The sequence below is a fragment of the Astatotilapia calliptera genome, chromosome 19 (assembly GCF_900246225.1).
Source record: "Astatotilapia calliptera chromosome 19, fAstCal1.2, whole genome shotgun sequence".
Classification (NCBI taxonomy): Eukaryota; Metazoa; Chordata; class Actinopteri; order Cichliformes; family Cichlidae; genus Astatotilapia; species Astatotilapia calliptera.
In genome coordinates, this window is record NC_039320.1 from 5,793,982 (window position 1) to 5,896,025 (window position 102,044).

General features: G+C 45.1%; 4 protein-coding genes across 12 annotated transcripts in view; 3 read left to right on the forward strand and 1 right to left on the reverse strand.

Moving 5' to 3' along the window:
• Positions 1-6,060, forward strand: part of rcor1 (REST corepressor 1) — a 7,793-nt gene extending 1,733 nt beyond the window's left edge. Inside the window, exons 1-14 of one of the 3 annotated variants that reach the window (XM_026152371.1) lie at positions 715-1,458; positions 1,540-1,599; positions 1,952-2,002; positions 2,208-2,288; positions 2,392-2,444; positions 3,060-3,221; positions 3,464-3,582; positions 3,656-3,734; positions 3,822-3,872; positions 3,969-4,115; positions 4,372-4,449; positions 4,800-4,857; positions 5,073-5,320; positions 5,574-6,060. In XM_026152371.1, coding sequence (XP_026008156.1) covers positions 1,296-1,458; positions 1,540-1,599; positions 1,952-2,002; positions 2,208-2,288; positions 2,392-2,444; positions 3,060-3,221; positions 3,464-3,582; positions 3,656-3,734; positions 3,822-3,872; positions 3,969-4,115; positions 4,372-4,449; positions 4,800-4,857; positions 5,073-5,320; positions 5,574-5,618 — 1,395 coding nt within the window. In that variant the 5' untranslated portion in view covers positions 715-1,295 and the 3' untranslated portion in view covers positions 5,619-6,060. Of the gene's footprint in view, positions 1-714; positions 1,459-1,539; positions 1,600-1,951; positions 2,003-2,207; positions 2,289-2,391; positions 2,445-3,059; positions 3,222-3,463; positions 3,583-3,655; positions 3,735-3,821; positions 3,873-3,968; positions 4,116-4,371; positions 4,450-4,799; positions 4,858-5,072; positions 5,321-5,573 lie in introns of those variants that run through there. The other 2 variants (XM_026152372.1, XM_026152373.1) reach the window with 2 other exon arrangements.
• A 13,206-nt stretch (positions 6,061-19,266) lies between these two features.
• Positions 19,267-27,212, forward strand: traf3 (TNF receptor-associated factor 3). The gene is made up of 14 exons (XM_026151303.1): positions 19,267-19,558; positions 23,373-23,523; positions 23,694-23,859; positions 23,963-24,014; positions 24,361-24,465; positions 24,557-24,721; positions 24,806-24,886; positions 24,992-25,066; positions 25,196-25,288; positions 25,371-25,511; positions 25,608-25,785; positions 25,922-26,265; positions 26,339-26,530; positions 26,626-27,212. The coding sequence occupies exons 2-14, from the start codon at positions 23,376-23,378 to the stop codon at positions 26,659-26,661; spliced, it is 1,776 nt and encodes a 591-aa protein (XP_026007088.1). The 5' UTR covers positions 19,267-19,558; positions 23,373-23,375; the 3' UTR covers positions 26,662-27,212.
• Positions 27,213-28,593: 1,381 nt separating this feature from the next.
• mipol1 (mirror-image polydactyly 1) lies at positions 28,594-74,839 on the forward strand. Of its 7 annotated transcripts, none has more exons than XM_026151309.1 (15): positions 28,676-28,732; positions 35,665-35,756; positions 41,611-41,648; positions 43,119-43,194; positions 43,566-43,621; positions 43,934-44,213; positions 45,979-46,072; positions 46,236-46,341; positions 47,215-47,341; positions 49,977-50,010; positions 50,094-50,264; positions 60,828-60,869; positions 64,044-64,135; positions 72,228-72,401; positions 74,556-74,839. In XM_026151309.1, the coding sequence occupies exons 6-15, from the start codon at positions 44,077-44,079 to the stop codon at positions 74,620-74,622; spliced, it is 1,044 nt and encodes a 347-aa protein (XP_026007094.1). In that variant the 5' UTR covers positions 28,676-28,732; positions 35,665-35,756; positions 41,611-41,648; positions 43,119-43,194; positions 43,566-43,621; positions 43,934-44,076; the 3' UTR covers positions 74,623-74,839. The 7 variants fall into 7 exon arrangements, with proteins under 7 accessions (XP_026007096.1, XP_026007094.1, XP_026007090.1 ...); XM_026151304.1 differs by lacking the exon at positions 28,676-28,732 and adding an exon at positions 35,161-35,186; XM_026151305.1 differs by lacking the exons at positions 28,676-28,732; positions 41,611-41,648 and adding an exon at positions 33,461-33,576.
• A 20,360-nt stretch (positions 74,840-95,199) lies between these two features.
• foxa1 (forkhead box A1) lies at positions 95,200-100,226 on the reverse strand. Its single transcript, XM_026152946.1, has 2 exons — positions 99,954-100,226; positions 95,200-98,161 (listed from the first exon to the last, which is right to left on the reverse strand). The coding sequence occupies exons 1-2, from the start codon at positions 100,017-100,019 to the stop codon at positions 96,995-96,997; spliced, it is 1,233 nt and encodes a 410-aa protein (XP_026008731.1). The 5' UTR covers positions 100,020-100,226; the 3' UTR covers positions 95,200-96,994.
• Between the last annotated feature and the right edge of the window lie 1,818 nt (positions 100,227-102,044).

Sequence of the window (102,044 nt, forward strand, 5' to 3'; positions counted from 1 at the left end):
ATATATATATATATATATATATATATATATATATATATATATATATAAACTCAATAGGAAACCCATCAGGGCCTGGAGCCTCATGACTTTGCATGGATTTAATTCAAAGGAAAATGTGCTCTAGACTGAGAGGTGCATCAAGCCTATGAAGGAATATGAAGATTTTGAAGGAAAGTCATTCTGACAATGATTTAGACTGATAAAGAGAAGAGTAAACATTTCTACAAATATTTTAATAGCTACTGGTTTAAAAACGAGATTGCCAGAGGAATCAATACTTTGAAGGTTTCAGTTGGTGTGCTAAAAGCCTGCTTGGTTTCTCACCATAATCACAATAATAAACAGCACAGGAAGGCAATATCAGACCATCGAGCAGCTCTGACTGAAGATTTTATCGTTGTTTCATTGACCTCTCTGATGGCTTTTTGACATTTCTTGAATCAACATCGTGAATTTGAGTTTAAAATTAACTGAGTTTGTTTTTGTGTCACGATGAACCGAGAAAGAAAGGATTCCCACCTAGATAAACTTTGACAGATTCCCGTGATACTGAATAAGATACTGAACTGTTACGGATTAAAAAAAGTCAATTGGATTAAAGCAGTGAAGGGATTAAATTGACGATCCGAAAGATCAAGTGGATTGAATCTCCGTGGTAACGAGTTTAATTATCCCACGGGATATTATTGATCAATCTGTGATTTGCTGTGAATGTTTAATTTAAACATCTGACTGATTGCAGGGTGCTTGCGGAAATCGACCGCGATCATTAAAAACTGATCAATACTGCCCAGAGTACTGCTCGGTGATCTTTCGGTTATGGGTCAGCTGTGCAGAATATTGATCAGTGATCAGGGCTGTTCCGGATGTCCTGTGATGGCAGCTCTCTCTCTCTCTCTTTCTCTCTCACACACACACACACACACCGAGCCGCCTGCACGCGCCTCTCTGATCGCTCTCGTTGGTTTGTATCAGCTGATCGGAGCGGGTTCGGCTCTGGGTCCGGCTCGGGATCCCTGTACGGTTCCGATCTAATCCGGCTTCGTCTGGTTTGGGCTCTTTGTTCCGGAACTTTTCGGACTCTTCGGTGAGCTGTTAGCCGTTAGCCTTTCCTAGCTGCAGCGGATCGATTCTTTCCTCGGAACCTTCCACAGCACAGTTCCTGTTTCAACCCGAACCGTTCCCCGGCTGCCCGGCCCGGACTCTCGCTCTGCTCCGGGCCGACAGGCGGCTCGGTTCGGTTAGTGGAGCGGCTGAGCTAACAAGCTAACAGTTAGCCTGAGCTAGCTGCTAGTATGCCCGCGATGCTGGAGAGGAACCCAGAGGCTTCGGGCAAGAGGAGAGGCCGAGCCCCGGGAGGAGGGCCCGTCGGCGGAAAGAGTCTGTCCGGTAATGGACCCAGTACCAACAGCTGCTGGGAAGAAGGAAGTTCAGGCTCGAGCAGCGACGACGAGCATGGTGGGTAGCCTCGATCATCGCCGCCGCTGCTGAGACTAATCTGAGTACTGTACTGAGTACTGTGTGTGTGTGTGCGCGCAGGTGGAGGAGGGATGCGGGTCGGACCGCAGTACCAGGCCGTGGTTCCCGACTTTGACCCGGGTAAGATTGCGGCTGGCTCGGGAGCCTCGCAGCGGAGTAGTAGCCTCGAACAATACCAGCTGTAAAGTTCGCGGCGCTGGTTCCGGTCCCCGCGTGCCGGTTCCACCTCCACATGTGTGTCCGGCTCTGGTTCTGGGTTCGTTTGTGTTTCAGGAGCTTTTGTTTCCTTAGCAGAAGCAGCTCGATGCTCCTCCTCACAGTCAGAACATTCAACTTTAGTCACAAACTTCACACACCGACAATATTCAATAATCAGATAACAGTCATCAATAATCGCTGCAGAATCTGACCAGATTCCTGAAAACTGGTCACAGCAACAGCTCTGAGTTAAACTTCATGTTGATCCTCACAGTGATGCTGAGTCTGAACCCTTCTTCACACAACCACCTGAAAAGTCGTACAGGTGAGCAGCTCTGCCTGCACAGGTGTGGCTGGTGGCTCTGAAGGAGCTGCTCCATTTTCAAAGTTAGTTTATTGATAAACTTCTGATCAGCTCCAGCGTTCTACCAGCACCGTTACAGCATGAATCCCTCATCGAGTTATTGAATGTGATGTGAGAACCATTCTAATTAATTAATAATCTCATTAACGTGTGTGTGTGATTCCAGATGTAGCCCGGGCGGCTCATCTCCGGGAGAACCTGGGGATGTTGGTTTGGATCCCCAACAGCTGCCTGAATCAAACACAGTGTAAGAAATGGCTCATTGACCTGAGAACATGGTGCACTGATGAGAGTCTGATGGCGTTTTGTGGGTGTTTTTTTTTTTGTTTGTTTTTTTTTCTCTGTTGCAGTGGACGAGTACATCGCCATCGCCAAAGAGAAGCATGGCTACAACATGGAGCAGGTAATTGTTCACAACTTGGTCACTTTTTTTATTTTAATTCCTCTTGTGCCGCCATATTTAGACATTGGTTCACGCTGCCATCCTCAGTCAGTAACAGGTGTACTTATGAACACAGTGTTATTTTGGAGGTTCAGTCGCTGCTAATCATGTGGTGCTGCCCCTTTCTCTCTCCTCTTTGGCTTCCTGCTCCTTCTCCACGTTGGACTGCAGTTGGTGAGGGGCTTGGAGAAAAAAACGTATAAATTACATCTTTAACAGGGCCTGCTTTAGCAGCGAACATGTGACTATCTGAGCATGTGCACAAACCGATGTCACACTCAGTGACCCGAGTGTCGGATCTGCTTTTCTTTGTTAATTCAAAGTGCTCTGCAGAACTTTGCTTCACTTTCAGGATGGTAAAATAAAGTTCAAGTTCTCTCAGGAATATCAGACAGGTGGACCTGAAGTTCCTGTGTTTTTAAACTCACTGCCTTCACGCCACTATCACATGTTCAGCTGTTAGAGGGCCTGAACACACAGGAAGTGCTCAGCGTTTGCAGGGACCGTATAGATCATCACACCAAATGTCCTTCAGTATTTACAATGTCCACATTTTACCTGTCTCACCTGTCACAGGCGCTGGGCATGCTCTTCTGGCACAAACACAACATCGAGAAGTCTCTAGCCGACCTGCCAAACTTCACTCCGTTCCCCGATGAGTGGACGGTGGAGGACCGCGTGTTGTTCGAGCAGGCCTTCAGCTTCCACGGGAAGAGCTTCCACCGCATTCAGCAGATGGTACCAGTGCTCCCAGTCCTAGTCTCTCTCTGCTCCCACTGCTCCCAGTCATTTTCCCCCCTTTGACCAGTGCTCCCAGTCCTAGTCTCTCTCTGTGACCAGTGCTCGCAGTCGTAGTCTCCCTCTGTGACCAGTGCTCGCAGTCGTAGTCTCCCTCTGTGACCAGTGCTCGCAGTCGTAGTCTCCCTCTGTGACCAGTGCTCGCAGTTTGACCAGTAGCTCCTTGTTGTGTCTGTCTGTAGTTACCTGATAAGTCGATGCCCAGCCTGGTTCGGTTTTATTACTCTTGGAAGAAGAGTCGCAGTAAAACCAGCCTGATGGACCGCCAGACTCGGAAACACAAACGAGAGCGAGACGACAGGTGAGCAGATACCTGCGCAGGTGTGGGTGCTACCCGATTGGCCGATGAGTGTAAATATAAATGTCTGTTTCAGTGACGATGAAGTCGAGGACGGTAATGGAAATCCTCCGAGTGACTCTGAGTTGGACGTAAATAAAGAAGACAAGAAGGAGGTACAAAGTTCAGTGTTTACTTGTTTGTTTGTTTGCTTGTTTGTTTACCTGTTTGTTGCTGTTGTTTACCCGTGTGACTCTTTTCAGGTGAGCTCAGGTTCAGAGAGGTCAGAGGTGAAACCAGTTTCTGGTCTGAAGGTAAGAACACCTTAGCAACCCTCAGACCGTAGCCTGTATGTTCGTACCTGTCTGTTAGATGGGTGACGGCGGCTGCCTCTCTCTGTTCACCTGCAGACAGGTGGGAAGGCGTCCCAGCGGATGAAGAAGCGCCCCCCCAGAGGGATGTTTCTGAACCATCAGGACGTTGTTTCTCTGTCGTCCTCAACGCCTCAGGGACTCATCAGACAGCTCGACTCGCAGCTCGTCTCCATCAAGAGACAGGTGAGTCCATGGTCACAGAAACGCTAGAACGGGGAGGTGCAACCATCGCCAGAAATCTACAGAGGGACTGAAAATAGTCAGAGGGCTGGTCAGGTAATGGCGTTTATCGCCAATACAAACAAACCTAACCTAAACAAAAGGTCACCTGTACGAGCTGCAACAGGTAAACGGCTTCACGCCTGATCATCTGCACAGCGTGGATACCTGCACTCACCTTGATCACATTCCTGTTTCTGAGCCTCAGTCTCTGTTTCAGATTCAGACCATCAAACAGACCAACAGCGTGCTGAAGGAGAAACTCAGCTCGGGGCTGGACGAGTTCAGGCTGCCCGAGGTAACCGCGGCAACGCGATAACACAGCAACATGCCAGCGCAATACAGCAACATGGCAGCGCAATACAGCAACGCAGTACAGTAACACATAACCGCAATATAGAAATACACAAATGCAGTTCAAAAACACACAAATGCAGTACAGCACAGTGAGTGTATCCTCACTGATTTTTCTCTGTGATTTCGACGATCGATTCAGATCACTTTATTCAAACTAATAAAGTCACTGAGCGCGCTCACTGAGCATCGAAATCACAGAGAAAATCAGTGAGGATACACTCACAGCAACTGAAAGAGCGCGCTCTTTCAGTTGCTGGTGTTCCTGGATGCTAATGTTTCTTTATGTTTCAGGTGAACCAGAAGCTCAATAACCGTTGGACCACAGAGGAGCAGCTGCTCGCCGTCCAAGGTAACACCTGAAACAAATCACCTGACAGATGTTCTCATCTTTTTAAAGCATCTGTTTATCAGTGTCAGGGTTGATTGATCAGACATGTAAAATCATAACTGGATAACCTATCAAGGTGCGGACATGTGAACTCGAGCCTTCTATGAAGGCTGCTGTCAGACTTCTCAGTCAGTGATTGGTCGATGACTGTCTCCCTCCCGTCCAATCCTACACAGCCATCAGGAAGTATGGGCGGGACTTCCAAGCCATCTCAGATGTGATTGGTAACAAGTCGGTGGTGCAGGTGAAGAACTTCCTAGTAAACTACAGACGCAGGTTTAACCTGGACGAGGTGCTGCAGGAGTGGGAGGCGGAGCACGGCATGGAGGTGGGGGCAGGAGCGAGCGAGGACGACAGGATGGAGGAGAAGATGGAGGTGTGTCCCACTGAGGAGGATGAGGTCACCGCCAAGCAGACCAAGGAGGTGAGGACACAAATCCCAGCATGCTTGGCAGCACACATACCTGTCTGGGTCATGTGACCTCCGTTTTTTACGGTTCCCGTGTCAGCTCATGCTACTCATGTGACTGATTTTGGTCTCAGTGGATGTGATGATTTTAGAGGCATTAAGGAAGTTGTACTAATGACACTGCATGACTCAAATTACATACACCTGGCCACATCTGCACTCACCTGCTCAGGTGGGACAGTCTCACTGTGTTTTTCTTCTCCTACAGGATTCGTCCTCTCCACTGAATGCCAACAAGCCTTTGGCCTCCTGAGACCTTCTGGCCCTTCCTCTTTAGATTCAGGGCTCTGCCCCTCCAGTTTCAGGCCCCGCCCCACAGGCTTTATAATGTAATTTTTTTTATTGTATAATGTGTTTCTCTTTAATTTTCTCCGTTTTTAGATCAGGTGTGGGGTTTGTTTTATTAACCTGTCATTTACTGCTCGCTCTGGACCAATCAGACCCGTCAGTCCAAATGGGCGGAGCTTTTGTTCCTTATTTTCTGCTTTTCATGCTTTTTTTGGGTTGTTTTTTGTTTTTATTACTTCCTGTTTGGTGTGTTGGGGATAGGGTGTCAGACTGAAGCAGCCATGTTGGATGACCTTGTTCAGGAAGGAGGTGTGTCCTAACCTGATGGCATCTTTTTTGGGGGTTTTTTTTTTTCTATTATTTTAGGACTTTTTAGAAAGACAATAAAACCAAAGTTGATCAGTAAAGTAAATTGTATGTTTTCTTCTTTGAGACCAAACTGAGTCCTCAGGTGATTTAAGAGAAGTGGCGCCCCCTGCTGTCTGTGTTTGTGTGCTACAGAGACAGACTGACCAGCTGTGTCTACTGATGGAAAATGAGCCAAATAGAAACGAGTCACCATAATAAGTCACAGCAGTCTCCTCAGACAGTGGAAACACTGAGGTTTCTTTTCATTATTATTGTAACAGCAGATCATAAAACATCTCAGGACGCAGAGTTAATTTTCATTAATCTGCAGCATCATAAATGAGTTTTCTAAAATAATCTCAGGATTTAAATCGGCGCGTGTGCCTGAGCCAGTCTGCTCTGCAGCTCAGTGGGGCAGACACAAACTCTATTTATCTGTAAATTAAATCAGAAACTACACTTTAATCATTTTCCTTTTCTTGGTTCAGGCTGCTGCTCTTAAAGCTCACATGGAAATTAAAATAAACACTGCAGCTTTTGTACTGCGTTGCTGTATTGCGGTTATGTGTTACTGTACTCACACTTTGCAAAACTCTGTGATGGGCCAGTTCTGGTCCCCGGGCCTTGTGTTCAATGTTCCCTCTAAGTGGCGCGTGTGCGCAATTGCGCACTGCTGGCACAGTCTCTGCACACAGAAAATCTGTGTTGCGCACAAAAAAATAAATCTAACCTGAATTGAAATTAAAATTAATACGTTCACAATTCTGTTCTTCAGTGTGAGTCAGTGAGTGACTGGCTGCTCCCGTATGGGATCAGAACGATGCCACCTTATTCCATAGTCCAGCCAATGATGCGATTCACATTCGTATATATGCAGTTAATCAACGTGGTTGTCAGGCTATGACAGCGTCCTTATGTGCCGACACCGGTGTTTTAGCGAGCAAAGCGGCTGATGTGGAGTGAAGCCACGTTAATGACAACGTGTACAACCATTGGAGATGTGAGCAGGACAGACGGAACAATTGACAGAAAAGTGTGGACTTTATACCAGTTTTTAAATTGTGTTGATCGGCCACGTAAAACCAGAGTTATGATAAAAATATCTGCAATGTTTGGTTTTCTTCCTGAATACTGTCGTTGTTTATATTTACTGCGGGAGGAAACGGTAAAAATGGCGTTTTTATAAAAATTGCGACGTTTAGCACAAATCTTGTGTAGTTAGTGTGTAGTGTAGTCAGAACAATGAGGCGACTGCTGAATGTTACAGGTGTTACAGCAGTGATACATCTGCTGTTGTCAGGCCTGCAGGTATCAGGCTGTTGTTCTCCTTCATCCCATAGTGGACAGAAATTATTTTTTGGAGTGGCACAAATAATTTGTGTGGCATCAGATCAGATGCAGAACAGCTGATTGTTCTGTAAATAGTTTGAAATGTTTATTTAAAAAGCGCCTTGGCTGCATTTTTAGGTAAACAGCTGCAAAAAACTTTGTTTGCATAACTCAGTTACTTTTTTGAAGAAGTAACTACAGTGGCTTGCAAAAGTATTCGGCCCCCTTGAACTTTCCCACATTTTGTCACATTACAGCCAAAATCAATGTTATTGGAATTCCACGTGAAAGACCAACACAAAGTGGTGCACACGTGAGAAGTGGAACAAAAATCATACATGATTCCAAACATTTTTTACAAATAAATAACTGCAAAGTGGAGTGTGCGTAATTATTCAGCCCCCTGAGTCAATACTTTGTAGAACCACCTTTTGCTGCAGTTACAGCTGCCAGTCTTTTAGTGTATGTCTCTACCAGCTTTGCACATCTACAGACTGAAATCTTTGTTCATTCTTCTTTGCAAAAAAACTCCAGCTCAGTCAGATTAGATGGACAGCATTAATGAACAGCAGTTTTCAGATCTTGCCACAGATTTTCGATTGGATTTAGATCTGGACTTTGACTGGGCCAGTCTAACACATGGATATGTTTTGTTTTAAACCATTCCATTGTTGCCCTGGCTTTATGTTTAGGGTCGTTGTCCTGCTGGAAGGTGAGCTCTGTCCCAGTCTCAAGTCTTTTGCAGACTCCAAGAGGTTTTCTTCCAAGACTGCTCTGTATTTGGCTCCATCCATCTTCCCATCAACTCTGACCAACTTCCCTGTCCCTGCTGAAGAGAAGCACCCCCAGAGCATGATGCTGCCACCACCATATCTGACAGTGGGGATGGTGTGTTCAGAGTCATGTGCAGTGTTAGTTTTCTGCCACACATAGCGTTTTGCATTATGGCCAAAAAGTTCCATTTTGGTCTCATCTGACCAGAGCACCTTCTTCCACATGTTTGCTGTGTCCCCCACATGGCTTGTGGCAAACTGCAAATGGGACTTCTTATGGTTTGCTGTTAACAGTAGGGCTGCCACGATTCGTCGACTAGTCATGATTACGTCGACTATCAAAATCGTCGACGACTGATTTAACAGTCGACGTGTCGTTTGAAGCTTTGTAAGATCCCAAAAGACGCAGGAATAAGCAGTAGGTTTTAAGAGTGTAATAACGGACTGAAACAGAAGATGGTAGCACTGCATGTACAAGGATGCCAGCTGCCATTAAACCCCGAAGAAGAAGAAGAAGAAGAAGCAGCTGTGTCCCAGAATTCATAGCGCGGCCCTGCTCAGTTTCCAACAATGGCGGCAGCTAGTTAGTTTTAATGTTACTCTTATTATTCTTTCTGGGTCACAAAATAAACGTTTAACATATGTTCAGGCGAGAATGTAGCTGTGTAAACCTCAAATACCTGCTCAGTTTATCAAGACACCACATATTTTCAAAAGCGCTCCGACCTTTTCAGAGACGTCTGTTACCCACTAGCTTGATAGCGAGCCGGGGCAAGGCTCACTAGAGCCGTGAGAACACCGGACTCCCGGCTAATCATTTTCAAACCCACCGCAGTCTTTCACTACTCAGGTTAAACATGATATATAAGATAAGATAAGATAAAACTTTATTAATCCCTCGGGTGGGTTCCTCTGGGAAATTCGGTTTCCAAAAGCACAGCACCGACAGACGTTACAGAGTTACGGAATATTATATATATATATACACACACATATATAAATACAGAGACAAATATAAATAAAATATATGAAGGGGATAAATAGAATAAATAGGAATAAAAATAAAAATACAAGTGAATTGCACATTTCAAGTATTGAGGTCTATTGCACCATTGACTATTAACAAAAGTATTGCACTAAAGGTATTGCACAGTGAGGTGAAGAGGCACTACAGCTTAGTTGTTCCCCCCTCCTTTGTCCTCCTTTGTCCTCCTGTTTCCCCTCCCTCTCCCCTCCAGAGAGGAGTTAAACAGTTTGATGGCGTGTGGGACAAAGGAGTTTTTAAGTCTGTTAGTTCTTGTCTTGGGGAGAAGCAACCTGTCACTGAACAGACTCTTCTGGTTGTTAATGGCCGTGTGCAGAGGATGTCTGGCATTGTTCATAATGTCCAGCAGTTTTTTTAGTGTCCTTTTCTCTGCCACTGTCACCAGAGTGTCCAGGTTCATGCCGACCACAGAGCTAGCCTTCCTGATCAGTTTCTCCAGCCTGGATGAGTCCCTCTTTGCTGTGCTGCTCCCCCAGCACACCACAGCATAGAAAAGTACTCCAGCAACCACTGACTGGTAAAACATCCTCAGGAGCTTCCTGCAGATGTTAAAAGACCTCAGCCTCCTGAGAAAGTACAGTCGGCTTTGGGATTTTTTATACAGGTGCTCTGTGTTGCATGACCAGTCCAGTTTATTGTCCACCCACAGCCCGAGGTACTTGTACTTGTTGACCACCTCCACCTCCTCCCCCTCTATCTGAACCGGCAGTGGACCTTCTCTGGACCTCCCGAAGTCCACAAACCGTTCCTTAGTCTTTGAGGTGTTGAGTTGCAGGTGGTTTGTGTGACTCCATGCGACAAAGTCCCTCACCAGACTTCTGTACTCGTCTTCCTGATCATCCCAGATACACCCCATGATGGCTGTGTCATGTGCAAACTTCTGAATATGGCATAATTCAGAGTTGTAGCAGAAGTCAGAGGTGTACAGGGTGAAGAGAAGAGGGGACAGCACAGTTCCCTGTGGTGCTCCTGTGCTGCTGACCACAGTGTCCGACGTGATGTCCTTCAGCCTGACGTACTGTGGCCTGTCGGTGAGGTAGTCGGCGATCCAAGCCACCAGGCAGGGGTCCACCTCCATCCTGTTCAGTTTTTCCTGAAGCATACAGGGCCGGATGGTATTAAAGGCACTGGAAAAGTCAAGAAACAGGATCCTGACCGTGCCTTTTCCCCCATCCAGGTGTGAGTGGGCTCTGTGTAGGAGGTACAGGATGGCATCCTCCACTCCGACACCCGCCTTGTATGCAAACTGTAGTGGGTCCTGGGCATGTTGTACCTGTGGTCGGAGGAGGTTGAGGAAGAGCCGCTCTAGAGTCTTCATAAGATGTGACGTCAGTGCCACCGGTCGGAAGTCATTCAGCTCATTGGGCCGGTTCCTTTTGGGGACCGGGACGATGCAGGATGTCTTCCATAGGGCGGGCACTCTCCCCAGTCGCAGACTGAGGTTGAAGACTCGTTGTAGCGGCTCCCCAAGTTCAGCAGCACATGCCTTTAGCATCCTAGGACACACCTTGTCTGGGCCTGCTGCCTTTCTGGGGCGAAGCTTCCTCAGTTGTCTCCTGACCTGATCCACTGTGACACGGGGAGATGTTTGGGAGGAGGGGGGGGGAGAAGATGTCTTGCTGCTGAGAGAGGGATTGGAGGAGGGGGGTGTCTTAGTGTCAGGAAGGGGGGGAAGCGAGGGAGGTAGGAGAGTGGGCAGAGGACTCTGTAGTAAAGGTGAGGGTGGGGGGGTTGTGGGCTGGTCAAACCTGTTGAAGAAGTTGTTGAGTTCGTTTGCCTTCTCCACAGTCCCCCCCACTGTGCTTTTCTTGGTGTTGTGGCCTGTGATGGTTTTCACACCATTCCAGACCTCCCTCATATTGTTCCTCTCCAACTTCTGCTCCACCTTCCTCCTGTAGGTGTCCTTTGCTTCCCTCAGGCAGCGTTTCACCTCCTGCTGTGCTGCTTTCATCTCCTCCTTCACTTTGCTCCTGAAAGCCTTCTTCTTCATGTTGAGGACAGCTTTGACTTCCTGTGTTACCCACGGTTTGTTATTAGGATAACACCGTACCGTCTTAGCAGGGGCGACCGTGTCCACACAAAAGTTGAGGTAGTCTGTAAGACTATGTCTTCACCATGTGGGCTCAGAAGCACATCCCAGTCTGTGGTGTCATAGCAGTCTCTGAGAGCATCCTCCTTTTCTGGGGTCCATCTCCGGATGGAGCGCGTTGTGACAGGCTGCCTTTGGACGAGGGGTGTGTATTGTGGCTGTAGGTAAACCAGGTTGTGGTCTGACTTCCCTAGTGGGGGGTGGCTCTGTATGCATCTCTCACATTGGCATACAGTAGGTCAATTGTCCTGTTGCTCCTTGTGGGACAATTCACAAACTGGTGAAAAGCAGCCAGAGTAGAATCCAGTGTGGCATGATTAAAGTCTCCAGATATAATAATGAAAGCCTCGGGGTTTAAGTCACTTAGATAACTTAAAATGTTATTGTTTGTCTTTTTTCAGTGTTTTATTTGTTCCTGAGTAAATCGGTTTGGCTGAGGTTAAAGTTATAGCTTTTACACAGCTGAATAAATGTCAAGCAGACAGCTGATTATCAGAAGTGTGAGATGCTCCAGAATTTACTCCGGTGTCCTGTTATATTTTAGATAGCAAGGAGTTTATTAAACTTCACCAAAACAATCTGAATTTCATTAAAATTTAATAAACTATCATCTTGTCTTTATTTTTAGTTAGCACATACCTTAAACACTTAAAGCTGTAAGCTAATGATAGCTATATAAGAGCAGATGCTGCTGGTGCAATAAGCTGTAGTTTTACGTCCAATGGATGATGATCTGATTAGTCGACTAATCCCAAAAATAATCGGTGACTAGTCGACTATCAAAATAATCGTTTGTGGCAGCCCTAGTTAACAATGGCTTTCTTCTTGCCACTCTTCCATAAAGGCCAAATTTGTGCAGTGCACGACTAATAGTTGTCCTATGGACAGATTCCCCCACCTGAGCTGTAGATCTCTACAGCTCGTCCAGAGTCACCATGGGCCTCTTGGCTGCATTTCTGATCAGCGTTCTCCTTGTTCGGCCTGTGAGTTTAGGTGGACGGCCTTGTCTTGGTAGGTTTACAGTTGTGCCATACTCCTTCCATTTCTGAATGATGGCTTGAACAGTGCTCCGTGGGATGTTCAAGGCTTGGGAAATCTTATTGTAGCCTAAGCATGCTTTAAATTTTTCAATAACTTTATCCCTGACCTGTCTGGTGTGTTCTTTGGACTTCATGGTGTTGTTCCTCCTAGAGCAGGGTGATATGACCAAAAATATTTATCACGATATATATTTGAAAATTTGCGATAACGATATAATTGACACTAGACAAAATACTTTACAACTCCACAACTTTATTAGTGCAAAAAACCCCATCAATGTATTTTCACTTAAACAAGCAGCTGTTTTTTATGTGCATTAAAGTTATATAAAAATGTAACAGTGCAAATTCCTTGCTGACAGTTTAACCAAAAGGCATTTCCAGTGGAAACTGGCCGACATATCCTCAGCATAACCATGTATACTGTGTGAATTTTCTGAAGAAACTGCAGTGTAAATTCTTGAATCTGAATGTATGCACTGAAATGAATTAATGACTGAATATTAAGCTAAAAATGTTGAATGAGCTGGAAAATACAGAGTACCTGGAAACAAAAGTGCAGAACTTTTGAAAGTTGATGTTCACAAAGAAGAAGTTGGAAAATAGCTGAAAATGTTTAAAATGTAAATTAGAAAAACCTAAGAAATGAGAAAAGGAAATTTATCTGAATGAATATTAAAATGTCATATTCTTTGAATCACTGAATGACTAAAATGTGGTCCCTCCACTTGGATCCACACAGTTTTATAGGTTTACATCTCTGAGCTTTGAAAGACACGGTGTTGGAAAGAGAACAACGATGGCAACGTTTTGAGGGTAAAATGATGGCTGTAGAGCAAACTCTGTGGACACAGCAGCAGTTGAAAGAGAAGTGTTTAAGATGAATCTTGGCAGAGTGAGAGAGAGCTCGTTAAGCAGGCAGGTGTGAGCCTAGTTGCTATAGTGACTGCACCCAATGGCTCCATACACACGCACACAGACATGCACCTCACTCTGCTGCTTAAAATGAACAGAAAACTCTGCCCAAAACAAATCGTTCCCAAATGAAAAGTACAAGTCGTATTGACAAAATTATTTCACGGTGTGCACCAGCAATGTCCAGTCTACCAAATTCTCAGTTTTCATGCTTGTGGAGTTCGGGGCGATCGTGGCTCAAGAGTTGGGAGTTTGCCTGGTAATCGGAAGGTTGCCGGTTCGAGCCCCAGCTCGGACAGTCTCGGTCGTTGTGTGACACTTCAAGACACTTCACCTACCACCTACTGGTGTGGGCCAGAAGGGCCGAAGGCGCGATATGGCAGCCTCGCTTCTGTCAGTCTGCCCCAGGGCGGCTGTGGCTACAACTGTAGCTGCCTCCACCAGTGTGTGAATGGGTGGATGACTGGGTGTGTAAAGCGCCTTGGGGTCCCTAGGGGGGAAGAGTAAAAGCGCTATACAAATACAGGCCATTTACCATTTATTATATGGACGTGGTGACAGTGTAAAGACAGCCTGTGCTTCTGATTTTCAGACAAAGTTTCTGAGCCCTTTTAACATTAGAGTCTATGGAAGAGTTGGAGGGAGAAGGCTGTGCATTGGTGACATTTATGAAAGAACCATAACACCTATTACAATAATAAACACATTGGATGAAAGAAGACAGCGATGGCTACGTTTTGAGGGTAAAATCATACCTGTAGAGCAAACGCTGCGGACACAGCAGCAGTTTTAAGAAAAGATTTTACGATTAATTTCCCCCTCCTCTCACTCTAGCAGTTGAGCTGTCTCACTCTAGCCCCAACATTCCGTCCCATACACACCCATTATAAACTCTGAAACGGCTGAAAAAAAGCATGAAACTTAAACTGGAACTGAAGAAAAAGTATAATAGATATTGAAAAGATAAATACAAGTTGAATAGTCTTGGCTTCGTTTTAAAGTTTGAATGGAGGCCCTACGTCAATGTATGTGGAAGTAGATACAGTTTAAAGAGGAGTAAGTTGAATGAAAATTTAAAGGGTCTCTCCATTGAAATACATGGGAAATTTTTGTTGAAAAAAGTTGAATAACTTTAAAAATATAAATGAGAAAAATACAAGCACACATGTCCAAAAGAAGAGGAATCTAACGGTGTTTGAATGGTTTTTCTAAGTTGAACGGTTTTGAAGGAGATAGTCCAAAAAATGTACGGAATGTGAAAAAATAATAATAAAGAATAGAAGAACAATACTGTGAATGCTTTTCAAGCATTCACACTAAATATCCACAAAACTTAAAGAGGTTACACACACACAATACGGTAATATTATGTTGAAGCACAGTACGTATCACTCCGCGAGGCTCCTGCCTATGATAGCCGTAATGCTCCGACAATCCATCAAGTGGTGCGGCTTCGTAGCTTAGCAAAGTCGTACTAAAGCATTTGACAGATTTTCGAGCGCCGTGTACATAAAATCGTTTCGAGGTCAGTAAACACAACCAGAGTTCATACATAAGGCACACGGGATTATAAGGGGCACTGTCGACTTTCAGAAAAATCAAAGGATTGATTTTAAGTGTGCCGTATTTTCCAAACAACACGGTAATAACAACGGCCCGCTAGCATGCTCTACCAAAAATAGTGCTTTGTTGTGTATCTGACGGACGAAAGCTAAACCAGTTCCACACCACTGAAGTTGCAGCACTTTTACAAACCAGGTGCACTCTATTTAGTCATTAGCACTCATCAGGCAATGTCTATGGGCAACTGACTGCACTCAGACCAAAGGGGGCTGAATAATTACGCACACCCCACTTTGCAGTTATTTATTAGTAAAAAATGTTTGGAATCATGTATGATTTTCATTCCACTTCTCACGTGTACACCACGTTGTGTTGGTCGTTCACGTGGAATTCCAATGAAATTGATTCATGTTTGTGGCTGTAATGTGACAAAATGTGGGAAAGTTCAAGGGGGCCGAATACTTTTGCAAGCCACTGTATGTAATTAATTGCTGTCCTACCATGGAAGCACAGCATGAGTAGAGGTCTCTTTTTTTCCTCTTGTACTTTCCCATTGTAGTGTACATTTCGGTAACGCTACCGCTCTCCGACTTGTATTCCCATGTAATGTCTGTGTTGTGTGTGTAAGGTCGGGGGGGGTGTCACTGCAGGGCAACCTGCATGTGACGAATAAAGCTTTGATTGATTGATTGAATTGCCAGCAGTATTGGTCATTATTTACTGTATTTGGCAGACAGAGAGTTACAGACTCTCTCCCAGACCTCAGACTCATAATACAAGTCAGAGCTTTATAGAAGAAGAAAAAAGAAGAAAAAATAAAGTTGTGTTTTTAAAATTAGAGTTCAAGTTATTTTTACTTCCAATAGTGTTAACATGCTACAGGTCATGAACAAGATTTTTTTATTTTATTTTCATTGTAAGTGGGCTAAAGCAGTTAATTAAAAGTAGTGTAACATAAATATAAATGCTGTATTTTGATTATTTTTAAACCATGTAACTTGGATGGATTTGATGCTGGCGTGACCACAGTGCACATGTCTGCTGTTGCTCACAGTGGTCCAAGGGACGCTCAGGGAGTTTGTGTGCTCGCTCAGACACGTGAAACATTAGAGGAAACATTGCTTGTGTTTGACACCAAACCTCAGTTAATTATTTCACCATTGTTGAAGAAAACTGTCTGAGGCGGGATGGATCCATGCTTTCAAACTCTGACCTTACCATCTGAATGTCGCAGCAGAAATTGAGACTTGGGCATCTTTCTTTGCCTTTAGACAACAATTCTGATGGCAAAAGAGCCAAACGGGACAGGCCAAAAAAAAAAAAAAAGAAAAAAAAAGAAAAGAAATTGAGACTCATCAGACCAGAAAAGGTTTTTCCATCTTCTGAGCCAGCGTTGTAGTTTCTGTCAAACTGCAGAAGGACCAAAGAGCTTCAACACCAAAGCAGAAGAACTGATTTATGACAACCAACCAGATGAGGAAAATGACCATCAGACAGCAGGACAAGGCTCATCTTAGATATCCTTTAAAGACACCTTATAATAAAGATATATGGTATATGGTAAATGGTAAATGGCCAGAACTAAATCATCCATACGTTTGGAAACATGTTATTTTGGACTGGAAAATAAAAGCTTCTTGATTTAATTTGAAGCTTTATTTGAAATTTTACTTTTCTATTCGCACATTACTTTTGGTCTAAATACTATCACTTTAATTTATATCACCCGATATTTTATTTCATTTTATTCTGACAGTCCAAGTGAGTAATGTTAAAAATACATGAGAGTCTTTTCAAATTCATATGTCTCCTGGGTCATTATTTTAATTTGCTGTGGGGCGATATTCACAGGTGGGCAGACCTGAGCAGGAGAGGTCCTGGAGCCTAGAATAGGAGCTATGTCCACAGGAAGGACAGATGAGAGTTACTGACAGAATCGCTGAATAATCAACTAATCAAAGAAGGATTGGCAGATCAGTCGACCACCAAAATAATCTTTAGTTGCAGTCTCACTATAATTAGAATTAGTAGATGCAATCAATAAGTAGAATTCATAAAACAGAATCTGTAAATATAGCATGTAAAATACAAAATGTGAAATAGAATCGGTAAAATCAGTAAGACGTTTTGACTCTAATATTTTCCAGCACTGACTGCTGACAGTTCAACAGCTTAATAAGAGATCTTTTTTAAGCCATACAGCAGGAGCTGTGAAGAACAGACAAACTGTGGAGACGATTTTCTTTCAGTGGAAACAGTTTGAATGATTTTCCAAAACTGGCTTTACTCTAAAAACACACATTTGTACGCGTGTGTACAAATATGAACAGTATTAACAGAAAAACATATAAATGAAATGAAATGGGGGGTGGGGCTGTGTTATCGGTGCATGTGTGAGTTCAGGGTGGTTGTGGCCTTTGTGAAGAAAATGTTCTTGAGTCTGTGGGTCTTTGTGCTGATGCACCTGCAGCGCTTCCCTGAGGGAAGCAGGCTGAACAGGTTAAAACCAGGGTGGGAGCTGTCCTTGATGATGTTTGTTGCTCTGCTGAGGCAGCGGGAGGAATAAATGTCCATCAGGGAGGGGAGAGGGCAGCCGATGATGTTCTGTGCTGACTTGACTACACTCTGAAGCCTCACTCTGTCTGCCTTAGTGCAGCTGCTGTCATACAGTATGTTAGCAGGCTCTCAATGGACGAGTGGTAGAAGGTCAGCAGCAGGTTGGAGTTCAGCTTGTACCTCCTGAGGACCCTCAGGAATCGTCTGACATTGTGCTCCATTACAGTGAGTTGAGTGGTGCAGGAACCAGGTGAGGATGAGGATGGGAGCAGGGCTGAAGCAGATGAGTGCTGCTGTTTTGGTGTTTCAAAGCAGGTGAAGAAGCCGTTTATTTCCTCTGCCAGCTGCACACTCAGGTTTTCTGCTTTCACAGTGTAGCCGCTGTGGTGTATTGTCTTGTATGCCCTGCCACACCTCCCGTGTGTTGTTGCTGGACAGCTGGGACTCGATGTTTATTTTGTGGTCTGTCTCGGCTTTTTAAATTCCCCTTTTCAGGTCAGCTCGAGCAGCCCTGTACAGAGCTCTGTCGCCTGACCTGAAGGTGGCGTCATGGACTTTGAGGAGTGATTGGACCTCGCTGGTCATCCAGGGTTTTGGGTTTGTGATATATATGTATTAATGTAATAATAAATAATGTTACCAAATGATAATACAAACTTTACTTCAGTTTCTATTTCTACTCTAATAAATGTACTCAACTTGAATCAGTCTTTGAACATGAGCAGAGAAAAAGAAGGAAAATAAAAATATGTTTCTATTTCCTGTTGCCTCCATTGTGGAGGGAGACTTTGCCTCTAAACAGCAAATGTGTACAGTCAGGGGTTAAAGTGGATTCAGCAGGTGGGGAACTTAAAATCAGCTGTTTTGTCTCAGTGTGGGGAAAATAATCAAACTCACAATCATTTCTATTCCAGCAGATTGTCTTAGTGTATGGGCTGTGATCAGCTGACCTGCTGCTCTTTCTGGATGTACATACCTGGATTTAGCCAGATGTGAGCAGATGTTTCGTGAGTTGTCCATCCTCTACACTGACAGTCTGCTGTTCATGCTGTCTTTGTATTAGACAGCCACTGTGCACCAGTCACACACTGTTCTTTGCTTTAAACCATCGCAGTACAAACTAACCTGTTTATCCTGCAGAGGATTTTCATGCAGCCTTTAAATAACTGTCTGCCTCAGTTTGATTAGCAGCAGGTTTCACAATGTGAAAAACATAATGTCACATGTATGGATTTAAAAACACGATGATTTACATGTCAGCTGGACCTTTAGCTGCAACACACTGCGAGACAAACTGCACACAAACAGTTTGTGTGTTTGCTGATGTTTATTGAGCTCATAGAAACACTGCATTTCAAATTACCTGACACTTAAAAACGTTACTCCCTTTATGCTCGCTCCTCTTCTGTAGAGCTAGCGAGATGCTGAAGTACCGGCACCTGCACTCACCTGCCCAGGTTATCTCTGAGTATAAACTATAGATGAACCTAAAATAATGAGTCTCTTTTCTGAAAATGTAAGAAGAACAAAGTACAAATATTTGTTTAAAAATGTAGGGAGTTAAAGTAAAAAGGGTTAGAAAAATAAATAGGCTGCTCAAGTAAAGTACAGATGCCTGAAAATTTTACAGGCATCTGTAATCAGAGCATCAGTAATGAGTGCTTACAGAGGAAACAAGTTTGGACTTTCTGGTAAATTAAATGATTATGTTGTTCATAATCGTAAAAATGCAAAGGTCAAAGCCCACATCAGTGGAAGCAAGAATGAGCTGAAAACACTAAACTGAAATTATTTGACTTAATGAACTAAAACATGCTCCTGCCCTGCCCTTTCGTACCTGTTAACATCTCAGCGCCACTGTGAGCTTCTCGTTCACCCCGACAGGCCTGATAAACAAATAAAGAAAACTGTACGTGGCGGAAGCAGCGCCCCCTGCGGCCCGCCGCCGCCCTGCAGGCTCCGGGCAGCTGGGGGATTTCCTGGGCGGAAGCAGCGGAGGGGGTTTCCAGCGTTCAGCCCGTCCTGCTGCTGGATCTCTGAACTGATCCCAGCATCGTCTGCTCACACAAACCACTCAGCCGGAGAACCTGAACCCGAAACCGGACCATGAGGAGTCCGTCCCAGGCCCGGAGGCTCCGACACAGCGGCAGGTTGACGGTTTGAATCCCGCAGAGAGTCCGCGGAGGAACCGCCGAGAAGGAGGTCCCGGGGAGTCCTGAGGAGCTGTGGCCTGCGGAGGAGATTCATGTGAGTCCGAGAGAGCAGAAACAGAATAAAGACACACAGTAGAGACATACCAGAGATGCGGTATTGACAGGAGACTCGGTGTGAGCAGCGGGAACATGTTAGCTGTGTTAGCGGGCTGGAGGAGATGCTACAGCTAGCTGTGTTTACATTAAAATCCCCGTTACCGATCACACCGAGCTAACAGGCTAACGTCGGCTAGCGTCGGCTTTCCGTCTGTTTACACCCGCGCCCACCGGATCAGTAACAAAATCAATAATTCGATCGGTAACTTGATTGATGCCCTGATCAGAGCAGCAGAGCTAAAAACAGTCAGACCTGAAGAATCGAGCACAGACAGGACGAGCCCAGTCTGTTGCTTCTATTGTTCTTATTGATCCGCGGATCAGTTCCTGGTATCGATTATGGCTTGTGTGTCGATAACATGTGATGGGAAGGTTAACAGGACAGGTGTGTGTGAGGTCACGTGAACTTGGAGTTACTGTTTACTATTTGTAAACACCAAAGTACTGTCAGAGTAAGCAGGATAGTAAGGCAGTAAAAGTACTAAGAGTACTCCTCAGACCACCTCCGATGTGGAGTTTCCAGGTGGTTTCTCATTTGAGGACAGGCAGGTTATCAGGTTAGTTTCACCTTTAGCTCACCTGTGAGAGAGCAGCTGATCGTCAGCTGACAGAACAAACCATTATTCAGATGAAAACACCTGGACATGCAGGTGACGCTGATGGTCTGAGAAGATTGGGACACTGAGAGAATAAAACCCTGTGATGTTTAACATCTGAATCAAAGGTCTCACCTGTAACCTGACACTGAGCATACCCCGGGGCGGAGCGTGTTTTGTTAGGTGACCCAGGGTGAGCCTGCAGGAGCTCTCAGGTTGACCTCTGATCGTCACCCATAAGTGTCTTAACGGCGGCCTGACGGGATCCCGCTGAGGAAACACCTGGACGAGACAGATGTTAACACCATGTCATCATCATTATTTGGGCATCAGAAAAATCCAGAAAACACCCAGAGGGTCTGACTACATTACCCAGAACGCTCCAGTACAGGTCAGACAGACATGAGAAAAAGCTGCTCAGCAGGGCAGGTGCTGTGCAGCACTATACGTGTCAAAATTTAAGATCATGGGTGTTAGTGATGGTGTGTTTAGCTGAGCAGACGATGATAAGAATCCTCCCTTCACCCCAAGATGGCCGCCCCTCCCTGAGCCGCTTTCCGCTGAAAGTTTCGTCCTGTTAAAAGCTCGTTTTTCTTTCCCTCTGTCGCTAAGTGCTTGCTCACAAAGGGCCATTAAAGCACCTGACATGGCTGCTGTTGTGTTTTTGCTGCTATCTAAATAAATGGTACTGATAGTGGCGATGATGATGATGCTGGTTGTGGTGATAATGATGATGGTGGTGAGCACTGGGTAACTGGGACATGTGTGAAGGTCCTGTTAATGCTGAAGCACATCTGCAGGTTCAGAAACATCTGCTGTCATCCAGATGTTTCTGTTTCAGGGATGATGAATAAACCCAAGTGAGTCCACACCTGCCCCTCCACAGGCACCCCCTGCTGGGCGCAGACTGCTATCATCAGGTTACTGATCCTCCATCAGCTGCTCTGAGGAAAACCCCTGTGATGAAGTGAATTCTTCCAGTTTCTCTTTCTGAGAAGTGCTCAGTCACGACTGCAGTCACCTGCTTCATGTCGCAGCACCCGTTAACCACAGGCATGACATCACACACGTAGGTGTGATGTCACACATCTGGCAGATCCAGATTGCACATCAGTGACGAGCTTTCACTCTAACTCAAGCCTTAGAATGCCACTGACTCATTTGGGGCTTTTATTTTGAAAGGGATGAGTTTGTGTCTGTGTGTGTGTGTGTGTGTGTTGACGATGCAGTGAATGGAAAAGTCCCCAGCATCCCTGACAGGAAGTGTGTGTTTCTGTTTCTGTGTGTGTGTGTGTGTGTGTGTGTGTGTGTGTGTGTGTGTGTGTGTGTGTGTGTGTGTGTGTGTGTGTGTGTGTGTGTGTGTGTGTGTGTGTGTGTGTGTGTGTGTGTGGAGGTTAAAGGTCACAGCTGTGTGTGAGGTCATGAAAGCTCTCACTTCAGGTTTTCATGTGTCAGCTGACCCGATGCTTCTGATATTACCCAGAATTCCTGTGTGAAGTGTGTGGATCCTCTTTCTGGATTTATTCAAATGTTCAAATCTTTCATTTTTTACCAGATTTCACTGTTTGTGTTTTGAAAATGCGTCGGCTCTTTGAATGTTCGTGAGTTGATAACATAACATAAGCTAGGTAAATAAACCCCGCCAGCGCCACCGCCTCACTGAGGAGGCACATCTCATGTCACCTGACGAACTACCGTCTAGGTAGCTCGTCAGGTGTGTGAGGCTGCAGTGGGCGGGTTTCCCGTCAGAGCCGAACAGCAGGAAATGATGGTAAACCACGCGTGCACACCGAGGTTACTGTAACAAATGTCGGAAAGTCTGGTTGTTCCTCATCGTGCGTCCGATCCGTGACCGGGATTCTCGGTCTGCGTGTTTGGCCGTCTGTGCTGTCGGGGCAGCGGTCAAACGTCCAGATGAACAGAGGTGACTGTTGTTGTGATTTGGCACTGTATAAATAAAATAGAATAGAATACTGCAGTACTGTGATACAGCAATAGTGTAATACTGTGGTACTGAAGTACTTTTTTGCAGTGAGTATCAGAACACTGAGGTCATTTCCATTGTGGCTGTTTTTGAAACATCACATGTTTAAGGAAAAACCCCAAACTGCACGTCAGTCAGCTCAGAGCAGCTGACTGGAGTTAAAGCCGGTTATCCAACCGTCAACTTCATGAACTTAGAAAACAGAGTAACAGGTTCATTTTCTGAAATCCTCTTTATGTTTTTAACTGAGAGAGAAATGCATTCATTCCTCAGTTTAATGGTTCAGTATCTGAACCTTTTTCCTTTATTTAACATTTGGACTCACGTCCAGGGCTGCTCAAACATCATGGCGGACGTCTGCTGTGAGGGTTAAAGGTCAGTGTAATATTTAAATGTCTGATCACACTGTACACGAGGAGTTCCAACATGACCAAAATGTAATTCTTCAATCGCAAACGTCCACCTGGTCATCAGGTGACCCATCGAGGGTTCAGGTAGCATCGGCCCTTTTAAAGGATCCACGAAAACACGAAAGGAAAAACTGTGAATGCCGACCGGTCGGAGACGGGGTTCCCGTGACATTCAGCCAGAAGCTACAGGATTCACCCGAGGGTCCACCTGAAGGACCTACCTAAGTCTGAGATGTTCGGAGGAAGACCAACTGATCTTTGGACACTCACTCTGACATATCTGTGAAGGTTCTCAGGTACCAGGTCATGCTAATCTGAGGAGCTTGGAAAGAAAAGCGACTGGGCTTCATGACATCACGAGTGTCCGAGCTGAGGTCGCCGTTTCTCTCGTCATCAATGACCTGCCGCACCGCACCGCAGTACATGGTTAAACCTGACCTGTGACATCACAAAGACTGATGTGGAAGTTCTGAGACCTTCTGGAAAGATCTCAGGCTGGATCATGAAATCATGTATGAAGGTTTTCAGATTGTTTACTGGTTTTACTGGTCTGAACCAGTGGAGCTGAAACTCCCATGTTTGAGCTCACTGCCTGTTCTCCTTCACCTGTTCTCACCTGTTTTCGCTGCACTTTCTAATTAAATTAACATGTGACCTGTCAACTTTCCTATTTATAGGCTTCGCCCCTTGCTGGACTCCACTGAGCACGTGCAGACTGGACTCAGTTGTTGGGTTCTAATGTTTCTTTTAATGTTTCCTCAGGTCATGTCCGCGGGGAGGAGTGCTGACGGCAGGGAGGTGCAGATTCCCCTCCAGCAGGTGGCACCCTCCCTTATTTCGCCCCTCTCGGCAGCCCCGCCCTCTCACCGCCCAGCCAATCTGTGGCCTTCCAGTGAGCCCACCGCTCAGCAAGGTAACGAGTTTCAAAAAAAAATCTTTGTTAGGTAGGATTCACACACGGTGGCTGATCTGATTGGCTAAGGTTATTTAAGACCCAGTCAGGCCTTTGAAGCCAGGAGGGTGTGAATCCTCTTTGAGGACAGGTTCGGTAAGGTGTGTCTCTGACCTCAGGTGTGTGTTCAGGTGTGCCCGCAGGCTTCCTGCCTCTTCATGGCGGCTTCAGAGATCACTTTGTAGAAACTCCAGAAGCTAAATACTGCTGCGAGGCGTGCAGGCTGGTCCTGTGTCAGCCCCGCCAGACCGAGTGTGGACACCGTTTCTGTAACAGCTGCATCTGCGACATCCTCAGGTGAGACAGGCCACTCCCACTCAGGGGAAACACTGCGTCGATTTGAGTTCCTGCTCGACCCTGCAGGTGTCAGCGTTTAACTTTTGTGTCCTCTCTCCTGCAGTCGTCCAAACCCGGTGTGTCCGGCTGACATGGAGCCACTGTTCAGAGACAAGGTGGGCAGGAAGTGACATCACAGCAGAGATCACGTTGTTGACTGATCAGTAGGACTGTCAACGTTAACATTTGTTAATCTGTGTTTATGAATAAAGTTTTAACATGATGAAGCCATCTGGAGCGCAGAATGGACCAACTTTGTACAAACTGCCCCAAATACGCTGAGAGAGGCATTTCCGATGGGTTCATTTGGTTAAAATTTTAATCGCGTTAATCCTGGCGACGGATAACGCATGTTAATGTTGACAGCCCCACTGGTCTGTGATTGATTCCCGATCAGTTACTGAGCAATCTGTGATCACTCGTCGGGCTGTGTGATTGATCAGGCTGTGCTTTGTGTTTCAGATCTTCAAAGACGTTTGCTGCCACCGGGAGATCATGTCGCTAAAGGTTTACTGCCGCAGCGAGGCGAACGGCTGTCAGGAGCAGATGAGTCTGCAGCAGATACCTGTGAGCACACGTACCTGAAAATCCCGCTTTCTGATTGGCTGCTCTGCATACAGCAGAAATTCACTTACCTGCCTCACCTGTGTGTCTGCAGGACCACCTGAACGTGTGTCCGTTCTTCGAGGTTCCCTGCCCGCTGGGAAAGTGTAAGGAGAGGATGATGAGGAAGGAGATTCCCGACCACCTGAGCTGGAAATGCAAACACAGAGAAACCACCTGCGAGTTCTGCAGCACGAAGATGCCCCTGACAGACCTGCAGGTGAGCCGCGGGCAGCGTTTGGCTTCTTTTTCTTGCTTTTTGGTGATTTTTGTGAAAAATTAAGTTTTTAAAAACGTTTTTCAGAAACACAAAGATACGGTTTGTCCGGCGTTCCCCGTGATGTGTCCAAACCACTGCTCTTTCGCCTCCCTGCCCCGGAGCGAGGTGCTGACCCAGTTTTTCCCGGATCACTCGCACCCTTCAGCTTTCAGCTTTTCCGATCGCAGTGATCGATCGATCTATTGATTTATTGATGTTGTGCTGTTTCAGCTCTCGGGTCACCAGCATGACTGTCCCAAAGCTCAGGTCAGCTGTCAGTTCCACCGCTACGGCTGCACGTTCAAGGTAGTTTCATCATCATTCTCACTAAACATGTGGCAGACCTGTGGCTCATGTACCACAGTACTGCAGTTATACACCTGTATTAATACTTCATAATGCATGTACTGCAATATTGCGTGTGCTGTGTTTCAGGGTTTGAACCAGGACATGAGGCAGCACGAGTCCACCTTCGCAGCCGAACACCTGAAGATGATGGCAAACAGGAACCTGTCGTTAGAGAACAAGGTAACCACGGTGGCACGTAAAACACTTCACATCTTCCTCAGAAAGTGCGGCGCGCGCTCACCTGAGCGCTCTCTGCTTCCAGGTGGAAGATGTGAAAGGTGAGCTGATGGAGCGGTACAAGGTGCTTCCTGCGCTCAGCAGCCGACTGTCGGAGCTGGAGAACCAGAACGAGGAGCTGAGGGAGAAGAACCGGCAGATGGAGCAGAAACTCGCCACCATGCAGGTACCGCCATTTCGCTGGTGGTTTTTTCTTGACAGCGTGGGCTCCTCCCACCGTCCACAGACACGCTCATCACGTTAATCTGTGCTCTCTCCACAGAAACTAATGAGCTCTCACTCAGAGAAGTTGCTGGAGGTGGAACTGGAGCTGCATTCTCTCCGTCTGCTCAGAGATGAGGTGGAGAGCCTGCGAGGAACGCTGGAGAGCGTACGGACGAGGCTCGCCGCTCTGGAGCAAGGTGGACGCGGCGGATCCGGATCCACGACACACACACTGGGTTAGAACGGCCTCTCTGTACCGCCGTTGGGGTCTGGGGACGGGCTGTAGTCTCAGACACCAGAGGTTTAGGGCACGCTACGGCTGTTTGTCGATTGATAATCAATAACTCCCGGTGCACGTCTTCTTCTCTGCAGCATCCCTGGAGACTCAGCTGAATCGCCATGACGACATGCTGAGCGTCCACGAGATCCGATTGGCTGACATGGACCTGCGTTTCCAGGTGCTGGAGACGGCGAGCTACAACGGGACTCTAATCTGGAAGATCCGCGACTACAAAAGGCGGAAACAGGACGCGGTGGCAGCGAAGACGCTGTCGCTGTACTCGCAGCCGTTTTACACCGGATACTTCGGTTACAAGATGTGTGCTCGAGTTTACCTGAACGGAGACGGCATGGGCAAGGGGACGCACCTGTCGCTGTTCTTTGTGGTGATGAGGGGCGAGTACGATGCCCTGCTGCCCTGGCCCTTCAAACAAAAGGTACACCTCACTTCCTGTGTGATTAACCGCAGAAGCGTGAACAGCGTGTTCTGATGCGGTCTGTGTCTGTCAGGTGACCCTGATGTTGATGGACCAGGGTCCCTCCAGGAAGCACCTGGGCGACGCCTTCAAACCGGACCCGAACAGCAGCAGTTTCCGCCGTCCGGTGGCCGAGATGAACATCGCGTCCGGCTGCCCGCTGTTCGTGTCGCAGACTGTCCTGGAGACGGGGACCTACATTAAAGATGACACCATCTTCATCAAGGTGAGGGGCGTGTCCTGCGGGTTACAGACCCCACCTATGTATTGATAAATTCAGCGATGAGTGAATTAACCTGTGGTGATTGGTTTGACCGGCAGGTTACCGTGGATACCTCTGACCTTCCTGACCTGTGACCGTGTGACCGGTGCGCACCTGGCAGAGCAAAGGATTATGGGAAGGATCAGAGATGGGAAGATGGAGAAGAAGAGACAGGAAGCAGCCAGTCAAAGTGAACTTTATTGACTGGTGGACTACAAAACTGTGTGTGTGTGTGTGTGTGTGTGTGTGTGTGTGTGTGTGTGTGTGTGTGTGCGCGCGGGGGGGGGGGGGTGAATGACTCAGTGTCACCGTGGTGACAGAACTCAGAGCCAACATGGCCGCCACTATGAGGACGTTGTTGCTGCTCGTTACTGATGCTGTGCATCGAGCTTTACTTCCTTTTATTACCCGTTTACAGAGGCATGCTAGGAAATCCACTACAGCCACAGAGGAGTCCGAAAACCTGATCAGACCGGATGAAACTACATAAAGAGCAGACTCCTGTAGAGCCCGGCGGTGCGGACTGGCTGCTCTGTGGCCTTGGTGGGTTTCCGAGCGTCGACAGAATTCGTGCGAGTCGTTCGGTTCATTTGCACACTTTAAAGTTTTGAATGTTTGTGTGAAAATAAAACTGACAGAAAACAAACTTGTTTTATTGTGAAGTTTTTCTGCGGAGACTTCCTGTTTTATCGTCACTGATGAGGTCATCAATAAAGGAACTCTCTGCCTGTGAAATAATAGCGTAGCCACATGATGTCACTTGGCGGTTTTGCTGCGTGTTGCTGCTGTCACTGATGTCTCGGGGTCCACAGTGGCGACTCGATCTTCGACACAGGTGTGGGTCACCAATGTGTGTGAAGACAAACCGAGGCAAAAAGAGGCTCCAGCATCTGTTTCAAGAAACTTTAATATCCTGAGGTAGAAGAAACTTGGTGTGAACAGTCTGTGTGCAAGTGACCTGAGTGATGAGGGTCACTCACACCATGGCTCAGATTGGTTGGTGGGCAGGGTGCAATGTGTGTCGGGGGGGATAACCGTCTGATAACAGTCTTCCCCCAGGGGAAGAAGCTGTTTGTCTGGAGGTGTGCGACCTGACTGAATTGAATTCAGAGGGTCCAACGGGCGGTGGGCAGTTCACTGGTTTACCTGAGACAGGAGGATCTGGCGATGCCATCCAGGGGTGTCAGATGGCAGTCAGTGCTTTTTTGGGTGGTGTTAATGACCCTCTCTGCTGCCTTCCTGTTCTTAGTCGTGGCCCCTGAGCACCAAACACCAGGCAGGAGAGCACGCTCTCCACTGAGGAGCAGCAGCAGGTCCTGGTCCAGGTCTTCATCTGGCTCTTGATGAAGGCGTTCCCACTTTCTCCCTCTTGCATGTGACAAATGAAGGCTTTCTTGAGGTTCTTCTTCCTCAGGACACCGAGGACGTGCTTGCCACTGCTGGGCCTCCTTTACCACGGCGATGGTGTTGTAGGTTGGAGGTGAGATCAGGGGAGATGTGGGTGTCCAGAAACCTGAAGGTGGAAACAGATTCTACCCGTCCTCCGTTTATAATGAGGGCGGAAGTGGACCTGTCTGTGCCTCCTGAGGTCCATTATAAGTTCTTTGGTTTTAAGGATGTTCAGCTTCAGGTTATTCTCTGGATCCCAGGATCAGGGAATCTGAAGGTGGTCCAGTTTGGTGTTGAGCATCTTCCTCTTCTCCAGATAGCTCAGCGCTGTGTGAAGGGTGATGGCATCCTCCGTGGGGTCGAGGGAGGGGGTGGACAGTCTGTGATGTGTGAGACACTACCCACTCGAAGCACAAGATGAGTACTACAACTCCAACACACGGATAAATACAGATTGTAGGAGGATGACGAGATTATCCATTTAAATGTCTTCACTGGAAGTGATGCACAAAAACATTAAAAGGCCAGATAAACTGATTTTTTTAGAGGAGGAAAGGAGGACGGCAGGTGGCGCTGCTCACAGGAAACGGCGACGGCTCGTTGATTTTTTTTTTTTTTTTTTGAACCATAGAAGAAGAAGAGAGCGTTATCCGCAGAAAAAGAAGCGGCTAAGAGTTTGTGCTTCAGCTCCAGACTTCAGGCTCAAACCGAACCTGAAAGACTCGAAGGACCCCAGAACACCGGCCCGGACCCAGCGGGGCTGCGAGGCCCGACCCGGTAAGTGAAGCTCGGTTCTAGCTGTAGAACCGTAGAGCCCCGGGGAGCCAACAGGCTAACAGATAGCATTAAGGTTACCAGAAAACAGGCTCTTATTTTGAAAGGGCGACAAGCGATTGAGTTACTTTAGAAATGATTTCACGAAAAAAATAAAATAAAAATAAACACAAAAAGCGGCACGGTGTGTGATCTGTGTGTAAAAAAAACCAAAAAAAAAAAACCCGTGTGTGTGTGTTTAAATATATAAGTAAAACAACAAAGTAAAAACAAAATACGAATAAATATGTTTAAAAGCTGACAGGAAGGAACAGGCTCTACCTGTCAGACAGGTGTAACTGTCAGTGAGGCGTTTGTGTGACGCGCTGGCAGCTGATTGGTCTGTAATGCTGTGTGTGTGTGTGTGTGTGTGTGTGTGTGTGTGTGTGTGTGTGTGTGTGCGCGCGCGCGCGCAAACTAAAATAATGTGGAAAAACTTTATCATGAGCTGAGATGATGAAGCTGACGACTGCTGAGATTCTCAGGAAAGTGTTCTCATGCGGAGTTTCCATCTGAGTATCCTTTGTAATATTACTATTCAGAGTAATCTGAATATCCTGAGTATGCTGAGCAGTGCGAGTCAATTTACTTGAAAAAAAGTAACTAAATACTAGTTGCTGATTAATTCACCAGAAATAATCCAGTTAATTTACTGATTACTTATTTTCAAAAGTAATTAGTTACTTCATTACTTAGTTACTTTTTAAAACTTGATACACAACCTGAATACGTAATAACGTCATAGATCTTTCAGCCCAGTTCTATTTTTTCTGTATAATCCATCATATAAAATGTAATCAAATGAAAAAGTGTCTTTTTAAAATTGTTTTAATCGATTTAAACTTTTAACTTTATGCTTCAAGCACAAATTAAATTATTTCAACTGTCTTTGACGGGAAGAAATGTTTAACATTTAAAGCTATGTTCTGCATATTCCAGCGTATAAAATAAAATCACGTTTTGTGTTTGCACTCTTTCAAATAGATGCAAGTAAAACACAGCAGAAAATGAATAAAATCAAAGACTCAGCAGTTCTTAAATCTACTGTCAGCTGTTGAGCAGGAGTGGGGCGGGTGGAGGTTTGCCCACAGCGGTCATGTCAGTGGGAGGATCCAGGGGTTTCTCTGCGAATGTCACATTCCCGTGGCAGCGTGCTCGCTGCTCGCTCAGATTTGAAGTTTCATTTGTCGCTGTAGTTTTCTTCCCACGCAGAGTGAACAGCAGACGCTCATAGGGCTGCTCGATTATGGTAAAAATGATAATCAAGATTATTTTCACTGAAATTGAGATCACGATTATATGACGATATTTATTTAACCCTTTAAGACCTACCATAGAACCAAGTGCGCCAGAGCTTATATTATTGTTTTACATGTTGTAGTGCCATTTGTGGGAGCATTTCAAGTTGCTATACATCAATACAACTGTTATAACCCATATTTTAATAATATGTATGTATTAAGTCCATAGTAACTACATTAATTGCAAACAAGTGCAATAAACTACAAAAAAATTGAAAATCGTTTTTGTTTTGTTTTTTACATATATTTCTTCTTGGAGAAATTTAAGAGGTTTATCCCTCAAAACTTTAAATACTTTTTAAAAAGTTGCAAAAAATAGTTTACAACAACAGGAAATTTATTTTGAGTGTCTTCATAGTTTTATTTTGGAGATACACCAATTTTTATATACTGCAGGAAAAACAAAAAAACAATCTTATGATGCAAATTTGCAAAGAAAACAGCAGGTGCATCAAAATAAACTATTTCCAGCAGTGCAATTTGAGTTCTAAGCATCCCAGAAACTATTCAGAAAAGTCAAACATGGCTTATAAAAACACAAGTATAGGCTTTTGAAGCCTACAAGTAAAAAACTACATTTTCCGCGAAAATGACGTCACTTCCGGTTTTGGGCAGGAAACGCGATAGTTCGCGCTGACGTCTTTTTCACTGTGGGAAGTGTCACGAACAGCTGATCAGATCGGCAAAACGTGTGTCTGGAATATTGTTTTTGTTCCCGCAAGTGCTTTTTATGCAATTTTTGCAAAGCTATATGTGGAAGCAAACCGTGACCGAGGGCAAGCTGATGGCATAAGATGTAAGTACAACTCCTCTGGTTTCATATGCAAAAAAAATTATTGCGCTAGCTTACAGGTTCAGGTTCTACAGGGATTTAAAAATAGTTACACAAAACGGAGTGTGCTGCTCTGACCGGCTTTAAAGGGTTAACAATAACAATGTATTGAATAATGACTTTAAAAAATAATATAAAACAGTGTGCAAATACTGATAACAGTGCAAATGTTTGCAATATAAGAAATAAATGAAAAATGTAAACATCTATGTTTAGTGAACTTTGCAGTGTTGCTCTGTGGTGCAGCTACTACACCATAGCAAAGTTTATAAACGCGAACCCATAATGTTTCCACACCACTGAAGTTTTTTTCTTTTTACCTCGCTTTTCAACCAACGGCAGTCACTCTCCTCTGCAAATAACTTCTGCTTAGCTTTCCAAGCTTCCCTCGGGTCCTCTTAATTGTTGTGATGCGTGTTCGAAATGCAGAGAGGTGCGCTCGATTTACCACACGGAGCAGCGCGAGAGTAAAGCACGAGGCAGGGAGGGGCTAATAATCGGCTCAGTCATTTTTAATGAACGTTGAAAGCCCAGATCGTAATCGTGATTAAAATTCGATTAATTGAGCAGCCCTAGACGCTCGTCTTTCTGTCACTTTTTACAGAATCCAACTCAAAGTAATGTGATTACTTCCACGCTTTAAACGCTGCATGGTTGTACTCTCTCCATCACGACATGTGATCCATTGTTGATCTGCACACGTCTGTTACCACGGACGCCGCACGCTCATACGTCACTCATGAGACACTCACAAACAAAATCACGGTTTAGTAACGCAGTAACACTGCGTGCTTATGGGAAAGTAACAGTAATCTAATTACTTTTTTGCAATAGCAATCCTTTAGTTTACTGGTTACGTTCATGAAAATTGAGATGCAGCACGATTGGCTGAAATGATACCAAAGCGTGGAGGACAGTGGCGTGCACAAACGCGCTGCCTGCTGAACCTGTGATTGGTTTCTGTGAGGACGTGTTTGCTCTCTGAAGGCCCAGCTGCATGCAGGTCAGTAACTGTGTCTCTCTTGGTGTTCTCAGATGAAATGTTTGTGATGAAGAGTTTCTGTGGACCTGCAACCCTGCAGCTCCGACTGTTTTCCACTAGAACTTTACCCACTCTCACACTTTTCACCAAGGTAACACCCACACCTGTTCGATACATTAACATCATAGTCTCAGGAGCTTGGAAAGAAAAGCGTCTGGACTTCTGGGTTTGTTCAAAATCACGACCCTTTCAGCTTGTTCGTGGCCAAAAGTGGCCACCAACAGATTAAGTCTGTAATTTTTATTATTTTTATGGGGTTTTTTTTCCAATTTTTTTCTGCATAAAGCTTTTAACTAACTTCAGTTCTTTTCATAAATATAAAATAATTATTACTTTTTAACCCTTTAAACACCAGTTTATTTGCCCACTGCACTAGCTGGAAGACAACCTCAAATCTCACAATTTTATATAATTGCATTGCTACTGAAATTTCTTGTATTATTAATAGTAGAGTCTGGGGCATGTAATTGATTCACATCAACACTGATTATAATGCATTGTTATTTTTGTGCAGGGAGAGCAAAAACATAAAAACTCCCTCTCAAACTGTTCGTGGCCAAAAATGGCCACGCCTTGTTTACATTTACAAAATGCTACAAAATTCATATATATTAAGAAAAAATTCCACTTTTTTGACTTGAATTTTTTAGATTAGCATCAGTGCTGTTCATGATAATCTAAATTTTATTCAAATTCAGAATTTTAACCCTTTAAATACCAGTTAAATCACATAATTGTAATGAATTAAATAGGAATAAAATCCCCATTTTTTTCTAAATAATACATGCAAACTGATTTATTTTCTAACCATGGTGGAGGTTAGATGCGTAGCAATAATTAAACGTATCAATGAGTTTTATGCATCTTTGTTTTTTTTGTGCAGTGACAGAAAAACAACAAAACTCCCTCTCAGCTTGTTCGTGGCCAAAAATGTCCACCCCCTGTTTATGTTTACAAAATGCTATAAAATTCATATATATTAAAACATTTTTCTACTTTCATTGACTTGATTTTTTTAAAACCAAAATATAATTCAAATTCAGATATTATACCCTTTAAATACCAGTCAGATTATGTATTATTACTACTCTTTGGGGGAAAATAGCAATAAAGTTCACATTTTTCTGCAGGATCCGTGTCCTCTGTGTGATGAAGCCAAAGAGCAGCTGCAGCCGTTCAGACACCGGGTGAGAAGCTTGTTATAAAACTGTTGTTAATAAAGTTTAAAGTTAATTGAACTGACGTTACTGATTGATCAGTGATGACTGAGAGGCTGATATATGATGTGTTATTGATAGACTGGGATGTGATTGATTGCCATGTTCACAATAGTATTGATAAGAAAGTCTGTATGTTTTCCACGTATTTTACCTGTGTGTGCGTGTGTGTGTGTGTGTGTGTGCGCGTGCGTGGGTGCGTGTGTGTGTGTGTGTGTGTGTGTCAGCTGGTCCTGCAGCAGGTGGACATCAGCCTCCCAGAGAACCGGCTGTGGTGGGACAGGTACAGGTGGGACATACCTGTGTTCCACCTGAATGGTCAGTTTGTGATGAAGCACCGTGTGGACACTGCCCTGCTGGACAAACTGCTGCAAGATGCCGAAGGCCAATAACTCACAAATAAGCAATAAACACAAGTGATTAAGAAATATGTGGCTTCACTGTGTCATCTTTACACAGCCAATCAGAGCAGGCCTCACTGTGACATCACTGTGAAACAGATCCTGTTTTTCTCGAGTCACCCGATCCCGTGACCTTATCAATATTTAACCTTCACATAACTGTCAGCCAATCACAGCTCAGCTCCTCCTCGATGTGTTACCTGGTTACAACGGAGACCTCAGGCATGCTCTCAGGCAGGTGAAGTTGTGGCGATGGCGTCGCATAGAGCGGCAGATGTTCAGTTTGCTCTGCAGAGGGCAAAGAGGAAGATCAATGAGCTGCAGCTCCAACTCAAGTAAGAACTGTCTGATCGGTGATCAATAATCTGTCAGACAGGCTGAACTGATCGATCAGTAATTGATAAGTGATAATCTAGTGATTAGGTCCAGAGTTGAACGCCTAACTGTAAAAGTTGAATTCAAGTTAAACCTGTATTGGATCAATAATTCCAGGGACTGGCGGTGCCGCCTTGAGGTTTGGATCATGAAGGAGCCATCTGATTGGCTGTTGGAGCTGCTGACAGGGAGAGAGGGGCTAGCTGTGCTCTGTGTATTGATAAGGGAAACGATTCACGTGGAGAGAATATTGATTACCACGGGAATCCACCGCAGGAATGACCAGTCAGGTTCTTTTACCTGATGGAGGTCACCTCGTTACCTCTGACATTGTTACCGTTAATCAGACTTTACTTCCTGTTTAAAGGTCAGAAAGCACGAGTCACTCTGAGCTGCTCTAAGAAATGAACCAATAACCAGTGTTGGGAAGGTTACTTTTTAAAATGTATTCCATTACAGAATACAGAATACATGCCTCAAAATGTATTCAATAACGTATTCCGTTACGTTACTCAATGACAGTAACGTATTCTGAATACTTTGGATTACTTAATATATTATCATGCTTTTTACAACAACGTGAATGTACTATTGCTGTGTGATTTATTACTATTACTGAAGGTCCGCGACTCCGAACTGTAGTAAAGGGACCTCTGACTAATACGGCGGGGTCCCTGTCGGCTTGTAGGCGAAAAATAGCTTTACTTTGTTGTGTGGGTCAACTTTTCTTGCGAGAGACAGAGAGAGGCGTTGAAAGACTGCTCCAACGGAACTTATTGTTTTCGGAGGAAAACACGAACACGGTGTACAGTCGAGTCTTAATAGCTTACTTACAACTGGGCTCGTCAGGCACTCTTCTTGGCTGAAGTGGTTATTATTATATTTACATGCTTCCAGCTCCCGTTTTTCCTCGATGACAACTCGTACCTTTCCACTCCCGTTTTTCTCCCTCCTCGCACTCACAGACCCATAACGTGTATGGTAGTCCATTCTCCCTGCAGCACGGACTATACTGCCCATGATGCTACATTCTTTAGAGCTATGCTTGTAGCATTCTGCCTGTTAGCTTAGCACAACAACAAGGACAACAACAACGAAAAGGCGCTCTCTCACCCAGGAAACACACAGTCGCAGAGAGAGAGAGAGCGTCGCCCTGTAACCATGGCAACCGTAACGCTGCCGCCTGGAACAACAGCACGTAGCTGTCAAACAAAACCCAAACAGTCCTGACCCGCGACAAAATGAAACAGGAAAGTACCGCAGTGTAATCCATTTATTTCAACAAAGTAACTGTATTCTGAATACCACCTTTTAAAACGGTAACTGTAACGGAATACAGTTACTCATATTTTGTATTTTAAATACGTAACGGCGGTACATGTATTCCGTTACTCCCCAACACTGCCAATAACATCAATAAATCAGTAGAAAATCCATCAAACCTGTAAATCAGTTTTTATTGCTGCTGCAGGTCACAATATAAATGTTTGAGTTGGTGGACAGTCACCTGGCTTCAGGTGTGGTGGGCAGGTTTTTTTCTCCAGTGCTGAGGTGTGCTGTTCAAATGTGTCTCTATTGAAACAAAAACTAAAGGAAAAAGGGTTCCCTGTCACTCTGGTTCCCTGAGTGATGCTCCCTGTGGCTCTCTGTTTGGCTGCATTTAGCTCCATCCCCCAACCTCAGGCAACTATGACAGCGGTGATTGATAGTGTGTATTTGTGTTTCCAGGGAAACCAGATCACAAAGTCCAGAAGAGACCAGTCAGCCCACAACGACACCCAGCAAAGAGCTCCAGGACTCTCTGGTGGACATGTACACAGGTAATACTACTGTACATACTACAGATACTACACAGGTAATATCACCTATAATAAAAGATGAGTACTAACGTAATTCAATTACTTTACTCGTTACCTGAAAAAACTAAGGGATTACTATTGCAAAAAAGTAATTAGATTACTGTTACTTTCCCATGAGCACGCAGTGTTACTGCGTTACTAAACCGTGATTTTGTTTGTCAGTGTCTCGTGAGTGACGTACGAGCGTGCGGCGTCCGTGGTAACAGACGTGTGCAGATCAACAATGGATAACATGGAGTGATGGAGAAAGTACGACCATGCAGCGTTTAAAGCGTGGAAGTAATCACATTACTTTGAGTTGGATTCTGTAAAAAGTGACAGAAACATGAGCGTCCGCTGTTCACTCTGTGTGGGAAGAAAACTTCTACAGCGACAAATGAAACTTCAAATCTGAGCGAGCAGCGAGCACGCTGCCACGGGAACGTGACATTCACAGAGAAACCCCTGGATCGTCCATAATACTACTGATACTATATATGTACACAGGTAATGCTACTGTAAATACTAGAGATACTACACAGGTCATACTACTTGTAATACCACAGATACTATATGTGAACACAGGTAATATTACTGTAAATCCTACTACTAAGCAGGGTAACCAGTGGTTCAGAGTGTGGCTGGCGGGTCATTGGCGGCCCTCTGCTGCGTGCTGTGTGGTCCCTATACCTACCTCTGTGATCAGTTCAGTGAGGCGTGCTCGTTGATCAGACCCCGCCCCATCGCTTAGACAGGAAGTTGACGTCCTGTCTGCAACATCTCCTGAGCTTCGTGTTTCACATGCTGATGATTTTGAGTTTTGAATCAATGAGTTTGATGCAAATTTGCTGGTCCCATAAAATAAATCGGCCGAATTCTAGTGACGCTCAACCCGTCTGAAACACCCGTCTGTCTTTTTAAAAGTGAAATAAAACCAGAAAATGTGCCGAAAAATGACACAAAGATCAATAAATCTGATGATCAATAAGCCTGATGGAAGCAGCCCAAGGTCCCGAGGTGATGTCAGCAAATGTCCACCAGGGGGAGCTGTTCTCCTTCACATCAGAGCCCTGCTGCCGCTCACAGGGACAGAGTCCTGTTCAAAATCAGCTGTCCTCCGAGCTCTGAGAGCGTCCTCCTCGTGGTTGCTGAGCACGCTCAGTAATCTGCTGTGTAAATGTGTCTCGAGGACATGTTATATTTGGACTTTGTGTTTGCGGTGAGACATCGGCTGAGAGGCTCGTGTTAACACAGAGGATGAAACCTGCTGGAGATCAGTGACAGCTGTGATCGCTGGTTACCATGGCAACACTCATTTCATCTCCATGACTGACAGGAAGTGTTTGACGTGATCGTTTCTCACGTTTCAGCGGGCAGGTCGCTTCAGCAAAAAGAGGCATGTTTAGAGCGAGCGAGTGGGTGACATCACCATGGCAAAATCCAGACTTTCTTTACAGTCTGTGAGCGGCACACCGGGGTCGCTGGCCCTCCATCGGTTATTGATTTATTTATTTATTTATTTAAACCCAAATCGTCTTTGGGATTATCCTCATGCTTTAAAGCGCTGAGAGAGTGTGCTTGAATTATTGAAGGAGAAGAAAAAGAAAAGCTGCAGTTAGTTTTGTTTTTTTTACATCAACACCCCCACCCCCCGCCACCCCCACCCGTGGTGATAATCCGTCGTCTGTCGGCGTCCTCGCTCAGATCAAACTCTGCGTGTGAAACAGTTGTGCAGGAAACAAACACAGTATTCAGTCGCCCGGTGCCTCCATATGCGTCTCTGTTTACTTCTTCTTCTGTGGTGCCAGGAGCCTCACTCACACAGTGACGATGATGATGATGAACAGTCGGCGCTGCTGATTAATGAAAATGAGAAAAGATGTTGCTGAATCTTAGTGTTACTGTCGATCCCCGGACTCTCTGTCCTGGTCGTTGTGTCCTTGGGCAAGACACTTCACCTGCCGCCTACTGGTGTTGGCCAGAGGGGCCGATGGCGCGATATGGCAGCCTCGCTTCTGCCCCAGGGCAGCTGTGGCTACAACCGCAGCTGCCTCCACCTGTGTGTGAATGTGAGAGTGAATGAATAGTGGAACTGTAAAGCGCTTTGGGTACCTTGAAAAGCGGTATTAAATGCAATCCATTATTATTATTATTATTATTATTATTATTATTATTAATGTTATTGGTGTAACGATTGATGGTGAGGATGATGATGAAGCTGTATCATCAGGCAGGTTTTCTGCTTCTGAACGCGGTTCAGAAGCAGATGGGTTGAAGTCGAAATGTGGACTACATGTATGAATTTCTTTAATAGAGAATAAAAATGCTGTGATGATAAAGTCTGCGGCCGGTGCCTGTCGAGGCCAATAATGGATTTGGGAGCTGCGGGCAGATTTTAGGTTTTCACCAGTAACGTGAAGTTTGGTTGGTTTTTGTATTTTTCAGTCTTCTGATTGGGCAGATTTTAGAGGTATTGTGAAAACAAAGGGTCAGATTAACTTAAACCTTAGAGGTTTGGATTAAAATGAAGGAAGACTTCATTACCCAAGTGGGATTGTACTTTCTGTGATTTAGTAGAGAAAAGTGATGAAGGTCAGCTGCAGAAGAGGAGGAGGAGGCAGCCAGTAGGGAGCGGCAGTGAGCTGAACACAAGGGCGTGAGGGCAGCTTCTTCTTTTCCTTTTATTAAAACAGAGTCCAAACTGCTTCTTCATCCTCTCATCTGAACTTGCACACTCATGGACACCTCCTCTTCACCTCTAATCTTCATCACATTAGATTTCAGCTCCTTCAGCCTCTCACTGATCAATAATCTGACGCAAGCTGCTCACAGAGTTCTCTCGTGTTTAAGAGCTCCAGATGTTTAAAACAGCTGTGGAGGTGAAGCAGAAGCACAGAGGGAGCATCTGGTTCAAGTCAGGACATGTTTGAGTTCAAAGGTTACTGAGGACGTATGAAGGAGGCAGTGAAGGTGTTACTACTGTGAACCACACGTAGAGGTCACCTGGATCCTGCAGCTCAGGTCGCGTGAAGAACCTGAAGTTTAACAAGTGATGACTTACCTGCACATGGTCAAAACGCTACGAATCCTGTAAATGTGAAAGGATGTCCAAACAAAGCTCTGAAAGTTCAAAACGTTTAAACATACCACCAAATTTAGACATTAAACAGGAAGTAGAGGTGTTACTTTATTCTGCTGGGAGACGCACCTTCCTCCATAAGACTAGAAAGTTGGAAATCTTTTGTGAAACACCCCCTCAACTCGGGTTTCCCGCTTGGGAAGTTGGAGCAGCCCCACAGGAAGTAGAGGTTAGAACTGGGAACCTGTACTTCCGCTGGTGTTTGAGACTCATTAAATAAGCCACAAGCGACTTCTTCAGTTCCTTTGATGAGGGATGCGACTGTTTTCCCCCTGAAAACACGACGTCCAGATGAGCAGAATCTCTTTTCTAGGATTGAATCCTTGAGTGTGCATCAAGCAAAAAAATGTAATTGTTTTTCTGGAACACGCTAACTCCTGAGTGATGTCACTTCGACATCCAAGTTCTGGAATGCGGGAAAGGGCGAAAGCAGATGACAACCGTCTGGTTGTTCAGAGGTTTCAGAAGATGAAGATGATTTTGAGGCCCGTTTCTTTTCCTGTGTGTGTGGTAGGAAGCCCTCCATCACATCATCAGCCTGGGGCTTCACACTGCGCTGGTGGCGTCTTACTTCCTGTGTCTTTGGCGTGTCAGGATGCGGCGATATCCTCTGTTTTGCGTTTGTTGCTTTACAAGCTCTTTGGTCTTTAGTTGGTCCCCTGAGCTGTATCAGTAACAGTAGTTTTCCATAAATCATTTGTCGATTAATTCAGCAGCTTGTAATGTGGAGCGCCACCTGCAGGTAGGAAGTGTTTTTACAGGTAAAGCTGCAACACACTGTCAAAATAAAAGCTCTGCTCAAAGTAGGAATCACAATTTAGATCTAAACAAGGCAAATGTTATAAAATGCCAGCGTGAGCACACACACACAGACACACAGATGCACGCACACACACAGAAACACACAAGCGCTCGTACACACACACACACACACACACACACACACACACACACACACACACACACACACACACACACACACACACACACACACAGACACTCCTGCACAGAGAGCAGCAGCTACTTCAGCCTGTTCAAACAAACCAGAGTCTGCAGCCCACCCATCTAACAACAATAAAACTGAGTGTGTGTGTGTGTGTGTGCGTGTGTGTGTCCGTGGACCACCCACTCTGCAGATTAAACACTGTTCACACGACTGTCTCCTCCCTCTTGCTCTTCATTCCCTCTCAGCCACACTCAGCCTTTGTCTTCCTCTTCTCTCAATAAATTAAATCTACTGACCATAGTGTGTGTGTCTGCGTGTGTGTGTCTGTCTGTGTGTGTCTGCGTGTGTGTCTGCGTGTGTCTGCGTGTGTGTATGTGTGTGTAAGCGTGTCTCTCTGTGTGCGTGTGTGTGTGTGTGTGTGTGTGTGTGTGTGTGTGTGTGTGTGTGTGCCGGGGTCAGCAGATCGTACAGCTGCACCTGGAGTCATCTTCAGGTGATGATAAATGTGTGTGAAGATAATTTCAGTTTGAGTCACATAAAAGTGGTTCATCGCTGTCAACTTAAATATGAAAACATTAAATATATTTAAATGACATCACTTCTTGAGTAGAAGTGGCCTTTTCAACCCTGTGTGCTATAATCAATAATCAATTACCAGCTTCTTGCTGCACTCGTAGTGTTGCAGCTTCCAAGATGAAGGACAGGAAACAGCCAATTGTGACGGAGCTGCAGGATGATTTAGATGACGTCCAGGATTTAATGCAAATAATGAGCATTTACTGATCAGCGCTTAGAGGCCGGAGACTAAAAATCAAAGACAAGAAAACCGGAAGTAAACGGGGGCTATGTAGCTCAAGCAAGAAATTGCTTGAATTAAAAGTGCAGAATAATTAAAATAGTGCGACTGGAGTGAAACATGGATTCTGTTTGTAGGAGAAGCAGATGTTACGCCTGCTGCGGTCAGAGGAAACGGACGCCTGGACCAGATTAACCAAATAAATCTGAGACATTTGCTCCGTTTCTTCCTGAACTGAGAACGAGTGACTGCTATCAGCTGTCCTGTAACAGGAAACAGATCAGGGCGCAGGTGTGCTACCTGCATGGTGTGGACTGTGATTTTACTCAGAACAAAAAGACCTTCAGTTTACTGTGAAAGGCAGTACCTGTTTTAAGAATAATTTTCATGAAAAACATGATCAGGTCACATGACCATGAGGTATTTTCTCTGGTTATTGATCAGTCGATTTCCTCTCTGATCGACAGGAGCGATTTTGTCTCACTTTTATTGATCGCTCGTTTGTTGAAGAGCAGCAGGTTTCCTGCTGATCGATTGATCTCGGAGTGTGTTTGGCTTCATGTTTACTCTGCACGCGTGTGCGTGAGCGTTCCCAGCTCGCCGTGTGTCTCCTCGGCTTAATGTCCGTATCTAAATTCATGTGCGGTGTGGCGGCGGTGTGGTGTCGGCGGGCCGGATCACAAGCGGATTGTGTTGGATTTGAGCTGAAGCCTCTTTAATCATCGTAACACCGTCATTAATATTCATGCAGTCAGCTGGAGCAGCCGACACTCAGCGCTCCAAACTTTCTGCACAAAATGTATTAAAAACAGCTTAAAAAATTAATGGACTTGAGTTTATATTACATGAAGAAAAAGGGGGGGAGGCGGGAGGAGGCGTGTCCCCCCTCTTCGCCTCATTGGTTAATGTAGATTGGCGCTCTGATTGGCTTTTGCTTTTTCCCTTTTTTCTGCAGATTTTCCATCTTTGACGAGACTTCAAAGCGAGCGCGAGGCATGAACGGTCATTTAGAAGGATTTAAGCACATTATCACATCTGTAATTGTACATGAATAATAAGGAGAGCCGGCGGCTCAATTAGCTCTGAGTCCACAAGGAGATCAGAGAGGGGGAGGATGGGGGAGGACGGCAGGAAATGAGAAAAGTTTCAAAGTGAACAAATTATTCAGAAATAACTGAAATTTAGCTGCTTCACACTCAGGAGCAGATAATCGTCCTCCTTACTGATCGGGCCACTCACAGATCTGCAGGAGCAAACACACAAAAGAAAAAAGTGTCAGAAAAATGTTTAAAAGGCAACTAAAAGCAGGCAAAACCAAGAAACTCTCCGGGAAAAGTTTCAGGCTCAAAGGAAGTAACCTGATGTCCTCGACCCCTGGAGAAGATTACAGTCCTCCACCCGAGAAGCTCACAGTGAGAGCTGTGCAGACAGTAGTGGTGTTGGTCAGAGGTCACGAAGGGCCTGATCAGCACCCATCAGAGGGGAAAGCTTCAGTCCTTTCTTGGTTCTGCTGTAAGTCTGATCAGTCTGCAGAGGCTCACAGAAAGAACATCCTGCCACCATCCTCCCGCACTGCTTCTTGCTTCTCCTTGTTCCCAGTACGGGGTCGTGGATGGGTCAGGTGGTCCGTGAGAGGTCTGTGGGCGAGAAAGAGAGGGCAAGGGACATGACAGAGAGAGAGGGTGAGGGACATGACAGACGGGGAGAGAGAGAAAGGGTGAGGGACATGACAGACGGAGAGAGAGGGTGAGGGACATGACAGGCGGGGAGAGAGAGAGGGTGAGGGACATGACAGGCGGGGAGAGTCGGTTGTTTGCACAGTCGGTTGTTCGCACAGGTGGGTGTTCGCACAGGCGGTTGTTCGCACAGTCGGTTGTTCGCACAGGTGGGTGTTCGCACAGGCGGTTGTTCGCACAGTCGGTTGTTCGCACAGGTGGGTGTTCGCACAGTCGGTTGTTCGCACAGTCGGTTGTTCGCACAGGTGGGTGTTCGCACAGGCGGTTGTTCGCACAGTCGGTTGTTCGCACAGTCGGTTGTTCGCACAGGTGGGTGTTCGCACAGTCGGTTGTTCGCACAGTCGGTTGTTCGCACAGTCGGTTGTTCGCACAGGCGGTTGTTCGCACAGTCGGTTGTTCGCACAGGTGGGTGTTCGCACAGTCGGTTGTTCGCACAGGCGGGTGTTCGCACAGGCGGTTGTTCGCACAGTCGGTTGTTCGCACAGTCGGTTGTTCGCACAGGTGGGTGTTCGCACAGTCGGTTGTTCGCACAGGTGGGTGTTCGCACAGTCGGTTGTTCGCACAGTCGGTTGTTCGCACAGGTGGGTGTTCGCACAGTCGGTTGTTCGCACAGTCGGTTGTTCGCACAGTCGGTTGTTCGCACAGTCGGTTGTTCGCACAGGCGGGTGTTCGCACAGGCGGGTCTTTGGTGTCTGTCTGCTTTAGCTGTCGCTTCCTTTTTGTCCAGCTAATCCCAGAGTGAACGTGGAGCTGCGACAGCGTCTTCCTGCACTTATCAGAACCCAGCTCATCAGCTCCAACGGGTGAGTGCAGTACCTGTCAGGCTATGGTTGAGGGTGGAGGTGATGTTGGAGGTTAGTTGCAGCTGAATGTTTAGTTTCACCAACAGCCGATTATCTACCTCCATCTCCTCCAATCCCAGCATCCTCCTCTGTCACTCCAGCCCTCTGGATGTCCTCCTCCAACATCCACGTTCCTCGTGAACCTCTGAGCTCTTCCTCTGCTTCTCCTGTCTGCAGCTCCACCTTCATCCTCCACATTAATCCTCCACCATCTCGGTCTCTCTGTCTTTGAGCTGTCCCTGTGATGACTCATTGATCATGTCCGTATCGCGCACGCTGCTGCTGTTTAGAGGTCAGCGAAAGTCACCTCATGTTGTTTCTGATGTTCACAGATCAGAGATCAGCCTGAGCCCCAACCTGAACTACGACCACCACACCTGGCCTCGAGGTAACATCCACCCCCATCATAGGTACAGTTTTACCTCAGATACGTTGTTTAGTGTTTGTTTTACACTTTTCATGCATTTTGAACTGGAGTGTGATGAATGTGGGCTTCACAGTGTGTTATTGATGGGAGAGTTAGAGTCAACATGAAGTCCCGTCATGCTCTGGGTTAATTCGTATTTGAAGATGTGAGGCAGACGCTGCTGAATGTCGGACCAACAAACTGATCATGATCACTGGGCTCTTTGATTCCTGAACTCTTTGATCAGGAAATGTAAAATATTCACCTGCAAGTGACCTCTTACCTGTCTGTCAGTTCCACAGCACCTGCAGGAGCCGTCGACCTCCTGCTCCCCTCCACCTCCATCCTACAGAAGGTCCGCCTCTCCTTTGTCACCTCCGCCCTGCAGGAAGTCTGTGTCCCCGCTATCCTCCAGTCGCCTGGGAGGTGCAGAAGAGATGGAAGTGGACCTTTCGACCAGCAGAGGTCTTTCTCCTTGGGCAAAGAGCTGTGGAGATACTGCAGATGAAGGTGGCGCACCCGGAGATCCTGCTAGCCCCTCCCTCAGCAGACACCTGGTGACCGCTGTGGACAGGTGAGTGGGAGCAGTGCCGACGATGAGATGTTAGAGCGGGCCCTGCTCTGAAGAGAGTCTGGTGGAAAAGTTTCAGGTTTTTAGCGCTGGAGTTGTGAGAAGTTGTTCAGATGTATCCGAGCTATAGATTATTACACGTGTCAGTAATAACGTGGCCGATATTGGAGCCTCCATGCTGCCGTATTCTCGGTGCTTTTTGAACGGATTAATGTGATATGTTTAGAGCCCCCACACAGTGAGCTTTATTAAAAAGTTTATTGCTTTTCATTAAACTTCCTCTGCTTTCTTTAGATTCTGTCATTTTTCCTGCTTCTTTTGTCTTTTGATGCATTTTGAAATAAATTTGTGGAGCACTTTGAGTTGCATCACTGTTTGAAATGTGAGCTATTAAATTTAGATTTGATTTGATTAGTGGGAGCGAGACCAAAATAGAAAGATAGTAAAAGCAGCGGCTTGATTAGAAGCAGCTGATGTTATAAAGTCAGAAACAGTCAATTACAGAAGACACAGTGAGCCACACTCAGCGTCTTATTTACCCGCTTTATTACGAAGCCACGACGCAGCCTGACCTTTAAGGTAATATGAGAGAATTAGAGGCGAACATCAGCCGCTGCTTATTAAACCTGCTGCTGCTGCAGCGTGCAGCCTCACATCTGATAAAGTGAGGCCGCGACCTCCCGTTAAAACACCTGACCTCACTACACACAGGTGAAACACTAATGAAACGCTGAGCCCTGACCAATGAGAGCCTCGCAGAGTGGCGAGCAGCTGCTGAGGAACTTCCGACCATGAGATCGGTAAAAAACAGCCGCTCGGTTTAACGCGCTCCTCGGTGTCGGACAACCAAAAGTTTTGAGATAAACCAAAAGATCTCCAGGTGATGAGCCGATGGTGGACAGATGTACCTGCTCACATGCAGCCCACCAATCCATCGAGAGCAACGTCGAGTCAGCACTAAGCGCGCTTAAAGTGAGATGGCCTTCTAGACTGTGTGGTCTCTGTGGATGAATGTGACGGCTCAGGTGGAGCTCAGCATCCATCCGCAGGAGATCTGCTTTATTACAAACCTGAAGGAGGAGGACAGACGCATTATTTACCCGCCCGCTGTTACTGCACTCACCGTCACTGCGATGGACGTCCAGAGGAAGTGGGAACAGGAAACGAAGCAGATGTCTCCGCAGAGCGTCTCATCTTCTCTCTAATCGACACAGAGACGACCTGCTCATACGCTCCTGCCGCTGGCCTGGCCGCAGTGACGAAATCCACTCAATCTCACTGAACCAAAACTGCAGCGAGGTGCCGCCGCCGTCAGTTTTGGATGTACACCGCTGCGGGCGCAGCGAGGACATGCTGCCAATAAATGTGTAACACTTCTCTGTTTTTAGTTAATGTTCTCACAGTGTGGAAAATACTAGCTTACCTTCAGTGCAGCACATTTAAAACATGTTAACGAGTGCCGTTACAGATATTTTAATATGGTGTGAAACAGCAGGTACCTGAGAGTGATGTCTCAGAGCGCTGTGTGCGCCGCTGAGGCTTTCAGTCGTCCAACGCCACACGCTGAAGGGGACACCGTTAACACACAGTCAGGCACACAGAAACGTACGCTGAGATTAACAGCAGTACAGGAAGCTAAACTGTGTGTGTTTTGTGTGTAGATGAGTTTGGTAAACTCGTGTCTTTAAAGAGAAACAAACATCTCCGGGACCTACAGCTCTTTAATCTGTGATTGGTTGTCATTGATGACATCATCTCTGTGCTGCAGCTCTGCATCAGCCCGGCCTCCGAGCACCGACCGAGACAAAAACATCTCGCTGTTACTGAAGGAGCTCGACGCCCTGAGACAGGTCAACAACAAGGTACATACACACACAGGTGTTCCCAACCCCTTACATTATTACTGACTGGGTCTAAACCTCACTCACTGGAGGTTTTTTGCTAAAGTGCATGATGGGAGTTGTAGTCACCTCATATGTTTGGTATCCAGCAGCAGCAGAAGGTGTTTGTGTGTTTGTGTTTCAGCTGCAGCAGCAGCTGGTTCAGAAGGAGAAGGAGCTGCATAGGAGGGAGGTGGAGGAGGAGCTTAGGGAGAAACGGAGGGAGGCCCGAGACTGGGAGAGACCTGCAGGTGAGGAGGGAGAGTGTCACAGTTTACTCTCCTCTTAATCAGATCGGATCCAAACTCGACTTCTTAAATATTTGAATATTTTCCATGCACACTCTCTCACACACACGACTGCATGCGCTAATTAAAACAACAGCAGTGGTAATGAGATGTCAGTTAACGTGGCAGCTGTTAGTTTAACAGAACAGTGTGTGTTTGTGTGTGTTTAACCAGCAATCACACTCACGTGTGATGTTGATTTAACTGAGCTGAGTGTGTCATCTGGTAGGATCATCACAGTAACACAGTGCTCCCTCCACCAGATCACAATAGAAACTTTTTGTTTGGTCATTTTTTCATCTGACCGTTAAGTGAAATCGTCACACACAGTCCGGCCGCCGGTCTGTTGTATGTTCTGTATGTCATGTATATTTTCAGCAGCTGAAAGACCTGCGTGTGTGCTTCACACCTGAGTAACAGCTAACAGAGCAAAGCTCACCTGGAGGTTATGAAGCTCCCAGGGTCAGGCGCATGCAGTGTGGCAGATCTACAGCCGCTCTGGTGATGGTGTAGTCCCATCATTCCCAGTAAAGAGATGGAGTATAAAAATACAGAGAGAGAAGGATCAGGTGGGACCTGACCTGTCCAGAGTAAAAAGTTTCCCACCCAGAGACCTGGTGCACTTTAATAACCAGCAGAGTCTCCACTTTAATTTTCTGTGCACCGAGTCTCAGAAGTACTGTGGTCATCTCTGTGTTATTACCCCTGAACACACACATGGCGTGGTAATCATGAGCTCTGCTCTCATTGGTCCATCAATCTGGAGAGACACTGAAAAAAGATTCTGCTTTTACTGAAATTTATCCTCAAACTATCCTCCTCCTCCTGTCTCCTCAGCGGTGTTGGAGGAGGTGCTGGCAGCTCAGAAGGACAGAGATCAGGCTGTGATGTCACGACTCCTGCTGGCCAATGAGGAGAGAGACGAGGCTTTGCTTCGTTTGCATCGACTACAGCAGGCGGCTGAGTAAGTTTCATCATTTCCTGTCAGTTGATTGAAGTTCGTTATCACCTGAGAAGAATTTAAAGCAGCTTTAAAGTTAAAGGGACAACAGTAGAACCCCGTGGACTAACAGTAGAACTCTAACTCTAATCTAATTCTGAGGTTCAACAGTTGAACACTGAGGCCCGACAATAAAACCTTAAAGGACTGACAGTAGAACTCTTAGGGCCAACAGTAGACCAATAGTAGAACCCTGTAGAACTACAGTACAACTCTTGAGAACTAAGAGCAGAACCCTGTTGACGGCCTGACACCCTGGCTGAAGCCACATGTGTGGATAAGAGGCCTCCACCTCGGGTGGTGCTGAAGCGGATATGTCGGGATGTTTGGGGCGCTGGAGGCAGACAGAGTCCTGGCTGTTCCGATCACAGCGATCAATAACGCGGGGGTTCTGTAATGATTAATAAGAGGAACCGTGGATGTTGCGAGGTTTGTGTCGGCTCTGTTTGTTGCATAAACAGAGCGGCTGTCGTCTCCTCTGAGGAGAATCTGTTTGTTCTTTTATTTACATGTGAAACATGTTTGCTGTGCTGACGGAGGAGCAACCTGCTGCTCCTCCTCCTCATTATGCACCTCCTCAGTCCTGTTAAGGGCTGTGAAATGAGCTCTCGTCGTCTTGGAGGAGCAGCCAAATAGAGCAGAAAATCTAATTAGAGATAATATCCCCCCTCATCCTGCTCCCCCGTCCTCCCTCGCCCCCCACCTCCTCCCCCCCAGGATGAGAGGGTAATTGATATTGGAGGCCACAATCCTTTTTATGAGGGACAGAATATGGAGGAGCATGTTCCATCTGTCAGGACTCAGTGTGTGTGTGTGTGTGTGTGTGTGTGTGTGTGTGTGTGTGTGTGTGTGTGTGTGTGTGTGTGTGTGTGTGTGTGTGTGTGTGTGCATGAATAATGTGATTATGGTGCAGTCAAACAGAAATGGGCTTCGGCTGAGGCCTCGGACGGCGCTCAGCGACCTGACCGCCGCCTGATCAATTTGACGTGAAACAGGCACGGTCCCTGAACCTGTGGATGAAGATGGACGCCGGGTCCTGACCCTCAGGTCCGAAGCAGGCCTCTCTCAGACGTCTGGGACGTTTCTCAGAAATATTCTGTGAAGTGATAAATTCTCTTTCTCATCTGATCCTACTAATGGCGGCGGCGGCGGGGTGTTTCTGTCGAGGCGAGCTGTGTGGGAGTGTTAATGACGGGGAGCGAGCCGAGCCGGGCTGAGCCGGGCTCGATGGGCTGTAAGCAGGGTGTTAGAGGAGCTTTATTGGAGGCGGCCGGTCTTTCATTACCTGCTGCTCCCCGCGGAACGAGCGGCTCGGCCACCTTATTACAGTTTATTACAGAAAACAGCAGCCGGCTAAATGAAAGAGCTTCCCAGGAGGAGAGCGCGGATCAGCTAGTTACCAGCTGCACGTCCACCGTCAGGCTGAGAGCGAGCACGAAGCTCCGCCCAACCCACGCCCTCGCAGCCTCACAACGAAGACAGCAGATTTCAGGTGGGCTTTGGGGAGCGAGGACCAAATTACTGCCCAGCTGCAGGAGCTCGGGTCATCTCACAGGCTGCGGCGGCTTTAATTTGGTCAGCGGCGGGAAAACACGGGGGCCGCCAGCCTTACAGGGCCCGATTACAGGCCGCTTCAGCCCCCTCAGCTGCTCCTCGCACGCTGTTTTATTTAAGACTCACTGCACAGAAATGAACTCGGGACTACCTGAACACCGAAATCACATTTCATAAAGAGAGGCAGAGAAAAGGAAATATTGTGTTTCAGAGATGGAGGCAGAGCGCCCTGAAACCTTTCCGTGTTCAGAGAGCCAGAAACATCCAGCTTCAGGAGGCTTACATCCAGGGTCCGCTGAACTCTGACCCCGAGAACCCTGCAGGAGCATTGAGCTCTGCCGGTTCTCACCAGTCCGGCTGTCACAATAAGACTTTGGATCTTGTGGCTTCTCCACCAACGCTGCCCTGTCCTGCAGGGTCAGATTTCCAGTTTAGAGACCAAAAGCTAAAAACTAAACAGATGTAGAAGGCGATCATTAACTCATTAACCAAATAAGTAACCACGTGTTACATTAAAACTACTCGTTAAGGTTTAGGGTGGTGGCTTGGATGAACACACGCCCTCGAACCCTGATGAAGTTAGTCAGCTGAGCGACTCAGGTGGTCTTCTGAGGATGAACAAGTGTGTTCAGGATCATCTGCAGCTGTTTCCACATGTTCCGTGTTCTGGGACAGCGTTGTTGTCCTGCCGTCTCCTCCACTTTAGTCCAACCAGCCTTCCTGTGGTTCTGTCTCTCCACCCGTTACCTGAGAGGATGGGCACTCTTTGCTCCTCCTGCTCCACCCGTTAGTTTCACGGTTGCTGTATGACGGCGAGTTTAGAGACATATGAACTTTTCTCATCATGATAGAAATCAGCGAGCTCTGACTCGACTCTAATGGCAGCCAGAGAGACCAAAACACTGATGCTCAGTTTTTTTCTCTCAAACTAAAATTAAATCTGCTAAAAATGTTGGGCTGACCTGTTCATAGGAGCTCAGGGCTTCACCTGCCGCTGAGACTTAGCACCGCTTAGTCTAACATGTGTCCATCTGTGTGTTGTCAGGTCAGAGTGCTTCCACCTGGACGATGGCGATCAGGTAAACGCTGGCGGCGTGTTGATGACCGCAGGTTCTCGTGGTTGTCTGAGGTTCTGATCGGTTTCCTTCCGTGTGCGTTTTAGGATGTGGATGAGCTCCTGCGGCACATCTGTGACGCCGACTCCGTCCAGGAAATCGAGCAGTTCGGCTCAGTTCTGGTCCAGCGTCTTTGGTTGGCACGGCAACGGCGAAGTGACATCACAGCTCAGGAGATGAAGGCCGTGATGGAGGAGAGGGACAGCTCTACCGCCAAGGTGAGTCTGTTTACCTGTGTGCTCCGAGAGAGTGGGCGAACACCTGTGTTTGTCATCCGTTCACAAAAGAGGCGCACCGATCAGACTTATTGATCAGAGGTGAAGGTCTGGCAGCTCGCAGACGATTTCTCAGCATCGACTCCTCCGCTGTGAGTGGACACAAGCAGACGTAAAGTAAGACTCTGTTAGCGCAGGTGTGTTCTTACAGGTGTGTCACAGACCAGAGTGGAGTTACTTCCCTCTGCTCAATCCGAGCTGAATGTTTTATACGATTCGAGCTGCTGAAATAAACCACGTGACCACAACAGAGTCAGCCAACGCAGGATTTTAATGACTCGGGCCAGACTGGACCCAGTTCTGGTTTGGCAGGTCATCCAGACTGACGTGATGATCCTGAGTGCACCGTGAGGGTCTTCACGAGAAATTCCCGCTTATTAATAAGAACAGACTCTTAAGAGCAGTCATGTGACCCTGCAGGGTCTCCTCCCTGTGCCATAAATCTGGGTGGTCATGTGACAAACGCGAGCTGCAGGTTTCTCTACGTCATCGTGTTCTGACAGCAGCGTTGCTAAGCGGCGTGTTTAACCCGGTTGCCCGGGTTACGGTGCTCAGACCTCAAATATTTGAGTTTGAATGTGAACGAGAATATTTATAATGCGGTGAAAACAGAGACACAAATATTGACAGCAGACTGAGACGAGCCGACACGCTGTTTGCTGAACACCTGCTGTTTACTCACCTGTGTGTGTGTTAGGGCTGCCACAAACGATTATTTTGATAGTCGACTAGTCACCGATTATTTTTGCGATTAGTCGACTAATCAGATCATCATCCATTGGACGTAAAATGTACAGCTTATTGCACCAGCAGCATCTGCTCTCATATAACTATCATTAGCTTACAGCTTTAAGTGTTTAAGGTCTGTGCTAACTAAAAATAAAGACAAGATGATAGTTTATTAAATTTTAATGAAATTTGCAGATTGTTTCGGTGAAGTTTAATAAACTCCTTGCTATCTAAAATATAACAGGACACTGGAGTATATTCTGGAGCATCTCACACTTCTGATAATCAGCTGTCTGCTTGACGTTTATTCAGCTGTGTAAAAACTATAACTTTAATCTCAGACAAACTGATTTACTCAGGAACAAATAAAATACAAAAAAAAAAAGCCAAACAATAACATTTTAAGTTATCTAAGTGACTCATATATATTTAACCTGAGTAGCGAAAGACGGCGGTGGGTTTGAAAACGATTTGCGGGGAGTCCGGTGTTCTCACGGCGCTAGTGAGCCTAGCCCCCGGCTCGCTAACGAGCTAGTGGGTAACAGATGTCTCCGAAAACGTCGGAGCGCTTTTGAAAATATGTGGTGTCCTGATAAACTGAGCAGATATTTGAGGTTTACACAGCTACATTCTCGCCTGAAAATATGTTAAACGTTTATTTTGTGACCCAGAAAGAATAATAAGAGTAACATTAAATTCTGGGACACAGCTGCTCCTCCTTCTTCTTCTTCGGGGTTTAGCGGTAGCTGACATCCTTGTACATGCAATGCTGCCATCTTCTGTTTCAGTCCGTTATTACACTCTTAAATCCTGCCACTTATTCCTGCGTCTTTTGTGATCGTACAAAGTTTCAAACGACGTGTCGACTATTAAATCAGTCGTCGACGATTTTGATAGTGTGTGTGTGTGTGTGTGTGTGTGTGTGTGTGTGTGTGTGTGTGTGTGTGTGTGTGTGTGTGTGTGTGTGGCTTACAGACCACCTCTGATGGACACACTGATATTAAAATGAGCCACACAGGTAGACTGCAGGTGTGTTCCCTCCCCACACTACACACTCCTGCTCACACCTGGGTGACATCTCCTCTTCTCCTGGTGTGGAGGTTAACATCAGGCAACAGCTGGACAGAGTCATACTCCCTGTCCCTTTGTGTATTTATATCCTTGTGGTCCCCTAAGGCAGCGGTCCCTAACCCCCGGGCCTCGGACCAGTACCGGTCCGTCAGTCGTTTGGTACCGGGCCGCGAGAGTTGAGGCTCAGGTGTGAAATGTATAGTTTTCAGGGTTTTTATCGGTTTTCAGCGTTATTTTGTTATCGTTTTTATCGTTAACTCTGTTTTCCTGGGTCTTTTCACGTGTGTTATGAATAAATCTTCTTTTTTTCGGTACCGGTACTAGTTTTATTTTGTTGTATTTATCCGCGACACCTTAAAGGCCGGTCCGTGAAAATATTGTCGGGCATAAACCGGTCCGTGACGCAAAAAAGGTTGGAGACTGCTGCCCCCAAGGTATGGTAATCTTCCCGTTTTTGGTCCCCACAAAGATGTTAATACCCGTACACACACACACACACTGCCTTACACACACATTCATCAACTAGTGATCATTTCTTGTCACGTTTCCTGATTGGCTGCTTCAGCCATCATTGTGTACAGTCTTCTGAAGTCATGGTGGCCAAATGGCGGGAACATTGTTTTACAGGCCATCTCTGCTGTTATTGACATTGACCAAGCAGTCCCAATGGGGGCGGGGTCTTTAAACGATCGTTCTCGTGATGTCAGAGCAAGCACAGAAACTCAGAGCATCTCTGTAAATGTTTGTATTTTCTCACTGTGACCTTTGAACCTGGCTTTGACGGTGAGCCGCCTGTGCGTAGATGATGTTGTATCACATTCAGAGGCTTCCCTTCAGATTTGCCAGTTTGAGTCAGACTTGGTAAATAATCAATCAGAACAACTGATTGGGGGCTGATTACGGGCATCAGAGTTTGGACTTTTACTTTGAAAAGGTGTTCCTGCGGTCTCTGGCTGTGATTATTATCGGCGCTCAGTTCACAGAGTTTATTACAGGACCCACAGAGAATTATTACCCACAATGCACCCAGACTCATAAACCGGTCTCTGTGGGGGGGGAGAGAACGGGGCAATCCAAGGGGGGCTCGGAAAGCAGGATCGGCGCTGCCAGCATGCCGCGTGCGGGTGGCGGGCTCAGAAGCTCCACCCCCTCCTGATTTGCTCGCAGATCTGAAAAACCTTTATCTGTTCATCTGACAGACTGTGGTCACCATGGGAACAGGCCTGCAGCAGCACAGCTGAGCTCTAGTAACCATGGCAACTGCCGTCAGGAAAGCAGAGGAGTGATGAGACCTGATGAAGATGGAAGGAAGTGGCAAATTTTGGAGTAGAAGAAGGAAAGTGTCCGTACTAACAGGATCCAGAACTCTGCACCTGTTCAGGTGTGCAGCACTCAGCAACAATAGGAGCACAGCTTCACCTGACGGGGCAGTAACTTTTACAGTCTCCAGGTGTCACTTGTGTCACTGGCTCTGCTCATACTTGCTGTCAACACGACGGCATACTGAGTCACCTGACGTCTGATTGCTGATGTCAGCGCGGTGATGACACGTTAAATGCTCTTCTTTGAATCTTTTACACATGTGAACAGGCTGGGTCAGAGCACCTAGTGGACATTAGTGGAACTGCAGGTCCTGACGTCTCCCTGCACATCTCCATGTTTTCCTCTCCTGGCTGCTCTGCGCTCACAGTGTTTATGATCTCCTTCAAACCTTCACCTCTGCTGGCTCCGCCCCATGCGGCCTCGCATCTTAAGCCTCTTACACCTCCACTCTGCCTCCATTAACCCCCCCCCCCCCCCCCAAACTTGCCACCGTATCAGCATCACTTCAGCATCACCTGGGCTACTGCCGCTAACCCCCAACAATATCAGTGCTCCGCCATCTTTTAACACCCCGCCCCTCTGCGTTAACACCACCCCTCCACAGTAACACCATAATCCCGCCCTCATTCTGCTGCTGCGTCGCGGTGAAATATGTTTCAAATGCCGCTGTAATCCTTGCAGGAGAAGAAGAAGAGAGTGCACTCCACGCTGGAGGATCACCCCAACCCCCCCCCCCTTCCCGCCACCGCTCCCTCTACTCATCTCTCAGGGATTATCTCCCCCTGCAGCCAAGGCTTCTGGGAAATATTAGAAAAGAGGGAGGGGAAGAGAGGAGAGAGTTGTCCCTGAGCGCGCTCAGTCAGTGTGTGCTCCTCTCCCTCTCAGAGGGAAGCTGCAGCTTCTTATTGAGCTAATATCAGGTAATTACAACATTATTAGAACATTATTACAGCATTATTAAAGCTCAGCCGGCGCTGCCATACACTGAGGCGGTGTGATTTCCACAGGCAGACCTTCGTTCCTCACTTACTGACAGAAACAGCTGGAGACAGCTGTGCCCGACGGATTACACCCAAACGCAACAAATCTGAGTTTAACTGGCTGATTTTACTTCAATGTAATAGAAACAATGATGATGGTCATCCTGATGGTCATTGTGATGGTGATGTGATTGTGATGATAATGATGGTGATGATGATGTTGATGATGGTGATGTGATGGTAGAGCTAGGCGATATGAGATTTTTTCATATCACGATATGTTTTTTTCATTTCAGGCGATAACGATATCTATCACGATATAAGCCAAATAACTATATTTGTAAGATTTAAATGTGCCGTTGCTCACAAGTAAAATGTGAAATAATCAGCAGCTTGTTTTTATTTAAATATTTATTTCCCATAATAAATTCAACAGGGTAGATGTACTTAAGGAACATGAGACTTTTTCAGATAAATAAAGGCAAATATTACAAACTACACAAAAGGCAGCCGCTAAAGCGTTTAAGTTTCAAAATAGAACAAACGAAACAGACTAAATTGTCAATTCCACTTAGAAACAAAATATTAATTCTAAAAATAAATCTTAGTTTGTTTTACAGAAGAACAGACAAAACTGACTAACTTTTGTCAATATCAAATAAACTGAGAACTAAAAGGAAATTCTCAATCTCTCCTTGTTGTATAGCTTAGCTTTTCAAACAGTTTTAACAGTTAGTTTAGTCTGACAAAAGCCGAATGACGAATTAGCGCTTCCAGTCAGAGACTGAGGCTACGTCCACACGTACACGGGTATTTTTGAAAACGGAGATTTTCCGTTTTCGTTTTAAAAAATAATCCCGTCCACACATAAAGGCAGAAATGAAGGAAAACGCTGCTATGAACATGCCAAAGCAGCAGGTGGCGCTAGATTCCTAACCGTGCAGAAATACTGGCTAATCAGAAGTCTAGAAGCCTCGGTGGGAAAAAGTAAACAAAGCTGGGGCATAGAAGCAGAACTGAGTCGTATGTGTGGAGGGACAGTAACTGTGTGTATATGTAAGCATTTAAACACTGCAGAGAGTAGAATTAACAGTAACAGTATTGTAGAAATTCATTTCACCGAAACAATAACGTGGCGCACAGTGTGACGCATGCACCAGTTTATTGTATTTCCAGACTTGCTTTCGGCACAATTTGCAGTGCACGCTACTCTGTTTTTTGTCAGACTTGAAATAGCCGAAATACCTTCACACTACGGAACTTCTATGGCTCTTCCGTTCGACAATCTCTCCGGCGTTGGAACCATCATCTGTTTTCTCTTCGGTCACGCTCGGTTGATTTTTCTAGTCGGCACACTCATTTCCTCCATTATGCGCTGGCTCCATTACCCGCTGGCTGCTTCCCAAACAAACACACGTGCAGCTTGGCACTTGTGCTGTACGTAACAAGTCACGCGACGTGACGCTGCGGCTGTGATTGGTTCGGCTCTGCGCTACTTAATTTGGATTGGCTGACCTTTTTTTTTTTTTTTTTTTTTAAGAGGACAAGAGCGGCGAAGTCTATCGCGATAGCTTAATTTCTCTATCGAGTAAAAGTTATATCGCGATACATATCGTTATCGTTCTATCGCCCAGCTCTATGTGATGGTGGTGATGAAGATGGTGGTTGAGATGGTTGTTACGCCTTTAGTCTAGGCGTGTAGAGAAGCACATAAGGTTGAGAGAAGGAGGAGAGAGAAGCAAGCACCCGCCCTGGTTCCCAAACCAAACAGCCGAAACCAGCTATGGGTGAAAAAGGTGATTTTATTCAATGTCAGGAAGCGTAGCTCCAGGGTGAACCCAGGCCAAAATAATAAACAAAACCAACTAAGTCCCGCCAGAGAAGATAAGATAAGATAGAACTTTATTTTTATTTTTATTTTATTTTTTTTAAGAGAAAACTAACTAAACCCTAAGAAAGAAACAAAACAAACAAATGACAATACTATCTAGGGCTGCACGATTTTGCATAAAATGAGAATCACGATTTTTTGGCTTAGAATTGAGATCACGATTCTCTCACGATTTTCTTTTCCAGTATAAATATTTATTGCACTTATTAACTGCACATCAACTTCGTAACAGTTGAGACCGAACATAAAAACAATAAATAAACATTAAAAACAACAAATGTCTCACGTTTTGTTGTCGCCGCTAAATGTTGTACTGCTTGAAATTCTGTCTCCACCGTTGCTCGACACTGCGTGTATAGAGCAGGTAGTGCAACAATAGAAAAATAGGACAGCACTGTGTAGCGTTTGTCTAGGGTGTTGATCATTTTCCTAAATCCCTCGTTTTGCACAGTGTTGATGGGAGCCATATCTTTGGTCAGGTGATAAGTGATAGCCTCCGTAATTTCTTTGAGTTCGACGGGTATAGGGAAGCGCTGTATAAGGTTCCCATTATTGATGTTTGGGTGGTTGACCGGGACGGATTTTCTCCTGTCACTCTCTCGTCATCCCTGACGTGCTCTCCGTTGTTTTTTCCCTGCTAATTTTAGCATCACGCGGCACAGCTTCTGTATCACGTGGTATAAGGCTCTGCCCTTGTCATTTGTTGAGCAGGAAGAGTGAGCGCTTGTTTTCATGCAGAGTACGTCCCGGATCAAAATGCGGTACAGTCGTCGTCGTTTTTTTTTTTTTTGTTTGTTTTTTTGTTTGTTTTTTAAATCGTTGTCATTTGGAAATGAGATCGCACATAAGTATGAATCGAGATCGCGATTTTCTAACGATTAATCGTGTAGCCCTAATACTATCCCTCGCTTCCTAGCCCAGAAATAGGAGAAAACATGTTAACTTGTTATTTTCTGTTATATCGCGAGAGTGCTGTTGCCCGTGAAGTGTTGTTGTTGTTTGTATGTAAAATGGCGGAACGAATAAAGCGCTGGGAATCGGAGTACGACGTTGTGTCTTTTGAGTTAACATTGGTAGCAGAGGATGGTTTCAAATTACAAAGTACCACCAAAGCTTGATGAAGCCAGGCCATACGAGTGCTGGAAGAATGAAGTTAATATCTGGAGACAAGTTACGGAGCTGGATAAAAAGAAACAGGCACTCGCGGTGGCGCTGGGGCTCGAGGGAAGAGCCAGAGATACGGCCATGGAGATACACGCGGAAGATTTGGACAAAGATGACTTGCAAAACTTGACGCGGTGTTTCAGAGAGAAGAGAAAGATCGCGCTTATGAAGCCTACTCGTGTTTTGACTGCATTGCAAAGAACCACAGCGTGTCCATGGCAGACTACATTATAGACTTTGAACAGCGTTATAACCGGATGAAAAAGTACAACATGACGCTGCCTGATGCTGTGCTAGCATTTAAGCTTCTAGATACAGCTTGTCTTGATGAGGAAAGTCGACAGTGTGCACGGACTTAACGTTTGCGTCTATGAAGTCTGCACTGAAACGGATTTTCGGAGGGAAAGTAACCGGAGTTTTCAGCGGAATTCAACTGAACCAAGATGCAGTTTTCCTTACGGAACAAAGAGGTCCCAAATACAAACGAAACAACGGTACTTCGTCGCGGAGTGGACAGCGACAACCACTACAAGGTACCAACCCACTTGACAAGTTTGGCAAGCGAACAAGATGTGCTATTTGTCAGAGCACTTACCACTGGGCGAAAGACTGTCCTCATCATAATGGTGACCAAGTAAAGCTAACTGAAGATGGGAAAGTGGAGGAGTGTAACATTACTTTGTACTAGAGATGGCACGATACCACTTTTTTATGTCCGATACCGATACCGATATCATAAATTTGGATATCTGCCGATACCGATATGAATCCGATATAGTGTGTTTTAATCAACAAAACTGTTTTTTTTTAAATATCTTGCTGCATTTTGTATAAGTTCATACTCAAGTTTAAAACAACAACTACACTAAAGCTATTCTGTTATACCTGTATGCAAAAAAAAATATTTCATAGTTCAGCAATACTGATCAATCTAATAAACTTAAACCTACACCATCCTCCCTATTCTGGTATTTTAAAGAGTACTTAGCGTAAATATTAAGCAACCTAACTAATAGGGTTCCAACTCCCAGCAACAACAAAAATAAATAAATAAAAAATAGGGAACCACCCCTCACGCTCCACCTCATGATGCTTAATCGACGTAATCAACCTTAATTTGATGCAGTGTGAAAAAAAAATGCACAGAAATCAATTATTTTTCAAGAAATATTAAATAGATTCAACATCTTTCTTCAACAAAATTGCAGACTGCACAGATGGTACCTTCCCAAAGTAAAAAGTACTATAGCTTACTAGGGTATATATATTAGACTTAATAGTTACTATATACAGTAATTGACTTCTATTCATTTTACATCAAATTAAAACTTTGGGTGTCAGATAATTATTTATTAAAAGCTAGACATTTTAAATGAGAATAAGAAAGAAAAGTATGTCTTTGTGCCCCCTTTTCCCTGTTCATGCCCTATCGGCCCCCCTGGCTAAACTTTGCTAGATCCGCCCCTGCACAGTTACCAGCATCAGCTACGTAGAAAAAGATCCTCGAGTAGAAAGTAATATTAAATAAATTCTTACAACAGCTTATCAAGCTTAAACGTGCTGCTGTTGTTCAGCCGCTGGTTTCCTCTTTCTGGTGCAAAGTGGGCCAAAAACAAACAAGAGAGACGGACTCGCGACAGAAAAGCCGATCAGCTGATCATTAAACAGTTTCATGATTGAAGTAGCAGCAAGAAGAGGCAGTCGCTCCATATATCGTTTGTTAAGCTTAACGCAGGAATGCTTTACAAACATTCAGAGATGGACTTACACACTTGCTTTACTTCTCTCGGGATAACTTTGTCGGAGATGAAATGCCGGGTTGCTAGCGAAGCTCCAAATGCTATCCAGACCACCGACAGGTCCCGCATGCCACAGCCGCTCTATCACGTGATGCATACTGCTCCGACGTGCTAACGTTCTGAGGTGAGTTACGGCGTGTTGCAAGTTTTGTGAGGTGCTTTCGTGATATTTAATGGATCGGATTACATTTTTTATTTTTCTCCGATATCCGATCCAGTAATTTAGGTCGATACCGATACGTAATATCGGATCGGTCCATCTCTACTTTGTACACTAAAGCCAGACTCTGAAATCTTGCTGACTGAGGCACTGGGGTCAGCCATTATTGATACTGCATGTACACGTACAGTTTGTGGTCAGAAGTGGCTAGATAGTTACATGCGTGACCTGCCCGCGAAGTGTTGTTGTTGTTTGTATGTAAAATGGCGGAACGAATAAAGCGCTGGGAATGAGAGTACGACGTCGTGTCTTTTGAGTTAACAAAACAGTTCAAAAGAAAAGGCAGCTCACCCCTTCAGCAGCTCACCCCTTCAGCCTATGCATAAGTATAAACTCAGTGCTTATGCATAAGCACTGAGTTTATACCCGCAGGTGGCGGCTCTCACAGAGCACGCTTACACAGATACAAAGTAACCCAAAAAGTTGGAGTCCAGGTCCGCGTCTGCTGTCAAAGCTGCTCGCTTGCTTCTCTCTCCCTCCTGGCAGCTGTCAGAGCGGGTTTTTGAACGCAGTCACCACGGTCCAATCAGCAGCTCTCTGCTCTTCATTAGGGGAAGGACCTGCAGAGAGACACAGTAAAGAGAAACACAGCAGCTCACACAGACTTTTTATGGCCACAGGTCGTAACAATGATGATGATTGTGATGGTCATGGTGGTTGTGATGGTGATGTGATTGTAACCGTGGTGATATCCTGTGGCTGTGACATCAGCGTGCAATGCATTTGAATGTTGTTGCAGTCCTGAGGGAATTTAAACACTTTGGTAAAGGCCTTATTTTCTCTCCATGAGCTCCACGCTCATTGAGTGGTAAAAGTCAAAGGTGAAACCCGTCTGTGATTCTGTTTAATGCCTGCAACTGGAGGCGGAGTTTCAGGCGTCTGTCTCGCCTGCTTCCTCTCACCTGTTTCCTGATTTTCTGACACCAGAATCTTACATAACCGTGACGACCAATCAGAGCTGCTCTGACAGCTGCGGCCTAAGGTTGGCCTAAGTGCTGACCTCTGACCTCTGTGACCCCTAAGGCTTCTGTCCTAAAACGTCTGCAGGCAGCATTCAGGGCTGAAAAACTCCACCATCAGTCAGACAGAAGCTGAGGTGTTCAGCTTGAATGATCACGTGTTTTCAGCGTGTCAGTGGATCAATATATGAGGAAACTGTAAAAACATGATTCTACACTTCGGACTGCTGAAAGAGCCGAGTGCCCACAGCTCAGCTCATTGATTAGGATCAATTGCTGAATGACTGATTATAGATATGAGTTAAAATGTGCGTTTGCAGATTGGTCCGATCAGTAACTGCAGATTAACTCTGTCCCTGTCTGCGTGCAGTGGAAACGCCTGGAACAAGAGAGAGAGCAGCAGGCAAGCGAGGTAAACACACACACACACACACACACACACACACACACACACACACACACACACACACACACACACACACACACACACACACACCCCTGGTCAATATTTGGATGTTTGCCTACAATAACACTATTTTTAACACTTCAGTACCATTACCTCTTAAAGTATTCTTTCTTCTAGCTCCTTTCACACTAAAAGTGACAAAGTGTGAAGCAAGGAAAGACACATCATCAAAGTTTATCAGTCAGAATAAACTAGATCATTGATTTTTTTAAATTTAATCAAAGAAATTACATTTTTAAGTTGAGCAGTTATTGATTTTTTAGGAGGTCCTTTACAAACATGGAAACGTTGGGTTTTAGTTTCATTGATTAAAGTTTGTTGTTTGTTGATGCGAGGTTTCTGTTTCAGTCGAGTCTCGGTAGAAGACTCGGTAGAAGAGCTGCTGCTCTGCCTGCGTCTGTTTTGTTCTTCTGATTAAATTTTGTTATTAATGTAGCGCCATCGTTTTTCCTGCTGAAGCCTGTTAATTAGGCTGAGGGCTCTGTGGGGATTAGAGCCTGGAGAGCTTTTTAATTTCACACACAAACTCAGCAGCTGCCGGCAAATTAACGCCAGGCGGCCAGAGAGCCGCCGCAGCCGACACCAGAAACCAGACGTTACAACGCACGCAAAACGTTTCCACGCAGACGTACACGTTAACACAGCATTCACAGCCGTCCTCTGCACACTTGACCTCTGGGCTTCCATTCGTGAACCTGGATCGACTCAGCGGAGACCTTCGATAAATCCAGGCCGCTTTCCATCTCTCTGATTGATTATCGATTACTGATCTTTGACGGCTCCGTCTGTCAGGTCTGTGCAGTCAAAAAAGTAAAACCAATATCAGTGATCCTGAAGTACTTGAGTAAAGTACTCAGTTACTCCCACAGTCAGTACAGTTACAGTGTGGATGTTGAAGGTCAATGGAAGAGGAGGAGCGTTTCATTTACTCCTCGCCGCGCTCCTCCTTCTGATAATTAAAGTTTCCTCTCGTCCTCACCTCCACATCCTGAGCCCCCCCCCCCCTCCACACACACACACACACACACACACACACACACACACACACACACACACACACACACACACACTCCTCATGTTAAAGGTCAAAGTAGTTCCTTTCATATACCCCCCTCCCTCCCTCCTCCTCCTCACCCCGTGCCTCTGTCACCTCCACCTCCACCTCCTGTCCTGTTGCTCCTCCATGCTAATTAAAGACAGCTCCCCTCTTTGGTGGTAAAGGTTCGGGCGGGCTCCTTTTATTACCTCCTCCCCCGTCCTCCCTCTTCGGTTGACCTTAACTCGTCGTGTTAAAGGTCAGCGCGGCGTCGTTCCCGCCTGCTCCTCACATCATTTGGAAATTATTCTGATTAATAAGTCGGGCAGCTCTTTTGAAGCGTCTCCTCCGGCCCGGCTGGAGAAGACACATATTGACTCTCCGGGTTTGGTTCCTCTTTTGATGTCTCGCTTTAAACTCCCAGACCTCGAGGGCTTCGATTAGCATAGGGGAGTAGGTCGGGATCAGGCTGCGGCTGACTTCCACACAGTCTGACCAAAGACACAGCCCGACGCAAAAGCGCGATGCAGCGGCCCGCCGCCGGTGGCCCGCCGCGGTTGTCCACAAATTCAGTTCCCTGTGCAGAGTCGCAGAGGAGGAGGACAAGAGGGGAGGAAGATACAGGAGGAGTGGTCAGCTGTTTGAAAGGAATAAAATAACAAAAAGTAATAAACTTTATTTAAAACATGTTTGTAAAACAAAACGCTTCACACGGTCTTTATAGGGATTAAAATCAGAGTGCGAGCTCCGCCCCCTCCGAACTCCCATAAAGGAAATTCATTAATCATGATGTCGGCTCCTCTAAAGAAATACAACATTCACTCGTAAAATACAGAACAAGTACAACGAATAATAAATAAAAAGTACATCTCTCCATCCATTCTCTTCTCCTTATCCTTCTCACAGTGACGGGGGTGGAGCCTATCGCGGCTACCATAGGGCGCGGGGCAGGGCACACCTGGATTGGTCTCCAGTCTGTCACAGGGCCAGCACAGGGACAGAGACAACCATTCACTAACTGCACGTGTGTGGATTGTGGGAGGAAGCTGGCGAGAACATGCAGCATAAAAGGCCCCGCCCACACGGTGGATTCGGACCCAGGGCCTTCTGTGCCACCGTGCTGCCTTTTATATTCATTCATGCCCATTAAAAATGGCTCCACTCAGTCCAGCACATCCTTGCATCCTCTCAGCAGACTTGCTGACTTCACCACGATGGCATCACCCATGTCCTTCTGGCAGCTGCAGCGCTCCGGCGGCGTCTGCGTTCTGCTCACTGATGACTCGTCAGAAACTTCAACCTCGGTGGAAACCATGGTGACGTTAAGTACAGTTCACAAGGACTCTGGACTCTGTGACGGTGACATGTATAAACTACAACACCCAGAATATGGACTACAAAACACTGCTGCTGCTTTACTGCCGCCTGGCCTCACTGTGGGCTCAGCAGGTCATAAAAACAGGAAGTATGACATCATTACAAAGACAGGCAGAGCTTTTAAAATGAAAACAGCCTTTTCTTCTTCTGTGGTCCTGCTGCAGCGCAGCCCAGAGGAACTCCCCCCTCCTCGTTTAAGGTTTAATCCACGACCGTAACCTAAACTGGACGATACAGACTCTGAAACACGCTGTGATTGGTCATGATGTCACTTCCTGTGTTGTTGCCTTTGCCATGCAGATTAAAACGCGTCCTCTCTCTCTCTCGTTGCCTCGCCGGCGCCTTACTAACGCATCTAATCCTCATCATTACCGTTAATTTACGGTGCTCGACAAACGCAGAAATCCCCTCTGATTCCCACAATGCACCTGTAAACCCCTCCTCATTACGCGCAGTGTTGACACGCGTTAGAGTTAATTAGTCCATTAGTTAATTAATCCTTTATTTGAACAGGAAGTAGCGCTGAGAGCCATGGCTTGATCTCTTCGTGAGCACGAGCAGTTAAAACACAAACACATGGTTAGGTCGGCCAATCAGAGCGCGGCTCCCAGAAGCCTCGGGTGGATTGATGTAACGTGCCTCTCTGCTGCTGGTGTTGACTGAAATCAGCTGATTACCTGTAACTGACGCGTGTTTCATCCAATCAGGAGCTGCAGAAGGTGCAGATGGAGAGGGACGGTGCTCTGGAGGACCGGCGGCGGCTGGGAGCGGAGGTTCGGGCCCTACGAGCCAATCACAGGTCAGCACACACGAGTCTGAACTTAAAGATGTTCATCCACAGGAATGTGGAGAAATCTGTGGTTTCGGTCCAAACAAGGACCCAGATCTCAGAGACACCAAATAGCTGATTTAAGGTGTCAGTTAAAATATGTCAGAGCTTTGATTTAAATCTGTGGTTTTATTGTGAAAGTCCCTTATCACTTCCTGCTGTGGATTTATCAGTGAGTAATATTAGGAGCGGCTGATTTCAGCTGGGTTATGTCCTTTCAGTTAGTGAAATCATAAAAAATAATAATATTTTCCATGATTTCATCATCTCTAATTAGTGGCAGGACTTCTGTGAGCAGTTTTGTAGGAATGGGATCTAAAAGACACGTTGATGGTTTGGAGGAAGTAATTATTGAAGTTAACTCAGAAAGATCGATTGGAGAAAAAGAGTCTAACTTAATAACATCAATGGTACTGAAAGTAGCTGTAGATAATATTACATCTGTGGGATGATTTTGAGTCATTTTTTCTCTAATTGTTAACATTTTACTTGTGAAGAAGTTCATGAAGTCATTACTAGTTTTCACCTGCAGCCCATCTCATCCCAAACCATCTCACCATCAATCACCATTGAGTTTAGGTAAGGTGACTGTGGAGCCCAGGCCACCTGGCACAGCACTCCATCATTCGGTCAAGCAGCCCTTACACAAGGTGTGTTTGGGGTCATTGTCCTGTTGGAAAATAAATGATGGGATGTAAGGTTGGGCGATTGGGCGAATATATCCACTGAGGCTGAGCCTTTCACCAATCAGTTTTACTAGAGAGATTTATTTATTTATTTATTTGTCCATGAGTACGTTTGCTGATAATGTTGGTTGAGGCTAAGAGAAGCAGTCAACGGAAAAATAATAGCACTGTTTTAATGGCACCCTCTTCCAGCGGCAAGCAAATGCACCCTCCTCAAAGTGCGCCCAAATGCAGCGATTCATTTACTCAAACTCATAACAGAAAGAAAGAAAGGCAGTAGCCTATGTTCAGAAAAATCCAAAAACCTTATTTAAAAAACCTACAATGGCGGGAGGAAAACAAAGAGAAACTGGCTTCTTTTTTCCACTATAACCGTGTTTATCTGTCTTACACAGTTGACCCAACAACAAATGCAAAATTAAACCAAAAGTAAGCTGAAAATCAAAGTCTCTTCCAGTGAGCATTAAAAAAGTTAAGTGTTTTGTGCAATTTGGCGCATCTCAAATAAATTAACAGATAAATAAATAATCCAAAAAGTAGCTATGTTATGAAACAAACAAGAAAAGTAGGTAAAATATTCCCTCCAAACAAAACTTATAAATTCTAAACGCACAAATCAGTCCATGCATGATTACATTGCTCCGCCCATCAAAAAGTCTGCTCCTGTGCGAATATATCACCTGTTGTTGGCGACTGGACTGATGGTTGTTGGTTGGAAAATTTCTACATATCACCCAACCTTAATGGGATGGCATGTCGCTGCAGGATGCTGTGGTAGCCATGCTGGTTCCGTGTGCCTTCAATTTTGAATGAATCCCCACCAGTGTCACCAGTAAAAGACCCCCACACCATCACACCTCCTCCTCCATGCTTCACAGTGGGAACCATGTAGAGACCGTCCATTCACCTTTTCTGTGTCGCACAAAGACATGGCAGGTGGAATCAAAGATCTCAAATTTGGACTGATCAGACCAAAGCACAGATGGTCTAACGTCCATTTCTTGTGTTTCTTGGCCCAAACAAATCTCTTCTTGTTGCTTTTCCTTAGTCGTGGTTTCTCAGCAGCTATTTGACCATAAAGGCCTGATTCACACAGTCTGCTCTGAACAGTTGATGTAGAGATGTGTCTGCTACTGGAGCTCTGTGTGGCATTTATCTGGACTCTGCTCCGAGGTGCTGTCAACTTGGGATTTCTGAGGTTGGTGACTCGGATGAATGTATCCTCAGCAGCAGAGGGGTCTCTTGGTCTTCCTTTCCTGGGGCATCCTCAGGTGAGCCAGTGTCATCGTAGCACCTGGTTTTGAGACTGCACTTGGGGACACATTCAAAGTTTTAGCATTTCCACGGACTGACTGACCTTCAGTTCTTAAAGTAATGATGGAGTGTCGTTTCTCTTTACTTAGGGGGAAATCCAGGTGAACACTCTTGTCTCTCTCCAAACAATCCAAACACGAATCCACTCGAACACTCGTCACTTAGGGAACACCGGGGAAAACAGTCCAGAGGGTCTGCACACAAAGAAACGCTCGTTAGATTCCAAACACACAACTACATGGAAAAACACTTGCTAGACGCTCAACTTTCACTGATGTGATTCTCACAACGATCCAGCGAAGAACAGCCGTTGCTTCCTGGCTTGAATGCCATCCACACTGATGAGGCACAGGTGTTTCCTCCTTCGAGGGCGTGAACCTATAATGAGAGAGAGAAACACCGGCTACATAGGACCCTACACCGCCGGGCAGAACATGTTCCCTCTAAGCCTGAAGGGAAAAAGAAGGAACACACATGTAAAGGAAGCACTCAAAATGTGTGGTTATCCTAATTGGGCTTTCATCAAATCAGCAAAGAGGCACAGAAAAGAAGATCAGACACCAGCGAGGGAGGATAAAAAGGACAGACGCGACAACATTGTCAGCCCCTATGTAGCCGGTGCACAACATGAACGAAACCCAACAGAAAGCATCAGAGAGGTCAGAGGGCGCGGTTTCAGGACCGGCCCTGAGGAAGAACACTCGGGCTGAGGCCCCACTCGGCAGTCACAGCGAAGCGCCGCAGTAGCCTGAGTCAGAATAAAGATGAGCAGCGAGGCGTCCACGCTGGCCAAACTGTGAGTCTCCATAAATCATCAGGATTGATGCTGGACGCCTGCTGAGATGTCGGGGGGGGGGGAATCAGGATTTTTGTTTGATTTCAGTTTTCTTGGTGGAAATAAAAACTAATTTCCTGTGATTTTACTTCATTAAACCCTGTGTGTGTGTGTGTGTGTGTGTGTGTGTGTGTGTGTGTGTGTGTGTGTGTGTGTGTGTGTGTGTGTGTGTGTGTGTGTGTGTGGGGTCTCAGGTATTACAGCCTCAAAGTGGGGACGTTTTGTTCCTCTCACGGGCTCGGAGCTGGTCTCAGTACTGGTCCTGAGCAGTCTGAAGGCTCACAGCTGGATTTCTGAGCCCGGCAGGCTGACAGATGTGTGTCAGATGGTTTTTCATCAGTGTGTTGGTCCACGGGATTAGCAGGACGTCAGAAGAAGATTGACCTTTGACGTGTTGGTCACATTCTGTGTTTGCTGTGTTACAGTTTCTGTTTATTCTCTATTATTGGTGGTTTTTCTCAGGGTCTCTGTGCTGATTTGATGCCCTCACAGGAGAGATATTTGGTTATTGTTCAGTTTGCAGCCAATCAAAAAGCTGCACTTCAACCTCTGAACCAGGCATGTTCAGTCTGACGTATTAGTACCTCTGAGGAGGTGCTATAGTGTAGAAGTAAAAAAAAAGCAGCTGGATTTCTTTCATGTTGTGTTGCCTGTTGTTAGCGATCCTGTCAGATCACAGGAAATGCGTCCCAGCGTGAAGACTGATTTAAAATATCCAGACAGTGATTCCTTCTGATTTCCTCAGACTGAAACATAGTTATTTATGCTTAAAGTCTCTTAGTCCTGATCAGACGCCGCTAACCTCAGCAGTGCAGACCGGGTTAGATAAAACAGATCTCAGCAGGTCAAAGGTCAGGCCTGTGTTTGTGTACTTGGTTTCTTCGCTGATGGCCCAAACTGGAGGTGGGTTTAAAAACTCCTGAACCAATTTTAAATATAAATGCATTTTATCAGAAACGGCAGAGTGTCAGCTTAGAGCTCAAAAAACTATTTCTATTAACAAACAGCTGAAACAGTAAATGAGAGCAGGTAAACAGATTCTGCACAAAGATGTAAACGCCGAGCGGGGATTGTCACCTGACGGCACAGACGCGCTGTCCGGCTGGAAGCCGACAGCTCAGATTCAGAAGCTGCAGGTTTCATCTCTCTGACTGAACCAGCAGCAAAAGAAGATCAAACTGCGCTTCACGTTTGAGAAACATCGTCATGAATTCTTTGGCTGTTACTTCCTGCACAGCTCTCGGTCTCTGTGTCCTCAGAGACCAGTTTACCATCAGATCTGTTTTTCTTACCACACACCAGTCTGCTGTTGTGTTCAGTGCTGTCGGCCTCTGACATCTAAACTTTTACAAATGACTGCTCAGCTGTAATCACACCTCTGTAACTCTGCTTCACTTCAGCAGCATCAGGTTCACATGTTGATTCATGGTTTTATTTTAAGGTGCTATAAAAAGCCAGGCCAGGAAAATCTGCTTCATGTTTTTATCCTCAGTTACTTGGACACAAAGGCCTCTGCTGCGATGCTCACACCTCTGATCAAGTCTCACGGTGTCAGTACTGATAGATGATCAGAAGCTGAATCCAGGCGTTATAGGAATCAGCGAGGATACCCAGTAATGGTAAATGGTAAATGGACTAGTTCTTATATAGCGCTTTTCCACTCTTCTGAGCACTCAAAGCGCTTTACACAACTTGTGCATTCACCCATTCGCACAAGCACAACTGACATTCACACACATTCATACTCCGATGAGAGCAATTTCGGGTTAGTATCTTGCCCAAGGATATTTGGCATGCAGACTAGGGGAAGCCGGGAATCGAACCACCAACCTTCCGATCAGTAGATGACCTGCTCTACCACCTGAGCTACAGCCACCCAGTAATAAGTGATATGTTGCTTGTGTGAGGTTGTACAGACGTATTTTTAAAACCTGCTGAGAGTCTAATTATTTTTTTATGTGTATAACAAAGTGAGACAGGGTGCGCTTTCTTCTGTTCCCGTCGGACGTGTTTTTGTGTTTGTGCCTTCGATGTAATATTGTGTGACGTCGGGTGTCTGCTTTGTCACCATGAAGTTGGAGAGATGTCTCTCGCTGATGTCGACGTCTGAGATTCAGGAATGGTTTCTGCAGACTCTTGGACAGGTGCAGCGGCGTCTGTGACCGCTCATCAGTGGTTGTCTTTGTGTGTTTACTCTTTAAATGTTTCAAACGGTGCTTATCACTAAGATATTCTCAGATATTAACACTGTGTGTATGCATTAGGGCTGGGCGATATGACCCAAAATTCATATCTCGATATTTTTTAGCTGGATGGCGATATAAGATATATATCTCGATTTTTTTTTTTTAAAGCCATAAGTTAAGAACAAAAAGAGAGTTCTAGTCACACTGTGTCCCAGATGTCACACGGGCACTTTTATTTACATACAGCGTAGATGTACATGAAGAAATTACTCAAAAATAAATTATCAGCATTTATTAAATAATCATGGTCCATAAATAAAAGAAAACAATGTTGTTTTTGTGCATAACAAAAAGCTCATAATTGTGCAGTCAAAATGTAAACTAATAGACGCTGAGCGTAATAACAAAGAGACAGATTTCACAGCTGCACCACGTCTCTGAACAGGTGCCGTTTGTGGTCCTTATACACACACAGTACGTATCACTCCGCGAGGCTCCTCCTCGGTAGCCGTAATCCTCCGACAATCCATCAAGCGGTGCAGCTCCGTAGCAAAGTCATAATAAAACATTTTTGACAGATTGCTGAGCGCTGTGTACCACATAAAATCGGTTCGCGGTCAGTAAGCACAACCAGAATTCATACATAAGGCGCACTGTCGAGTTTTGAGAAAATGAAAGGACTTTAGGCCGTGCAGCCCCTCCGGGCTGCATGTCGTTAGCGCGGTTAGCTCGCTAACACGTTGACGCCGTCCAGCCCCACGCACGGGGCGATCCGCGGTAACTCGCTAACGGAGATTTTCCGCTTTCATCTTGTCATTGCCTGCAGGTGAAGCTATGGGGGAGGCGGAGTTGTGTTCAGTGAAGGAGAGGCGAGGCCGAGTAACGTTGCGTAGAGACAAAAGTGGACGAAAGAGAGGCAAACCTGCGGCTCCACAAGTATAATTATAACGTAACATAGACTATATCGATATAAACGATATTGTCACATCTTATATCTCGTATGAAAATATATCGATATTTTTTAAAAAACTCGATATATCGCCCAGCCCTAGTATGCATTGTATTCCTGTTTTCCTTTCATTCAGTTTTATGGATTTATATGAGCTGTGCTGAACCACAAATTGAAGTTTTAGGACGTCCTGCTCCAACATGGAAAACGTTTCAGCAGAATTGAAGCGGTCGAGTGTGATGAAGTGAGAAAATATCAGATGCAGCACGAGGATCAGAAAACTGCTGAAGGTCCTGACGACGATGCTGTTGGTTCCTCTCTTCTGTTTTTAAAGTGTTCTGTTTCTAATTTGGTCTGAACTTTGACCTCTGACCAGTGATGGGGATAACAGCGTTACTTTTTTCAGTAACGAGTAATCTAATTACCATTCCTATCGTTACAACGCCGTTACCGTTACTAACAACAAAATGCGGTCGCGTTACTATTTTTCACCAAACAGACGGTTGAAGCTGTGTTCAGTTTATTGCAGCTTATATCAGCTGCAGGAAGTAGCTGTAAGTAATCTGGACGCTGCAGCTTTAAGCAGCTGCGCACTCCCACGGACCGCGATCACGATCACTGTCTAGCACAACACCTGGAGCTCAGGAGGCAAAACAATCGTATGAGTGCTGCTGTTTGACTGAGGAAGAATAAAGTAGTTGTGGTAAACAATCACATGACCAAGATGACAAAGCAACAAGGTGACGTATACCAGTTTATAAACGGTGTTGATGGGCCAGTAAAACCAGAGTCGTGATAAACAATTTATACGCCTGTTTTTCCTGAATAGCTTCACGTTTACTGTCTAAGGACAGCAGCGAGACCTCTCTGCTCAAACAAAACAAAAAACAGCCCGTTCATGTTGGTGGAACAATGCACCATGTCAACCAATCAAAAAATGATATGGCAACATGACGTTTGTTGTTTAGGAACAGGAGGAAGATTTAGGAGTGACGGAGAGAGAGAGAGAGAGAGTGGAAAAAGAGAGAGCGAGATGTGAGAGATTTGTGACGTTTAGCGTGTTTGGAGTGGCACAAATAATTTGTCTTATTAAATGCAGAACAGCTGATTGTTCTGTAAACAGTTTAAGTGGTTTAAAAAAAAAGGGTAAAAGGTAAATGGCTGCAAATAACTTTGTTTGCAAAACTTGTGCATAGATTTTAAAACTGACAAATATTTGCATTTAAAGTTATGAAATATGATTCAATAAACATGTTTGTGGTTGTTACAGTAAAAAATAACTTTTTCTACTCAGATTTTATGTTTTTTGTCTGATTGTAGATCAATGTTGTTAATACAGTAGTCAGAATGAAAACATGACTGTAAATTCAGACACGTGAGGTTGTGCTGAAAAGGATGAGACCAAACACGGCAAATAAACAGTTTTTAAAGGTGAAATGTGGAGGAAACATCAAAGTGGTTAAAATGGCCAATTATACCCTGGACCTCAGAGGGTTAAACGTTTATTTTAAGTAACACAATAGTTACTTTTCAAGTAATTAAATACCTTTAGAATCTTGTAACTCAGTTACTTTTTTGAAGAAGAACCTAGTAACTATAATTAATTACTTTTTCAAAGTAACTTGGCCAACAGTGCCTCTGACCTGTCTGTTTACTTTTAAGTAACCTAGCACCTATCGATATCCCACCGATCGATTATTTATCAGCTGCTTCGCGCTGACGATCACAGCAGCTTTAAAGCCGTCTGAAGCTCAATAATCAATAATAATCAATAATACCTGTTGATGTGCTGCAGCTCACGTCACACTGCCGCCTCTGAATCATTTTTATTTAAGTGCTTTTTAAATAAACTGCTGGTCGACGTCTGTTTCCCTCAGTGTTTACAGTTGGATGTGTGAACGTGTGGAAGCTCACTGGTTCTTCATCACTTTTTTACCTGTTAGCCAGTTTGTTTTATTTATTTATTATAAAGAATCGTTTTCATATTTTTAAGTTTCTGAAAATATAAAATAAATATATAATAAACCCATTTTTTCCCAGCATGCACTCTGACTGTCAGTTTAACAGGAACGTCCTCCTCTTCCCCTCTCAGATCTCAGGACTTAGCCCCGCCCTCCCAGCCCTTGTTGCGAGCTGATAGCGTTTCTCCTGAGGCCCCACCCCTGATGGATAAGCTGCAGCAGCTGATGAAGGAGAAGCAGAGCGTGGAGGCGGAGCTTCAGCGCTGCCAGGAGGCAGAGCGAGAGGCCACTGAGCAAGTGCGCAGGTCAGAGCCTTCACTTCCTGTTTGTTGCGTTCTCTGTTCTGATTGGCTGCTGCTGCTGAAGCCATGTATAATATTTTTGTATGTTCTGCTGCAATCGCCATGACAACAGAAACACTCTGTTACATTAGGTACGTGGTCCTAATGTTGTGGCGACTGGTGTTTCGGTTCTGCTCATGAAGCTGCCGCCGTGCCGCAGACGCAGCGCTTCGTTGTGTCTGTATCAGAGTGAATCTAACAGTTCTTCAAATTAATCGAATCTGATTTTTTAAGGTTTGGGAGACGTGAACATCAGTTTTACCCATTTGGTGCATAACAGTAGCTTAATGTTAGAGCACTCCTCCTCTTCATCGCACAGTAATCACACGCTGCTGCTCAGAAGAAGAACAAAAACAGAGGAATGAAACTCGAGAGAATCTGCAGCGTAGCTTCAGCCCAGTTTCAGGTCCAGAGGGCCGATTTTACTGCAGACTGAACCGAGCTTTAAAGACCTGCAACGGCTGAGAGTCTCTGCAGACTGTGGGAGAGGATTTTTATGATGACAGGAACCAAACTCGGACCTCTGCGGTTCGGCCCGGCAAGCCTGAAGAAGTTTTTCTGCATGAAGATGTCCCTCAGCTCTGACGATGGCGAGGTCTTCTCCTCGAGCGTTCAGAGCCGTGCCCGGCTTATTTCTCATGATTTTAGAAACCGTGTCTCTAAAATCATTCGAAATGACGGGTGGAGACTCCAGTGGTGGCGTTTCATGGTGAGCTGACGGTGTCAATCACGTTTGACGCAGAGGAAAGGTTTACCTAAAGAATGTCCATCAAACAAAATAAACTTTCTTTTGTTTGATGTCGTCACAGAGAACTGTGCGGACAGCCTGCCAGTGGTGAGCTCTGAAACATGGCTTTATGTATTATTAATAATGATTACTGAACTGCCTCGCAGCTGTCAGGAAACATCAGGTGAGCTGCTGTTTGTGGCCCACAGGTGTGACGGGCAGGTACTGAACCCTCAGAGCTTGCTGGGACAGGTCGGCAAGAATGATGACGCTTTCAGGCTCCCGGCGAGTCTCCTTGTTCACATCACAAATAAAAGTTCGTAGGACCCTGAAATCCGCTGCGGTTTAAATTAGCAGCAACATCTGAGTAGCTGTTCTTCAGCCTGAGGAGATTTTATCTCTGCGCTGCTCTTCATCAACGGCAGGAGCACGTGACTCTGAGCCGAGAGCCTGAAACAGGCTGACGATCCGAGCTGATCGATCGGGAAATAACTGTGCCTGAGGGTCAGAGGTCAGACGAGGTCCTAACTCAGCCGTGAGACTGCTAGAGAGAGCCAGATGTTTGATTTCTCCTGACAGATGTTATCCAGGTGCAAACCTTGTCACCTGTTCATTGGCTCACTGATCTCTTGTGCAGGTGATCAATAAGCTGGTTCTCTGGACAGTCCGGCGAGAGCACAGTGACCGATCGGTGAAGTTGCCTCGGAAAGTCTCACAGACTCCGGGAGGCGTTCAAAGACCGGTTAAGCATGTGGGACTAAGGAGATTTGGTGTGATGATTCATATTCAGCAGACGAGGGTGTGCGAGTGTCTGCGGCGAGCCGATGAGGAGAATTAATCCGTCAGATTCCTGCTCCTGCAGGATGGCGCTCCGACGCCGGATAACGTGACTTCTTCTTCTGCTGCGGCGCGGCGGCTCATCAGTTGAAGATGAAGGGATGAGATTCATGATGAAAACAGCTTAAGTCGTCCGTCTGCGTCCCGCACTGTCCTCCTGGGCTCAAACCCGTGGCTTTCCGCTCTAATTTGGCTGCCAGCGGGGGGGCGCATGGCGCTGAAGAGCCTCCCAAGTTTCTGAACAGCGGAGAGGAATATTTGCTCTGGGTGGGGGGGGGGGGTATTACAGAGGGAAGTTTAATTTGATTTAGAGAGAGTGAGAGTGAGCGAGCATCGCCGACTGCTGGAAAGTCATTCAGGTCGCTCCCCCCCCACACACACATTTCATCTTCCTCTCACTTTCCTCATCATTTCCTCCCGTTAGTCAGAGAACTGAGGTCACAGCATCAGAGCAGTGGCCACAGAGGATCACCGCCATCATCATCACCGAGCTCTTACAAACCTCGTCAGAACATCAGAGTTCAGCGTCACTAACGGGAAATCTTTCTCCTCAGGTTGGAGCGTCTGGTCGAGGTGCTGAGGAAGAAAGTTGGAACAGGAAGTGTCCGCGCTGTCATCTGAGCGGCCGGATGTCCTGATCAGTGAAGACAGCAGCAGCTCAGTGACGATGATGATGTTTCCTTCTCGTCGTCTTAGCTTCGGCTCTAAAACCCAAAAAAGCTTCAAACTTTCCGGAATCATGAATGAAATTTTTCTCTCAATCAAACGTTTTTGTTGTTCTGACATTTTAAAATCAATCAAATGTTTTTTGTTGTTTAATAAAACAGTGATGCCGTGACTTCTGTTTCCTGATGGTTTATTGGTCGATTGGTTGATTGTGGAGTTTCAGAGAGCCCCGCCCCTCCCCTAGGGTCTTTAATTGGAGATCAGTGTCTTTTAGTTCTTGTGTTGATTTAAGGTTCTTCTTAAATTCGCCTGTTTTAAACTGAATCTCTGCTCGGTTTCATTTCTGAGGATCACCGTGACAACCGCGATGAAGCCGCTCTGACTTCGTGTTCCCAAAACTTCTAATTAAAATTTAACTTTGACAAGTTTCCTGGCTCGGTCACATGGCGCCCTGAGCACGCTCTTCTTCTTCTGTCACGCCATCAAGGTTCAAGGTTCTTTTTTGCCCTTTGTGCATAAACCAGCAGTCAAGGGTGAGTGCAGAGAGCTCGGCCACAGTAAGCATGTCGACACCCGCTTTACAAGAGGGGCGGCGGTTTATACACAGGAGTAATTATATCACACTACTTCAGTATTCTGAGCTCTCCTGGCCGAGGAGGCGTCCTGCTCCGCCCCGCACCATCACCCCGCCTCCACCAAACCTGGCACAGTGCAGTCAGACCAGTACCGTTCCTGGCAACCACCAAACCCAGAGTTTGATCGGTCGTCCCAGAGAGCACTGCTCTAGAGTACAGTGGCGCCGTGCTTTGCTCCGCTGTGTGCCTTGTAGGGATGGGTATCGTTTAGGTTTTATCCGATACCGGTGCCAAATCGGTACTTTTGAAACGGTGCCGGTGCTTAAATGGTGCTCAAACCGGTGCTTAAAGAATGGAGAACACAAACTTTGTCCAAAAACCTCTCATGTTCAGCTGTTTATTTGTAAAAAGATAACAATGTTAGCCTTTTCTGCAGCTATAGGGGATTTATGGTATCACTCTTGGCTGGAAGCAGTGCTTAATCAATGGAAAAAACACAAACTTTGTCCTAAACCTCTCATGTTTAACTGTTTTCCACTTTTTCTTTGGTCATTTTAGCCTTTTGGGCCAGGGTGAAGGGAGCATCTGCCATCAAACAAGAAGACAGCCGCATGTAGCTATGATGATGTTTGCTAGTTCACCTTACATGCATTAATGTAATAACGTGGTTAGCCTACTCAATGTAAATTACACATGAACAACATTAAGCTACTCACGCAGAGAAGAACGGCTGCTGCTGCCATCATCATCCGTCATCATTTCTGCTACACTGGCAGGGCTAGGGGCCAGGACTCTCTTCGTGTTTTTGGGGGATGTTGCATAACAGGCAACCCACCCGCGGTAGATGCGCTCGGTGTGAGGTCTCGCAGCAAGCTATCAAATACGGCGCATTTCTGGGCTTTTAAAAAAACCGCTATGCGTCGCCAGGTGTTTCATCGGATTCAAGGTGTTACCTCCTTTGACAGTATCAGCTTAAAGCACTTGCTGCAGGCTGCTGAGTTTGCATATTTTGCTGTGAAGTACAGCCAGACTTTTGACCGCTTCGCCTTGGGCATTTTTAATCTGTAGCTCTGCTCTAAAAGAAAGTACATACCTGGGCCCGCCTACTATCCTCGGAAACGTAAAATGATTGGCTAGAAGTGTATCACAGCTCAGGAAAAAAAAGCACCGAAATAAAGCACCGAAATGTGCGCTGCTTTTCGGTCTGGTTACTACCGTTTATGTCAGAACCGGTGCCATCATGGCACCGGACACCGGTACCCATCCCTAGTGCCTTGCGTTGATGTGAGGCTTGGCTGCAGCTGGTCGCCGTGGAAACCCATTCCGTGAAACTCTGCACGCTGTTTTTGAGCTAATCTGAAGGCCACGTGAAGTTTGGAGGACTGTAGCGATTAACTCTCCAGAAAGTCAAGACCTCTGAGCACCGTGATCCTCAGCCTCTGCTGACCTGCTGATTTCACGTGGCCGAGCTCGTCGTGCCTGAGCTGCTGTCGTTCCCAGTCACTTTCACTAACTGTGGAATATTTAGCAGTGAGGAGATTTCACGACGGGACTCGCTGCACAGGAGCTAGTGTTCCGATACGATCCACCAGTGTAAACTCTGATTGACAGACGTGTGCAGGGATTTGTGTGCACGTGTGCGTGCTCCGATCCACACACAAACACGTGAGCAGTCTGAGCTCATGTCAAACGATTTTACAAACGTGTACGTGCAAACATGAACAAATACTGAGTTCAGGTTCATGCGTTGGATCGTTTTCACGTTCAAACACTTTCTTGTACGCACCTCACCCGGGAGGCCCTCAGGAGGCATCCTTGTCAGATGCCCGAACCACCTCAGCTGGCTCTTTTGTATGTGGAGGAGCAGCGGCTCTACTCTGAGCCCCTCCTGGGTGGATGAACTCCTCACCCCATCTCTAAGGCTACGTTCACTCTGCAGGTCTTAATGCTCAATTCCGATTTTTTGATCAAATCCGATTTTTTTTGTCTGCTCGTTCACACTACAAATAAAATGCGACAGCAAACGCACTCTAGTTCAATTCAATTCAATTCAATTTTATTTATATAGCGCCAAATCACAACATAAGTCGCCTCAAGGCGCTTCATAGATATAAAGAAAAACCCAAGAATCATATGACCCCCTATGAGCAAGCACTTTGGCGACAGTGGGAAGGAAAAACTCCCTTTTAACAGGAAGAAACCTCCGGCAGAACCAGGCTCAGGGAGGGGCGGCCATCTGCTACGACCGGTTGGGGTGAGAGAAGGAAGACAGGATAAAAGACATGCTGTGGAAGAGAGACAGAGGTTAATAACAGATATGATTCAATGCAGAGAGGTCTGTTAATACATAGTGAGTGAGAAAGGTGACTGGAAATAACTAAGGGAGGATTCAGGGTCACCTGGTCCAGCCCTAACTATATGCTTTAGCAAAAAGGAAAGTTTGAAGCCTAATCTTAAAAGTAGAGATAGTGTCTGTCTCCTGAATCCAAACTGGAAGCTGGTTCCACAGAAGAGGGGCCTGAAAACTGAAGGCTCTGCCTCCCATTCTACTTTTAAATACTCTAGGAACAACAAGTAGGCCTGCAGAGCAAGAGCAAAGTGCTCTAATAGGGTGATATGGTACTACAAGGTCATTAAGCTAAGATGGGCCCTGATTATTTAAGACCTTGTATGTGAGGAGCAGGATTTTGAATTCAATTCTGGATTTAACAGGAAGCCAATGAAGGGAAGCCAAAACAGGAGAAATCTGCTCTCTCTTTCTAGTCCCTGTCAGGACTCTTGCTGCAGCATTTTGGATTAGCTGAAGGCTTTTCAGGGAGTTTTTTGGACATCCTGATAATAATGAATTACAGTAGTCCAGCCTGGAAGTAATAAATGCATGAACTAGTTTTTCAGCGTCACTCTGAGACAGGATATTTCTAATTTTAGAGATGTTGCGCAAATGGAAGAACGCAGTCTTACATATTTGTTTAATATGTGCGTTGAAGGACATGTCCTGGTCAAAAATGACTCCAAGGTTCCTCACAGCGTTACTGGAGGCCAAGGTAATGCCATCCAGAGTAAGAATCTGGTTAGATACCATATTTCTAAGATTTTCAGGGCCGAGTACAATAACCTCAGTTTTATCTGAATTAAGAAGCAGAAAGTTAGCGGCCATCCAGGTCTTTATGTCTTTAAGACATTCCTGCAGTTTAACTAATTGGTGTGTGTTATCTGGCTTCATGGACAGATAGAGCTGGGTGTCATCTGCATAGCAGTGAAAATGTATGCTATGTCTTCTAATGATGCTGCCTAAGGGAAGCACGTATAATGTAAACAGAATTGGTCCTAGCACTGAACCCTGTGGAACTCCATAATTAACCTCAGTGTGTGAAGAGGACTCTCCATTTACATGCACAAATTGGAGTCTATTAGATAGATATGATACAAACCACTGCAGTGCAGTACCTGTAATACCTACAGCATGTTCTAATCGCTCTAATAGGATATTATGGTCAACAGTATCGAACGCTGCACTAAGGTCTAGCAGGACAAGCACAGAGATGAGTCCACTGTCAGAGGCCATAAGAAGATCATTTGTAACCTTCACTAAAGCTGTTTCTGTGCTCTAGTGTGAACGCTCAAAGCGGCCGCATGCGCAAAAGAAGACATCTGTTTAGACCCAGAACAAACAATATTGTTTGACTGATGGCCCTTAATATAAAGACTTCGGACTTTACGTTTCCCAATTTTTGCTTTAAGTTATTTTGTTATTTACATAATAATGTAAATAACCTAATAATGATCCTTAATTCTGTTTTAGAGCAACGGTGCTTCAAAGGATAGTTGCAGATTTCTGTCAGAATCTGCAGATTATGCAGTACAAATAAAATGTTCACGTTTCTCCAACATTGTCTTCCCAACAGTTGTACTGGACGGACAGGAAGCGTTCGTGATGTCTTCTTCGGCGCTGATAATTGGCGTCTGTCATGTGTCAGTGACGTAAAAGACAGATTTAATGCGACATGACCATCAAACAGCAGTCACTTTCTAAAACATCGGATATGTATCGGATTCAGTAACACACACGAAAGTGACCCAGATCGGATTTGTGCCATTCACACTGTCACACCATGATCGGATATGGGTCGCAGAGGGTCACAAAAGTCGGATTGGATGCGCTTTTGCCTGCAGTGTGAACGTAGCCTAAGGGAGAGGCCAGCCACCCTTCGGAGAAAGGCCCCATTGTACCTTGTAGTACCATGTCACCCTATTAGAGCACTTCACTCTCACACTGCAGGCCTACTTGTTGTTCCTAGAGTATTTAAATGTAGAATGGGAGGGAGAGCCTTCAGTTTTCAGGCCCCTCTTCTGTGGAACCAGCTTCCAGTTTGGATTCAGGAGACAGACACTATCTCTACTTTTAAGATTAGGCTTAAAACTTTCCTTTTTGCTAAAGCATATAGTTAGGGCTGGACCAGGTGACCCTGAATCCTCCCTTAGTTATGCTGCAATAGACGTAGGCTGCTGGGGATTCCCATGATGCACTGGGTGTTTCTGCTTCACTCACTATGTGTTAATAGACCTCTCTGCTGAATCATATCTGTTATTAGCCTCTGTCTCTCTTCCACAGCATGTCTTTTATCCTGTCTTCCTTCTCTCACCCCAACCGGTCGCAGCATATGGCCCCGCCCCTCCCTGAGCCTGGTTCTGCCGGAGGTTTCTTCCTGTTAAAAGGGAGTTTTTCCTTCCCACTGTCGCCAAAGTGCTTGCTCATAGGGGGTCATATGATTCTTGGGTTTTTCTCTGTATGTATTATTATACGATCTACTGTACAATATAAAGCGCCTTGAGGCGACTGCTGTTGTGATTTGGCGCCATATAAATAACATTGAACTGAGTGCAGTTTTTCTCTTACTGTGCTCATGTTTTCTTTTATTGAGCTACGGTGCATGAAGCTGTTTGTCAGTCAGACTGGTTCTGTAACTGCAGAGTCGAGCTGACGACCAATCATACATGTGGGAGCATTTAATAAAAAAGGAGGTTCTGATTTGGACTCAGGACTGAACAGCTGTGGGAGACGAGGCTCTTAGGTGGTCTGCAGACCTGCAGATGAAATCTGACAGCAGGCAATGAAGAACGAGGTAATGAAAAGCTGCTTCCATCAGACCCGCGGCGCTCATCTTCTGATTGTGATCTTCTGTGTCCGAAGACTTAGAATAGAATAGAATAGAATAGAATAGAATAGAATAATCCTTTAATTGTCCCACAAGGGGAAATTTGGTTGTAACAGCAGCAAGAAAAACACATACAAACAAACAGGACACAGAACAGAAACATACACAATTTTTTTAACATATTTACATCAAGGACAATAGTTACCAAAAACAGAGTACTGTACAGTTATTAAATTAATAAGCCGCCCGACCGGAGATATCGCTAGCCCTGGGACGTCAGGCTAGCGATTTTGCGAGCCCTGCTGTGTGTTTGTTCCAGATTCTGCTATAATAACAGTAACAATAATAATAATCATCATTTACCTTATTTTACATTTACACTCATGAGTTAATACTTAGTTAACCAAACACACCAAATTTAAACTCATGGTTTAGTTACAGGGGAATGTGCCTGACTCACATGGAGTCCATGCAACTTTGGCTGAGAAGCCCCACACATGCAACATTGTCACTAGTGGTGTCCCATTGATTAATGCCCCACAACAACAGTGACATGTGGAACCTTGCTGTTAAAAAAAAAATCAGTTTAAATAATAAATAAATTCATTGTTCACTGCAACTCACTCAATACAGTAAACTTCAGCTCCAATAAGAGTGGGTTATCCCACAGCGCTCATCAGAGAGTTGGGGGACAAACTGGTTTCAGTAAACATTGCTCTGTAGCGCCTCCTGAAGGCAGCAGTGAGAGCAGCAGTGTGCCTGGGGCTAATCCACCCCGGGCCGGTTTCCTGCAGGAAAACTTTCTGCAGAACTCATCAAAACTTTAGGGTTAGGGTAAGAAGGGGGGGGGCTCCTGTAAACGGTGGAAACAGAAAAAGTGAACGTACAGCAACCCCCCCCCCCCCCCCACACTGAAAAAAATGCAATAGGGTGGTTGTTGAATTTGCATAGAATTACTTCATATATCCAGCATGACTAATTTAAATTTCACATCTAAACATATTTTTGTCTTTTAATTTTCACATATTCTTTAAGAATATTGATTCTTTTAGAACTAATCATGTTGAAAAGAAACAAGTTAGTCGTGTTTTATCCTCAAGCTCCGCCCCCTGGAAAGGAAAAATCGGCTGCGCTGTCCGCCATTTTTGTCTCTCGCTTTGGAAAATCTACTACCATCTGGAGTTTTACACTTGAAGGTAAATAAGATTTTAAAGCTAACACACCAGTGAGAACGAGTGTAGACCCTTTATATATGTGGACTTTTACTGGGTGTTGTTATTTTACAGGTATGTGGGCTGTTTATCGAAAACCATGAAAGGCCAATGTTAGCTAGCTCCAGTTAGCTAATGGTAACCGAAATTATGCGATAAGCAAATTAGTAATTAACATATATAATGTGAGTTAATATTGTTTCTATATTCTTTCAGTCTAAATTAACAGACTATTACAAACTTGCATCGGTGTCTGTAGTAAGTGGTGGTACCTGCAGTGTCTTAACCATTAAACAAGCTAATGTAGGGCTGGGATATGACTAGTTTGTTTGAAACATGTCTGCTGCCAATGTGACTGCTCACACATGGTAACATTACCAGCACATAGCCACAGCCGCTATAAACATGCTGAAAGGTCAATCTAGCTTCTGTAGTCAGCAGCTGGAAGACTCAACACAGACCCAAGATTCAGTGTAACGGTTATCTAAATGTTGTGTGTCCTGTTTGTAAGCCCAGAAAAAGAAATTAAATAAAATGACGACCTAGAGCTTCAAGCTAATGTAAGCGTAATGCTATAGCATAAAGCAACTAATGTAATGATGAGGTTGTTAAGTTAGTAAAAATACAGTAAATATATCCAACATGAATCATTTATATTTTTGGTCTAAACATAATTAAGTCTCACGCCTTTCACTTGTTTTAGAAGGATGTTCAGTCTTTTAAAACCAGTCATATCAAAATAACAGAAAATAGTTATGTTTTCTGTTGAAACTCCACCTCCCAGGGTGTGTTCTACGAGGGAAAATTCACTGTGGCGGTCCGCCATTTTTTGTCTTCGCTTCGTTTACGTTTGGTGCTGAGCTTTACTTTGTCGAGGTAAACTGAAAACTACATGTTTGAGAGGAAACGAAGAGAGCATCCATTAGATGGGGAAGTTTTTCTCATGAATTGCTGTTGAGCAACATAATGTAAAAAACAAGTCATTCCTTAAGTTAACTAACGATAATGCTAGCTTAAGCTGCGGGACAATATTATGTGCATTAGCTTTTTTTCAGTGTGTGCCCAGTCACATCCGCTTGTTTTTTCTCAGTGAATACAGACTAACAAACTTGTGTCCATTTAGTTAACTGGTTGTACCTAAAATGTTTTAGTTATACAGTTAAATAAGCTAGTTTGCCATGGGGTGGGCTCTGTGTGTGTTGGGGGGGGGGGGGGGGTGTCTTCACTAAAGTCGGTTTATATAGGGCATGACACCTATGCAGTACTCATTAGGAGAGGAAGTGCATGACGTGGGGCTTTATTTCATGTTCTGGGGCAGTGAATGTAATCTACTGATAACATGTTAAAGACACACAAAAACCCAACAAATTATTTTAACTGATTTATAGAGAGACTGAGAGGAGGGCTTAAAGAGATAAAAATAATGACAATATAAATATGTTAAATTTATTTTTTCTGTATCGATATATGGTGCTTATCGCTGCTGAAGGGCAGATTGGTGTTGCTTCAGAACAATTCTCTAGCGCTGTTATGTAGAGGTGTTACAGTTAATGTTTTAATAACATTGTTTTATTTACTAGTGAAGATTTGCATATGTTATCTCACATTCTGTAAGGTAAATTTTCTGGAAAGGTCAAATTAACTAATTTAACTAAGTATTAATGAAAGACCTTGATGTGTATATGACAATAATAGATGTCGTTTCTGGGTCATTTGGCAGAACTGCAAAATGGCCAGAAGGAGGCAACTGCTGTGGTTGCAAACAGGCTTTGGGTGGTTTGGAAGTAAGGGCAACTATGGAACTGCTCAGCAACATGGGACCCATAGCTAATAAATAGTAATATAACTTTGTGTGGATGTAACCTTGTGAGATTTGAGATTTTGACAGCATTTTTATGTGACAACTTCTCTTTTTAGATAAATGCAGAGTTTAAGCGCATTACCACCATGCCACTGCAGTCCATATTACTCTCGCAGATAGATGTGCTATCTGACAAACTAATAAAGGTCTTCAAAAGGCGAGGAGGACAAATAGGAAGAAGACTGCAGAACATTCTGGAGCCCACGGCCCAGGTAAGAAAAAAATTCATTTGTGTATACACTTTAGGGAAAATAATAATTTTAACAAAATGCTGCTTGTCACTCTATGCCAGGAGTATGTTGAAAATCACCTGGGATTTTCACAATTTACCATGGGTGCGTTTTTGTTTTTGTTTTGTTTTTTCTTTTACCTGCATTAGAACGATGTGTGGAGTTCATAGTTGAACACCTCTCTATGCTCTGACAGTATTCTGCTTCTTTGCATGGAGATTTCACTTCAGAAATGCATTACCTTTTTAAGCATTCTGAGGACTCAAATCACATGCTGTAATGAATCCATTTTTGTTCACCTAATGTGTTAATGTTAACATTTTTTGGAATAGTGACACAGATTAAAATAAGATTTGGTATAATGTTCTTTGACCAGTGTTCTGTTTAATTAAATTTTGGAATTCTGCATTTTCTAGGCCACAGATGAAGCCATTATCCAACGATCTAATAAGGAAACAACCATGGGAATTTACATCATAAAGTCAAGAGATGCCAATGGCAGCCCTGAGGACATTGGGATAGTCCTTGAAGGCCAGAGAGTCTGGCAGGATTTGGATAACTATACCCTAGCAGCTGCAATGCTGTTTGGACTAATGTACACTTTGAACCTCACCTACCCACTGGAAAAGTATACCTTCGAGGTATAGAAACTGGTTATGGAGCTCAAAAGGAACAGCCTTTCAAAGAAGGCCCAGGTTTTCAGGACCAGACTGTACGATTGAACAGTTTTCCAGTTATGATGTGGGAACAACATGTTTACCTCTTCGAATATGTACCATCCTTTCTTTTAAGCCAGCACTGGTAAAGTTGCAGTACATAGTGAAACTTATTTTTCTGGCACTTTTCAACTTGGGGCCTTTATTACTGCAGTTTTCACTTTTCAAGCCATGGCTCTTTTAAAAAAATTCAAACTTTGAATGTCCATTTTTCTCAATGGAAATGGTGCCTTGCACCAATTTCACCAGTTTGCAATTTTTTTCCCAAGGTGCACCACTACAAACAGATTGCATCGTCTAGTATTAGTGATTATGATGTTTAGTGATAGAAGCAAGCCAATACTAATCAGTTTAGGTCTCTTGGTTGTGTGCCTGTGGGTTATAATGTTATTTTAAGTCTCTTCTTTGTGTCATTTTAATAATTACACCCCTGTTGCCATATTACCTTATGGCTCTTACATTTAAAAAAACTATTTTTTACATAAGCGCGATGTCATAGGGCCCCACAATGTTGAATTCAGGTTCCAGCAGATAACTTTGAGGAATGTTGTGGAATGTTTTTCAAGAGATGCATTGTACAAATATGACTCATGTATATTTTGGAAGCCTGAATTGAAAGTCCATTGTTACAACTGTGTAGTATTTTCAAAAATACAGGTCATTGTTCAAAAATGTTTTGCTTATTTCTTTGATTGAAGAGAAAGTGTACAGTACATACAATAGGATCAGCCTTAATTTAGTTTTATTTATTGAACACTCAATTATATATTAGATTATATATTATATATTAGAAATTTGTTATAAAATAAAATAAGCTTACCATAAAATAATCTTGTCAATATAACACATAGTAGTCCAATACAATTAACACAAAAAGTTCATGTCTGATAAACAAGTGGTTTCTATAAATATTTGACCGGAATGAAAAACATAACAACAACATAAAAAAGTCATGTTTGTGTTACCAGAAAAATGTGTGCAGGTATAACATAAAAAACTAAGGTTAACCAAACATAACTTAATTTCGTGCAACCGATTACAATAATTTTTTTACGTTTATACCACTGATTATTTTTTTCAGTGCACACACACACACACACACAGTTGTTTTCATATCTTAGTGAGGACATCGAATGGACATACCCTAACCATCAAAAACAAATTCATAACCATAACCTAACCCAGTGGTTCCCAACTTTTTTCGCTGGGCCCCCCTTTGTTTTACAGAAAAATGTTCGCGCCCCCCCCCCCCCCGCGCGCGCGCCCGCACGCACGCACGCACGCACTAACACATCCTCCAACCACATACACCCATATTTATTTTATTTATTTCACACCTCAAACATTTAGTAAACAATTAAGCAAATACAAGTAATCTGCAGGTAGTAAGAAAATAAACTACTAACTCGCTGCATCCACACCTACACGGGTAGTTTTGAACACGCAGCTGTGTCGTCCACACGTAAACGGCGTTTCGAATCACCGAAAACGGAGATTTTTTTAAACTCATTTTTTGCGTTTCCGTGTGGACCAGGAATACAGAGTTCATTACCCAATGTCAAGTGCCTTTTTTCACGTCAGCTGTGCACCACGTTATTGCTTACATGAGAGGAATTGCAGAATAGCAGATAAACAGTATTTTGTCTCTGTCTGCAGGTTTTACAAATGTATTAAGGTTTTACATGTATTAAATGTATTAAGCCATTTACAAAGGCAGAGGCGTCACGCTGTGATTATTTTACTGTAGTTGTTTTTTTTATGTGTAATAATATTCAACATTGCATCAATACATTTTTCAAAAAATGCCCCTCTGTGCAAAATGGGTTTAAAAACATAAACAGCTGTGGGATCCTGTTTGTCTGTGATTTAGACAGAGGGAACAAATCGTGGCAGGATCAGCCTGATGTTATTTGTAACCTGCTGTAACTTTACTGTATAAAGAGCTAAATGTCAGGAGTAGTTAGTCATTACAACAAGTGTTTGTGAACTAAAAATCAAGAATGTGGGATCCTGTTTGTCCGTGATTTGAACAGCCCAGCGCTGCTCCTGACCAATGTTGGTCAAGTTACTTGAAAAAAGTAATCAGTAACTAATTACTGATTACTTCCCCAAAAATGTAATCCCGTTACTTTACTGATGACTTATTTTTAAAAGTAATTAATTACTTAGTTACTTAGTTACTTTTTAAAAACACGATTTACAACCTGAATAGGTGATAAAGCGATAGATCTTTCAGCCCAATTCTACTTTTTCTGCATAATCCATCATACACAATGTAATCAAATGGAAAAGTCTCTTTTTAAAACTTGTTTTATTAGTTTTAATCTTTTAACTTTATGCATCAAGCAAAAATTAAATTATATGCAACATTCTCTGACTGGAAGAAATTTGTTTAACATTTAAACCTAATTTCTGCACATTCCAGCACATAATTTTGTGTGTGTGTGTGTTTACACTCAGTCTTTCAAATAAATGCAAGTAAAACACAGCAGAAAATAAATAAAATCAAAGACTAGCGGTCCTGTTGCTCTATTTTCACCTGTAAAGCAGGAGTTGGGTAGGCGGAGGTTTACCCTGGTGCAGGTGTGCCGCGGCGGTCAGTGGAAGAATCCGCGAGTTTCTCTGTGAGTTTCCCATTACGTCGTTGCGCACTTGGCGCTTGCTTGGAAGTTTAGGGGTTTTTTTCGCTGTAAAAAGAAGTTTTCTTCCCACGCACGATGGACGCTAATGTTTTTGTCACTTTTTATGGAATCAAACTCAAAGTAAGGTCAGTACTTCCACGCTTTAAACGCTGCACGCTCATACTCTCTCCCGCACTCGATATGTGATCCACTGTTGATCTGCACACAGCTGTTGTCACGCACTCGCTTACGTCACTGTCATGAGACATTCTCGCAAAAAATCACGGTTTTAGTAACGCAGTAACGCAGCGTTCCTACGGGAAAGTAACGGTAATCTAATTACCGTTTTTGCAATAGTAATCCCTTACTTTACTCGTTACTTGAAAAAAGTAATCAGATTACTGGAACGCGTTACTGCCCATCTCTGCTCCTGACGCAGGGAAAACCAATCATGCAGGGAGACCTACCTCAGCACTTGTGCAGGTGAAGCCAAAGGGAAGATTTGCTTCACCATATTTTCTAGTCTTTGTCTTAGAATGAAGTTGGTTTGGAAACATATTCAACGATGCTTCATCTCCTGCTTTGCGTTTGTGTGGGCGTCCCGTGCTAGCAGTGTCCAAGCGTTGTTTTTTTTTCCCTTTTCATGCCGTGCCCCCCCCCCCCCCCCCCCTACAATGGCTCTGCGCCCCCCTACGGGGCGGGCCCCACACTTTGGGAAGGTCTGACCTAACTGACTGTAACCCTGACACTGAACCTACATTTTGAGCTTCAAACTCGTGGGGACGAGCATTTTGTCCCCATAGGTGCTGATGGTCCCCACAAGTATAGTATAATTTTAAGTTTTGGTCCTCACAAAGATATGTAAACGTGGTACACACAAAGGTGAGTCTGTAAGTCTTACAGACCGACATTACTCTGCCTGTGTCAGGGCACCTGATCCTTAGGGTGGACAACTGTTTAGGGTTTAAAAGCCACAGAGACGCGGTGTTTAGAGGAAAAAGTGTTTCAGCTGGCACGTACGGGATCACTGAGGGTTTTCACTCAGGCAGCACTTGTCCTTCTCTCCTGGATAAACACATTTACTCAGGGCCTTCTGGATGTGATGTTCTCCTGCTTCCCTGGCCGCTGTCTCTGTGGGGGCTGTGATCTGCTGGATGTTTAGTGTATGAGGTGTCAGACAAACCTGCCGTCTGAGGGACCCGTGAAGGACCAGTCTGTAATTTTATTCACACAAATCCAACTGATCCTTTTGTAAATAAAGTTTAAAGAGACAAATGTTCTTTTCTGTAAACGAGGAAACTACTTTGATGCAGCGGTTTCCAGTCAGTGGGTCATGACCCTCAGAGGGTTGCTGGATGAATCCAAGGGGCCAGGGAAGAAGAGAGGATCATTCATGATATTTACCTTAACGTGTGTGATTAAAATCAAGTTTCATGGAAGAAAAGTGGAAATAATTTGGGACAAATTTAAAAAAGGAGCTTTAAACTTTGGCAAAAAGATCCATGACCCCAATCTGACCTCGGAGATGATGACAAAATAGAAATAACAGAAATAATTGTTGATTTTAAATCGTAAGACATGTTCAGACTGAAGTGAGTCAGACAAACTTTAATACAGACATGGAGATACGGGGTTCCCACCTGACAGCAGTGTGTGGGGTGGAGGCCCCCCTCCCACCACTGCCTGGTTACCACAGTGACAGGAGACCACTCGTGGTCGTCTTGGGTGGTTTTAATCCGTCGGCCGTTAATCTGCTTGTTCTGAAGAAAGACTCAGTTTGTTGGAGCTCCAACTTCTGACGCCACCCGGGAGAGAGAGAGAGAGGGTGTGGGTGTGCATGTGTGTGAAAAAATTTAATTTTACTACTTGTGGGGAACAACAGTCCCATCCCCACAAGTTTGAAGGGATTATTAAAATGTAGTTTTAGTGTCAGGTTTACAGTTAGGTTAAGGTTGGGTTATGGTTATGTTTAGGCAGGGTTAGGCATTCAGTTTTGATGGTTAGGGGAAGCAGCTCGGGAAAGGGTTATGTCAATTTCCTATGTCCTCACTAAGACATGAAACGTGTGTGTGTGGTCTCGATCTCTCTCATCTCGTGTTAACTCAGTTCTCTGAGGTCCACCTCCCACAGAGAATCCTGCTCTCTGATTGGCTGTTGGCTCTCTAAACTCCCTTCCTGTTTGTGCGGCAAGTAGAAGTTGGGCGTGTGCTGCAGTTGAACTCGTCAGTAAAGTTTTGATTAGAAGCCTAGTCATCTCTGTGCTGATGCAGAGACTCTGGGTGGATGTGACTGATCAAAGTGTTTGTAGGTGAGGGTGTGGTTACAGCAGGGTGGAAGCACTCCACAGCGCTCTAGCTCAAGGACTGCAGTTCACATACCGTTAGCCAAACGCCACACAGAGACCCTCTCACTCGGAGAAACCAATCGCAGAGCTCCAGGTGAAGCCATCACAGGTGTGCAGCAGAGAAGCACCAAATCTGCAGTTCCTCCTCCGTCCAGCAGAGGCTTCACTACTGAGTCGGTCTAGAGCAGGGGTGTCCAACTTCAGGCCTCAAGGGCCGGTGTCCTGCAGGTTTTAGATGTGTCCTTGATCCAACACAGCTGATTTAAATGGCTAAATGACCTCCTCAACATCTCTTGCAGTTCTCCAGAGGCCTGGCAATGAACGAATCATGTGATTCAGGTGTGTTGACCCTGGGTGATATCTAAAACCTGCAGGACACCGGCCCTCGAGGCCTGAAGTTGCCCACCCCTGGTCTAGAGGGTGAAGCGCAGACATTGTGACGTTATGTCTGCATCGCACACACACCTGCTGATCTGGAGGATCCAATCAAAATCCTTGATTTCAGCCCCTAAACCTGGAGCAGAGACTGGTTGGATGTTTGGGAACGGTAACCTCAGAGCAGCCATGCTATTGGTCAAATAAATGAAAACGCTCCAGCAGCACAAAGCCACAGCCACCTGGAAGTCTAAAAAGCCACGCCCCAACTGCAGATTTAAGGTTCGACTTTCCACCCTGCAGTTTTCTGATTGGTGGGTACTGTTTTAGGAAGATTTCTGTCAGCCAGTCAGGAACAAGCACAAAATGTCTGTGACTTCCTGCATCAACATGCGCCTCTGAAGCGGCCTGCAGCTCTGCTGCAGCAACATGGTGATGCAACGATGAGCTGATGCACCTCTTCTTTCAGAATAAAAGCAGACGAGCCCGTTGCCACAGGTGCTTCTGTCTGTGATTGGCTCTGAGCTGGACCCCCACCGCACACCTCTGCAACCGCCTTACATCCAACTGTGCTGGTTGCAGCAACTTGTGATCAGCCAGTTTCCGTGTGGTGAGACTGTGGACGCCGTCTCTGCATCAGTCGTGTCACTGATCAAATTTATTGATCTAATATAACTGTCCAATCACTGAAATCATCAGTTCACCACTGATCGATCAACAACCAATCAATAGTTGGTTGCTGCTGGCCTGATGATCCACAACCATGTTCATGTTGTTATGTTTAGTTTATGGCGGTTGGGCCTCGGCCCCCTCTCACTGACTCGCGAGCAGTTTGAAGTTTTTACACGATCAATAACAGCTCGATCAGCTGAGTGTTTGAATATTCCAATCAGTGATAGAGATTACTGTTGATTGATCAGAGGAAGCTGATCTCATGTTTCAGCAGCTGAAACTTTGCTGCTCAGTGATCCGGTTTTGAGCTGAACGACCATGAAATCTCTGCCAATTACCCCGTGCCTCCTCCCCCTCCCTCCATCATCTGTAACCCCCCCGCAGGACCACCAACCTCCCGGCTGATCCATATTAGGCCCTCAAAGCTCTAATAAACTTCCTCCGTATCGTTTTAATGGAGAGGCAGCTGCTCTCTCTCTCCCCGCTTTGATCGCCCTCGCCTCCTTTCTTCTTCTATGGTTTTGGAGGGGATTTCTTTGCTCTTTTCGTGGCCCGGCACAATTGTGTTATTGGAGATAATTAATTCTAATCCCCATCAAAAGGCATTAGTGGCCCCGGGGCCCCTGTTCGCGCTTTTCTAGCGGGCGAATGAAAGGCAAGGGGAAGAAAAGGGCCGAAGGCCGCCGCATTGTGGCCGCCATCTCCCTCCATAAGGCGTGAGTGGAGAGAAAAGGAGCGAGAGCTTTAGAGAAATGAGGCCGGGGGCCTCAGGGCCGGGCCCGCCGCCGCCGCCGGAGGGCCCCCCTCCACCCTGCCGAGAACATATGGCCCGTATTACAGCGAGGATTCCGCTCCATCAGGAGACGCGACGGCCTCAGTCTTCACCTCCATCATCACCTCCTCCCACAGTCCTCAGCCAGAGTCGCATCAGCGGACAGTCCGAGGATCAGCCCGAGAAAATAAAAGCCCCGACATCTGACCTCTGAAAAATAAACTTTTACTGTGAAATACCTGCAGAAGACCCACTAGTATTTCATTTCATTTCATTTAATGTAATTTTACTGCTTATTTTGCATCATCATGATTATTATTATAAATCTTTGTTTAGTGTTTTTATTGTGTTTGATTCTCGGGGATGAATACCGATGTTCAGTCTGAATGTTTGCTGTGTCGCCTCAGAGACGACACTCGCCGTTTTCATGTTTGAAATCAAGAGTTTTCAACGTGTTGTTTAAACTCACACATGCTTGGAACATGTTTAAAATCATTAATATTCACGTCACAGTCAGAGGACAGCTGCTCGCGTTTGTTTAAAGATTTATTGCCGATAATCGTTCAGTTTGAAACGATCAGCAGGACGACTTTTGCTCATAATTTTTGATTTATGCCACAAACACGGAAAAAACAAAAAACAAACAAACGTTCACACGACGTTTACACATCATCCTGCTGAGGATGTTCAACACGATCGATAATCAATAATCACGTGTTATAAACTGATGGTGCACGTTTGATTGATCAAATTAATTTTATTAAGTCCAGAAAAAAGGATTCAAGATAATTGTTATTGATTATTTTGGCCTAAAGAATTCATGATCAATGATTTTTGAATCAAAGGTCTTTGATTTATTTATTTCTGAATAAATCAGATTCTGAGCTCATCCATCAGGTAACTGATCAATAATTAATATTTGATGTGTGACCGCCAGCTTTTAATCTTAAAAAGGTTTCACTTTTAATGTTTCATCACATAAAAATGAACTCGTTTTTAATTTATCTTTTCAAACTCTTATGTTTGATCCCCACGCAGCATGCGTGTTTTATTCCAGGTAACACACGTTAATTTAAACGGTTTGTGTTTCTGTCTCATCTCTCTTCATTCTCTCACCGCCTTTGTTTCCTTTCTTGTTTCTGTAAATCACTGTGTTAACACAACAGCTCCTGTCCACTGCACAACAGGGACCTGACACAAGGACCGGTCCTTGTTTTAGGTCAGGTCTCTGCATGCAGGTGTGTGTGTGTGTGTGTTAACGAACATGTAAACTGGTCTACAGTCAGCTCTGATCCTCCACAATAAAAGTCTCTGTGTTAAATCATGACACATGAAGGTCAGTGTTTGAAAAACGGCAGCAAATGAAATGCCCCCCCCCCCCCCCCACACACACACACACACACACACAGAGCGCTGTTCTTCATATCAGAAGTCAGACTTTTCTGATGCTCAAAAACAAAGAAACAATCAAAGAGCTCCTCTGTAAACAAGCTCAAATCATTTAATTGCTTTGATTTGTTTGTGGATTAAAAATAAAAACTGAATAAAAATAAGATAAATTCTCTGTCACCATTTTGAATTTTGATTTACCTTCAACATAAATGTTTTTCATTATTTTTAGAAGTTCTATTTTGAAAGACGTGCGTCCTCCTCTCTGTGTTTTTATTTCTTGTTTTTATTTATTCCTACTTTTCATTTCTAATTTCTTACGTTTATTGTTTCGTCGTTTGTTTGTTTGTGCCTTCCGAAGCGGCCTTCGGCTCCTCTCGGCCCAGCTCGACTGTCCGGGCTCTGTGCGCGTCTCCGCTGCGGGTTCATGTCTGCGGATAATTGGCGGGTAATTCCGGGATCACTGGAGACATTTTGCGGCAAAAAGGGGAAAAAGCTTGAGATCAAAGTGAAATCTGTCGGCTCGTGTTCAGGTTCACGGCCCGCAAACAGCCGCGAAATCCGCACCGCGAGACCGCGGGAGGCGGACCGAGGCCGGCCTGAGCCCCGAGACACGAGACGAGCGGAGCCGAAACACCGGGGGCACAACAATAATAACACATGAAGAAACTAAAACAAAGCGGTGAAAATAAACCGGGAATAAAACCAAAATTAAAAAATAAATAAAGGAGAATTAAATAAAAATAATTAAAGAAACACAAACACGGCGACAGAAAGACGTGAAGATAAAATCAACAATAAACAAATAAACAATAAAAAACATTAAAACTGTAAATGAAACAAAAACAGGACAAAATAAAAGAGACGAAATATAAAAACGGAAAAAATAATAAATCAGCTGTTTCCGGTGTTTACACTAAAAACAAACAAACAAACAAACAAACAAAAACGCGGTCACAGAGAAGCCTGGAGATACGAGCTTTCTGTCCACCAGAACTAACAAAAAAATAAAATAAAACAAATACACATTTTATTTTAATCGTTTATTTTATGTATCTATTTATTTGATTGTACTTTTTCAGTGAGTCTTGAAGGATCACAGCGAGTGACGGACGAGTTTTCGAGTCACTCGTGCTCTTTGTTTTTGCTGAAATTGACGATTATTGGAAACAATTTTCTCGATTAAATGAAATCAAAGAGACAAAATTAAAACCAGTAAAAATCAGATCGTTCTTCTCAATGTTTTTATTGAAAATGTTCTTTTGTCCTCAGCTTATCGAAGATAAATGAATTTACTGATACTTGATCGATCAGTTCTGATTATTCTGCTGTTATCAGCTGACTGCTGCATGTGATTGATTAGTCATAAGTGATCAGTAATTTTGTTCTCCTGATAAATAAATTAGTTCTCTGAGCGAGATACGTGGTTTTCACAGGGCAGCAGAGACATTTATTGATCGGTTATCAGCTGATTCCAACATCGGTCTGTTTGTTTTGTAATCAGTAACGTAAATGGTCGATAAATGAAATACGTCTGAATCGATCAACAATCAATAACCCGCTCAGCCTGCAGCGTTCCATGTTTTTATTTGAAAATGACAGAATAAGTTAAAACATGCATCAAAACCAACGAAGGACAAACTCACGACGAGGACGCGACAGAAGGAGAAGAAGAAGACCTCCCACTTCATTCATGCACATGGTAATAATCAATAATTAATAATTGTGATGGGTTAAATACACAGACAGGAAGTGATGTTGCTTCTACACACAGAGTCACCGATCAGATCATCGATCGACTGATTGGAGGATGAACCCAACGCTCGATCCGTTGTTGATTATTGAGTCTCTCTGCTTCCTGTTTATGTGTCAGAGGTCATGTGAAGTCATGCTCTGCTGCAGGTGCCGTCAAGTGGTTAAACTCGCGAGCAGGAAGTGACCGGCACACCTCAGCGACAGAACGCCACGCCCTTCATCCCAGGCTGTGATGTTACAACTGCTCTCCTCACAGTCTGGCATGGAGGGCACCGTTGGCAGACTTCCTGCGGCCTCGTGTCTCCGGTCACGTCGGGGGGAGCGCTAAAACACAGGTCAGGCCAAGAAAGAGCTACAGAGCATGCTCAGAAGCAGGAAGTGCTCCAACACTCCACGCTCCTATTTTGAAGCTTCTTGCAATGAACTAATTTTGAAAGTTTAACTCCAGTTTGAAACTAAGTGACAGACGATGAACTGACAATGAATTCAAATTTAATAAAGGTTATTCCACCCCAAACACACCTTTAAATAACAATAATGATGAGTTATGATGTAATTCAGGTTTATGTGGTTAGTTTGTGATTGGATAAAATGGATCAGGTGCTTTTCTGCCAGTCACGTGACTCAGGTGCTTTAACCCTGTGAGAAGAAGTTTACTGTCATTAACGATTCTTTTTTGTCTCGATTTTTTTCATTCAGCTCGAACTCGTTTGATTTTATAACTGAAAATCATAACCGGTTTGAGTTACACTGAATACTAACAGTAATCAGAGTAAAAATACTCTCTAATTATTGATATATATCATTGGGTTTGTTTCTTGTTTCTGTCGAGCTTGTTTTAAAGTGCTGCTGTTGTTTGGTTTTTAAAATAGTTCCTCAAACGTAAAAAGAAAAGCAGCAAATATTTTTCAGTGAAAAACATAAATCATCAAATCACTGATCGATCGTCTCAGCTGCGCGTCTATAAATTGTTAGATCAATAAAAAAAAAGTTCCAGTGACAAACTGCAGCAGCATATAAACGTCTGAAGTTTGTCAAGTAAAAGTACTCAGAATGAAGTTACTTGAGTAAAAGTACTGAAACCCTGAAAGCAGCTTCAGCCTCACCTGTGTGTGAATGCTGAGTGAACGTCATGTGGGTTTTGTGTGAATGCTGAGTGTTGTGTCAATGTTGTGTGACCCTCAATCTGGTTCTGCGATCTCGAAGTTTCAGCTTCACAGGAAGTCAAATGAACTTGTTTGCATTCGATTTGAAAATCAGACATGTCCTCGTGCTGTTCCTGCTCCGTGACCCTGTTAAGATGAATGCTTCTTTTAAAACAGAAGCTGCTGTATCAGGACATTTATTTATCTTTATAAACTTTTAATGACTACAAATATTTTAATTTTCTCTGTTAGTAACAGCTACGTCAGAGTACTTTAACTTCAATATTCTGAACACTTTTCCTGACTGAGTGCTTCCTCCAGCCCAAACGGCGGCGAGGAATGTGTGGTGAGAATGGCAGAGCGGGACTGTTTTTGGGGTGAAATGATCCTTTAAATGAAAAGCCTTTCATCTGAGCGGCAGGTTCTCAGGCTAGGCTGCGCGACCCTGCCAGAGGTCAGCAGAGGAAGAGACAAGGTCGTGGGAGAAATAAATCCTGATCAGAAAGACGAGTCCTGATCATCAATGTGTTTGTAAATATCTGCAGTGTGACCTTTGACCTTGCTCTAAGCAGGACTCCAAACCACTGTGGCTCAACCTGCGGCTCGTGGCCCTCTGAGGGACACCAACAGTTTCACAGATGCCTGAGCCGAAAGAGCCATGCTCGGTCACACTTGAGGGTGAAAGGTCAATGTTAATGTGTGCTGCTGGACAGGATCTCAGAGACAGCAGAGAGTTCTGACCGAGTCCTTAAAGAACCGAGTCTCTGACCTGGATCAGAGAAACCTAAAGGTCTTCACACTTTAAACTTACAGAACTGTTTGGTGTTTTATAAGTTAGCTAATGCAGCTTTATCTGCAACAGCCACTGATTCAAACCACACGTCTGTGTGTTAAATTCACTGATATTTGAATGGAGTTTGGTCACAACTCATGCTACATGCAGACTAATGTTAAACTAGCCGCAGTACCCACACTAACTGCGGATATTCATGCTTACATACAGAGCTTGTCTTGGATTTGCCTACATGAAAACTAACATTAAATTACTTAAAACTTGAATGAAGTTTGGTATGGCTTTGCCTACATGCAGACTGACATTGCTGAAGGGAGTCTGGTTACACCGGTGGGAACTGAGTATTGAACGGGTCCGATGACACTGGTTTTGCAGTACTGGGTTTCTCTGTGTCCCCAACCAAAGCAGGATCAGACTCAGAACCAGGACTCCCAGGCTCCACCTCCTAGCAGAACCCTGCGGTTTACCTTCCAGGGTTCTTCAGGTGGATCACAATCTGGACTCTGGTTCAAGTCTGACCCGGTTGTTGTTTTTGTACCTCAGATCATTTGTGACTCGTGTGTAAAAGCAGCTCACAGACCTGGGGTCAGTCTCATCATGTCTGTTGGCGTCCCGGTTCGGTCACAGTGCAGGAGTTCAGAAGTCCGTCTCAGTCCAACAGGATGTCTATGACAGCTGCATGCAGAGAGTCCAGCAGGAGGTGCAGCAGCTACTATGAGGTGTTGAGGAGTGGTCTGGGGTAGACCCCTTGGTAGTAGGAAGCCTCCAGCGGCTCCATGGTCCTCCCCCCGAGGCCGGACCCCACCCCGGTGTTGTAGGAGGAATACTGCAGGGCCTCGTAGGCCTTCAGGTCCAGTTTGTGCTGCTGCTCCGAGGACGACATCAGGTTGTTGATGGAGAACGGGTGGTTGAAGGAGTAGTGCGGGTCTCCTTTGATATGGAGCTGCGACTCGTGAGCCATGGAGTGGGGGGGCAGTGACAGCGAGGAAAGGAGCTGGGCACTGGACACCTTCAGGTCGGATGGCCCGCCCACGCCTCCCCGCAGGTCCAGCCCGGGGGGCGAAGCAGCCTGGCTGGAGGAGGGCAGCGAGGAGTCTAGGAGTCCCGGAGTTTTGAGAGCATCCCCTGCGGGAGACGCAGCTCCGCCTCCGCTGCTGCCCACCTGCTCTTTCCTGCCGTCTGACTTGGTCGACATCTTCTTCTCGCACTTGAACCTCTTCTGGCGACGTAGGTAGCAGCCGTTCTCAAACATGTTCCCGGAGTCCGGGTGCAGGGTCCAGTACGAGCCCTTCCCCGGTTTGTCCGGCGAGCGCGACACCTTCACGAAGCAGTCGTTGAAGGACAGCGAGTGGCGGATGGAGTTCTGCCAACGCTGCTGGTTCTGTCGGTAGTATGGGAACAGGTCCATGATCCACTGGTAGATTTCGCTTAGCGTCAGCATCTTACTGGGCGCCTGCTGGATCGCCATGGTGATGAGGGAGATGTAGGAGTATGGCGGCTTGGCGTGTGGGTAACTCCGTCTGAACGCTTTGTTGTCCCGGGCTCGGTTTAGTCCGCCTCCGCCATACGCCATGCCGGGACTCATGCTGGGGCTCATGGGGCCGTATGGGTTTAGGCCCATCGAGGCCTGCTGGGCCGACACCGAACCCATCCCGGATGGGCTCAAGGCCCCACCCATCGATGCCACTCCCCCACCCAGCCCCGTCATGGCCGCCGGAGCAGAGCTCGCCATTGCTCCTACGGGGGCAGGGCTGAGACCAGTGCTGCTATAGGACATGTTGAAGGAACCTGACGTGGTCCCAGTGCTCGACATGTAGCCGGACATGGAGCCCATCCCCAGACCAGAACCCATCCCAGCGCTGGCCATTGGGGAGTACACCTGCAGAGAGAGACCAGAACCAGTCAGAACCAGGACCAAGACGCTGACCAATCGGACTAAGTACAGAAAAGTTTGAAACCAGAACCAGGTCTAAGACCCAGTTTGTTCTGTTGGACTGTCCTTTTGCAGTGCCCCCTGCTGGTTGTTTGCCTGTAAAAATGTGAAACTTGATTAAGTCTCCTCAGATTTTATTCCAGAATCATGTGGACAGTCAGGTCTGCAGAGGATGGTTAAGCCTGGTCCAGAGATCTTAGCCCAGGACCGGAGGAGGAGGAAGACCGGGTCGCCGATCAAAGGAAAAGTCAGCGGCGCGATGCCCAGCTCTTCCAATCCTGAAGTGTATGTGTGTGAGCGCTCGGTAAGAAATAAAGAGCAGTCCATTAATGATACATGCCTGGGAACCTGGTTTAAAAAACATTTAAATAACGTTTTCTGTGTATTTGATGAACAGTTTGAAGTGACAGGATCTGATTTTCATTCTTAAAGCGTCCTATTATTGATAACAATGATAATACTTTACTAGTATGTAGGGTCCGAGTTTCTCCTCCACATTCACATTTTAAAAGTTTTAATTAGCTGAACAGAACAAATTAAATTAAATTAAAAAATTTTAATTTGCAGTTTATTTTGAGATTATTAAACTTTATTGTTTCTCACTGAGGCTCGGTCAGCAGCGGCCTCCAACTCTTTGTTCCAACTTCAGTTTGATTTTCATTTTCAGATTTTTTTTATTAAACGGGTTTAAAATAAATAAATAAAAATAAAAAATAAAACCACAGCTTCGTTTTTCCCATTAAATAAAATGATTGATTATCAGTTTATTATCGGAAGATTTTCATCCTCATTCAGAATCTAATTTAAAATATTCATGTTTTTTTTTTGTTCTGGTTTATTTTGATTGTTTTTCTTGACGGAGTAACGATTAAATAAAGTTAAAATAAATCAGAGTTTATTTAAACTTTCACGTCGTGAAGGTGAAATAAACGCAGTTTGTTTAGATTTCACTGAAACATAAAAAACGTTACTGCTGTCTGTGATTATTATTGTTTATATTTCTTTAATATAATTGTGACTTTCTGCGGTGAAACAGAACTGAGATAATTAAAAATGAAACGTATGAAATGAATCAATGATTAAATAAAAGTTTTCACATCAGAGAGATTAACAAATAGATTCTGTTACAATCCTTGGAAAATTAACTCGGGTTTATCCGGTAATAGCGGCTCTTCTTCTTCTTCTTATTATTATTATTATTTCCGATAATCAGTGATCAATACCCGCAGCGAAGGAGCGGATTCGTGTCTGCGCCAGAGTCAGTTTGAAAAAGACCCGATTTTAGAGTCTCAGCTTCTTTGTTCTGATTTTCTCTGAAACTCTGAAACTTTTTTTTAAATCTTTGTTATTTTAATTTGAATAAAATCGCCGCAGATTTTTTTCTGTTATATTAAGTGTATTTATTTAATATTAAATATTATAGAGTTAATATAAGATATATTATCCGGAACCAAACGCTCTGATTTTGCTGCTCGTGTTTGAAGAAAGATTTAAAGCTGATTAAACAGATTTTTTTTTAAATCTCTCGCATTCTCTCTGATAAAGTTCATTTTTACGTGCTTTGGATTTTCTGATAAATAAAAGATAAATAAAAAAACACAGTTTTAAAACCAAACCGGAACCCGAACTTTAACCGGAGAACTTTCGCGCAGTTTTCCCGTTAAACGCTTTAATCCGGCCGGGCTCTTATCCCGGCTCTTGGCCCGGGTCTAGCGCCGTGGGCGCGGCGGTGACCGACCTCCTCGTTGTAGTATCCGCTCCAGTCCGGAGCTTCGTGGCCTTCCATCTTCACCGTGCCCAGCATGTCGGGAGCCCGCGGCCGGATCGCGGATCCTGCAGGTCCCGCTCCGGGTCTCCTGGCCTCCCGGTCCTGTTCCCGTCTGAGTGTCTGCGCGCTGCTCCAGGTGGAAGCGTGCCGTGCCGAGCCGAGAGTTAGTGAGGAGGAGGAGGAGGTGATGGTGACCTGCGGACTGATGTGAGCCTCCTCCTCCTCCCCGTGCAGGTCCGGCCCTCCGCTGCTCCCCCCCTCCTCCTCCAGTCATTCCTCCACTCAGCCTCCACCTGCGACTTCACCGAACCGGAGCCGGGCCCGTTTCTTTATAAACTTTTGAAAATGTTTGATTTTTGTTTTTATTTAAACTCCCCATATAATAAAAACTAAATCTTATATTTTTTTAACATTTTAAAAATATTTCAATAGACAAACATAAAAGTGCACGTGCCGCCGCCGCGCATACAAAGGTCCGTCTAAAAAGGATTTTTCGCTCCATTTCTGCTGAAGACTGATATTAAATCACGTGTGCAGGATTATTTCAAAACGTCATGAAATAATCCTGCACACGCGGATTAAGGTGAAAGATTCATTATTTCTCATTATCCTCAAGACACAGTTTGAGTTTTACGTAATGCCGTCTCAAGCTTTCACACTTCTGTACAAACGTCCCTTTAAAAACAGTTTTTAGTCTCACATTGAACACCTCGTTAAAGAGTTCACATTGTGTTTAAATAAAAGAGGCATCGTCCTTCACAATAAGAGTTTCAATTATAGTCAAACCCTAAAAAATAAGCACGAGCTTTTAATGTGAAAAACCATAGGAGCTGATTGGGTTTCTTGAAGGCAGGCTTGCTGTTTAAAGTTTAATAAGCACAAATCATCTTTAACGTGTTTGAAATGCAGGAAACACATCAGCGTTAAACAGCTGGTTTGTGGCTTCATGAAGCTCCAGATGTTTCAGCGCTGATGGTCTGACTGCACTCAGGTCAGTGAATGAGACCTGCACACGCACAGAGGCAGACCCACAGCAAAGCCCTAAAAAGGACTCCTCCTCCATACAAAAGAGACCCGACAGCCACAAAGAAACATATTCAGGGTGATTATTATTATTATTATTATTATACTGGCTGGTCCCAGATCAGCCTCTGCTCCAGCTGACGGTCCGGTATGGAGCTTTAATGAGCAAGCGCAGCGGCAGATTATCGGACTGGATTAAGAGGACGAGCTGCTGGATTTAAGGACACTTACACCAAACACTGAGCAGAGACACAGAGGGGGAGGCCCGGGAGGACACCTCCTCACTGAGGTGCAGCTAAGGTGAGGATGGAAGTCCAGGTAAGACCCTCAGACCTGTGCAGCACCTGTTTGTATGGAAGAGCCAGATTTTGTGATGCTTTCAGAGCCACTAAGCACAGATGAAATGTTCCAGAGGTGAAAGCACGCCTTTAACTTCTGATAGAAACTGCACCCAGATGTTACCCCACTGCAGGGGTCAGGGGTCACAGTCTGCAGGTAAACCTGACTTCAGGTGTGATAATCAGGACAGGTGAGAGCGGGTCTCCTTTTACCTGCATTTAGAGACCAGATCATCTTCGTGTGTGCGTCCCTCAGGGTCAGAGCAAGTTCATGCAGTAGCAGACTGGGTCATGTGACTCACGCAGTACCTGCTCCTCCTCCTACCTGCCGGCGTGGCTGTGTGAACTGTGAACACACCTGTGTGACATGAGGTATGAATATTTCATGCAGAGAATTTTCAGCCTCTGATGTCACGCTGCACCTTTCGCTCCTGTTTCCAGTTTTTTATTCACTCCTGCCTTGTGTTTCACATGGCGCCGATGACAGCGTGGAGGCCGGCGCCGAGGAGGCTTCATTGTGACTCACGAGGCTGTAAATCTCACTAAAAGCTCCTCACTGACTCACCTGTCACCTGCACGCCTACGCACAGACACAGCGGCTCCAGGAGCGGCGGAGCCAAAGACCCGAACCTCACCGCTTTGTGGGACCCACTGAGGAGAACGAGGGTCTCCAGCTTCATCTTCATATCAGGCTAACACC

Coding starts and splice junctions, on each gene's coding strand:
- traf3 (XM_026151303.1), top strand. CDS start 23,376: ATGTCCGCGGGGAGGAGTGCTGACGGCAGGGAGGTGCAGATTCCCCTC. Junction 23,860..23,962: donor TGCATCTGCGACATCCTCAG/GTGAGACAGGCC, acceptor TCTCTCCTGCAG/TCGTCCAAACCCGGTGTGTC. Junction 25,289..25,370: donor ACCTGTCGTTAGAGAACAAG/GTAACCACGGTG, acceptor CTCTGCTTCCAG/GTGGAAGATGTGAAAGGTGA.
- foxa1 (XM_026152946.1), bottom strand. CDS start 100,019: ATGCTGGGCACGGTGAAGATGGAAGGCCACGAAGCTCCGGACTGGAGC. Junction 98,162..99,953: donor GCGGATACTACAACGAGGAG/GTCGGTCACCGC, acceptor CTCTCTCTGCAG/GTGTACTCCCCAATGGCCAG.
- mipol1 (XM_026151304.1), top strand. Junction 47,342..49,976: donor CGACTACAGCAGGCGGCTGA/GTAAGTTTCATC, acceptor GTGTGTTGTCAG/GTCAGAGTGCTTCCACCTGG. Junction 60,870..64,043: donor GAGAGCAGCAGGCAAGCGAG/GTAAACACACAC, acceptor TCATCCAATCAG/GAGCTGCAGAAGGTGCAGAT.